This window comes from Pelobates fuscus, chromosome 2, assembly GCF_036172605.1.
Source record: "Pelobates fuscus isolate aPelFus1 chromosome 2, aPelFus1.pri, whole genome shotgun sequence".
Lineage (NCBI taxonomy): Eukaryota > Metazoa > Chordata > Amphibia > Anura > Pelobatidae > Pelobates > Pelobates fuscus.
The window spans coordinates 66,792,580-66,936,758 of NC_086318.1; the positions used below are offsets into that span (position 1 = coordinate 66,792,580).

At 40.0% G+C, this 144,179-nt stretch overlaps 2 protein-coding genes across 3 annotated transcripts; one reads left to right on the top strand and one right to left on the bottom strand.

Annotated features, from left to right (window-relative positions):
- Positions 1-8,406: 8,406 nt before the first annotated feature.
- On the bottom strand, positions 8,407-11,313 carry RCC1L (RCC1 like). The gene has a single exon (XM_063442224.1). The coding sequence runs from the start codon at positions 10,664-10,666 to the stop codon at positions 9,311-9,313; it is 1,356 nt and encodes a 451-aa protein (XP_063298294.1). The 5' UTR covers positions 10,667-11,313; the 3' UTR covers positions 8,407-9,310.
- A 27-nt stretch (positions 11,314-11,340) lies between these two features.
- UGGT1 (UDP-glucose glycoprotein glucosyltransferase 1) lies at positions 11,341-83,208 on the top strand. Of its 2 annotated transcripts, XM_063442222.1 has the most exons (41): positions 11,341-11,418; positions 17,198-17,336; positions 22,889-22,962; positions 23,715-23,845; positions 23,979-24,091; positions 28,426-28,600; positions 31,120-31,216; positions 32,947-33,025; positions 34,853-34,953; positions 35,162-35,261; positions 35,923-35,983; positions 37,452-37,543; positions 38,277-38,427; positions 39,802-39,921; positions 41,034-41,119; positions 41,740-41,875; positions 42,385-42,516; positions 43,484-43,648; positions 44,949-45,069; positions 45,367-45,465; positions 48,245-48,268; positions 52,377-52,471; positions 53,516-53,722; positions 54,068-54,199; positions 55,223-55,353; positions 56,168-56,263; positions 56,572-56,674; positions 60,593-60,672; positions 61,541-61,730; positions 62,327-62,485; positions 66,725-66,810; positions 67,427-67,511; positions 70,075-70,163; positions 72,198-72,302; positions 72,987-73,071; positions 74,182-74,364; positions 75,569-75,729; positions 76,304-76,418; positions 78,429-78,545; positions 79,463-79,631; positions 81,076-83,208. In XM_063442222.1, the coding sequence occupies exons 1-41, from the start codon at positions 11,391-11,393 to the stop codon at positions 81,099-81,101; spliced, it is 4,638 nt and encodes a 1,545-aa protein (XP_063298292.1). In that variant the 5' UTR covers positions 11,341-11,390; the 3' UTR covers positions 81,102-83,208. The 2 variants fall into 2 exon arrangements, with proteins under 2 accessions (XP_063298292.1, XP_063298293.1); XM_063442223.1 differs by lacking the exon at positions 48,245-48,268.
- The last annotated feature ends 60,971 nt before the right edge of the window (positions 83,209-144,179 follow it).

Consider the following 144,179-nt stretch of genomic DNA (forward strand, 5'->3'; position numbering starts at 1 on the left):
ATATTTAAAAGAAGAAAAACTACCACAACAAGAGGACATAGTCTTAAATTAGAGGGACAAAGGTTTAAAAATAATTTCAGGAAGTATTCCTTTACTGAGAGGGTAGTGGATGCATGGAATAGCCTTCCAGCTGAAGTGGTAGAGGTTAACACAGTAAAGAAGTTTAAGCATGCGTGGGATAGGCATAAGGCTATCCTAACTATAAGATAAGGCCAGGGACTAATGAAAGTATTTAGAAAACTGGGCAGACTAGATGGGCCGAATGGTTCTTATCTGCCGTCACATTCTATGTTTCTATGTTCTATGTTTCAGCTGTAAGCATTTGCAACACTTGCAACAATCAAGTAACACACATTCATATAAAATGTAAGTTACTTAGCCAGTCAATGAATGACAGGAATGAATAAGTAGATAACTCCCTAATTCCCACGGTATTAGGGAGCTATCTACTAAAAGGCTGAAAGACCTAAATTGGTCTTTCAGCCAAATTTACTAATACTAAGTAAAGATTACTTCGTATTAGTAAATTATGCCCCTACTCACTATACCGCATGTGGCTGCTCACTGTAAAAAACAAAAAAAAAGCAAAAAAAAAAAAACCTGTGTCCCCCATCCCGAGCCCCCACCCGTGCCACGCGAGTGGCGGCTTCTAACCTGAAGGGGGGACCTATTGCACCTCCCCCCCCCCACCCCCACCCTAGAATGGCGGGTGGGGGCCCTAAATTAGAATAAGGGGGGACCTAAAAAAAAACCAGAGCGCAAAAAAAAAATCCATCTTCACCCATTGAGGGCTCCGTGCAGACTGAGCTCTGCGGGGCGGGGGAATGCTTATAAAGCCTTGCCCCGCTATGCAATTAGGCTCACAGCACTCTAGTTGGTTGGTTTAAGCCATGCAATCAGAATTCTCTGACAGGTAAATGAAGAGACTGACAGGTAAGTCTATACATTTACCTGTCTCAGCACTCTGATTGGTTAGCTTGAAATCCAGCCAATCAGAGTGCTCTGTGTCATTTTACACAGCGTGGGAAAGTTATTTGGAATTTTCCCACGCTGTGTAATTTGACTCATAACTCTCTGGTTGGTTACTTTCAATCCACCAGAGTGTTGTTATGAGTCAAATTACACAGTGTGGGAAAATTCCAAAGAACTTTCCCACGCTGTGTAAAATGACACGGAGCCCTCGGATTGGCTGGATTTAAAGCTAGTAAATATAGTGTGTTTGTAGTGAGTGCAGAGTATGTATAGTGAATAGTGTGTGTTTGTAGTGAGTGCAGAGTGTGCATAGTGAATAGTGTGTGTTTGTAGTGAGTGCAGTTTAATAGCCCCCACTTGCACGGCTTTGGTGGGGGCTCGGGAAGGGCGTAACTGTTTAGTAGACATGCCCCTACTCGTGGCATAGCGAGTAGGGGCATTCGGGAGATTTTAATCTCCCTTATGCTATTATGGGGGTCATATTGCCCCCCATAGAGTGAAAGAGGACATGGGGGGCTTAGGAAGAGGTGGGGAGAACGTCTCCCTGCCGCTTCTATTTTTACATATTACAAGGAGGTAGCTGCACACCGGTAGCTCCCTCCTTGTAATAAACTGAACGAACGAACGAAGAGGTCTTTGTTCATTCGTTTGAAATTTCTATTCATTTATTTGTCTTTCTGATGAATGAATAGATGAAATTCCTATAGAAAATGCCCAAGTGTTTAACTGGGCATGCACGGGAACTTCACAGCGCTATCTAGTATTGGCAGATGATGTTTCCCACAGGGACTTTATCTGCCCACACAAAGATGGCGGCGCCCAGGACCTAGGTCCAGGCACAAAATAAAGATTAAAAAATAGGTAATATGGGGGGCTTAGGCGCATTTGGGGGTGACAAGGGGACAATTAGATGTAGTGGAGTCAGGAGGGGGGTTAAAAAAACGGGATTCGGCCATGACAAATCAATCAAGATCATAATGTAAGGTTTTAATGCAGTACTCATCTCCCACCAGCAGATGGAATAGATTGAACTGCAAATGCTATTTTTAGGTGTACTGTAATCATTAGCATATGACTAGTCGAATTTTGGAACTGTATGCGGACTATACAAAGCATCTGAGACACTATAGTCACCAGAAACACTACAGCTTAAGTAGTTGTTCTGGTGAGTATAGTCAGTATAGTCTTTTAGGAGCAATCTGAAGGGGAATATAACGTAAGGAATACATGTTTGTATCCCCAACACTATAGTGTTTTTTTAAAGAAAATTGAAAGAAAAATAAACCATGCACAGCATCCAGTTAAGTGATATTTCATGCACCATAATCACTACAGTGTATTGCGATGGTCATGGTGCAAACAGCCCAATGGTTGTAGACTCTCTGGTATTGGCAAACCTTTTTCAAGGGGAAATAAATCACACTACATCTTGCATAATTCTTGCCATCTATTGCTAAGGATTATGGGCAATGTAGGCCATCAAAATCTGGAGGGGTCAGAATTAAAGATCCTTGCCCTAGAGTCTGGCTCTGCCAAAGGGTTCACAGTGATTTGTAAAAATTGAATCTCTTTAGTTTGGAAATGATAACATTATCAGAGGGGATATGATAACATTATACAAATATATTCGGAGCCAGTACGAACCATTATCTGGAAATCTATTCATAAACAGGGCTATACATAGGACACGAGGTCACGCGTTTAGGCTGGAAGAAAGGAGATTTAATGTAAGGCAAAGAAAAGGGTTTTTTACACTAAGAACTATACAGATATGGAATTCTCTGCCTGAAGAGGTGGTTTTATCAGAGTCTATACAGATGTTTTAACAGCAATTGGATAATTACTTCCAAAAGCATAACATGCAGGGATATCATTTCTAATTAGTGGGCTGCTTGATCCAAGGAGACATCTGACTGCTATTTTGGGGTAACGAAGGAATTTTTTCCTAGCTTGTTGCAAATTTGGAAGCGCTTCAGAGTGGGTTTTTTGCCTTCTTTTGGATCAACAGCAACAACATATGTGAGGAAGGCTGAACTTGATGGACGCAAGTCTCTTTTCAGCTATGTTACTATGTAATAATATGTAATGTCAGTTTTGCACATTTGGATGACATTGCGCAGGGAGGTAATCTTGATGATATATATAATTTTGTGTAAAAACCATCCCTATTTGATATGGTATAACTCTATGACATAATCATCTATTAACATAAATCTGTGTTTTTGCATGATTTCAATATGGCTCTCCACGTGAACAAGTTTGCAATTGTTATCTCCACAGCTCTCTTCAATGAGTCTTTTAAAGCCTTGTGTATATAAGGTTAGCTTTTTTTTCTGGAAGAGCTAATAAACACCATTTAATGAACATGTTGAAAATGCCATGTCGGATTGATCTCCACGGTGTTTAGTTGACTAATCTAAATCTTAAAGTTGCTTTGTCATGGTAATATAATTTTTTGTATTTCATGACATTAAAATCTTTATGAAACACTCATAGTGACTGTGTTGGAATTTCATTGAAACCCTCTTAGTTAAGATAAGGACTAATTTGTCTGGCGTGGACAAAACTTGACCAAAGGCAGATCTTGCACCATCAGATTTGTCAATTCACAAAACCATTAGTAGTGATGGCTGTTGGAAACAGGTATTTTTCTTCTCCGTGCATACGCTAGAGCACAGTAAGCTCTTGGCGGACGAAGTGGCAGGAGCTAAAGAAGTAAGATGGCAGTGTCTATGGGGCAGAGCTTTCAGTTAGTAAAGTTGCCTTCAGCTTCATGGCCCAGCTGCCGCATGACAGGGTTGATTTCGTCTTAAGGACTCTTGATATGTAAAGACCCTCCAAAGATGACAAAGCCTCTTTAAAATAAACTTTCTGAGGAAATTTGATTAAATGTATTCATGTTTCAAGAGACTCTCAATGCAGAAGAACGTTTCTTCCATGATCATTAACATAACTAAAATTGCTTGCTTTGATGGAATTCAATTCTCAGTTTCATCACAACGAACGGTGATGGTTTATTTGAAAAAATTTACTTATTTGTATGCAATACCTATATAATAAAACCGAGCCTGGAATGTCACTTTAAAAAATTGACTCACATATGAATGAGCAATAAAAAAAAGAACAAAAACTGTGGCATTACTTACCTCCGCCGAGCCGCGCAGACCCCATCCTGCCACGCGGTCCGACTGCTCCACGCGACACACTGAGGGAAACTTACCTCTTTTGATCCTAGTCGACCTCATGCCATGTGGTCCAATTGCTCCAGCCGCGATGCAGGACGTCTATATATAGATGTGACGTCATGCCCACTCTTAAAGACACGTCATCATTGCGATCCAAATCTGTTTTGGATCGCAGTGATGACATGGACCTATCAGAACATAGGTAAGCCTATTTAAGGCTTGCTTTAGCCCCCATTCATTGCCTTATCGTGGTTTCTGTTAGAACCTCGTTTAGTGCTTTTAGTGATTCTCTTGTGATTTTCTGTGTTTGACCTCGGCTTCGTATGTGACTCGTGATTTCTGTTATTCTGACCCCGGCTTCGTATTTGACTCGTGATTTCTGGTATCCTGACCTCGGCTTCTTATTTGACTCAGGATTTCTGGTATTCTGACCTCGACTTTGTCTCTGAATATTCCTGTTATTCCTAAATTTACAGATGTTCAGCTGTTTGAGCTAATCAAACAAAAGCAACTGAAATAGCTTAACACAATGAATGCTTCAAGTGGTTTCCCAAAATTTTACTTAAAATGCAACTTATGACTTCTCCAGTCATAAAATTATCAAACGTCCTGAATAGAATCCCTCACAAAAGCACAAATATGCAAAACAGGTGTTATCTCAAGCACACCTGATGCAACTAATCAATGGCTTGATTACTTGCACCAGACGTGCTTGATCTGGAAAACTTGAAATACCTGAACTGGCTAGAGGTTTGTCGAGTGTCACGTTTGACTGCATGTTAGAAATATGGCTAAGTCAAAAGAATGGTCCACAAAGATAAGAGAAGAGATTATGACGCTTCACAAACCATGGACAGGATACAAAAAGATACCAAAGACACCATTGGAAGCATAGTTTGCAAGATCAAAGTTGAAGGAACAGTGGATTACACTACCTGGGCAGAGTAGAAAAAGGAAACTATCAATAACTGCAACCAAATTTTTGAGAAGGCAGGTTGTTAAAAACCCTCGAGTGACTGCAAAAGGCTTGCAGCCAGACTTGGTGGCAACAGGCACTGATGTTTCAGTGAGTACAGTAAAGTGTATACTAAATGCAGAGCTTTCCACTCTAAGCTAAGATGTACACTACTACTCACCAAAAAGCACAAGAAAAGTTGGCTCCAATATGCACAAAATCATATAATAAGCAACAGAAGTTTTGGGATTCTGGAAACTTTTTGGCCCAATGGATCAGCAGTATGTCTGAAAAAAGAAGAATGATGCATACGCTGAAAAGAACACTCTAATACCTACAGTAATGCATGGTGATGGCTCAGTGATGCTCTGGGGCTGCTTTGCATCCTCTGGCACTGAAAACCAGGTTTCATTAAGGTATCAGGAAATCCTAGAAGTAATCATGTGAGAAAGCTGAAGCTTTGGTGTCATTGGACCCTGCAACAAAACCATGATCCAAGGTATACCTCAAATTCCACCAAGGCTTGGTTACAGAAGATGTCCTGGAAAAATCATATAGTGGCCATTACAATTCTGCCTTGAACCCCATAGAAAATCTCTGATTTGAAGAAGGTGCTTGCAGCACGCAAACCCAAGAATATGACTGAACTGGAGGCCATTACTTATTAACAACGGTCTAAGATTCCTCAGGAATACTGCCAGAAGCTGGTGTCTGGGCATCTCATTTGCAGGAGATAATAACAGTAAAATGGTGCTCTACTAAGTACTAAAGATGCTTGCCATGAAGGTTTTGAATAATTTTGAGACTGGGAAAGGCATTATAAGTTGCATTTTCAGATGAATTTGGGGAACCACTTGAAGCATTTGTTGTGTTGAGCTATTTCAATTGCTTTTGTTTGATTTTTTTATTTGTTGCAAGTTGTGACAATAAAATTGATTTTCTATTGAGTCATTTTGATTACAACTGTACAATCTTGTGTTTTCCTGCAAGAAGAATACAATTTTAGAAAACGAATGAGAGCTGTACGGAGTGAACTTACCCTTTATCAATTGCAGTTCTGCTTTCAGCCAATCAAAATTCAACTAGACTCAAATTCTGCTCTAATGGCAGCCCCCTATCTACAATAATATGTAGCTTTTATAAGGAAGTGAAATGGCAAACAAATACATATCACATTTACCGGTGTTCCATCTTTTCTAAATATACTCTATTTCTTCCACCATGAACTAGTATGTGAACTGGCGACAATAAAGGATCCCTCAAAATAATTAAAATGAAGATAAATAAAAGTAGAAAAAAAAAAACATGAAAGCAACTTTGATGCAAAAAGAGACAATAAACCAACATATATAATATTAGAAGCAGTGATTGAAGCCATAGATAAATTAGCGACAGAATCATTTTTTTGTTCTTGTAACCTTCGGTAGCGCCTGCCAGCAGTATGGGCTATGTGTTTGGAGCCAGGTAGCTGTGCGTGCTGATGCCATACACAAAGAAATGTACAGATCTAAGCCTGCAAGGTAGTAGGTAAAAATTGCAGCACTCTGACAAGTCAGGATGGAAATACACAGAAAAAAAAGCATTTATCTAAAAATATAAAGATCTTCAACATGAAAGGCTGCAAGATAGGTCCTTGCACCATAACCACTTTAAAAAGCATAAGTGGTTAGAGCGACCCTTTATGGCTGGCAAAGTATTCGAGAGGTGTTGTTATTCAGATGGGGTTCAACCATTGGTCACTGCGGCACTAAATGAAAATCATACAAATGAATCCTGAACGGCATAACAGCAAGACTTTCAATGTGACTGCAAAATGGGAAAACAACTGGGATATATGATACAACCTATGCACATGTAAAATACAAAGACAAAAGAGACGGAACACGAGTTGTTATCCATCATCATTTTTTGGTTTTCATTTAATAAAATATACATGCATTTCATTACTGTAACACCCTGTCTACTGATTTACCAGCGTCAATGGACCTTGAGCACCACCTACTGATCAGAAATGTGTAATGCAATAGATCCTCAATTTGGTCATTCCCATGCAGTGGAAAATGGACACTAAACACATTCTCCTATTCCAAACTACATAACAGTAAACCTTCTTTGAGTTATTATTTGCAGTTAATAATCACTTTGCATACATTATAAGTAATATGAAGCTGTATGACCTTGGAAATTAGAGATATGCTGTAACTACTGTATTTTTCCCATTTATAAGACTATTTTGTTTTTAGTCTAATACACAGAATGTCACTGTAGGGGTTAAAAAAACAAAATACTTGTGCGCAGGGCCTAAGCCAAGATGGCACCTTCTGCGTTTCAGTGTGCCACGGCTCACACACATACCTGTTCTCCCTCCTGCCGATCCACTTCTGAATGCCGTGGCAAGAAGGAAGAGGTCTCTATATGCGTGCACCAGACATCAGCACTTACCACCAACGGAGCTCCAGAGATATGCCACACCATAAAAGGAGTAGCTATATTAAGGTTTACTCCACCTCAGATAGGTCTTGCTTTCTGATTTATAATTTATGGGGGAGAAAATAGGGAATACCGATGTGATGTCCCAGCATGTCCTCACACCACCTGCTGTATTGTGGGAGCTGTAGTCTCCCAGCATGCACTATAGAGCCATTATCTTCACAGAGTACCATAGCACAGGGGAGGCATGAGAATCAGAAGTGTGTTGTTCTCCTCAGAAGTCACCTCTAAAATATCAAAGTTATTCTATGTGATGTTTAAAATATTTATTTCTTCATTTTGGGCTCACAAAATAGAGGTCATCTTATACACCGAAAAATACAGTAAGTATCTTAATATTAGTATTATTGTGATAAAGTATTCCATTTAATTATTTGACAATCACAGAAGCACAGTACTGATTGGGAAAATTAAGCATCCAATGGTCAGTGTTACATCCATTCTGGTACGTTACAGGGGCAGCGAGATTCTACTATACAGAGATTGGATGGTCTGTGTTGTCTCTACCATATCCCCCCACTCAATGATAATGATGGATTCCTATTAAACATACACTCAGGTCTTGGGAACAAAATACATTTATTATTATGTCATTATTGACTTACAAGATAAAGCAATAAAACAAAATAAATGCACTTATTTTAAATTTTTCTGAGGGATCCTTTGACACCATTCTAAAAGTAGAAGTGGTCATGAAGGTTGGAGTAACCCTTAAGAAAAAATTTAAAAAAAATTTAAAAAAAAAAAAGAGGAAAAACAGACAGAATTTAAAAAAAAATGTATTTTAAATATTTTTGTGTACTATTTTTTTTTTTGGATGAGTTCCTCTTGGCTGTAAGAAATGGGTTAATGACCATCAGAATGAAGGGCTGAAGTACACTTTTCTCTAAAACATGCTGAAGTTACATATCTGTATCTAAATTATAATCTGCATTTCATTTCAGTTTGCAATAATCTCTGTACCAACTGCAAGCTAAAATGCAGGTTAGTATTAAAAATCACATTTGCCTATGTAGGTCTACAGTACTTTCATAGCCATCAGTACCATTTAGTAGAGATTCCCCTACACAGACAGGTCAGTACATCCACAAGCCCCCCTTAGTGCCTGGAACTCACCATACCTGGCTGGGCAGCCATGCCTCCATGCAGCCCTTCAATTTACTTCAAGCTGATATTAAGAGAAGGGAGGCAAACATAATTTAGGATTATAGCCGGCATTCCAGTAGTCCATTGTAACTGAAATTCTGATAATAATTATAAATCCCTCAGTGCACATGTCTACTAAATGATGCTTTCATAGCCTGGTGCACACAACACTGGGATATGAAAGCAATAACAGACACAGGAAAGAAAAGATAGGGACAGACAAGAAGAGATACACTCACTGCACGTCTACCTGTGTGCCCTCATCATGTAATGCTGCCACCTTGTCTACCTGCAGCTCAGCTCACTGACCAGCACTGTCGGACTGCGTAAGGACATTGCTAAGGAATAATGTATGTTAGAATGGGGGGTGGGGGTGGCTACGGAGGCAGGCAATGCAATTTTACAACGCAAAGTGCTACAATACATTTATTTTAGCAAACTCTTCCCATATTTAAGCATGCACAAAAAAACGCATATTTATAAGGCCAAAACCAAATGCTATAGCATGATTTTTCAGACAGGCAAGAAAAAAAGTTTAGCAAACTTAACGTTTATCATTATCTCAAATGAAAGACTTCACAAGGGCCATCATGTGATCAACACCACAAGCAACTCCCACAACCTCGCCGGGAACAGTCACCCTCCAGGGAAAATACTGGTCTTCAAGTCTTCCAGTACCTAAGCCACCTCTTATATTTTTCCCCCACACAAATAGCTCTCCTCGACTGTTTACAGCAGCGAAGTGACTTAGTCCTGAGTAGATCTGGGTCACACGGACATTTGGGTTAAATTCGGACATGCCAAAGAGTGTTGGGGGGATTATCTCTGGTATCTTTGATTCCATTACATTTGGCCCTTTCCCAAGGATGCCGTAACCCCAGACAAAGACGTTTCCATCTGTATTTAAAACAGCACAACTGGTCCCTCCACACGCAACCTGCTTCACTTTCCCAACATGATGGAACGACAAGTGCCGGGGAACATTGACCTGAGTAGTGTCAGTGATTGATGCAAACTGGAGGTACTCAGAGTTCCCCCAACCAAAGAGCTCTCCTTCTTTTGAAACGGCCAGGCAGCAATCTCCATAAGTAGCCACCTGAACAATGTTCATGCCAGACAAATCCCCACACAGCTTCGTGGGAACACTGCAGATGTTGTAATGTCCCAGGCCCGTTTGTCCATCTGCTCCCCAGCCGCAGGAATATACCTCTCCTTTTTCCGTCCTGAAGAGACTGTGATCTTGTCCACAAGCAATTTGAGAAACTTTACTGTCCAACGGCATGACCCGGTGTATCAGCTGGCTTTCACTGTATATTTCTCCTTCCACAATTTTCCTTGCACATTGTCCATACGAATTGTTTCCCATGCTCAGAACACCTTCGTTGTCCGTTAGAATTAATGAGTGCGCTCTCCCGCATGACACTTGAAGCACCTGTGTATTCTGAGGTTTGTCCAGTGGCAAAGGGACCGGTGAAGGCTCCAGGACATACTCGTAACCCTTGGTTCTATCTCGTCTGCTCCTGTGAAACCCGATCTGTGAATCCTTGTTCAATCCCATTCCCCAAACTTTTGTAACATCCCTTGTGGTGGATGACACCAGTGTAAAGCCATAACCACAGGCAGCCGAGGAGATCTTTTCTTCCATATCCAACCTATAAGGAGTCAGCTGGAATTTCTTGGGCTTTTTTCGTCCAGAATCAGGGACCACAAAACTTGGGATTCCCAGAGCGCCGGTGCTGGAAAAGCCCCATACAAACACACGATCCTTTCTTTTGGCCCTGTTGCCCACATACTGAAAAATGGGGAGTTCATCTTCTTCTTTGTTCTTTCCCACTTTAGCGGTCAGATTACGCAAAACCATAAACTGTGGTCTTAGCACAGTCAGCCTACGGCTTACACGATACAGAGGGCTTAACATGCTTCCAGATAACCATTCATTCACCAATCCACTCTGGGTGCTCAGTAAAAGCAGTCAGCTCTGTAATCCACACACTGCTTCACTGATGGACAGTCACTGGTTCATTGATGGACACTATGATGGACAGTCACTGGTTCACTGATGGACACTATGATTGACAGTCACTGGTTCATTGATGGACATCATGGTGGGCATCACTGGTTCATTGATGGACACTATGATTGACAGTCACGGGTTCATTGATGGACATCATGGTGGACAGTCACTGGTTCATTGATGGACACCATGCTCTCCTTCTGTAAAGTTCAGCAGTCAGAAGTGACAGGCATGCTGCATGTCGCCGGTATGGGCGCCGCCATATCCACGACCTCAAGCACTGCAGCTAAGCCAAACTACCCAGAAGTCTCTGTTCTAACTTCCCGACTCCTCCCACCCCAGGCATTCACGCTAAGCCGAGTCACCACAACGATGCTGACGGCGCCATCTTTGATTGGGGCAGCCGGCACAACTCTAATCTCACAACGCCGCTTCCATCTAAATACACCTACTGTCCATCCTTACAGCTCTCTGTACACGGCAAGGATGGAAAAGCACATAATGCAAACACGTTATGGGAGCGCTGTGGGCACAGGCAGACCCACCGCCCGCGAGCAAGATGGCGGTCGAGGCACAGGGAACTTCCGGCGCTTAGACGGAAGCGGAAGTATTGAGTGGGAGGAGCGGCATGTATGGGGGGAAAGAGCCGGTTAAGGGTGAGTGTGGATAAAGGAATAATAACAGAGCCGTTGTTGCTGCTTGGCTGGGGGTTATAGCTGGGGAAGGGGTGTCTGTGTCCATATCAGGGTATTATAGCACAGCCCTCCCAGGGTGCACCTTGCTCAGCATGGCAGAGACAGACTGGCTGCTCTGTATTGACATACTCAGTATACAGGATACTGCTACCAGGATCAATGTCTGCTGGGGGGAGGGGAATGCTTTCTGAAGGGGATCAATGACTTGACTATGGTGTAAGGCTATACATGCTGTACTGCAGGAGTGGCAATCAGAGAAGGGATGTCTTTATGATTTAAAGGAACACAATAGGCAGGAAGTGACATCCCATTATTCAATAAGTCATATAGGTAGCCCATTAAAAAACAAGTGAATAAAGTAAAACCATAAAAGATTAAAGGAAAACTATAGCAATAAGAATGACAACGTGTTCATAACATATTTAGATTCAGGACCGCCCCCTTTCTCCTTTTTACCTGTAAAACAATGAAGGATCAAAGGACGTCATCCCGGAGGCATTGCTTCCAAAATAATGGTGCAATTCAATGCTACTCTCAGGAACATTGGGGACTAGATGTGTGTGTGCGTCCAAATAAATGCCTCTCATTGGGAAGCATTAGATCCAGTGCTTCCGTATGAGTTGCGTTTGATGACGTTCAACTTACTCATGGACATAGGATGACACTGAACCAGTGAAATATGGTCGTTGCAGTGCAAGTTCCTCTGGTGGCTGTCAGAAAGACAGCCAATAAAAGCGTGTTTAACTCTTCAATCAAAACGTCGTCATATCTATTAAATTGCAATGTTTTAGATTAAAGGGCTAAACCTTAAAAGCCATGTCATTGCAATAAAGTAATCTAGGCACAAAATAGCCTAAAACAATATCATATGCACGTGCAAAAGCTAATGGGCTCCTCCAGTACCAGGAAAAGGCTGTATCAATTATTTCATTATCTTGTAAACCTATACCTAGCGGGCCTTTCTGGGATGTGTAGTTTACCCCCAGCTACTGTTCCTGTTTTCACATGGGATGAGTGGAAATGTCCAATAAACTCATGTAAGCTATTGGCTATCTTCTATCATGGGTTTATGAATTGAGCTGTGTGTAGTAATATGCAAAGCAACAGTTCTGGCTTTCTCCAAGGTGTGAGAGAGGTGTGCAGGACCATTTAAAATGGCAAAAGACCTAGTAAAAAATCCTTCTTTGTATAATCTGTGAACCAGGGGACCAGGTTAACAGGTTTAGAATATATGCGTTTCTTAATAAAGTGTACATGTTGTGATGCACACAAGATGTTATGACAGATTCACTTGCCTTACCTCTGTGTTGACATCCTTGCTGAATCAAGCCAGTCCCACAGACACACAATAATACACTTCTCTATGTGGACTATGAGGTATGCACAGGATGTCACCATTAGGGCAATTTTCCCAAGTTCAATCTGTTTATGATGTGAATGGATGTGCATTGTGATGTCCGCAGATGATATCAGTGTTAAAATAACATTTCTAAAGTGCAATTTGCCTTTTAATACATTGATTATTTTACTAAGGGGAACCCATTAAAAAGTTATCTCAGCTCAGTATCTTTTCCATAAAGTTGTGTGTTGAAGAAATAAGATTTGCACCAATAAGCATGTCTGCATGTTTGCCAGAGTCCTGTGATTCTATAAACCACTAGACCAGTGATGGCGAACCTTTTTGAGCCCGAGTGCCCAAACCGCAATATATGCCAACTTTTGTTTCCTCAAAGTGCCAACACTGCAATTAAACCTGAATACTGAGGATTAAGTTTAGAAAAAACAACTTGTACAGTTGTCCGAACTAATTAACATCTTTTGTTTTAAAAGAAGAACACAACAGAGAGTTCAATGATACATATTTTAAATAATGATATAAATAGATAAAACAGCTTATATTTATTAGTATCTCCAACAAATGCAATACATACACACAGACTGCAGAACACATTCTTACACCGTCCGCTAAACACATACACACATCGTCCGCTAAACACATACACACATCGTCCGCTAAATACATACACACACACCGTCCGCTAAATACATACACACACACCGTCTGCTAAATACACACACACACACTCCGCTGAGTACACATACAGACAGACTGCTGAATACACACACATACTGCATTGAGGGGTGCAGTGTGTGTGTGTGTGTGTGGGTGTGCTGTGTGTGTGTGGGCGGGTAGGGGTGCTGTGCTGTGGGTGGTACTGTGGTGGTAGGGGTCCTGTGGGTGGTAGGGGTGCTGTGGGTGGTAAGGGGTGTTGTGGGGGTAAGGGTGCTGTGTTGGGGATAGGGGTGCTGTGCTGGGGGTAGGGGTGCTGTGGGGGTAAGGGGTGCTGTGGGTGGTAAGGGGTGCTGTGGGTGGTAAGGGGTGCTGAGGGTGGTAAGGGGTGCTGTGGGTGCTGAGGGGTGGTAAGGGGTGCTGAGGGTGGTAAGGGGTAAAAAAACATAAAAAAAAAACCCAAAAGAAAAGCTATATTAAAGCTATATTAAAGAAAAGCTATATAAAAGAAGAAAAGCTATATTAAAGCTTAAATTCTAAGTATTACAGAGGATCCACACTGGTGAAGACAATGTACAACTATGTGGTATTACCAGAAACCTACAGACTTTTAGGCCAATCTTACTATGCTTGACCAATCAGGAATAATAAGATGCAAGCTGGCTTCTCTTCCAGGCATACTATTGGAACACACTCACTAAAGGAACCAAGGTTGCTGACACAGATAACCCTAAAGGCTGTTTCCTGCTACTCTCCTTCCAGTCTGTTGCTATTTGCACAGTTATGTAAACTACTTATACAAACTCCTGTCTCTGTTGACGCCTGTGCAGTCATTCTGTTGCACCTGCTTGCCTTTAGTATTACATTGCCTTCTACCCCAAGGTTTGATTTCTGGTCTCAATCTTTTCATCTTCTTCCATGAAACTAAGTGTTCTTTGTTTTTCTTTGTAATTAACGACGCAATGATCTACCTTTCCTCTGCCATTCTATCACGCGTTTTAATAACTTTTAAGGTTAATACCTAGAATCCAAAGGGCCCCGTGTCTTCCGGACAGCCACCAGAGGCGCATCTGCGGTGCTGGAGGCGAATTTCGCCTCCATTGCGCAGAGCGTCCATTGAAAAGCATTGAGAAATGCTTTCCTATGGACCCTTTGAATGCTTTTGAAATGCTTTCCTATGGACCCATTTGGCTCCAGTGACGTCGGACGGGGAGGAGAGGTCACCAGCGCCGAGGGAGCCCGGCGCTGAATTAAGGTAAGTGGCTGAAGGGGTTTTAACCCCTTCAGCACCACGGGAGGGGGACCCTGAGGGTGGGGGCACACTCAGGGCACTATAGTGTCAGGAAAACCACTTTGTTTTCCTGACACTATAGTGATCCTTTAATGTTTTTTAACGATGTCCGGATTTTGCAATTAAGTGTAAAAGATCCAGGTGTAAGAAAAAAAAAAAAAGAGAGAACTATTTTCTCATTGGCAGCACTAGCAGACGACAGGCAAAAAGTTAAAGGGACACTCCAGGCACCCATACCAGTTCTGCCCATTGGAGTGGTCAGGGTGCCAACTCCCACCACCCTTAACCCTGCAAGTGTAATTAGTGCAGTTTTTATAAACTGCAATAATTACCTTGCAGGGTTAAGTCCTCCTCTAGTGGCTGTCTATCAGTCTATCAGACAGTCACTAGAGGCACTTCCATGTTCTTAGAACTCGAAAAGTGTTTTAAACCACGCTGGATGACCGCACACTATGCATGAGGACCTCAAGCATCGCCAGAATCCCCATAGGAGAGCTTTGAATAATGCTTTCCTATGGGGAGGTCTAATGCGTGCATGCTGCCATTGCCGCGCATGCGCATTAGGTCTCCCCTGCCGGCTGCCCCTTCAGCAACATGGGATGGGGGGGGTGGGAGGGTGAGGGCTACTACAGGGTCATGCAGTGCCAAGAAAACGGGTATGTTTTCCTGGCACTGGAGAGTCCCTTTAAGAACCCTTAGTACTGCAAACGTTCATTATGTGGTGGCTGTCTAGCACTTGTAATATAGCTGTCACATAAAAAAAAGTATGAATAAACCCCCCCCCCCCCCCAAACAAAAAAAAAACGATTATACACTAGACCAAGGGTGGCCAACCTTCAGCATGTTTTGGACTACATTAGCATCATGCTCTTACAGCCATAATGCTAGCAAAGCATCACGGGAGGTGTAGTCCACAACATCTGGCGTACCAAAGGTTGCCTACCCCTGCGATAGACTGTATGCTGTAAATATCTATACGGGGGTGCTTGAACATGCCACTGTCCACTCCATCCCCAATTACTGGCATGGTCCACCCCCCTATGGAAGGTAGTCCAGACCACCCCCATTAAACGAATCCTACTTACCCCATCTTAATGTTAGTGATAATAATAAACTAATACCTTTAAAAAATTAAAAATAAAATTATACTTTCTATCAGAAATCTTCTTTCTTGTAAATTTTCTTATCTTCAGCCACAAAAAAGGGCAAATTAAAATCCATAATATGTGATGCAAAATAATAGCAAAAAGAAAACCCAATTTGCAAAAAAAAAAAAAAAATTAAATAATTTTTTCCGTGCTACGGCTCCACGCAGAATGATGCTTAAAGGTGGAAGAAGCCATTATAAATCATTTCCATGCTTTTAATTCTCAGACACTCTGATTGGTTGCTTGTAAACTAGTCAATCAGAGCACTCTGACAGGCAAGTCCTATTTCTCTCTTGACTTTCCATGAGAATAGTGAGGTAGGTGGGGACATAGGAGGGTTTACAACCTCCCTTATGGTATTATCAGGGTCTTATTTGCCAGCGTGCAAATAGTACTTCAGATTGTCATTCACATAATTTGGTTTCCGCATTGTGTTAAAACCAGTGCTTTGTGATTTTTCTGAATCCTATGCTTTGAAATTCCAACACAGTCTATATAAGCACTTCATCTTTATGAAATGCTCTAATGCTGTTTTGTGACAGAGCCCATTTAAAATATCCTGTAGTCTGTGTGCTTTCCCCCCTCTTGTTAGGTAGCAGTCTCTGTACTGACATCATGTCTGTGCAATGTTTATTGAGCAGATCTGAGCGTCGGGCACAGTAATGAAGAACTTAATGGAAACATTTATATAAGTCTATATAACTAAAACCTGAGAATGGAAGACATGGACAGTGCAACATTCTATCAAAAGACACGTGCTGCGTGGCAGTGTGGTGATAAGGGACTAGTTCGCACATATACACTACACACAGATACTCACAAGCATTCACAGACAATACATATACACAATGACACTCCACACATACTTACTGTTGGATTAAAGAAGCCCTAACCCTAATTTAATACAAATAAAATGCTCAATATGAAAGATGCATGACACTGTGTATATTGGTGGTAAGTAATGCCATCTTGGGATTCAGGAGACATAAAGCACTTTATCTTCAGTTTTATTGTTTATTATCCATAAACCCTGGATAACATTTTAACAGTTGTATTATCAGCCATACAGTTTTTCTAGAGTCTGTTTTTTTTTTTTTAAAGGAAATGTACTAGATGCACATATTACATATATTTTATTCTATAAATAAAATATATAATCTTTACAATTTAAATAAAAGTATGTGTTTTGTTAATCTGTCAGGGTTTGTTTTTTTATTTAACATACAAGCACAGTGAGCCAAACAATACATAATGATGGCACATGGTAATATCATTCTTTATTTCCTACAGAAATGGCACATACGACGTTGACCGTTACAGTTCTCTATTGCTTGTTCCTGTATTGCTCCGCCGCAACTGCAGATTCAAAGGCAGTGACAACATCGCTTACCACGAAATGGCCTTCTACGTCATTGTTACTAGAAGCCAGGTAGGTTGGTCTTACCTGCATGGCATTATATTTTAATTACAGTATAACAGAAGTACCCAGGCTATAGAATTTAGTGTTTGTTAATTTGTTTTATTAGAGGGGCAGTGTGGGTACCATAGCCACGTTTGCCTACTATAGTGGTTTTGGTACTAGGTGTCACATGGCATTCCATTTTAACAATAGTTAAAATGTTTCCTTACAGTTTAAAATTATTGTGGAACCCCTGGGTGCCTCTGTTTCAACCTCCTCTTTAGATATCACTAAAGCAGACAAATCCTTACCTCTGCATTGGTGATGTCAATTATGTTTGGATGGAATTCGTTGGCAGAGCTTGTGCTCTCAGTCAATGACTTTTATCCAAACATGTTTGAAATTGATATATCTATTGTGCAAGGGGAACTTCTCCTTTAGAAATATTACAAATGGAGCGTAACTCTTTGCAGTCGGTGGACCCAGGTGAGTGTTAAGCCGTATAATAATGGTCTGACTACATACTGAGAGAAAGCGCTGGGAGAGGTATAGTGGTTATGTTGCCTATACAGCCGTTTTAATATTCTCTTCTATTGTACATATTAAAATTTAAGAGGAAAATATTGTAAATATTTGCAGATTTTAATCATAAGAGTTTTTTTTTATTTATTTTGAATACCTAGTCATGTCTTGCATTTGGCCTGTGCTGTTTTCCCCCCAAACTTTTCCCACTTAAAAAAAGCTTGCAAGATACTTCTTGAACCGCAAGTTCCATTACTTTGCTCCATGATCTCTGTCCTGATGGTCCCCAAATCACCAGCGCCTTTTTACTTATTTACAACAGACTGCGCTTACTTGTCAGCCTCTTCTTCAAGCCATTTATAAGGACACTCCAGGCACTAGCAAAACTTAAGTGCATTTTATTTGGCCTGGTATTCATATTCATCAAATGCACTGAAGTTGTGTTGGTATAGTATTCTTTAACGTCTTGCTTGTAGACTGCACGCAGCTCTGTGTCCGTTAACCCAACAACCAATGCCAGATGGTAAACATCACGGATGTTTTTAAGTACACTTCATTTCAGGAAAACACAGCTTACACATTTCCATATGTGCTGCTAGAGCTATTACTTGAACTCTGGTGTAATTAGTTTTGCCATTTATTAAATGCTGACTTTTTCCTTAAGGGCTCCATTGTGAGTTCTACAAGTTCAATCTAATGATTGCCAACCAGTTTCAGCTCTCAGAATGAATTTCAGAGCTACAGGCAGAAAAGGGGCTTATAAAAGCATTAAAAGAAGGGGCCTACAGAGTGAACAAGCTTACATAGGAGAGGGACATACAGGGGTACGGAAACTTCTAAATACAAATCTATTTAGACATTTACTTTGAAATAGTATCATAAAACAAACCAAACATGCATTCTTTTAAAGGTTTATAGCAGAACTGTACGTCCACCTGTTGTAGGGCTTCTGCTGCCAGAATGCATTTGGGATTACAGAATTGGAGAAAAGCTAATCAGTGAACAAACCCCATATTATTCTAGTAGTGTGATGTGATAAACCAATAAGACGTGATCCAGTTGCAACTTTACTGAACATGCTTCAAAAATACAAAACGCCTATTTATAGTGTTTTTCAAATAGCATCAACAATGAATGATAAACGAGTCCTGCCTACTTGACTCGTACATATAATTATATAATTGTGATATCATTATATGTGAGCAGAGGATAACATTTCAGCTCTCTAGTTATCTATCCCCTTTCTAAAAGTGTCTTAAAAAAAAAAAAAAAAAAATGAAGGAATTACATATTGTGTTCCTTTTCGTTTGGTGGATGGAAAGTGAAGAGCAAAGAGGAACAAAGGACAGTTTGCTTTCTGCCTATTTTTAGAATGCTTCCATGTAATATTGGCTAAAAGGGCAGAATTCTATATGGTGGCGATTTAGAAAGGTGCGAACACAGCAAATCAGACACATTACAAGAGAAGCCTGAGAACAGACAGCTAAATTAGCTTGTCAATCAGTGTGTCCCAGCTCACTTGTGCCGTTACAGAGAGAATCGAAACTAACTGCATATCAGTTTGATGTTACCCAAAAAGGCAGTCCATATCGGAAACACTAGCCTCCTCCCACCGAGACCAATGAAGGGCAGACTGTTTGAGGTTTCTATTCTCTGTGTTCTTTTGCACATAGTTTAAGTTACATTTGGAAATACTTAAGGTCTCCCAAATGTAAAAGATTATTCCAAACATGAATCCTTGGTGTCCCTGGAAGCGTTTTGGGTACACCTCACTTGGAACTCCTAATGAAGGCCGACACCATCAATCCAGAGGGAGCAAGCCAGCATTTTGAATATTGAATCCACCTGTGTTTGGCATAGGTTTTCTCGGATATGCCAGAAGTGTGTTGAAATAAAATCCAGATTCCTGAGCAGGGATCACCAGCGTACAAGCTATTTGAGTTGTACTTTCGATGAGTACTTATTCCCAATCATAAAACTGTAAAAAGAAAAAAATACAACATCGATATTGTGTTATTGGCAATGCATATTGTCAGGGCTGTAGATATAAAAAAAATCCACTGTCCAAGGGACTAAAGTGCTAGCCCAATCGTAAAATTAGAATATTTGGAACCCTGCTTAGACCTGGAGATTGGCGTGATTATTTACTAAAACTGAGGCCAAAATAGCTGTTTAGTGTCTTGTCTGCTGTCTTCCCCCATAGTGTGTGCTGTGTATCAGCTGGGTGTAATGTGTGTGGTGTGTGCTGACTACTGTATGTAATCTTTGTATGCTTGCTGTATGTGGTGTGTGTAGTGTGATGTGTGCTGGACCGCGACCTTGGTAATTCTGCTCCTCGCTATGTGAGAGTACATTCTGTGAGTCTGCAATATGCTCTGACTCCGTAGAACACACCTGAACAGTAGATTCAGCATCTAGTGACGTTTGCAATCGCTGAAAGTATAGCGCTCACACACTGAATCCCCACAAACTGTTCTGTATCTAGTAGCCCTGCCACTTACTAAACTGCCTGCCTTGCTCCCGGAGGGATAGCATGGGCTAACTAAAAGGGTATATTTTGATATTCTTCTTAAAAAAACCTATTTTAGGATTTGTATGAAAAATAAAGCCCTGAATATTTTGTTGTACTGAAGACAACAAAAAAAGTACTAAAATATACACTGAAATGAGAAAAAGCTTGGAAGAAGCTCAAATAAGAGGGTTAATGGGCTACTCCAACATTATAACTACTAGAGCCTGCTGTAGCATTTATGATATCTTGATGCCATTCCCTGATAAAAGGGGCAAACCATTTTGCAATGAGTGGAATTTGAAATTGGTTTCTCTCCTGGCAATTGGTTTCTCTCCTGGCTCTTCAGGGGCCGGATTCCAATCCTGTCATTCATTTGTTGGCTGTTAGTGTCAGTATCTGTGCCCAGAACAATGCACAGAACTAACATGAGCCTGACTGGAACTCTCATACTGGGCTGGCTAGTGATGCTGCTGGTGGCGGAGTCACACCTCTGGCAGGTACTCTAAATATCTCTATGTCTTTGACATACAAGGTTCTTGCACCATGACCACTTCATAACACTTCTTGGACTGATACACATATTTTTCAAGTACCGTATATACTCGAGTATAAGCCGACCCGAATATAAGCCGAGGCCCCTAATTTTACCCCAAAAAACTGGGAAAACGTATTGACTCGAGTATAAGACTAGGGTGGGAAATGCAACAGCTACTGGTAAATTTCTAAATAAAATTAGATCCTAAAAAAATTATATTAATTGAATATTTATTTCCAGTGTGTGTATATAATGAATGCAGTGTGTGTATGAATACAGTGTGTGTGTATGAATGCAGTGTGTGTGTATGAGTGCAGTGTGTGTGTATGAGTGCAGTGTGTGTGTATGAGTGCAGTGTGTGTGTATGAGTGCAGTGTGTGTGTATGAGTGCAGTGTGTGTGTGTGAGTGCAGTGTGTGTGTGTGTGTGTATGAGTGCAGTGTGTGTGTGTATGAGTGCAGTGTGTGTGTGTATGAGTGCAGCGTGTGTGTATATGAGTGCAGCGTGTGTGTGTATGAGTGCAGTGTGTATGAGTGCAGTGTGTATGAGTGCAGTGTGTATGAGTGCAGTGTGTATGAATGCAGTGTGTGTGTATGAGTGCAGCGTGTGTGTATGAATGCAGTGTGTGTGTGTGTGTATGAGTGCAGTGTGTGTATGAATGCAGTGTGTGTATGAATGCAGTGTGTGTGTGTGTGTATGAATGCAGTGTGTGTGTATGAATGCAGTGTGTGTGTATGAGTGCAGTGTGTATGAATGCAGTGTGTGTGTATGAGTGCAGTGTGTGTGTATGAGTGCAGTGTGTGTGTATGAATGCAGTGTGTGTGTATGAATGCAATGTGTGTGTGTGTATGAGTGCAGTGTGTATGAGTGCAGTGTGTGTGTGTTGCAGAGCCTTGGGGGGTGGGCAATTGTATTACTTTTTTTTTTTCATTATTTTCATATTTTTTTATTATTATTTTATTATTCATTTATTTTTGTTTCGTCCCCCCTCCCTGCTTGCTAGCTGGCCAGGGAGGGGGGCTCCTTCCCTGGTGGTCCAGTGGGGTTGGTAGTTCAGTGGGGGGGCTGTGGGGGCTGCAGAGATGTTACTTACCTCTCCTGCAGCTCCTGTCAGCTCTCTCCTCCTCCGCGCCGTCCGGTCAGCTCCCTCTGTCAGCTCACACTGGGAGCTAACCGGACGGCGCGGAGGAGGAGAGAGCTGACAGGAGCTGCAGGAGAGGTAAGTAACATCTCTGCAGCCCCCACAGCCCCCCCACTGAACTACCAACCCCTCTGTCGCGAGATTTACACTGGGAGCTGACCGAGGTGCTGAACGGACAGCGCGGAGGAGGAGAGAGCTGACAGGAGCTGCAGGAGAGGTAAGTAACATCTCTGCAGCCCCCAGTCTGTATTATGGCAATGAAAATTGCCATAATACAGACTATTGACTCGAGTATAAGCCGAGTTGGGGTTTTTCAGCAGAAAAAATGTGCTGAAAAACTCGGCTTATACTCGAGTATATACGGTATTTTGCCATTTAAATGTTACATTTACCAAGTTAGCTGTTGCAGCCTGAAGTTATAATATGACCTCGAGGAGAAGCTGCAGGTAAAAGATGTACATTATGCATATGCAAGGTAGCTAGTGAACTGCAGTTGTTAAAGGTATTCTAGCAAAATGTAAGGAGATACAATTCATAACGACATCATGTAGCACGTGTATAATACAGACATAAAACGAGTTGCAATTAGTTAAGATATAATATGGATATATATTATGATAATGGCTGTAGTTAGTGTGTATTCATGTATGGACACAGGGCATGGGTAGACCGTGAGAAGATTGAGAATAGGTTGCATGAGAGAAATAGACATTTTTTTTTGATGGATCACTGCTATTGAATGGCTTTCTAGGCATCATAATGTGCCCCCCACCCCCACCATGTGTATGTGTGTGTATATCTGTCTATTCAGTAATCCTTACAGAAAATGTATCATGTGTACATGAATCGTAAAGGCTTTGTTGTCTTCCCTAGTGAATATTTAGCAGACGAAGGAGAGGATAAGTTCTGGAGCTTTGTTGAAGAAAACCTGCAGGTAGATGACCAAGGTAAACCTGTTTCACACAGCTGTACTTTATAAGGTGTCTGTAATGTGTGCCAGTCTGTACCTTTGTTTGGTGAGAACCACATGAGCATAAACAGATGAAAAAAATAATCAGTGTTTTTCCCCTCCAGGGAAATAGTAGGATTTTCTTTCATTTCTTTTGGTTATATATGACATTATTATTAAGCTTAGTTGTACTAATTTTATCAGTATCACAGTGAAGAAACTTTAAGTGGTCTCTACCAGGAATAAAACCTGTGACTCTGGTATATATTTAGTATATTGATAGTCATTCTAATCCGTCTCAAGTGGGTAAATTATAATATAAAATCATAGTCTTTATCAGAAACCTATTTCCCCCCATATTCACAGCTAACTTGACATCTGTTTGGAATTTATAGTTACGTTCTTAAGTGAACCAGTTTTGTCAAATTAAGATCCAAAGAATTAATATTTTCCTGAAATGTAATATTTATCATGATTGGTTTCAAGATTTTGTGTACTACATTGATTTAGGCTTTATATCATTTTTTTTCTACTTGATATGAATGTTGTTTATTTAAATGTCAATAAATTTCCCTTTAAGTTATTCAAATTTTATTTAACAATAACTCTTGAAAACGCGCTTAGGCATCAATATATATTCTGTTTGTTGTTTTTTTTTACGTTTACAAAACCATTACAATTATGATTACATTGAAAGTTACGTTGGAGATGAGCTGACTGTTATTTGTTTTTGCTCTTTTTACACCGCAGGAAATGATTATTCAAAATATGAACTGACGCTGAACAGAGCTAGCAAACATCTCTCGCCGTTACAGCAGAGCCTGCTGAAGTTTGCCTTGTCTCTGCGATCCTACTCAGCTACTGTACAGACCTTCCAACAGGTTTGTTTGATGCATAATATCTGTACTTAAAGCCGGTGGGATGTACATGGCACGTGTGAAAGCTCACAACAGGAAAGGGCCCTAATTATGACTGTGATAAAACCCATGTGTAAAAATAATTGTTATTTTGCAGATTGCTGCTGACGAGCCTCCGCCATTGGGCTGTAGTGCTTTTATCTCCATTCATGGAGTGAAGTCGTGTGATCTGGATAGCTTGCCTTCACTTCTCAAGACTGCTACAGAGAGGTGTGTATACTTACATACGTCTCCCAGAAATGTGTCCGCAATCTGAGCAATACTTTGTAGTTCTGTTCTGTTATTATATGGTATTTATAGTCACAAGTCATGCTACCCACTGCTTTATACGTTACTCCTCATATTTTTAGTTAAGTTTAGGTACACTTGACGTTGGATTTTTTATTTTTTTTTGTTTTATAATCCCCAATTTTCCTTTTATAATATTGCTGCATTTTATCTGCGGTTTTATCTCCAGATGACTGGAACACAGATTGACCATATATGGTGGGATAATCTAATCATCAGCAAAGTTAAAGGGGCAGTTTTAAGTATTATAATCACTACATGACATAAAAGCAGTTATGGTGTAGTAGGCTGCAGGTGCTGTGCCATGGCTCTGAACTATGTGGTTTTTAAGTGATTTGACCAAAACAGGGATTCCCAATGCACTTGTGGTTTGGCTCCTGCTCACTGGATTACACGTCTGTGTTGACAATATCGATTTTGTCCATATTAGGATGGCATTGATAGGCAGTGCACGTCGGTATTATACTAATCTGTACGTTGATTAACAGAAACACCCGCGAATGCTTTAGTTTAAAGGGACTCTATAGTCAACATATAAAAGCAAGAAAGACAGGTCCCCCAGCCTTCCTTTTTGCTTTTATATGAACTTTCATTTATTAAAAATAATTTTCGGAGCGTTTTTATAATAAAAACTTGCCTCCGTTCCAGCGCCAAGCTCCCAGCCATGCCGCGCCCCCTTTTTCGTCAAAATGACGAAATCGCGGGGCCCAATAGGACGCTTCTTTGAGAGAAGTCATCGCAATGTGGTGCGCATGCGCGGCTTCGCGCTGCACCAATCGCGTTCTTCATAGAGCGGCATTGGCAGCCGCCCTATGAAGAAACTCAGCGCTTTACCGCACATGTGCACGGAATGCGCATTCGCGAGCTGAGCTGTCTGACTGACAGCTCAGCTCGCTTTCTATACCCGCCCCCCTCCTACTCCAAACTTTGCATGCAAACACTATATACAGAGACTTCTCTATATATAATGTTTGCATACAAACACACATATTGTTAAACACACACACACACACACACACACACTTTAAATAAATATTGTTAAACACATACACACTCTATTTCTACTTCTTTCTATGTATCTATATCTATTTCTTTCTATCTATCTATTCCTTTCTATCTACCTAATTATTTCTATCTATTTCTATCTATCTAATTCTTTCTATCTATCTATTTCTTTCTATCTATCCATATCTATCTATTTCTATCTATTCCTTTCATCCATATACATCCCCAAATCCATCCACTCCCATCATCCATATCATCCATTCACTCCCATCATCCACATCCATCCCCAAATCCATCCACTCCCATCATCCATATCATTCAATAAGGGGAGGAACTACTGTCCACCCCCGGCCCCCACCCCTGAGCGGTGGGTGGGGGGCCTAAAACTAACAATAAAGGGGGGACCTACTGTCCCCCTCGGCCCCCACCCCTGAGCGGTGGGTGGGGGCCCTAAAACTAACAATAAGGGGGGGACACCTACTGTCCCCCCCGGCCCCTACCCCTGAGCGGTGGGTGGGGGCCCTAAAACTAACAATAAGGGGGGGGACCTACTGTCCCCCCCCGGCCCCACCCCTGAGCGGTGGGTGGGGGCCCTAAAACTAACAATAAGGGGGGGACCTACTGTCCCCCCCCGGCCCCTACCCCTGAGCGGTGGGTGGGGGCCCTAAAACTAACAATAAGGGGGGGGACCTACTGTCCCCCCCCGGCCCCACCCCTGAGCGGTGGGTGGGGGCCCTAAAACTAACAATAAGGGGGGGACCTACTGTCCCCCCCGGCCCCCACCCCTGAGCGGTGGGTTGGGGCCATAAAACTAACAATAAGGGGGGGACCTACTGTCCCCCTCCCCCGGCCCCTACCCCTGAGCGGTGGGTGGGGGCCATAAAATTAACAATAAGGGGGGGACCTACTGTCCCACCCCGGCCCCCACCCCTGAGCGGTGGGTGGGGGCCCTAAAACTAACAATAAGGGGGGACCTACTGTTCCCCCCCGGCCCCCACCCCTGAGCGGTGGGTGGGGGCCCTAAAATTAACAATAAGGGGGGGACCTACTGTCCCCCCCGGCCCCCACCCCTGAGCTGTGGGTGGGGGCCATAAAATTAACAATAAGGGGGGGACCTACTGTCCCACCCCGGCCCCCACCCCTGAGCGGTGGGTGGGGGCCCTAAAACTAACAATAAGGGGGGACCTACTGTTCCCCCCCCGGCCCCCACCCCTGAGCGGTGGGTGGGGGCCCTAAAATTAACAATAAGGGGGGGACCTACTGTCCCCCCCGGCCCCCACCCCTGAGTGGTGGGTGGGGGCCCTAAAATTAACAATAAGGGGGGGGACTTACTGTCCCCCCCGGCCCCCACCCCTGAGCGGTGGGTGGGGGCCCTAAAATTAACAATAAGGGGGGGGACCTACTGTCCCCCCCCGGCCCCCACCCCTGAGCGGTGGGTGGGGGCCCTAAATAACAAGGGGGGGGGACCCTAGTCATCCCTCCCCCCCCCCAAAAAAAATTATCTCCCTACCTACCCCCCTCACCCTAAAAATAATGAGGGGGGGACCTTTAACTAAAAACCTGTAAAAAAAAAAAAAAATTGAGATAAAAACAACTTACCATTCGATGTTTTCTTTCTTCTAAAATCTTCTTTCTTCAGCCCCAAAAAAGGCCAAATAAAAAAGCATAATAACCGACGCAATTAAAAAAAATTAGGCTAAGAGCACTCTGATTGGCTGGTTTAAGCCAATCAGAGTGCTCTTTGTCATTTTACACAGCGTGGGAAAGTTCTTTGGAATCTTAAACCAGCCAATCAGAGTGTTCTTAGCCTAATTGCAGGGCGTGGCAAGGCTTTATAAGCCTTCCCCCGCCCTGCAGAGCTCAGTCTGCGCGGAGCCCTCCATGGGTGAACATGGAATTTTTATTTTTTTTTGCGCTCGTTTTTTTTTTTTTAATTGCGTCGGTTATTATGTTTTTTTATTTGGCCTTTTTGGGGGCTGAAAAAAGAAGATTTTAGAAGAAAGAAAACATCGAATGGTAAGTTGTTTTTATCTCATTTTTTTTTTTTTTTTTTTTTTTTTTACAGTGTTTTAGTTAAAGGTCCCCCCCTTATTATTTTTAAGGGTGAGGGGGGTAGGTAGGGAGATATTTTTTTTTTTTTGGGGGGGGGGGGAGGGGTGACTAGGGTCCCCCCCCTTTGTATTTAGGGCCCCACCCACTGCTCAGGGGTGGGGGCTGGGGGGGACAATAGGTTATTGTTATTTTTAGGGCCCCCACCCACCGCTCAGGGGAGGGGCCGGGGGGGGGGCAGTAGGTCCCCCCCCTATTGTTATTTTTAGGGCCCCCACCCGCCGCACAGGGGTGGGGGCCGGAGAGGGGGAGGACAGTAGGTCCCCCCCTCATTATCTTCATGGCCCCCACCCACCACCCAGGGGTGGGGGCTGGGGGCGGGGGGAAGGAGAGTAGGTCTCCTCCCCCCCCTTCAACCACTATTGTGGCCAGAAAGAAAGAGTCCCTGTGGGTCCTCCTCTTCTGTCTTCAGCTGTCAGCTGAAGCCACTCCCACAGCAGTGCTGACAGCCTCAGCACACAAAGCGCGTTCACAGTGCTTTGTGTGCTGATAGCCCGTCTGAAGTATTCACCCATGCGTGAATACGTCAGACGTGAATGAGGCCTTTTTAGGGCCTCTGAACTCGGAAGTCCCTCTGGTGGCTGTCTTATTGACTGCAACAAGAGGTGTTCCAAGCTTCCAATGTAAACACTGCATTTTCTCAGAAAATACAGTGCTTACAAGAAAAAGGCTCCGGGTAGCTGTAGCACTCACCTGAACAACCTCATTAAGCTGAAGTTGTTCAGGTGACTATAGTGTCCCTTTAAAATAAATAAATCCACTTATCCAAAGAATGCTACAGTTGATGCAGTTGTATGTGTTCTGCATCCTCCAGAAGCTAAGCATCATGGGTTGCCACATTTAGGTGCTTTAAATCTGACCTTTATGTTAACAAGAATAGAGGTAATTTATAAAAGCTAATATCAGAATATAATTTTTTTTTACATTCCGTAATTCTCATGTGAGTTAAATTAATGAAACCTATCTGTAAAATGTATTGTAAATGTTATGTATGACTCCAATACTTTGTTGTTAATAGGAGTCTTCTTCAATCTAACTCCATGTTTTAACATTAATCTCAGAGAATTCTGAATCAAGCCAGGTTGACTTGCCCTGAATGTAGTTTTATTTTCAGACGATTGTCTTGCATTTTTATTCCCTAGGCCCAAACCATTCTTGTTCAAAGGAGATCACAGGTACCATAGTAAAGCCTCTGACAGCCCTGTGGTTATACTTTATGCTGAAATTGGCGCAAAGGACTTCTCCAGGTTCCACCTCCTGCTTTCGGAAAAGGCCCAAGCTGGAGAGATCAACTATGTCCTCCGCCACTATGTCGCGGTATGTACCACTGTTAGCTTGTGCTCTGTTTACTTTGTTTGAATGAATGTCTGCAAAAATGCTACACTGGAGTCAGTAACATGTCTAATCATAAGTTTGTCTAGTTAATAATAATAATAATAACTAGTATTTATATAGCGCCTTTATCCCAGTGGGACTCAAGGCGCTTTTCAGCGCACATTCTCGGAATTAACCAAATCGGTACTCATTTTATTGCTCTCGGAAGGATGAAGGGCTGATTTAATTTGAACCACTGACATTGCATTTTTGAACAGGCTTTGTAGTAAGGTAATTTACCAACTGAGCTACCTTACTGGCTTTGTAAGATATCTTTGTAAGATAGGATTTATAGCTGGTGCAATCGGAGTTTACCTCTGATATTTCAAAATCCCTGAATTTAAACCAAATTGTAGCGTGCTGCTATATTCAGAGCTTAGTCCAGAACCCATTGTACAGTGCTGCAGAATTTGTTGGTGCTGTATAAATAATAATAATAATAATGGGCAAATGCATTGTTGACCAATTGGTGTCACAAAATAAATTAATAATAATAATAATAAAACCCCATCCAACTTCCATCCAAGTTGTAATAGTTTGGATATTAAAGGAACACTCCAGATACATAAAGTGTGTATAGAGTCTGTCGTACTAGTGATAGTTTATAAAAGTGCTGAATTCAATAGAAATCGTCACTTTTAAAAATGGCAGAAGAAGCAGAGGGCCAGGGAGGTTTCCTACACTTTCATTAACTCCACAGAGTTAACAGAAGCGGCAGTCATGCTGGGCTCATCTGCACCTGTCCTTTTCTCCATGAACTGCCCTACAGCTGAAAGTCATAGCATAGCCGCAATCATGTGCTCCAGTGACAAGCCTCTGCTTGGTGAATTCCCTGGCGCAGACTGAAATTCTGAAAGTTTTCTTTGGGAGGGTATATCTACTAAATTGTTTAACACATATTCTCACACATTTCAGTGGAATGTTCCTTTAACTATTTGGTTGCTCTCAGACTGTCCACAAAGTTGGACATTGATAATCACATTTGGAGGTACTTTTTTTCAGGGGAAATGACATGCAAATAATACTTGTGTACTTATACCTGGTTATAATTTTACAATTAATTAATAAAATAGGTTTATAGTGGGTTACAAAAAATGCAGAATCACTGCAACTGTGCTAAAAAGTGCATAGGAGGTGCACTTCCTTTCATATGCAGCTTAGAAGGACCCTTTAACCCACTAGGATGACACTCTTAATAGGTGTCCCTATTTTAATGATTCCCCACTTTAAGATGCATAGCATTCGAATCTGGCCCTAGAATTAAACACTATATAGTCACCAGAACAACTACAGCTTATTGTATTTGTTCTGATGAGTATAATCAGTCCGTTCAGGCTTTTTGCAGTAAACAATGTTATTTCAGAGAAATTGCAGTGTTTACATTACAGCCTAGTGATAACTTCACTGGCCACTCCTCATATGGCTGCTAGAGGGGCTTTCTGGGGCAGTGCTGCACAGTGTGCAGCATTGACATTCAGTGTCTCCACCCTCTGCATGGAGACATTGAACTCTCCTCATAGAGATGTATTGATTCTCTATCTCTATTAGGAGATGCTGTTTGGCTTGTGCTGGCTCTGTCATTGATCTGCCTCCTTGACAAGATCAGCCAATAAACTGCTTTCCTATGGTAAAGCATTGTGAATGGCTTTGATCAAGACTTCTGATGATGTCAGCCAAGCAGGCAGATCAGGGGCAGAGTTAGCAGCAGCAGACTGGAGTAAAGATATGGTTTTAATAGATTTAGGGAGGACAAGGGGTGGCCAGGGGGTCTAGATGGTGGTTTTAACACTATAGGGTCAGGAATACATTTGTGTTCCTGACCCTATAGTGTTCATTTAATAGAAAAATATGTACAATAAATGGTTTACTATTGTGACACTGAAATGGTAACCTATTTGGAATATTTAAATTAAGCTTTTTTGGAGAATTTATTTTAGTATTTATTTATTACATCACAATTGTAGAATGGGCCGCCAAGCTAATGTCATGTGCAACATTTGGATCCTTTTATAAATGGCTCTAGAGTCTCTGCTGCAAACCAAAACAATTTTCCTTGCAGCTTCATATCTCACCTAGATTTTTACTTATTTTTCAAACGTATTACCTAATCTGAATGAAATGTTCTCTGCTCTTTTTAATATCTTACTGAGATATATGCAGTATGGTGTGTTAAAGGTCATTTTTAAATATTATAGTTTGCAAGGTAATAATACAAAAAGCTCAAAAGTACATCTGGGTAAATTTAAATTGTGGTACGTGTGGACTGTTATTAGTCTGAAAAGCGTGGGTGATTTAATTCCGGGACCCTGCTGTACTTAGATTTATTAGATTGATTTAAATAGAATTCTTAAATGTGTGACTGTAAAGTGGACAATAATTATACCAGAGGGTGGGGGTGGTTGTTGGTCTGTAAAGTTTCTTTTTATAAGCAACACAAATCCTTCCTTTTTTTTTTTTTTAAGAATCCCGGGGCTGAGAAAGTTTTCCTTTCTGGTTATGGTGTGGAATTGGCAATTAAGAGCACCGAATACAAAGCAAAGGATGATACTCAGGTGAAAGGTAAGCTTGCAGCTTTAGCAATAAGCAGGTGTGCAGGTGCATGTTCAAACGTACTGCTGAAATTTATAGTGTTGAGTTGACCGCTAGATTTCAGACTAGTGATGGTTTGTAAAGGATATTATAAAGTATTAAAAAGTACTAAATAAATATAAAAAAATTTAAAGTTATAGTGTCTGCATTTCCTGCAGATGCCCAGTATCTGAAGCTGCTTTAGTGTTGTTTGCCTTGACTAGTAGCTGAAAAGCTTCCTGTCAATCCTGGCACTCCCTTTGCTTTAAATGGGTGGTTTATGGGATATATTGTTAATTGCTGGCAGCAATTTAATTAATGAAGAAACATGATTGAAAGTGCTGCACAAGCTGATTGAATTCATGGCTGCTTTCTGTTACTTTAAATATAGAGCCATTTATTTTATTTAATCAACAGTAGGTATGCACTTCTCTGGAACACATGCTCCCTTATAGAACTATATAAAGAGACTCTGGCTAAGATAAAAGATCTGAGTGACTTTGACAAGAGCCAGATAGTAATGGCTTGATGACTGGGTCAAAGCATATCTATAAGGCAAGTCTTGTGGGGTGTTCCTGGTATGCAGTGGTTAGTACCTAATAAAAGTGGTGCAAGGAAGGACAACCAGTGACTAGCGTCAGAGGAGCCCAAGGCTCATTGATGCAAGAGGGGAACAAAGGCTAGGCTCCCTGGACCCATCACAGAGAAGAGTTATTGTTGCTCAAATTGCTGAAAAGCACAATACTGGCTTGATAGAAAGGTGTCAGAACACACAGGACATCATAGTTTGCTGTATATGGGCTGAGTAGGCAAAGACTGGTCAGAGTGCCCATGATGACCCCTGTCCACTGCTGAAATTGCCATCAATGGGGACATGAGCATCAGAACTGGACCATGGAACAATAGTTTCCTGTTCTGATGAATCACGTTTTCTTTTAGTTCAGATAGAAGGTCGGGTGCATGTGCGTCATGATGGCAGCAGGGTGCACTATGGGAAGAAAGCAGGCTGGCGGAGGAACTGTTCTGCTGTTGCATTTATGTGTCTGTTACTTTGACACAGACCATCTACCTAGAGATTGTTGCAGACCAAGCACACCCCTTCATGGCAATGTTGTTCCCTATTGGCAGTGGCCACTTTCTGCAGGATAATGCACCAGTGCAAAAGTTTTTTCAAAATGATTTAAGGTTTATGACAAAGTGTGGCCCTGGCCTCCAAATACCCCAGATCTCAATCGGATTGAGCATATGTGGGATGTGCTGGAACAATAAATCCAATCCATGGAGGCCCCACCTCGCAATTTGCAGGACTTTAAGGATCTTCAGCTAATGTGCCAGATACCGGAGGACACATTCAGACGTCTTGTGGAGTCCATGCCTCAACATATCAGAGCTGTTTTGGCAGCATGAGAGGGACCTACACGATATTAGGCAGGTGGTTTTAATATTGTGGCTGATCAGAGCACCCATACATCTTGAACGAAGTGCTGGACTTATAGTGGCAGCTACTGGTATCTAATTGCACCATAACATAGCAAACGTTGTTATGGTGCTTGGAGTATTTTTTTATATAAGCATGAAACCCACATAGCTTTAAAGTTATCATTTACATTTAGCCTTATTGATTATGTTGACTAGCCTTGTGATATATGTATTGTAAAATTTGTGTTTTGAATTCTGTTTTAAGAGAGTTAATTGTAACTTTGATTTATTTACTTCTTAAGGAAATGATGTAAACGCCACTGTGGTTGGCGAGAATGATCCGCTTGATGAAGTACAAGGATTTCTCTTTGGGAAGCTCAGGTAGAATTTATTTTAATAGTCTGTGTGTGAAATAACGGGATGGATGTGCAAAGGCAATAGAGAAGGCAGATTGACCATTTCAATGAAATCCTACATACATATCAATGGAATTAAAACTGTATCTAAAATACAATTCTAATACAATTCCAAACATACCTATTTATGGTTATATTCTACATATCAAATTATTTGAAATAACTATTCTAAGTTGCATTTACATCTGTTCATATGCAAAGCATATAGAAGGTTTATTATTTTTTTTTTAAATAGTTTATATTTATTGAATTATAATTATTATTTAATTTGTTTTGCTGGGAGCAGTACTGCTGTCACTGTTTTGCTTTGTGCCTTTGCACAAATTTTTGTAGTATGATGGTAGCAGGGCTGTGTCCGGCTCACTCCGGCTGATATTTGCTCCTGTACAAATTGTTTATACCGATCGGAGCCACTTCATGCCGCTTCATGTTAGATTCCTCACTACAGCCTTGCCGTGAATGTGTAGATACAGCTGTGTTATTTTCTTTATTTCTTGCATTCCATTGTAAAACCACATATTGAAAGTATTGAGTTCCAGTTTTGGGAATGCACACAACCAAGAGGAATTGCTGTATTTTCTGTTGATGCATGACTTATAATCCCACATTTTATATATATATATATATATATATATATATATATATATATAAAAAAAAAAATCTTGTTTGTGCTTTATAGCATAATGTCATATAAACGAGTGGATCAACGTTTCAGTACAAAGACTTGATTCAAGATACAGCGTGCACATTAATGACCCTCATTAAATACAACCGCCCTCCCCCCTCTGCCCCAAAGAAACCAAAACAAGATTCCTAGACAAGAAAAGTTAAAAAATGTACTGGATCATACATAACCTAATACACCATTCTAATTACTCACCTGGTAAAGTGCAGTAAACTCCAATAAATAATTCCCATCAACCACAGAAACCAAATATATATAGTAATACTATATACATTCCCTACAAAAAGGCTACAGTCTATCAATGCTGGAAACAGAGACTCATTTCTATTCACTAGACAAGTGGCAATGCACTCAGCCATAGCAAAGCTGTATTTTCTTTCAAAGAATGAATTTTATATACTTGTACATGAATTTGTGTTCATTACGAATGGAAAACTGTCTCTCCCAGCATATTCACAAAGTTTGAATTGGGTAATTTCTTGTATTTTTCAGAACTTGACTATCTGATATTCTATTTAGTAATATTATTTCTATAGTGCCAGCATACCCCGGAACACTTTACAATTATAAGAGGTGAAGAAAGCTTGCAATCTATGAGTATAGAACTGCCGTTTCCAGGCACTAATATACATTACACAATCAAGAAACCCAAGTCCCATCACTTAACAGTACCCTAAAGCTCACATATCACCGCAGTGATAGTCCTTTCAGTATTTTGCAATGTCAGCTCCTTTAAAAGACTTTGTGCTGCTTTTAAAATCTTGGAAAGGGGAAATGAAAACTTTTTCACCTCTGGCTTATGACTTGATTTTTATGTGTTGAGATATGGGTTTCAAGAATAATTATGCATTTTATTCTCCCTCCCCCAGAACTTTATTCATCAGTTTTACACTGTCTTAACATAAACCCTGTATGTAAGTCCAGCAAAATGCACTGATGCATCCTTCTAACTCCAAGTCGTATCTCTCTAGTTGAGCCTACCTGCATTAATACGTTAAGCTTTGCAACCTTTGTATTTCAAGTAATACCTTTATAATGTGCATCCCTCTGCCTGCTGCATTAAATCCACAGTAATACCTGACGCTAACTTAAATTCTTGGTTTTCAGACAGATATATCCAGAGCTAAAAGAACAGCTGAAAGAATTGAGAAAGCATTTAGTAGAAAGTACCAATGAAATGTCACCCTTGAAAGTTTGGGAACTGCAAGGTACTACACTTCTGTCTTTATTATGTGATATTCATAGTGTCAGGCCTGTGTTTCAGTAGCACAGTGCTGACATACTGGTATTGTCTCGTCATTCTCTAAATTTAGGTTGCATTTCTCATGTTTAAAGGAACACTACAAACATTTATTCCTAACAGTAGAGTGTTCTATCAACTATTTTAGATTATTACATTTTTTTGTTTTTACTCAGATCTCAGTTTCCAAACTGCTGCCCGTATCCTGGCGGCTCCTTCTTCAGAAGCTCTATTGGTTTTGAAAGATTTGAGTCAGAATTTTCCAACGAAGGCCAGGTAATGTGCATCTGTTTTCGCTAAACACAATAAACACATGATTGAGCCCACTTCAAATACCAATCAATTTAAAGAGATTAGTTGTGACCTTTAAAGTGACTTTATTATATTATGTTATATTATTATATTGCTTGGCACATCTGCAGAGACAAGTATACTGAGCTAGTGACTCTTCAACCAGTCCCTTGGTTTTATATATATATTCCATTGGAATAGTATGTTTAATCCCTAAATCCTGTACCATGGGTGGTCTTTCGGGACTGTTCTAAGTCCTCTCGTTATAAGACGTCATGTCTTTCATGACAATGAATATGTAATATGTGAATTCCAGTTCATAGATACATATGCCATAGATATGTTTCTATGACCCCGAAAGAAATCACACGAGAACACAGATATTAAATGATATATCTGTGTGCAATAAATTGATTTATTCCAAAGTCGTGGCATTGTGATTTCGATTCTTCAATAAATCTGCCTTGGACCACATTCCTGATATTTCACTGCTATAGAATTAGATTATGCCAATCGATAGCCTCAACTAGTAAGTAAAAGATCAAGTGACGCAGTGGAGACAAAGCTGGTCCGGAAGGGAAATGTGTATAGATAGTGCTAGCCATCTCAGTACTGTAATATGCAGTTTGATTATTTTTTTTGACAGATCATTAACAAGAACAGCAGTGGATGCAGCGCTTCGCCGAGAAGTGGAGGAAAACCAGAAGGTGAGAGTTTTAGATTTTCGTTCTACAGTACAATTATATAAATTAATATTGGTTCTTTTTTATTTTTCATTGTCTACTGTTTGCAATATTGTGTACTGTTTGCAATATTTGTCCAGTAGTCCTAGATGGCAGTGATTCCAGAACAACAATATTGGTAATCTGGACAATTTCATCCATAGAGATAATGTCTAGGGCAGGGATAGGCAATCTTCTGCACTCCAGAAGTTGTGGACTACCTCTCGCCTGACGCTTTGGCAACATTATGGTTGCAAGAGCATTATCGGAGATGTAGTCCACGACATCTGGAGTGCCCAATGTTGCCTTCTCCTGACTTAGGACATCAGGCAGTTTAGAGGCTGAAAAATTCTAGAATGAGAAAGAAGAAACCTATAGAACACAGAACACGTGAAAACATTGGGAAATGGAATGAAATGTGGGGCATAACAAGGTCAATATGGCTAGGGAGATGCCTATGTTTCTTACTAGTTTAGGACTCTAAAGAATTCCGTGCATTAATGTGAGTACTCTTGATATATGTGATATGGAAACCAAAAAAAAAGCCAAACAGAATATATCCATAGTTATAAAGACTGAAATATTATAGGGATGATATAAATAGTATTTATAATAAAATGTACAGTCAACTGAGACATCGTATTGCTATTTTGGACTGGGGAAAGGTAATTTATTTTTACTTTTTGAAAACATTTTTCTGTGGATTACTCCTTTATATTGGATCAACCACAGCAACAGGAATGTGCCAAAGATTGAATCTGATATATATATGATTTATTTAGGGCACCATAAAACAAGAGATTCAGTGTGTCAAGTATTATATACAACTCAGAGCTGCTTGGGGGGGGGGGGGGGAGGGGAGGGGGGGGGGCGGGGGGGGGGGGGGGGAACAGCCTCCAAATCAATTCTGGCAAATCTTCCTCAAATTTTATCTCCTGATCTCACTGCTTTTTGAGTCGGCGAGGATGAAACTCAAGAGAGCTGTCAGGTGGTTGGCCGTTAAAATGCTTACCCACAGCCAAACGCTGCACTGGTGCTAAATGCAGGTTTTGTTTCCAAGTTCGTGAATTACCTTATACTTCTTTCCCAATTTCCATCCTTTAGACGTGAATCAGGATGTTCTATGCTCTTTGTTCTATTTTGTTTCCATGTGTTCCAGTTGTTCAGATAGAGCACTCCATGATCACATACTGGATGAGATGCTAATCTGTTCTTATGTTAGATGTGGCTTTTGCTAGTGCTTTAAACATGGTATATACTATTAATGAAAATGGAATTGTACTACTAATGTAAATTTAAATGATTTGCACGGTCTTGTTTTCTAGTCCAAAATGTATCTAGTAGATACAGGATTAGTTATCTTTTAGGAGCTTAGGGTTATATTGCATAAATCTCTTCATGGTTGGTACTGAAGATGTATCTTCCATTATTAATAATCTTTTTATTTGTACAGTATTTCAAAGGTTCCTTGGGTATACAGCCAGGAGACTCTGCCTTATTCATCAATGGATTACACATTGATCTAGAAAGTCAGGATATATTCAGGTAACTATCGTGTGGGAGCAGTCCTAATGACTCAATCCTGATAAATGACACATGACTGGCAAGCAGGGCAAAGTTGACAAACTGGGAAGATTCACAGTGGACACGTCAGCAAAATGATTGACTAAAAAAAATAAAGTCTTCAATTACCGCAGCATAGTCTTAATATTCCATATACTATTATCCTTTCATAGTCATTGGAACCAGCATTAAAACTAAAAAATCTTATTTAGTTGATGTTAGAATGTTTTACCAACGATTCTACAAGTCACTTCTGGTTTTAGTTTTGTCCTGAAGTATGAAATTCACTTTAAATTCCCAGCATTTCTCATTTTAGTCAATAACCCTATCAGAGCCCAGCGGGCCATTTCATACCACCATTTCCATTTCTAGTCTCCTTAGTCCCCTGGACTGACTTTAATTGAATACATTATACAGTATGAGCAATGAGGTACCCCCTCAAATACATTGACTTCAATGGCTTGATCTTTTATGGGTGACCAATGTTCATCCAGCTGCTGATGTCTCTTGAAGCATCAATCAGTAGTTTCATAGTTGTTAAGCGGTATGCTTTGCTATGTGCTTCTAATAGAACCTTTTCTGGAGTCTATATTTATTGAGCCTGATCCAATGGAAATGACGGGACCATAAGAGATTAGAGATCGAAGTGTTCAATCAGTGAAAAGCTAACAAATGGTTTGGTTCTTTAATACCGTTTATATGTACATCCCTACAGTTTGTTTGATATATTGCGCAATGAAGCTCGGGTGATGGAAGGTCTTCATCGATTAGGGATAGAAGGTCCTGCCCTGCACAACGTTCTCAAGCTCAATGTTCAACCCTCAAATTCAGACTATGCTGTGGATATCCGTAATCCTGCCATAATAGTGAGTAGTAGCAGCACCAGATCCAGTGACTGAGAGAATAATGCATGCCATGCATAGATGGCCCAAAAGGAAATTGTTTCCTGACACACCAGGCTAGAGGTCCTCTCCATTTTTAAATGCAATAATAATAACAGAGGACAATTAAAATGAACAGCAGTAAAAATACTACATTTTTCCATTGTATGCAGCACATTTGCTGCTTTTGAGGCTACCAGAAATTTGCTGATGAGCACGTCCTGGTGCATAATAATATTGTAGTGGACTGAGATCATGGAATTTGCAGTCAGGAGAGTTGATAATTTTAATATAATGGACAGGGGCAATGTGAGTTGTAGAATAGTGTGAGTAACAGTGGACAATGGTTGGATAGTGATAGTTTGGGTTAAGGAATTTGGGTTAAGGAAAGGGACACTTTAGGCATTTCTTCTCAGTTAAAGGAGTCCAATAATACTGTACCTCCATCCAGTGTTAACCCATTTTTGAGCAGTTTAACACTGAATAAAGCACACCCCAGCCCATACTAGAGGTGTGGCTAAGACAGATATTACACTCTTTCTGCTAGCCATACCAATTCATACCAGCAGTGGTGACTGTGATAGACTGAATGCAGTCAGCTAACACTCTCAGCCAGTCACAACCACCCATTGCTCAGACTAACTCTTGTGTGGAGGTCATGGGTTGCTGGGGACTCTTGTTTAGCGTTAAAACATTAAAAATGAATGAATTGCGTCTGGCAACTCTATACACTATAACCACTTCAATTAGTTGAAGGGGTTACAGTGCCTACCGTGTCCCTTTAGGGAAGAGTGGGCAATAGGAGTAAAGGAAGAGCACACGGTGTCAACACAGTTGTGATTTAAGGAGAGGGAAGGGAGACTTAAGAAAAAACTCTAATCAGAAGAAATATTTATTCTCTATGAATGTTATCATGACGGAATATGTTTATCTTGGCCCCTCTATGGTTAATTACTGTGCATATACTCACGCTGTATATAGTCGGAGCCTCCTGTTTGGACAAACTGGGCTCTCAATATGTCTGAATATACCCTTGCTAATAACAAGGGAACATTTTGAGCCTTGACAATAGCAAAGGTCCCATCATTAAAATGATAGATGACGCTATACACCCTGATATTTACCATCACACACAGAAATCCTCGGTTATACACATTGAGCCCACTCTCATTACATACGAAACAGGTCACTCAACACACATTCTTTCCTTGTCTGTCGTCCTTCTTCCTATCTCTTTGATGCAAGCCGTAATGTGCAGATGTGCATCATTTACCCATCTGAAGAATTTTCCAAGGATGCAACATGTTTTTTTATACAGATCAGACGTTCTCGCTGACTTACATTTTGTATTTGTTACAGTGGGTGAATAATTTGGAGATCGACAGTAGATATAACTCATGGCCATCAAGCGTTCAGGAACTGCTCCGTCCCACATTTCCTGGAGTAATTCGACAGATCCGCAAAAACTTTCACAACTTTGTAAGTCGAAATGCTATTTAAAGGGGTAAATGGAGGATGTTTCTTTCTGCTTTGTTTATAGAAAACTCTTTGTACACGTTCCAATAATAAACAAATATGTCTATTAATATAAAAGGAATACATTGGAAATGTATGTTTGTCATTCGGTATATATGTAGTGTCTCTGGAATGTGCTTTCTATCATGCAATAACAAATCTACATGCATGCCATGATAAAGACCTTATGTCTGGTCTGGTTTCACTTTGTGTGGGCAATTTCTCTTTGATTTAGCCTAAATAAGAAATAGAACTCGGAGCTTAGCATGTTAAGGTGGTTGTATTCTGAAAGGAACATTCAGTAAATGATTTAAGAGTTAATTGTAGTAAAGTTAGGGGACCTCGGTTCAATGTTAATACCTTCAGAGCAGATTAACACTGAATATGGGTGTGTGGCCACCCACAGCCCAGCCCCCATTGGAGTTATAACAGAGGCAGAGATTATTCACTACCTTAGTCATACCCATTCATAACAGGAATGTGTAGCTATGATAGGCTGAATGCAGTCAGCTGACACGAGCCACCAAACACAGCCACCAATTGTTGCTCAGGCTAATGCTTCATTAGCCCGAGATGTGTAGAGTGGATGGGCTGCTCAGGACTCTTGATGGTATTAAAACGAAACGACTGCACCAGGGGACTTCAGGCACCATAACCACTCCATGAGATGAAGCAGTTACAGTACCTAAAGTTTCCTTTTCAGTGTTCCTACTTATCTTAGTACATCAGGAGGAGAGAGTAACTTGTGATTGCTTTCCCGTTTGAATTTGTCAGCCTGTCTGAGCTGCTCCCTAAATAATGCCCAAGTTGTATTGATCCATACAGTTAGTTAATGGACAGATCCTAAAATCTTTGTAGAGCTTTCAACGGATTATAACCAGATTATGATTTCAGCCGTGCAGGCATTGTTAATAAGCATCTGCTTTCAAACCGTGTGCAGGGGTCTATAACACTCAACTCTAGGGAGGAATTGTGGAAATGTTGAGCTCTGGTGCATTCTCTATTGATTCACAGCCATATAATAGCTGGTTATGGGTTGCTATTTTTGTTCTAATGCTTTTTTTCTTTTCATTTAGGTTATCATTGTTGATCCTGTACACGAATCCACACCGGAGTTAATAAATGTAGCCGAAATGTTTCTTAGCAATCATATTCCTATCAGGTAAACCTGCTTGTTATTTGCTTCATTATAATAAACCTTGGTAGGGTTATTTTTCTTTGTGGTTTTTGTTTTGTTTTCTTTCACCTTTTTCTTTTTATTGTGGTTACCTGGAGGACACGTAATTAATGAATGGGAAGGGTCAAGTCAAGGAGTTTTAGCTTACCAGGGAAAGGGCACTACATGTGTGGGCTCCAGTGAAGTGGAAAACAACCAAATAATTAGTTTGTAATAGCGTTAGTGATTTATAGATTACATTTTTAGAATTTAGTTAATATTGATCCATCTTTTTGCACTTAAAATGTGACTATATTAATTTGCATACATACTCTGTCTATTGCACAACCTGAGGCTACCAAATAGTCTGTTTGTTGCATCTCAAAAGCACGCACACTTGAAACAAGACAGGTCAACGTCTTCATGGATATTGTTAATTTGTTGGTAAATAAACCTTTATTATTGGAGAGTAATTAAAAAGAGGACATCACACAAAAAGGCATTTTGAAAATCAGTTCCTCTAATGCAGCATTCTGTTAGCAAATTATTACACACTTGTGGACAGGATATTATGCATAAAATGAAACCCCCATGTACATCTTGAAACTGGTTTTGTTTAAATACAGGCTTGGCTTGGTGTTTGTTGTGAACGACTCTGAAGAAGTGGATGGTTTACAAGATGCTGGAGTAGCCCTAATAAGAGCTTTCAACTATGTGGCTGATGAAACTGACAATTATCAAGCGTTCCAGACAGTCATCTCGGTAAGGACCCTAACTACAGAATTAGGAACAGGTTTATCCTTGGACATTCTAGGCCAATGATGGCTGAACTTGGAATCCCTGATGTTTGGGAGTCCTATTTGAAGGCTTTACCGCTAATGTAGAGGCAAGATTTTTAAGACAAAACAAAAAAAAGCCATGTCTTTTTTGGATCCATTTTTAATCTATCCCCAGCCTGTCTTCTTTTTTATGCCATGTCTCAACTTAAAAATAATAAACAAAACCATTTCATACTAACCATACTTTAATGACAGCTTACATGCCAAGTGCTCTAGAGATGGCCTTTGTAACTGCACCTCACTAAGTTTTAAGTCTTCTCAGTTGCTGCCTAATGTCCATCTTGGCCAATGAGCCATATTCTTTACAAGTGTCTTTTTGATTTTCTAGAAGTGTCATTTTAAGAAGTACTTATTAATCCACCAAGTTCAACAGAGCAGAGTTTGCAAAATATTGGTTAATATGATATTTATTAACCCTTTTTCTCTGGACAGATCTACAATAAGGTTCGTGCTGGGGATAAGCTGACGGTGAAACACGTTACTGGCGTTCTAGAGGAGAAGTATCCCTACATTGAGATAAGCAGTATTTTGGGTCTGGACTCTGCATATGACCAGTTTAGAAAGGTATATGTTGTTTCTTAATTATTTTGATGGAATATTTGAAAATGCAGGTACATAGGTAGTTGGGGTTCCATACTTTCACTATACTTTAGAACAAGGATACGTTACCGTATTGAATGTTTTTGAGTCCAAATTTTTGATTTAATCAATAAGTACATACTTTAAAAATAACAAGCAGCGGGAATAAAATGCTATGGAGATTGCATACCTTGCCCAGTGTATCCCTCTCTGCATATGTAATTACTCTGTGATTAAAATAGTTTGTATAGGTTTACTATGTTCCATGGTGCATTCTATTTGCTAAATAGCGTAATACTGAAAATAAAGAAATGTAATGCACATAATTAATTGTATGGTTCCTACTCAAAATATATTGCAGCATGTGGCTTATTTAAATAACAGAAAAATACTGAATCCTAGTATAGCTTTCTATAACACAAAATATGAGTACTCAGACCTCCAAGGCAATAGGGTTAAAGCAGTAATTGATGGGGTCCCCTTCTCACATTTCTATGTTTCAATGTAATTTTTATTTCTTTTATATAAGATTTGGGACTCCAGTGTTGGCTGACGATAATACAGAAACTCAGCAGTTGTTCTGTCTTTAGTCACATAAACTATTCACTATGCACTAGTTATTCAGCCCTTAATACAGCTTTAATTAAGCACACAGGTGCTACTCAACGCCTTATCCATTTGGTAGAAATTAGTTTGAAACTTGCATTATTTGTAGTGCCAAGAGACCTTTACGCAGATCGTTCAGCTAAAAAAAGAAAATAGTATAAACACTGTGCGTTTCCAACAAGAAAAGAAACATTTCAGACATTTTTAATGATAATTTTACATGTAAAGTTTTAGCCTGCCTACTGTTTAACACATTATGATATGAACACGCTTTTGATTAAATAAATCAATATATGTGTGTGCTCTTACGTTTAGCCTGATTGCAGGATTGTTCTTTTTATTTCAGGAAGGGAAGGAGTACTTTCTGCAGACAGGACTGTCCCCGCTACCAGTAGTATTGTTTAACGGAATGCCATTTCCAAAAGACCAGCTGGAACCTGATGAACTAGAGACGGCAACGATGCATAAAATTCTCGAGACCACTAGCTTTTTCCAAAAGGCTGTATATTTGGTGAGATTCACAATCATCTCCTCAATAAAGAGTTCACGTGCCATTATAGTAGCAATAGGCACATCAGATTCATCCTTACTCCCAGTAACTGCACTCAATAAACTCTTTACTATCGCTAACACCAATGTAAAGGAACCCATTGGTAGAGTCCAATTAAGGTGCTCTGAAAAAATGTATTTCAATGTTAATTGTGTTACATTTGAAGAACGGTTGAGCTATTTTCCATATACATAATGGCAAGGTCACAGAGCCACACTACGTAACAACCGAGAATCCTGACCTTACATTGTCCTATATGAATTCATGTCTGTAAATAACAATATATTGAACTATATATATATGCTATGCTGTAGTTTAGTGGGGAGGCTGGTCTTTTGAGTGTCAGTGTAACTTGTATTGATTTGTGAGACTAAGAAACATAGAATGTGACGGCAGATAAGAACCATTCGGCCCATCTAGTCTGCCCAGTTTTCTAAATACTTTCATTAGTCCCTGGCCTTATCTTATAGTTAGGATAGCCTTATGCCTATCCCACGCATGCTTAAACTCCTTTACTGTGTTAACCTCTAGAACTTAAGAGTTCTCTCTCCACTTTCCTTCTCCAAGAACATCGAAACATGGCACCAGATTAAAATACTTGCACAGAAAACCTTTAAGTGAAGTAACCTGTGACAAACAAAACTAAGCAGACTTTTTTTTCTTACTGTAATTCCAGCATAATGAACTAGCCTTTTGATAGATTGCAAATGAAATTAGAATGCCCCACTCACGTAAAGGTAGCAGTTGTGATAAACAACAAAATGATATTTGAAGGTCTCTTACCCTTTCAAAATGATGTATCAATATTAGTTCATTAGAATGTAACACTAGAACAGTTTGAAGAAGCATCTAAGCTTATTAACACATTAACAAATGTATTATTAAAACAAACCGACTGATGGAAATAAAAAAAATAAAAAACTGTATATAATCAAACTAAAGTTTAAGAGGTTAAAAAAATAAAACGTATGTAACATTTTAGATATATTTTTGTTAACATTGGTGTATCTATCTGAACCTTACTAAGTGAGTTATTTCTTAAAACCTAAAGTTGACTAATGGAATAAAATTGCTGCTTCTTTGACTGATTTTGAATGACTGTTCTAAGCTACAGTTTTCCTGAGGAGAGGTACATTCCTTTCACTTTAGTATTTAAATAGTAAAGTGTGTTACGGTGATGCCTATCCAGTGGGATTTAATCAGTACGTATTACTAATGTTACTGTAATAATCATCCTGATTGTATATCTTACCTTGGACAGGGGGAAGTAACAAATGAGCATGATGTTGTTGATCACGTCATGAGTCAGCCCAACGTTGTTTCCAGAATTAACATGCGAATTCTGGAACCAGAGAGACACTACCTGGATTTTACAGCTATTAGTAAGTTCCTTATTTCAAGTCTCCTGAATATGCTTGAAATGACTGTGATATCTCTTCCACTTTATATTTACCTTGTTGGATCCCTTCTGGTGTAAGGCTGGGGTGTTAAACTGCTAGGATTTCGTCTGACGTGTCAGACTTAGACCATACCTCATCCTATTGTAGGCATGTTTTTTTACTCTTACCGATTTCATTTACCTTGTATCTTGCTTTTATTGAGAAGCCACAATACACATATTGGCCCTTATAAGGTTAGGTTTACTTTTTGTATTGAATTTGTGTCTTGCTTCCATGCAGATAACTATTTTGTGGATGATTATGCCAGATTCAGTGTTTTGGATTCCAGTGCCAAGACTGCAGCAGTAGCCAACAGTATGAACTACCTGACAAAGAAAGGTACGGGTATCCAAAGAGCAACTACATTGAGCTACTACTGTGATCACCGTGCGAGTAAAAATGTTTTCTCCCTTATAATGTTTTTTGACACTCCCTGAGTTTGCAGGAACTGAGTTCCTGTTGTCTTCAGTTAAGTAATAGTCAACCCAGTGAATTCTTTACCATTGTATTAGAGACCCTATCACTGGGAATTGTTGGGGGCTGGGGGAGAAAGATTTTTTTTTTTGTATTTTTTTTTTTTGTATTTTTTTTTTTTTTAAAGGAGAAGTTCTTCAAAACTTTTGTAAAGAATACAGGAAGATGGCTTTTTTAGAAAATATTGATTTTGTGGCAACACATAGACCTTCTGAAATGGCTGCTCCCAAAGCAAGCGCTATAGTTAGTGTCATTTATTGTTCTGCAGAGCGCCTCTTGTTGTTTGCAGAGGGCTATGTGTATTAAGTTGCAGATATGTTACTCCATTCTGATGCTCATGCACTGGCAGTCAAGGGCAGCAAAGCCACGCAGTCAGCTTAACTTCAATAAGGTTGTCTGGGTGGTGCAGTGGTCCTGTCACTTTAACCCTTCCACGATTACAGGTACATTCTGTTTTGAGATATGCAGAGAGGGATCTCTTAAATGATTTTAGGCCTGGGAAAGATTTGAAAGTGCCCGGGAGGTTATTCCATAGTCGTAGGAAAATGAGGATCAAGCCGCTTTCTTTTTGTATTGTGGTATACTAAATAAAGTGCTGGAACTGGATCAGAGGTTTAAATTACGAATGCTGCTCATTAGTTTTATTTATAAGGTAGCTGCACTGCAAGCACAGGAGCTTACTGCCGCTGTAACCCCATGACATGTCAGAAGTGCCACTGATCATTCTGTTTTTTTTTTTTTTTTTTTTTTAAATGTGCCTTACACATCTTTATTCCCTAAGAGATTAATTAGCGTTACCAATTCAAAAAAACTTGTAGATGCTATTTAGACCACCTGAGGTCTTGTGTTGATCATATAAGTCTGTATTGTGGAGCTAAGATCTCTGGCTGAAAAGCTGTGCACAACATGTATTTTCAAGTTATGCATAATTTTTCATTATTATTATTATTATTTTTTTGTCATTTACTTATTTATTTATTGAGGTAAACGCATGATAGTCATATTAGATGTTACACATAAAATATTAAAAAGCAACTATGGACAGCATGTATAAATACAGACAAGCTATACTTCATTTTATGTTAGGGAAAACATAAAGAACATAATAATCGCATTAATTAGAAACATATCTTGGTTATGTGGTAGCAGTCCAGTGTCCCAGTTAAAGAAGAGTAACAATGCAGGATGCTTTCGGGAGAGTCCCTGTCATGGATTGACCTATAACCTCCACGGGCAGTATAAAACTATAGATTATGACAGTCAGCCAGGTGATCGTACGCCCAGGTGTATGCGCAGACCAAGACAGAAAGAACCATAGCTGCACTTTGCAAACTACAGTTGTCGAGGGTTTTTGACCTCCGCTGTCCAGTATATAGGCAGCAGCTCGGCTAGGTCTGGATTCCCGCTTGTAGGCAAGACAGGAGATCCCCAGGTTTGTGGAGAGGTATGGTCCTGCTGTTTCCCTTGGGTGTGCCCTCTCCTGGGGCGAGAGTCTCAGTGGGAGACTCGGAGGTAAGGTCATATCTTTTTCGCTATTGCAGGGGACTGCAATCGAGAACTGAGCTTGGTCCTGAATTTTTTAAATATATGATCAAGTTTGTCCAGAGTAGTAGATTTCTGGCTCTGGTTGTTGAGTAGTGAAGCAACCTTTGCCATAATATATATGACAAGGCATACTCAGATTGTTTTTCGAGCCATGCAGCCAGCCACAATAAACTGAAACTTGCTAGCATTATCCTCACCCTCGAGGGGGTGGGAGAGCTAGCAGGTATCCAGACACAGACTGCTGATTGTAGATCAGCTGCTTCCCTCTCACTTGTAGGTCGTAGATCTGCTCCTTAAAATCCCTCTATTATCACCAGAGCTGCTTGTTAGTAATAAAGTTCGGTGCACTCAGGTCTTCTAAGTAGCTTAAAGTCAGATATATGCATACACTGCAGGCAAAAAGTGAGATCAATAAAAGTGAGACCATTTCTTGCAGTGCTCTCATTAAGTGTGTCTGAACAGCATGGCAGTCAGGCCCGCCCTGTTGTTGTTATAGTTATTATTATTTATGTTTCAAGGCTTTATTAAGTCAAAAATCTGTAATACAACGGTGTAGTAAAAGCAAATGTGAGCCTCGCAGGTCTCGTAGCAGTGTGATAGTATTGCAATGAAACACGGTAAATGCAATAGACTGTAATTCAGTAATAACTAAGAAGAACGCAACCTTTGAACTGGTAGATTTTGAAGCTTAGTATCTGTACTAAATTTCGATATGAGTGACATGCACACCCCTCAAGCACAGACCCGGTGTGGAATGCAGTTACAAAGTGTTCCACCAGCATTCCTCAGTGGTCAGCCTGACCTGGTCAGGTAGGGTCCCCCAGGTTTCTCACTGCTCAGCTGAGGGTTAGCTGCCTGAGGGGTTAAGTGTGGGTAACCAATGCTAGGGTTTCTGGAGAGTGTAGCGAATTCTCGGTGTGTGGCATAGACTGTAGTCAGGGGTGATGTAAATGCTTTTGTGTGCACCTCCTTAATTATTATTATTAATGTGTTTTTTTTTATTATTGGATCTGTGTATGTTTATAACGTCTTGTCCTTTTCTTACCTTAATGCATTTTTTCTTTCTTTTTCTGCATCTCTGCCTTTCTTTCATCTCCAGGAATGTCCTCCAGGGAGATTTATGGTAATCTGAATTATGACACTTTAGCCACTAATAATAGTTTTCTGCCTGTTAATCTGCATGTGGCAGTTCCTGCTCTCATCCATAATCCAAACCTGTGAGGCCACTTCAGGGGTAACGCAGGTGGAAGGGGTAGTTCTTTAATGTCTCCCAATGTCACCCCTAATTTAAAGCTGCCTCTCATGTTGCAGCAGACCGTAAATATATAATATCCAATGCATTTTATTCCATCAGATGCTGATTCATAGCAATGCTTTTACAAAGAGAACTATCTAATTTATAGCGTAATTTGAAATGTTGCACTTATAGAGAGTACACTGCGTTTTTGTGAAAGAAAAAAAAAGTTTTTGCTTTAAACTCATTAGGTAATAAGACCATGATTAGCTCCAAGCAGAAGTCTAAAATGACTGTTCTATATACACAAATCAGCAGATTTTAGTCAAACATAATTTTGCTTCCTCTCTGGTTCAGTGGTAATAGATGTATGTATGCCCACCAATGAAGATTACGTGGGAGAACAGGCATGAATGTGTTGCAAAAAACCCCAGAGAATATGAGAACTCTGAGAGAAGCTTTGCCTTTCATTAGTCTCCACTCAGGTTGCGAAAATGTTTTTTGAGAACCTATACCATTTGCATATCAGACTGATCCCACCCATAAGGGCAATTCAAAACCAAAATGCCGGCAAATTATCTCTACACTAGCGATACGGCAATACCGTTGCTGAAAAAAAATAAAAATCTGGTTTTGTTGCAATGTGTTGGCTTAGGCCAGGGGTAGTCAATCTTTTAATACCTACCGCCCACTTTTGTATCTTTGTTGATGGTAAAATTTCCTAACTTCCCACCAGTGCCGCAGTAACAAATTATTATTTTTTTTAAATATAATTTGTATTTTATTGGAGTTTGTACACACAGTATATACTTTTCCGTTATATGAGTTTTAAAAGGAACCAAGTTACAATGCATTGGGTTTACAAACAAAGCAACAATCATTGCATCGGTAGAATGGGGTTAAACTAAAAGAGCATTGGAAGGCACCAAGTTGCATGTATTTACACGGAAAACTCGACTCAGAAACAATGAAATCCTGTGCTGAACTGTCCTAAGTATGTAAGGTCAGTTTAGGTGAGTAGGGCAGTTGGCATGTAGGATTGAATTAAACTTAAGAAGAAGCGCATAAAAAGCAAGATAAGAAAAATATAAAAACAAAAGGTTGAATGCGGGTTAGTGGTAGTAACTCAAAGGATCAACGACATCAATCATCAGGCGGCTGCAGTCAAGGTGTCCACCTAGGCAGTGCGCTTCTCAGTTAGCTTGCGGTGCGTGTTGGGTCACTTCCCCTATGGCGTCTTCCGTAGGGCTTTGTGGGTCGACTCTGGGAGTATGGTCGAGGCTAGCATGTCCAAGTTCTTGAGGAATGTCTCTGGTTCTTCTTCGGAGCACAGAGTGAGTACCTAGGTACCCTGTTGCACCACAAGTGAGCCTTCTGTGCTCCAATGGTAACGAACAGAGAGCTCTCTCTGTCTTCTAGCAACCGGTGCCAGTTGCCTCCTTGCGGTAAGGACAGAAAATGGAAGGTCACTATATATGGCTACATCGCATCCCTCAAAGTTCACAGACCCCAGTGGTCTGGAACTAGCCATAATGGCGGCTCTCGACGCTACATGTCTGGTAGTAGCTATGGTGTCTCTGGGGGCACCTGCAGGTGCTGCTGGTGACTTGCGCACCCGGAAGGTGGATTAAATAAGTGGGGTGTTTGAGTTACACTTGAGGCCCATGGAAGAAGTAAGCCTCCGAACGAAGGGCAAAAGGTCTTCTCCTCCCACTTTTAGGAATACCCCTGAGGCGTATGTTGCGGCGGCGGTGTCTGAGCTCTAGTGAGACCACCGTTCTGTGTAGGTGCTGGACCTGCTTGGTAAGTCCATCTATTTGATGTCTGGTGTCTTGGAGTTTATCTATAGATTTTGCTCTGTCCTCCACCCCCTGCACTCTCTACTGTAAGACCCCTATTTCTACCTGGGTCTCCTTCAGGTCGACCTTCAAGACCTGCCTCAGGTCTATCAGCAGCTTTTTGATATTCCCCTTTGTGGATGGGGAATCATCATCCTCTGAGTCAGACTTGTGAAGGTTATCACCTGGTTGCGGTGAGGCTCGGGATTCCCCCTCTTCTTGGGATTCGTCAGAGGTCTCCAGCTCACTCAGCGGTTCCGGCGCCATCTTGGCGTGCCACAGCGGTGTTGGCCTCTGAAATGCAAGTCTGATGTCGGGTGCTGCGGGTCGCTCCATTTGGATTTGCTTTCTATGTTTGCGTCCCATCTTGTCAGGTGGCAGGCAAGCTGTGTCCAGTTCTGGAGCAAATTTCTCTGTATAGACTCTCTTAATCTGTGGGGCCAAAGCGGAGCTCCACAGATATGCGACTGCTCAGCTTCGTAGTCAGCCATGCCCCCCCACCCCACTGCCGCAGTAGCAAATTTAATCGTGCAGATGTGATTTTTTTTTAAAAAAATTTTTATAAGAAAGGTTTGTTTGTTTTTTCGTTTTTTTTTTACTTTTAATATGTACTTAAATGTATCTATTTTTTTCTATGTGTGTGTTTTTGGGTGAGGAGTGCTGTATGTGGGTGAGGGGTTCTGTGTGCGTGTGAGAGTTGCTGTGCGTGTGTTAAGGAGGCAGTGTGAGGGGGGCAGTCTGTGTGTGTGTATGATTGGTGTTGTATGTGAAGGGTGCATATGGTCTGTACTGTGTGTAGGTGGGTGAGATGTGAAAATCTATCTTAATGTCTACCCCTCCCTTCTTCTTACCTTTCACCAGGGAGGGTGGACAAATTGCTGCAAGTTCTGGTGGTCCAGTGGTGGTATGTTCGTTTTAGCCTGCAGCTCCTCCGGCTTCAGGCTGACTCTCTTGTCCTCCTGTGAGCACAGCACTGTATCGGAGTGTTGCTCTGGTAATGCGCCAACCAGCCATCTCGTGGGAGGAACACAGAACACCCCCTTCCTTGCCTCTGCTGGAACTAAGTGCCCACCCCTCCGGTGAGGGAGATCTTTGATTTATTCACCCGCCCGAGAGAGCTTACAGCAAGGCTGGCTCTGTATGGACCGGCAGGGGAGATGAAAGGATCTCACCTGCCGGCCTTGGTCCACGGCCATCGATGCCCACTGGACGTTTTCTGCAAAACCCACCAGCGCCCACCTGAAATCCCAAACCACCCACTAGTGCGCGATAGGGACCAGGTTGAATACCCCTGGCTTAGGCTCTTTATAAGTTAAAAGGGTAATTTAGATATGGACCCCGTGCTCACAATGCTTAGAGGGGTATCCGCTACACCTTGCTGATGAGGCTCAAAGAAGGCTGAAACGGTTGTCCTGCCTTCTTTGCTATATTTCTTGTGCAGAGAGATCTTGCCAGCATTTTGATTCTGGACTGCCCTTATGGATGGGATAAGTCTGATATAAAAATGGTAAAGATTCTCTTTGTAATGGTACAAGTGAGCAAAAACTATTTTGAGACCGGAGCTGGGACTTACAGAAGGGCAAGCTATTGAGCTTATTTAAGCTTTTGTCTGTTCGCAGAGTTCTCATATGCTCTGTTTTTTTGATGAATAATATGTGATCTGATGTTTATTTAACCACAGTACCAGTTATGTTATATTTTTCCTCTCTGCCAGTAATATATCTGTATTTGCCTATTATGCCAGTTCTGTTCTATCCTACCTCTCTAACCTGTACCATTGTGAGAATTCTGTAACTGCTATCTCTGTATGTGCCATTTGTTCGATCCCGCACCTCTATGTGCCTATCTCAGCGTGCCAGTTCGGTTCCACACAATCATTTTAACAATTGTATTTTCACGCATCTTTCCCTGTATGCTAGTTCAATTTCTCTACCCATGTGCTAAGTATAGTGTAGCTCCCCTTTGTAATTCAATTGTAACAAATCTCTTCAGTAGAATACCATAACTAACAATCTAACAGGAATAACATTTATTATGTATGATCATGCCACACAGCAATGCCAGCTGTAACACGTTATGAGAATGTCAAACAAGATTAGACATATTCCTTGTTTTCCCTCCAACAATTTTAATAATAATGGATTTTTTTTTGGTGACAGACGATTCTTTTGTGAGACCAGTCACATTCTGGATTGTGGGTGATTTTGATAAGCCATCAGGACGTCAGCTTTTATATGATGCAATTAAACATCAGGTAATTTCTCATTCCCTGCTAATGCCATTTGAATGGATCATTTCAATATTGAATGAATATAGCTTTATAATAAAATCAGATTGCTTTCTAAGATCACATTGATATATGAGGCCATTAAATGAATGCCTGAATGCATTTTAATTTGGTCTCTCGTTCTTGTGTTTTTGTTTCATCCTTTGAAACAGAGTATATTTAATTAGGCAATACATTTTCTGTGCGATGTTACTTGATTACATTTGCTTCCTTTTATTAGTAATTATTACTTGCATGTAAATGAGTCCAGCCATGAAACCATGTGAATTTCAGTGTTTCTTTGTGTTGCTACCTTTAGACTATTTCCGGTTTTAAACTCGGACCTCGATTAACCGGCAAGGAGAGCATAAAGCTTTAATTTACTCAATTAACAAATGCAACTATTCACATTGAAGCCATTATTCTCAGTGTAAAAGATCTACATTTCTCAAAGTTCTTACATTATTATAGCATACCGGTTCCTACTATATTTTCACCTTGTAATTACACATTATTGAAGTGTTGGGTTCCTAGATTTGTAGCAAAGAATATCTGTATCATTATTAAAATGTAACACGATTAAAATGCTGAATATCTGCATCATTGTGGTACAACATATCACAGGATCAGCCCAGTATTATAGGCTATTATTTTAAAATATTAGAAAGAAATGTATTCTCTTAGATTAACAAGCTTTTGCTTGTAGCCACTAACAAAGCGACCTGAAAATCCACTCCTTAGGTCTTTGTCAAAGAGACATCTCTCTGTGTGTAATTGTTTACATGATATTTTAGAGCTGGACAGGGTATCCCGGCGTTCCTATATTCTAGAATATGTGTTTAGTGGATTCTTCTACAAATAAGAGAGTTGCCTAGTGCAATATCAGCAGGTCTAGTTAATACACCATGCATTGTGTACTCTGCATGGTAAATATTTTTATGCATTGGATATAGTTGTTGTATTTTTTAGTGATTTTATCCAATAATTGTTTTCTTTCCTGGGTCAATTTGGCCAATGCATTTAACTATTTAGAAATCCAGCAACAATGTACGGATTGGGATGATCAATAACCCCAGCCAGGATCCATCATTTGAGACCACTCATATCGGAAGGGCCATCTGGGCTGCTCTCCAGACTCAAAGCTCCAATAATGCCAAGAACTTCATTACCAAGATTATTAAAGAAGAAAATGCCAAAGCTCTCGAAGCTGGACTGGACATAGCGGAATTAGCTGTAGGGGTATGTGTGTGAAATTCTATATTTTACGTACTATGATGTTTGTTGTACCACTTGTTACTAAAATAAAAAGAACAGTTTCCTTATGATTTTCTATATCTAATTTTAGTACAAAATGTACTACATACATATAATGTATGTTTTAATTCCAGCAAAATAATTTTAGATTTATACAAGAGTTAGAGTATGTTATAATCCGTAATAAAACACTTCCAGAAAAAACCCCACAATATTACCATCTCAAGAAGAAATGAAATGTTCTAAATACGTATACAATCTGTCCGATATATTGTTAGATGAATATTTGCTGACCCTTGTAATGACTGTTTTTATTTTCCCATGTTTTAGGGTATGGATGTCAGCCTGTTCCGAGAAGCATATGAATCTCCCAAAGTTGATTTCATATTATCTCATGCTGCATATTGTCGTGATATTTTAAAACTGAACAAAGGAGAAAGGGCCATTATTGGCAATGGTAGGGTGAGTACTGATTTTAATTAGGGTCTTACCTTGAAATATATTATTTATATAGATCTATTCAATCCATCCATACCAAGGTAAGGTAAGGGAGCTTAGTAAACTAACATGCAACAATTGACAGAGTGCCTCTAATACCAGCACATTGGCACGTGGTCACTACAAGTGCTAATCTGTTTACTTGTCCACCTGTGGCTGGAACATGCAGCATTTTATACTTGATCATTTAAGTACTGAATTTTGAGCAGCATTTCTGTTACAGCTATTTCTCCACCAGTGGGCCCACCACTAGACTCCAGACATGTCCACAATTGGGTCACAACTGAACAGATTATGCTAGTCCACACTTTTTACAAGATAAAAAAAAACGTAAAAGCACCATAACAACTACAGCTTAGTCTAATGACTAGAGTGCAAAAAAGCCATAAGGACTGTCATTGTTTTTTGTTTCCACTTCTTTTCCAGATATATTTATAACGTGAAAGAGACATGCAGGCATGCATGTCTCTTACTAACCCACAGCCAGTTATCGGCTGGACGTAAATGTTAAGGTACTGCAGAAGTTAATTCTTCATGGTACATAGAGAGGGGGAGGGATAAGAATACAAGGACGTGTCGCAAAGTTTGTCAAACTGATCCAAAACAAACTGTGTAACAAAAATATAATAGCACCCTAAGTCTATTTTGCACCATAATCATTGCACTAATCCTTAATGATTATGGTGTTCAGAGTTTTATATTTTCCCTGATTTTACGTTTTGACAACGGGCAGGGGGATTCCTCAATCTTTCCTCTTTGTTGTATCTGTTATTGTTATCTAATAAATATATAGGCCTGATAAACAGAAAACATTTATAGTTGCTGGTCCACATCAGACACTAATTATTTTATTAAGCCTTTAGTTAATAAGCAATTATTAATTTAATAATTTTAAATGGTTCAATTTTCCATTTAGTATATATAACAATGTATAAAATAACCTTTATTTTGATTTTTTTTTTTTTTTTTTTACTTTAATACATATAGATTATTGGACCATTAGTTGACAGTGAAGTATTTAATCAGGAAGACTTCCACCTTCTGGAGAATCTGATTCTCAAAACCTCGGCACAGAAGATCAAATCGCACATCCAGCTTCTCGGAGTGGAAGAAGATCTGTGAGTGTAACTGTAGAAATTTTAGAAATGATTGTAACCAAATGTTTCCAAAAATAGGTGTAGCAGAATTTATTTCAGAAAATACAGGCCTGAAAGATGGTCCTCATATTAAAATCTATTAATATTTATGTCTTATTACATCTAATGAACTTGCATGTAGTCTGCTTGTTCGTATACCTAATTAAGCTCAAAATATTTTGAGTATGATTTCTAATTATAAGTTTTCAGATTTTATGCTCTGACTGTACTTATAATTCAACCAATAATGTGTATATTTTTACCTTTTTAACTTGTATGGTTTATATAAACGATGCATTAATATGAGGGTGTCATGTCAGGTTCCTAGATGTTGCATCCTAAAGGCAAAGCATTGTGTCAGTATCTCTACAGCTAAAGGTTGGCAAAGCATCAAGGCTGTCATAGCTCTTTTTGCACATGCTAGTTTTAGTCTATTGATGGCTTACATCTGACACTACTTTTCCCATATAATTGTGCATGAGCCTAATGGGGACCACCTGCAAATTCTGTGCCAAAGATTAGCATCATTGCTCTGTTTTCTGTAATACAGCTTTCTCTAGTCATGTTTTGAGCTGTTTGAATTCTCAGTCTCTTACGGTACCAGTCAACTTCGACAATGTTTTGATAATGTAGTATTGAGCTATCTGATATAAGTGTTAACTGAAAATAAAAGACTATTCTGTGAATGATCACAGTATCATACACATTGCATTTTTAGTTCCCAATGTGCTGTTCTCAAAAAAATGTCTTATATTTTAGCCTTCATTTCAAAATCTCTCCCGTTCTCATGTTGTAGTGCTAGTGATTTGGTCATGAGAGTGGACTCTCTGCTTTCCTCCCAACCAAAAGGAGAAGGAAGAACAGAATACCAGTTACCTGAAGACCTGCACAGGTAACCTTGATATAAAGGGATCGTAATGATCAGAGTATTCATTGTGTTAGTTTGTTCCGATTACTCTAATATGCTGCTGTATTCTGTTGTTCATGATTTGGTGCTTTAAATGAAGCTGTAAAAACAGAAGCTGGATATGTGAAGAGATAAATTATTTATTGAGGTTTTTTTTCCTCTAATGCTCTTATTTGTTTTAATGTCTATTTGTTCATACATATATATATATATATATATATATTTTTGCTGTATTTTTGTTGCAGTTTTAGCTCATTATGTCCTTCGTTGTCTCTGTCTCTCTGTCTGTCTAGTGCTATTAAGATAAGACCCAAAGAAGGAATGACCTATTTTGAAATTGTTGCTGTAGTGGACCCCGTTACGAAAGGAGCACAGAGACTGGCCCCACTCCTCTTGGTATGTCCAGTATTATAGAAGTATATTTCGCTCAGCCTGTTCTTGTATGCGTCACCCGGCATGCATTATTCTGCACTAAAGGCCAAATGGCATTATCAATGAATCAAATACACAAAAAAGTCGAGAACTATACAAGTATATATTGTGGCTGGATGGCCAGGCTCTTGACAATAAACTTCAAATGCAAGTGTCAGGATAAAATAGTATTGCGGTTTTATTTGCACTTTCCACAAGGTATACAATGCTGTGCAATCCTAATCCATCTCGGAGACTAACTAAACAATTGTTTTCCTATCTATTCAACTGGCCGGCTAATCCAGTTCCCAGATTTTAATTAAACAGTATAACACAGCACCTCTTTTCCTTTAGAGTCTCAGGCTTAACTTCCTCCTTTCTCCCAGCTGTTAGTTCATGTAAAGTGTTGATAGTGGGACAGGAAACTCAAATCAATATTTAGTCCTCTATTATTGCTTTTAAACAATTTGATAATTCTGGCTTCAAAAGTTTTTCTTTCTTTGGTATTTTTTTTTTTTTTTTAATTCTTTATTTTTCTCAGCTCACGAATAGGTATAACATTACCAGGTAAAGCACATGCAGTTTGAAAGATATCACTGAAACAGTGCGTTTAGACATTTGATGGTACAGCACAAGTTGCATGGTTCTACGTGTGAGTGTGTCGGTGAGATGAGGTGTTTTGTTTTTTGTAGTGTGAACTTGTTGGAGTGCCATGTGAGTATGGTAGCCACTGGGTGCGCTTCGTGGAAGTGGTGCATTTGGTATGTGTGGCCGTGGCAGGGTTGTTTGTCCCTTCCTTCTGGGGTAGAGCTTGCGACCTATGCGGCATGTAGAGTCTGGAAGGGGGCGTGGGGGGAGTTAATGTCGGGTGAGTTACCCGGAAATAAGTATGTGTCTGGACGGTATTGGTGAGGTGTATCCGGTGCGCTCATATTAGTAGATCAGGTCCGTTAAAAAGGTCCTGGTTCTCAGTGGTCCTGTATTATGTCTGTACCGCACATTGTCCCCTCAAAACCAGGGGTGCATATGTGAGATATATGAGATGGGTAGTGTGCGGCTACAACAGTAAAATCAGAACGTGAAAAATAACGTAACAGAAACAGCAAATAAAACACAAAAAATCATTAGAATGGAGCACAGCAAAATAACTATAAAGCAAAAGTCTGGCTTAAAGTCCCAGGGTCGGCCAGGCCAGTGGGACCATGCCATCGGTTAAGTCCCTGAGGTCGCAGGATAATCTTGGATGAGGGCTTAGTGTTCATCAAGACCCCGCAATCTCACTCTCAGGTTCCAGTCCCAGAGGGAGGGGTGGGTCTCGACGCCCGTGGTACAAACTCCCTGATTGTGGCCATGTCCATCTGTGACAGGTTTCTGCCCTCCGCGTTGCTGTGTGGCATGTTCTTTAGCTTCTGCAGGTGGTTCTCCAGCTCTTGGTAGGTGTCTGCTCGGAGTGTGGCATTTTGGGTCGGTATGAGGACCGTGCGGGAGGGGCCCCATCGGTAAGTCACCCCTTGGTCGCGTAGCTGTTGGAGTAGTGGTCGCAAGGATTGGCGCCACAGGAGTGTGTTCCGAGAGAGATCCGGGAAAAGGAGCAGCGAGGCGCCCTCAAAGGCTAGAGGTGTCTTCCCCCTGACCGCCGCTTGCAAGAGGGCTTTGTCTTGCAGGGTTTTGAATCTGAGGATGAGGTCTGGGGCGGTGGTTGCTGGCGCGCTAGGCGGCTTGGGAAGGCGGAACATGCCGTCTAGGCTCAGATGCTTGGCCTGTTTCGGAGGTAGGTGGGCCGCGAATAACCGCCTGATGAAGTGAGGTAAGTCCTGCAGACCCACCGTTTCTGGGACCCCCCTCAGTTTCAAATTGTACCTGCGCCTCTGGTCTTCCAGGTTATCCAGCCTGCGGTCGGTCTGCAGCCTTTGCTGGTTTAGGGTCGTCAGGCCTCTCTCCAGCTCTGTAAGCCGGCTTTCTTGTGTGTTTTGGGTGGTCTCAAGTTGGGCCAGTTTTGTGGTCGTATGTTCGACGGCTTTTCTGAGGGGGGCTAGATCTTCCGCCAGGTTCGCGCGGAGTTCTGCCAGCAGTTCTTTTAGCTGTGTCGCCGTGACCGGGTCCCGGCCTGTGGCTGCCTCCAGAGGGGCACTGATCTGCCTTGCCGCCTGAGTGGTTCTTTCCATCGGGGCCAGAGCCATGTCGTCCGAGGAGTATGAGGTATTGTCGTCCTCCAGCGCCATTTTGTTCCATGCGGCCCTCTGGGAGTTCCGAAACAGGTCCCCAATGTCGCGGCCTGGCGGGCTCTTGTCTGGCTTGGGTTTTTTGTTTTTGCGGCCCATGGTTGTTTCTGGGGTCTAGGGGTAGGTTTTTGTTGGGTTTGTGGGTCACTATAACCGTTATTTCTGCCGTTTTGGAGTAAATTTGTGCGGAGCTCACTGAGCTTGCGACCGTCCAGGTTCACCGCTAGGCTCCGCCCCCTCTTTGGTATTTTTTAAACTCCCTGTCAGTACTTTGATTTTTAGGTCCTTCATTGAGTGGCCAGGCTGGGTGAAATGGTGTCCCACAGGAGTGCAGTACGATTCTTCTTTCTGGTGTTTATTGGAGTGTTGTGCATATTTATTCTGCCATTTAATTGCTAGGAGGTTTCCCCAATGTAGCATCCTAGGTGGCATTTGGTGCATTGAATACCACATTGCTGGATGTGCAGGAGTATGAACCTTTAATGCTGTAGGTTTTATTGTTGTGTGTGGCTGTGTTGTCTGTGCATATGTGCTGACACAGTTTGCAGCGAGATTTTTTGCATTGACTGGTCCCATTTTCTTCATTCTTACCATCATTGGGCAGCTTCCTGTTGATTAATTTTTGTTAAAAGTTAGGTGGTTGTCTGAAGGCCAAAATGGGTGTTTCAGGGAAAATGTTTTTTAGGGTCTCTAACATTGGTTGTAGGTCTTCGATGATTTTCCATATTTCCTCAAGAGCTGGGTTGTAGGTGACCACAAGTGGCTCTCGTGTAGATATTTTTTTCTCTCTGTACTGTAGCAGGCTTGTGCATGGAGTTTTTACAGCAGAGTTGAATTGTTTGGTAATAGTCTTTGGTTTGTAGCCTTTCTGTCTCATAGATTGGGAGAGTACATTTAGATGGGAATTACGGTCATTAGGATCAGAGCATATGATGATGCCCTGTTTAGTATTGGAGAGGTGGCAGCTGGAGTTGTGAAGGTAACTGCACCTGTCTGTGGGTTTTCTGTAAAAACAAGGTGTGGATTGTGCCATTGTTACATGTCACAGTGGTGTCCAGAATATTCACAGATCTAGTGGAATATTCCATTTTTAGTTTGATTGATAGATGGAATGTGTTAAGACTCATGGAACTGTATCGGTTTTTCCTGACTTTCAGTTTAAATTATGAAGATATCATCGATATAGCGATAATATTTGTATGGTTTGGAGTGCTGTATTTCTAGGAATCTCTGTTCAAGATCTGCCATAAACAGATTAGCATATTGGGGTGCCATCTTAGTGCCCATAGCAGTGCCCTTGGTTTGTAGGTTAAACGCAATGTTAAAACTGAAATATTTATGTGTGAGGATGAATAGTGCCAGTTCTGTGATAATTCGGGGGCTGAATTTTTGGTTGTCAGCATAAGAGAGGAAATGGAAGCAAGCATTGATGCCATCTGTATATATATATATATATACTTGTATAGTGTTCCACCTTTTGTGTATTTGACTTGTTGATATTGGTATGTGGTTTAGGGGATTCCACCTAGGTGTTTAGCGTACTTGGACTGATACACTTTAACACGGTGTGTTCTTTATTTTTAGATCGTCATTATCAATGAGCTGAAAACTGTGTGTGTGAGAGTATAGAATATTTTGTTTTATGTTGTCTTTAGGTTGACCTTAGTTTTTGCTCTTTCAGGTTTTGAGTCAAATTTTGAATATGAATTTGCGTGTGTTCATGAACTGTCAGTCCAAGCTGTCAGATATGCCTTTGAAGAGGTAAGAGCAACATCAAAATTACATAAAAAAAATTAAAACACGTGTTTTTTTTTTTAAACATGCTTAGCAAGAACAGACATTTCATTTAACAAATACTGAAATCATCTGCAAGTTTAAGACTTGATCTTGAACATTTCTTAAAGGAATACTCTAATATCTCATGGCTTTGCGGAGTCATAAGTTTTTTGCTTTATTTTTATTTATTTATTTTTTAAAATTCTTTATTTTTCCGTGCAATAGCGTTAACAGACAAGCCTGCGATGCCACGATAGCAACTCAGGCGGTACATAGCTCATATTGTCATGAAAGAGTTACATTGCACATTTTTGTTGTTTTTAAACAGGTTATAAACATTTGGGCAACAGAAACAAGTCAAAACTTGCGGTAGTTACGTTTAGATCATATTAATATTATATATTTTAGCAAGCTTGACTAAATAGTGGAATCGCTAGTGTAAATTAAGCTCGTCGTCGCTTAACAGTGCTAATTTAGTTTTATTTTTTTAATAGTAAATTAATTTGATTTATTTTATAATTGAAACTGCCTGTCTGGTTTTCCTGGCATTATCATTTCATATAATGTAAATTAATATAATTTCCATGGTTCTTTACATTTGGGCAGTTTGAGAAGAATGCCCAAGCGTAAATCCATCTTTCTCAGCAGTTACCCAAGCTTACATGAATGTGCCTTGGAGTATTCTAGGACATCAAACCGATTATATCTGCCATTTTCGATACTTTGGGACAAAATGTATATAAATAGATAATACCGTAATTTTTTTTTTCTATCAATATATCTTTGTAACTAAATAAATTTTCACTTATAGGTCTCTTAACATGTTTTTTTTTTTTTTTTTGTGATAAATTAGCTTTTACAGATATGTTTTGGAGCCAGAGATTTTGTTTACTCCAGAAAAGAAATTGGCACCTGGTCCAATTGCTGTATTCTTAGACATGCCCCAGTCACCTCTATTCACTCTGAACCTCAACACACCAGACAGTTGGATGGTGGAATCGGTGCGCTCACCATACGACTTGGATAATATCTACTTGGCCGAGGTAATACTACATCCCATAGTTAAAATATAAAAAATACAAAGTCTACTAGAGAGGAGGTATGATGGAATTTAGGGGAGGTTTCGTATAAAACGGATTTATGGAAATTAATGAGAGGTGACAACTGGAACTGTAATGGGAGTGTTATACTGCTACACGACACGTTGTAATGTATAAATATGGAGTGTCGTGGTAGAACTAATTATGTTCTAATAAATAAAGGTTAGCTGTTATGTTTTCTAGTGTTTTGTACTAAGGAAGGGCATTCTCGTAGGTTTCTTGTTATGTGTTTTAACATGGATTCAACCTGATTGTAATTCCTTGTATCTGACATGACATTTAAGTCTGCATGCTATTTCTAAATTCATCATCAAAGTTTGTAAGAAACTTGGGTCCATATGTTAATATTACCCATCGTACTGGTATGCTTTGTATCAACCTTGGAATTATGAAAGTTGACTTTGCCAGGAATCAAACCTGTTACTCTAAGATACTGAAGGCCTCCTACCAAGCCATCTCACCGGCATGCATAACATCCTCTGTGTACAGAGCCAACTGTAATTTTCCAATTTAGTAATTTGTGATCTCCTTGGTGCTAGGTGGACAGTGTTGTAACAGGTGAATTTGAGTTGGAGTACCTGCTCTTAGAAGGCCATTGTTTTGATGTCTCAACCGGTCAACCTCCCCGAGGGCTTCAGTTCACTTTGGGGACGCCCACCAATCCTGTGGTTGTGGATACAATTGTCATGGCGAACTTGGTAAGTGAATTGTTGAATGATCCAAATTGTTATTAAAGGAAACTTAAAAGGATACTTGTATTCTTTGTTTGAAGGAACACTATAGAGCTTGGAATACATACATGCATTCCTAATGCTATAATGTGCTACTAATTATTTATATGACCGGAACCACACAGCACTAGTCTCTACGCAGCCAACCCTCCATTCCTGGCTGAGTTTATCTTAGCCAATCCAATACTTTCCCAAAGGGAAGCTAGTACGCACACACCTGCGGTAAAGCACCACACTACGCCAGTCAGTATCTCCTCGTAGACACGTATTCATTCTATGCATTTCTATGGGGATCATTCAAATCTCATACAGATGCTGGAGAGGCTGAATGGTGGTCAAACCGTCTTTGCAAGAACGAGCCCAGGAAGTTCATCTAGTGGCTGTCCGAGTGTCCTAGGCAGAAGTGGCAACACTGCCTTTCTCAGTAAAGGCAGCATTTACCCTGCTGATCCTGCAGGGACAGGCTAAATGCTCCAGAACCACTTCATTAAAGGAACCCTATAGTCACCAAAACAAGTTTGGCTTAATGAAGAAGTTTTGGTGTATAGATCATATCCCTGCAGTCCATGCACCCTGTTTATGAAACCCTAGTCACACCTCCCTGCATGTGACTTGCACAGCTTTCCTAAACACTTCCTGTAAAGAGTCATCTAATGTTTATAATTCTTTTATTTCAAATTCTGTTTAATTTAATTTTTATTGTCCACTGCGCTGTTAATAGCTTGCTAGACCTTGCAGGAGCCTTCTATATTTAAATTAAGTTCAAATGAGTGCAGGAGATACAAACTTTTAAAGTAAGTTACAAATGGTTGAAAGTTAAACCATTTTTTTTTCATGCAAGCTTTGTCAGTCACAGCCATGGGAGGTGTGGCTAGGGCTGCATAAACAGAAACCAAAAATGATTTAAAGGAACACTATAGTCACCTAAATTACTTTAGCTAAATAAAGCAGTTTTAGTGTATAGATCATTCCCCTGCAATTTCACTGCTCAGTTCACTGTCATTTAGGAGTTAAATCACTTTGTTTCTGTTTATGCAGCCCTAGCCACACCTCCCCTGGCTATGATTGACAGAGCCTGCATGAAAAAAAAACTGGTTTCACTTTCAAACAGATGTAATTTACCTTAAATAATTGTATCTCAATCTCTAACTTGAACTTTAATCACATACAGGAGGCTCTTGCAGGGTCCAGCAAGCTATTAACATAGCAGGGGGTCAGAAAGTCTTAATTAAACAGAACTTGCAGTAAAGAAAGCCTAAATAGGGCTCTCTTTACAGGAAGTGTTTATGGAAGGCTGTGCAAGTCACATGCAGGGAGGTGTGACTAGGGTTCATAAACAAAGGGATTTAACTCCTAAATGGCAGAGGATTGAGCAGTGAGGCTGCAGGGGCATGTTCTATACACCAAAACTGCTTCATTAAGCTAAAGTTGTTCAGGTGACTATAGTGTCCCTTTTTTTTTTTTTTAATTCTTTATTTTTGTTGTGCACGGAATAACAAAAAATGTGTGCAATGCCACGATAGCAGTTACAGGCGATTAAAAAAAACATGTATATGTTAACAATTGCATGGCATTTGGAAAAAGGCACAATTTTTATGATGTGTAAATAAGCTTAATACACGCTAACTTTGTATGTCTGTTGTAGAGGTTCACGTTATGATCATCAGGCTTAAGACTGCAAACATACAGAGAGTATATACTAATAATTAAGAATTGTTAAAAATTGCTTAGCTCGCTAGAGTGCCCTGTTTTAATGGCTTAACCAAAGTTTAATCAAGAGTGTCAGACAGGGTTACAGGGGAATAGTTAAGGGCTCATCAAGCTTAAGTAACTCTTGCTGCCTTAGGTCAGGGAAGTCTGCAGTGCTATAAATCATAAGTTGAAAAACAAACAACATTGAGAGACCTATAGGGGTACATTGAGCCTGGGTTATCTTCAACAATGCTGGGTACACCTGATATGGTAAAACAAGTCACTGCAGTATTGACCCCACCTGAACTAGCATGAACATTTGAAGTGCAGTAAAATAATATAGCTTAAGGCAACAGGCCAAAATCAAAATTAAAACTATCAGAACACAGTTACAACTAGTTATCATCGGTTCCCAGCCGCTTTCCTTGCAGCTTGATGTGTCGATTGGGTAATAAAGCCGTTGTGGGGTTGTGTAAGTCCCGGGTGAGAGAGCATGCTAATGTGGGAGGCTGTGTATCCCAGTCTTCATGTCCCCGCTAGTCCCCTTTAACCTATGCCTTCAGGGGTTTCTGTCCCGCACGAGGGCTCACCCTTCTCAGCTGTGCAGTCCGAGTGTGTCATAGAGGTGTTCAACCACCAGCGTGGACGTTGGCCGCTTTCAGGGTTCCTCGGGATGCTTGCCGGTGCTGTATGGCCCCTGCTCGGGCAGGTAAGTCGGTTCTTGCCGGTCCTTATAGGTTGTTGCTCTTTGGTTGCTGTTTTTGGTGGGGCTGGCGTTGTCTTGTGCGGTGCAGTGACCGTTGGAGGTCGGCTACGCTTGTGTGTCCCTGTCGGTAGGATGGGACGTCGTTTTCGGCGCCATGTTTTGGCGCGCTTAATCTGGGTGGGCAAGCCAGTCGGGCAGGAGCGGTACGATGGTGTCATGGGTGATTTTGCGACCGGGACTTGTGTAGTGTACAGACGGTCATTTAGCTTCTCCCAAAACGCTGCAAATGTGGCCTCAAGCCTCACCAGGATGTCGGCCTCTTGAATTATTTCAATTGGCTTACTCGTGTGTTCCGCCATCTTGGGTATCGCCGCTTGTAGTCTGCTCGAGGGTGTCGCCGCTACCTCTGTTTCGTCCAGGGCTGCGGTCGTCCAGCTCGGCAGGGACCGGGATATCCCCCACCGGTCCAGGGGGGGGGGGTAGGACAATGCAAGAGTGCTCCCTCTTCGGCCAGAGAACCGGGAGAGCGGCCGCCTCTCCACGGCTCCCACCCGTGTAGGCCGCAGTCTGCGATGTGGTCGGTTCAGCCACGGAGGGTCTCACAACGGGTATCCCCCGATGCAGCATCACCCCCTGAATGGGGTTATCGCTATCCACAGCTGGTACGCTTGGGTGGTCGGGCGTTATCACCCAAATCTTGGCCTCAGGCTCAGGAGCTCTTAGCAGGCACGTCTGCTTTGCTTGGCAGGCTAGCTCCGCCCCCCTATAGTGTCCCTTTAACTCCTAAATGGCAGTGAATTGACAAGTGAAGCTTTAGAGGCATGATTTATACACTAAACTGCTTAATTAAGCTAATTTTGTTTTGATTACTATAATGTCTCTTTACGTTATAGTGGTTCTGGTGACTATATTGTCCCTTTAAACTGCTGATTAACTCTTGAAACAGTTATCTTTAGCACATCTCTGCTTCTTCTACAAATCCTGACAGTGCTTTAACACAAAAGCACACATTTTGCTTAATCCATAAACCAGTGATCAGTAAAATACATGTGATACTAAAAAAAATTGTTTAAGCACTTACTGAAAGAGATTGAGCTTGGATCACCTGGTTGGACCAAGCATGTACATTTTTACAAAAATTATGAAAGAAACCACTTAAAATCGTTCAGCATTCATTTGTTGGTAGTTATGCAATATTTCGTCCAAGAGTTGGTCTTTTTCAAGCCTATAATTTCTGTTAAAGGAACACTTTAGGATCAGGAATACAAACATGTATTCCTGACCCTATAGTGTTAAAACCATCATTTACGTGGCTTGCCCCCTATAGCCCCCTTGGAAAGGGTTAAAACTTACCTTTTTCTCTGGGTGGGGCCAAACAGCATCTTCTTATTGAGATGCATTGAATCAATGTATCTTTGTGAGGAAAGTTCAGCGTCTCCATGCAGAGCATAGCAACACTATGCAGCACTGCCCCAGAAGGCATCTCCACTGGCCGTCTGAGAACTGGCCACTGGGGGTGTCCCTAGGCTTTCATGTAAACACTCTGAAAATAGTGTTTGCATGAAAATGCCTGCAGGGACTGTCTATACTTACCAGAACAACTACAATGAGCTGTAGTTCGGGTGACTATAGTGTCACTTTAATAAAAGTAGTAACAATCATACTAGGAGCATTATATCGACTTTTACGTCAGTACCTGACAGTAGTAATTAAATAGAAGAGGAATTTCACCTCGTTATAGTGTTGGTACTGTAAATTAGGACAATAATTATGTTTATAATGGGTGTTTTCGGTATTATTGTTTTAAGGGTTACTTCCAATTGAAAGCCTATCCTGGTGCATGGGTCCTTCGCCTCCGGAAAGGCCGGTCAGAAGAGATTTACAATATATACAGGTAAGTGATTATGACCTACCATTATCCATTATAAATATTATACCGCCCAGGCAGTGTTTATATTGACATGGTTTGCTAAATCATAAACACAAAGAAGCTGTATCGAACTTTCCCGCTTCTCTCTCCTACTAAACTGAAAATTATTATTAAATGTACATGTCTAACTCTGCAGTTCTAGAAAACATTTCCACATGAATTTACTGAAGACAGAAGATGGTAACAATTATATTAATCTCCCATGCAATATGTAATCCTATAATTCTGACAATAAAGAAGTTAGAATAATCATTATTCCCATTAAATCCTTATAATTCATTTTTCCATTAACCCCCCCTCCCCGTCTGTCAATTAGACAACTGGACCCGATACTTCCTAGCTGTTTAGCTTAGTGTACCTAAACTCAAGAGGCCGCAATTGCTCTGAGCACCTACCGTGTTTGCAGGGACATCTTTTTTGAGGTGTATGAACAGTATAAAGGGACTTAATGCACTTTGTCACTGTGCCTAGACATAGCTTGATGCTTGTGGTCATCATGCAGAGATATTCCTTTGTTATCATGTGCTCAGGTTCCACAAATATTTTCCATCTACTCCATAATAGTGTGCTTTGATTGCAGCCACGAAGGAACAGATTCTACTCCGGACGCCTCCGAGGTGGTAGTTGTTCTACATGATTTTCGTAGCAAAATTATTAAAGTCAAAGTAAGTCAAATTTGAGCAGAATTTCTACAACACAGCAGCTCTTGTCATCACTGCTCCTGCTTCCTGTCACAGCAATGGTTTACTGAATGACATGGCTGTCCTAGGACACATGGATTAGTTCACATACAGTGGAAGCACACAGTGCTTTCTTTTCATGGCTCATTTAATTACAAATCACTGTGTGAGCTCATTTATTGCACCCTTCACTGATGCATGTTAGCTAGAATATAAAAATAATCTGTTAATATTTGCTGTTCGAGGTATTTGACGATTGCCTGATATTGACAGTATGTGCCCGAAATATCCGATCACTAATAGGGCACTCTGCTCAGGGACCGATAAAATAAGGACATTAACTGTTATCCTGTTCTTGAGCAATAAGTCTCTTGTTGATTTGGCAGGTACCTCTATGTGTAACAAGCATGATACATTTGATCATTTTGCTAAAATGTTTGCCTTTGCACTTGGTATGTGTATATATGTCTAAATGGGTTTACTATAAGTTTGAAAGGGGCCAAATGTGTGACTTTGTACACTGCACAGATAGTGCGAGATACCGAAGGGCGAGGATTGTAGTTCTATAAAGTGATCTAATAAAATGCCCACTTTTTGGGCTACTTGGTACAGCTGGTTCCTATGGCAACATTTAATACCCATAACTTTAAAAGAAGGTGAGTTTGCCAAATGTATTGCCAGATAAAACTTTAATCCTCCTTTAATGCTCCCTGGTGGTCCGGTGATACAGAGCCGTAGAAACCGTAAGCCGTGGCCATCAATATTCAATACAACTTGCGAGACATAAGTTCAGTCCCTCTACTTTTTATATTAGAAACACTGAATCTGCCGTCACATTCTATGTTTCTAATATAAAAAGTAGAGGGACTGAACTTACGTCTCGCAAGTTGTACCCATGATGGTGGAGGGGGAATGCTCTAAGAATCTAAGAATCACTTATATAGAATGGAAGATCCAGACACTCAACACTTTCTTCTTTCAAAAGTTCAGACTTTTAATGTAAACTACACAGCAGGTAGTTACAGTGTTTTGGCCTGTGATAACCTTTGTCAAGTCATAAACATAAGTGAATCAACACACATTTATATATATTATACATTAAAGGAACACTTTAGTCACCTAAATTACTTTAGCTAAATAAAGCAGTTTTAGTGTATAGATCATTCCCCTGCAATTTCACTGCTCAATTCACTGTCATTTAGGAGTTAAATCACTTTGTTTCTGTTTATGCAGCCCTAGCCACACCTCCACTGGCTATGATTGACAGAGCCTGCATGAAAAAAAAAAAACCAGATGTAATTTACCTTAAATAATTGTATCTCAATCTCTAAATTGAACTTTAATCACTTACAGGGTCTAGCAAGCTATTAACATAGCAGGGGAGAAGAAAATCTTAATTAAACAGAACTTGCAATAAAGAAAGCCTAAATAGGGCTCTCTTTACAGTAAGTGTTTAGGAAGGCTGTGCAAGTCACATGCAGGGAGGTGTGACTAGAGTTCATAAACAAAGGGATTTAACTCCTAAATGGCAGAGGATTGAGAAGTGAGGCTGCGGGGGCATGTTCTATACACCAAAACTGCTTAATTAAGCTAAATTCGTTCAGGTGACTATAGTGTCCCTTTAATCCATAATAACATTAATATACAATGATTATATCAACTTATCCATTGGCTTTGCCAATGACTGACATTCTATGTACTAAACGTTGCACAGTATTGACATTTGCTAGCGTTCCAGCCTGCTTATGACACCCGAATGACTTTCTGAAGCCTTCGGCAGCATTGGAGGAAAACTATATGTGCAATGTTTCACTATGTTTCATAGTGATAGGCTGCAGTTACAGACTCCAGGCTCTATGACCACTTCACATCACTGAAGTGGTCATTGTGCTTGGAGCAACCCTTTCATAAAGATCTAATTGAAATGTAAATGCAATAGAATAAAATATGGGACATTAGACTCCAAGTCAGTATTTTCGGGTGGAAATAAACGCAAATGATTGCGAATTATGGGAAATGTAGTCCACCTGGCAGCATAGTTTACCTGCTAAACTAGTAACTAATTGCAATTGTTGCAGGCATGTTGTTTTTTTAATAGACAAAAGTGCTACATTTAACACATACAAGGTTATTTACTAAAGTGAGAATTACCAGTAGTCTAAAGGGAATTTCAAAATGATGGCCATAACAGTTGCAGGGTTAGAACTGGTTTTCAGCTGCAGGATTAGGGCTTACGGCAGCCAGACCATCTTATTGCGGTGTAGTGGTCTGGGTGCCTATAGTGTTCCTTTAATTTGAAAGTTTCTCCAAGTGAGTTCTACTTCAGGTTGGCTATTTTGACCTGTTATATGAAATTCTGTTTGAATTTCTGGCAATTCTCACTTTAGTGAATAACTCTATTTATGTATTCAATTAGTGCTTCTTGAGTACCTGTTAATTGTATCATCATTACAACCATATGCTGCTTTATGAAGCACAATGTGTTTCGATGCCTCAGGGCACTTTGAGAGTTCTGCTTTCTTAAATGGCTTATTATGTGTCTCTGCAGGTCCAGAAAAAGCCTGATAAATTGGAGGAAGATCTTCTGAGTGACGGGACCAGCGAGAATGAATCTGGCTTCTGGGAATCAATCTCATGGTAAATGTTTTATTACCTTTCAGATATGACTTAAAGTATGTATGGCTTCTTTTTTTTTTTTCTTTTGTTTATTCAATTTTCAATAGACATACAAATATAATAGGAAACAAAAGACAAATATGACTTCCATGCAACAACAAGCCATTGCTCGCATCCGCCCATATCTAACACGGGATGTAACCAAGGTGCTGGTCCATGCCACATTAATCTCTCGCCTTGACTATTGCAATCCACTTCTCAGTGGTCTTGCCCATTCCCAGCTTCATAATGAATGCAGCGGTGAGGCTCATCTTCCAGTCTGCCTGCACCTCCCATGCCTCTCCCCTCCTCTGTCAGTCCTTACACTCGCTTCCTGTTAGATATAGGGCTTGATTTAAAATTCTGGTTGTTGCTTACAAATCTCTGCACTACGCTGCTCCAACCCACCTATCCTCACTGATACAAAAGTATGTCCCGTCCAGGCCTCTACGCGTTTATTCTCTGTTCCTACTCCCACGTCTGACGCCCGCCTCCAAAACGTTTCTAGTGCTGCACAATCCCTGTGGAACTCCCTTCCCTGCTCCGTTAGTCTCTCACCTAGTCTCAGTTCCTTCAAAAGATAATTAAAAACCCACTTCTTTAGGAAAGCATATCAATTAAACTGTTATTAGCTTTCCTTTCCCGCACATTGGTAACCCACCCTGCTTCCTCTCCTCTAGCTTTGTTATCCAATAAACTAACCATTCACTGTAAACTTTTTTTTACATACCTGGAATACATCCTACCCTTACCTCTTGTGCCACTTTACCCCACTCCCTCTTGAATGTAAGCTCATTTGAGCAGGGCCACAAATACCCTCTGTTCCTGTGCGTCCAGCTCGTCTTGTTGCAGTTGCATGTCTGCTAGTCCACCTATTGTACAGCACTACGGTATTTGTTGGTGCTTTATAAATAATAATAATGTAAAAATGTATCAGATTATATCGTCCCCCCCCCCCCCCCCAAAAAAAAAATTCAAATTTCTTACTGAACATTTTAAAAATACAAATACACATACATAAACATAGACCTAAATCAGCCATCGAGAGTTCCCCAAACATTGAATCAGTATACCCAATATTATCAAATTTGATCCTTTACTCAGTTTGCATTGTAATATTTTGTATCTTTTATCATACTTAACTATCTATCCCACATACATAAACCCTTGATAAGGCCGTTCATTTTGTTAATGCCTCTTTTCATTATAAGTTGAAATTTTATTTGAGAGCTAAGGTCAGATACTGTAAAATCTTTTCCTATTTTCCAATTTATCACTATCAGTATCTTGGCAGCGATGAATTACTATAAGCTTAATATAATGTTTTGTACCCAGAGCCATAAAGAGGGCCACACTTTTACAAAACCACCAAATGTATAAATAACTTCCTCTCTTGGTACCACCTCTCCAACAATGCTCAGCATTACTAGGGGAGAATGTTGATAGTTTAGATGGAACCATATACCGTTTTTAATCAATTTTTAATGAGTTTCAACCAGAGAGAAACCGTGGACCTATTTATTGTCTTTACCGAAAGACGTCCTCCTTAATCGTTACTTTTAAATTGTTTTACCTTTTCTTAATTACCGAGGGGACAGTTTTTGGCATTCTCAATACAATTACTCCTACACACCTACAAAAAAAATAGATTTAACTTATTGCCATAAAAATATCCCTTATAATAGGTATGGATTTCTTATTCCTTTTGGTAAATCTTTTTTTAATATTAATGCTTTAGAACGTTCTTCTTGCAATTAGTTTATATGGCCACTGGGTGTCACTCCATAAGTCAAACATCTGAAGTGCTCGTTTTAAAGGGGTATAAATACAGCATCTGGGATTAGTTTAGACTGTTTAGTATGCAGATGATATTGTAAGAGGTGTTTGTCCCTCAAAACATGTGCTTGATTCTTCACTTGATATAAAATTGCTGTGCCGGTGATAATTAATCCTGATTTCTATGGTACTTGGAGGGTGAAACAAACTTGATATTCTACCTTGCTTTTCTCCTTACAGGGGGCTTACTGGAGGACAGAAAGCGGAAGAGGTAAAACAAGATAAAGAGGATGTGCTTAATATCTTTTCCTTGGCTTCGGGACACCTTTATGAGCGATTTCTTAGGTGAGACACACTAGTGAAACATGTGCCTAATATCTGGAGATACCTGTCAGACCACCATAGTGACTTTTCTATACTTGGCATAATACATCCTCTGATTCTTAGGATCCAGATTCTGTAGGGTCCCAGGCCATGTTTGATCAATGTGACTTGAAAATACATGACCTCTGCTCTTGTTAAATACCAACATTTGCCCTCGGATATAATTACCTAGGAAGTTACATACAGGCGATTTGAACATGTTTTCTTCAATCACAGTCTAGTAACATTTTATTGCTGGGACAGCCTGTCCACTGGTTCTTTTACAGTATTAGATTTATTAGATTTTCACGAAGCACCAGCGAGTTAATTACTATATCAGTCATTTTCAGTGATCTGTCTCTGCTCAAAATGAATTAGCCAGGCTGTCACTTATACAGTGTATCTGTGCTCATTGTTTCGCAATGGGCATGTCAATGCACAAATTAATCCATGTAAATATTGATACTCTGTTATGATGACTTACTAGCATTGCATCCAATACCAGCACGTGAATTGACGTCTGTTTTCCTCTATGACATTCACTGTTTTTCATCCCGTACGATCGCTATCTATATTTGTGTGATTCTAAACTCAGCATTTGTAATTCTGTTCCCCATGTTATACTGAGCAGATGTTTTAAACTTTCCCCTGATCTTATTTTAACAGAATAATGATGTTAACTGTTTTGAAAAACACACAGACACCAGTGAAGTTCTGGTTTTTGAAGAATTATTTGTCTCCTACTTTTAAGGTTTGTGTCACGATTGTATGAATATTTCACATTTCTGCAAAGCTGCCATGCATGTACTTGACTTGCCCTGTGTAACATTTTAACTATTTAACTGTATGGTAGAGATATATGTGGACTATTGGGAAGTGTTTACATTTGTTGTTCCTAATTTTTTACTTACATCAAGGTGGCAGACTTTATTTATTGTCAGTTAGGCAGCTTGGAGGGTTCTTTTCCTTATGTCGTTAAGCAGACCTCTACCACTTTAACTGGAAGGCTATTTCATGCGTCCACTACCCTCTCAGTAAAGGAATATTTCCTGATGTTATTTGTGAACCTTTGCCCCTCTAATTTAAGATTACCGTATATACTCGAGTATAAGCCGAGTTTTTCAGCACATTTTTTGTGCTGAAAACCCCAACTCGGCTTATACTCGAGTCAATTGTCTGTATTATGGCAATTTACATTGCCATAATACAGACAATGGGGCTGTGTAGGAGGGGGGCTGGCAGGGAGCTCTTACTTACCTCTCCTGCTGCTCCTGTCAGCTTCCTCCGCCTCCGCGCCGGTTCGTTCAGCACCTCTGTCAGCTCCCACACACACACTGCACTCATACACACACACACTGCACTCATACAAACACGCTGCACTCATACACACACGCTGCACTCATACACACACGCTGCACTCATACACACACGCTGCACTCATACACACACTGCACTCATACACACACGCTGCACTCATACACACACGCTGCACTCATACACACACGCTGCACTCATACACACACTGCATTCATTATATACACACACTGTAAATAAATATTCAATTAATATCATTTTTTTAGGATCTAATTTTATTTAGAAATTTACCAGTAGCTTCTGCATTTCCCACCCTAGTCTTATACTCGAGTCAATACGTTTTCACAGTTTTTTGGGGTAAAATTAGGGGCCTCGGCTTATATTTGGGTCGGCTTATACTCGAGTATATACGGTATGTCCTCTTGTTTTGGTAGTTTTTCTTATTTTAAATATACAACCGCAGAAAGATAATGAACTGCTTCATTAGAAAATATTAATACTGCATCATTCTGCTTTTCTAATCAGTGTTCTTTTCTTTATTCCCCAGAACTTTATCCCTTACATGGCCAAGAAGTATAACTTCCAGTATGAGCTGGTTCAATATAAATGGCCTCGCTGGCTACACCAACAAACAGAGAAACAGAGGATAATTTGGGGATACAAAATCCTCTTCTTGGATGTACTTTTCCCTCTAGCTGTGGATAAAATAATTTTTGTTGATGCAGACCAGGTAAGTGAACTAATTGGTCTGGTATACTTACTGTCAGGAGATTTGTTTGGGTGTCTTTTTTTATGTTAACAGTAATATTGTGATTGTCAACATGTAACTGGTTATTTTATAACCTAAACACTGTGTCAGACTTGCTAGAAATGCTCTATTTTGCTATTGATAGCCAATCATTGTCCTCCCTGATCTATCTGTAGCAGGATGTGTTACTGCGTTTAGCAAGTTTTGATCACTATATTTTCAGATCAATGAATAAAATGCTGCATTTTAGAACATTGATTGAAGAACACTGTTTGTTGCATCTGTCACCTGCAAGAAAGTCAAGGTGACCTGGTGCATGGTGCTTTCTCATATAGGGTGTTGCTTTTTTGGTGCATGTAGTGTCATCCTAGCAAAATACCAAGATAGAGTAGGTCTTACAGGTGTGTGCTTAACTCCTTAATTGTCCACATTCTGAACCAAAACAAAACCTTGAATTTGAGCGATAGGGTAATATGTATGTTAACTTAACACAACATTACATGTGAATAGAATGGGAAAAATTGATCTTTTCATATTTTTGATTATTTGCTAAAGTTAGAATTTTAAAAGTTAATATCGAATGGAAGGTCAAAATAGCCGAACTGGAAGAATTCTCCAAGTCAGAGGGGTTCCCAGATCGGCTATTTTGGCCTTAAATTTGAAATTAATTTTGAATTCACTTAAGCCCACCCCTCAATCACACATATCATGGAGGAAGGAGCATATTTTATCCGCCTGTCTGTGAAACTACTTGCCAGGTATGTGACCACTAGTCCGCTATGCTTTTAATTTGGCTACGCTGGCCTTAAATGTGAAATTCACTGTGAGTTCTCTGTTCGTGTTATTTTAGCCACACACGTTGCCAGAAAACCCCAAAGAATAGTTAGAATCAGATTTATATCCTGTCTACAGGCTGTGTGGATCGAATGCAGTTTACAGGGGTGATTATTAATCTTAATTTGCTGAAATGAGATAAATTAAGTAAACAAAATGAACTGTTGACTTTCGCACTAAACAATGATATATTGCCTTAAGTTCACGCCATAATTATTTTCCATTGCAGCATAGGAGTCCCTAGGAGTTCATACTGCTTACTAAGTTGTTTAGGGTTCAACAGAGATTTTAGGAAATAGATATTGTTGAGTTCCACATTAACAGTCATTAACCCATCATTCTCATTTGACAGATTGTGCGAACAGATCTCAAGGAGTTGCGGGATTTTAATTTGGATGGTGCGCCTTACGGTTATACCCCATTTTGTGACAGTAGAAGGGAGATGGATGGTTACCGCTTCTGGAGATCTGGATACTGGGCCAGTCACTTGGCAGGAAGGAAATACCATATCAGGTAGACAGCCAGCTTTCACTTCAATGAATAGACATTTAAATCGTAAAATATCACTTGCAGTGATTTCGAGTAATTTGTACACATAGCTGGATCTCTGATTCTGTTTTTATTACTGTGGCAAAGAGCTAATTGTATTCCCTGAGGTTCTTTAAATATCCTTACAACTCCTCCTTCAGTACCACCCATCTTGTTTCAAGGAAAAAAATATGCACAAACGGAAACCATGTTTTAAATGCATTTAATAGAGGACGCATAAAAAATTTAAATAAATTAATTCTCCATCATACTGTGTGCCTAATCTGCTGGGGAATGAGAGAGAGAAAGAGAGAGAGAGAGAGAGAGTGTCTGTCTCTGTCTCATTTGGATAAAATCAGAAAACCCCTCCTATGCGGAGTCAGAGCTGAGCAACAGGCTTATAGCTGCAGCAATTTTTCCGAATGTGATACAGGATAATCTCTCTACCATAATCTCTGCAATCAAAGTTGCTATAATAAAGATTAGTGTCACTCTAGTGTATATGTAAAAATACCATTAATACTTACGGGTTGTTGTTTTTTTCCCCTTTTTCTTTTAGTGCCTTGTATGTTGTTGATTTAAAGAAGTTCAGGAAAATCGCTGCTGGGGACAGACTTCGAGGACAGTACCAGGGGCTGAGCCAGGATCCTAACAGCCTTTCCAATCTCGACCAGGTTTGTGTTCTGATTAACATCCTGCACTATCAGTAGCTTTGTCGTGGACATTGTAACCTGCAAAATAAATCTAATATGATTCAATCACCGCTGTAATCATTACGCAGGACATTATGGTAAAGCTGCCTATTAGAACATCTGATGTGAAAATTATGCTGTATGCTTCTGTATTTTTGCCAAAATATGTAAGAAAAATACATCTTACTGTAGGAGGGAAGACTACTTGTTTATTTAAAGAGATGTGAGCTGGGTTTGATCCTACCTAAGGCATGTTTTACATTTAAAGGGACACTCATGTGTGAAAAAGCCTATTATTGTGTGGATTTCTTCTGTCATGGATTTACAGAAATGTCTGTACGTCTCTAAGAATCTTGTACACTTGTATGTACCGTATATACTCGAGTATAAGCCGACCCGAATATAAGCCGAGGCCCCTAATTTTATCCCAAAAAACTGGGAAAACTTATTGACTCGAGTATAAGACTAGGGTGGGAAATGCAGCAGCTACTGGTAAATTTCTAAATAAAATTAGATCCTAAAAAAAATATATTAATTGAATATTTATTTACAGTGTGTGTATAATGAATGCAGTGTGTGCGTATGTGTGTGTGTATGAGTGCAGCGTGTGTGTATGAGTGCAGCGTGTGTATGAGTGCAGTGTGTGTGTGCATGAATGCAGTGTGTGTGTGTATGAATGCAGTGTGTGAATGCAGTGTGTGCAGGGCCGGTGCAAGGATATTTGCCGCCGTAGGCAAAACATTTTTTGCCGCCCCCTCCCCCCCCCATATGTCCTGACTTCCCCTCCTCCTCCCTCAGTGGTCCTTACCTCCCCACCCCCGTGTTCCTTCACCCCCCCCCCAGTGGTCCTGACTCACCCCTCCCCTAGTGGTCCTTACCCTCCCCTCCCCTAGTGGTCCTTATCCCACCCCCTCCCTCTCATAGTGGTCCTTATCCCCCTTCTCCCTCCCATAGTGTTCCTTATCCCCCCCCATCCCTCCCATAGTGGTCCATATACCCCCCCTCCCTCCAATAGTGGTCCTTATCCCCCCCTCCCTCCCATAGTGGTCATTATCCCCCCCCCCCCTCCCATAGTGGTCCTTATACCCCCCTCCCTCCCATAGTGGTCCTTATACCCCCCCTCCCTCCCATAGTGGTCCTTATCCCCCCCTCCCTCCCATAGCGGTCCTTATCCCCCCCCCTCCCTCCCATAGCGGTCCTTATACCCCCCTCCCTCCCATAGTGGTCCTTAACCCACCCCCTCCCTCCCATAGTGGTCCTTATACCCCTTTTTTTTGTTATTATTAATTTTTTTTTTATTATTATTATTTTTTTATTATTATTTCTTATTTTATTTATATATTTTTTTTTCGTCCCCCCTCCCTGCTTGATATATGGCAGGGAGGGGGGCTCTCCTTCCCTGGTGGTCCAGTGGCAGTTCAGTGGGGGGGAGAGGGGGGCTGGCAGAGCTGTAACTTACCTTTCCTGCAGCTCCTGTCAGCTCTCTCCTCCTCTGCGCCGTCCGTTCTGCTCTTCTGTCAGCTTACACTGTAAGTCTCGCGAGAGCCGCGGCTCTCGCGAGATTTACACTGGGAGCTGACCGAGGTGCTGACCGGACGGCGCAGAGGAGGAGAGAGCTGACAGGAGCTGCAGAACAGGTAAGTTACAGCTCTGCCAGCCCCCCTCTCCCCCCAGTCTGTATTATGGCAATGCAAATTGCCATAATACAGACCTTGACTCGAGTATAAGAGCCGAGTTGGGGTTTTTCAGCCCAAAAAATGGGCTGAAAAACTCGGCTTATACTCGAGTATATACGGTATAGGTATATATATATATATATATATATATATATATATATATATATATATATATATAGTTTTACATAATACCCAGTGGAAACTTAAATCTTGCATAAGCTCCCATTGACCCAATCGACCTTCTAAAGATCCTTTCATGTTACCTGTCGCTGTGTGGTTTAGTTTGTTTAACAGGTATTTTTGTCTGTTTGAATAGGACCTACCAAACAACATGATCCACCAGGTGCCCATTAAATCACTCCCACAGGAATGGCTCTGGTGTGAGACGTGGTGTGATGAAGCAACGAAGAAGAGAGCCAAAACCATTGACTTGGTAATTCTGTGATTCTCTGTACTAATGCTGTGTAAATATAGCAATATGGCATTTTAAACCTCTGCTTTTTTTAAAAGAGCATAAATTAAAAATTTTCTAGCAAACATATAGATCGGGAGAAGAATCTATTAAAAGAAACCTTTCTCCCACCTGTCAATCAATTCTTCGACATCTGACTCTGTTCAACAGAATTGACTGGCAGAGCAGAGGAGACAGGTGCATCATTTCTTATTCTTATGAGTTATAATGTTCTGTTTGAAAAAAAAATTCTTGGCATGTGTGCTCACATTTATTGTTTTCCACGTGCTAGGAAATTTAGTGAGCACATTTTCTCCCAGTAGACTGTTTGGTGAAAAAAAGCAATAGTTTACTGTTTTTCTGACAAAGAAACATTAGGCTATATTCTAAAACAATTCTATCCAAAAACATAGAATCTCTAGAGAACATTTTTATTTGTGGACAAAAAAAAGAAAAAGTACCTTTTTGAACACATTGTTTACAGTGTTTGACCAATTCCCATGTATGCAATATTGGGTATTAATTGACCAATCAGGAAACAGCAATTATGCATTTATCCACAATCCTCATATTTTGGTTGAATCTTTTTAGCTAGATTGACATATTTGGGCCTGGAATAGTTGTTTTTTTAGATTGCGTATAGGGATCCTGATTTTATAACTCTCAGCATACGCTTAGAACGGCTGAATGCATTACTTCTAATTCTTCTAAAATGTTAAGTTTCTTTTATCATATTGCTCTTCATTTTAGTTTAAAGGTCACTTTAACCTTACCAGCATGCACTTAGTGTTTTAGGAATACATTTTAATGAAAGACTTGTCATGTAAGAGTTCTACTTACAAATAAAGCACTGTTCCATGTCTTACCACTCATCACTGATTGTACTCTTTATCTTGAAGTGTAACAACCCAATGACCAAAGAACCTAAACTAGAGGCAGCAGTACGCATTGTCCCTGAATGGAAGGATTATGATCAAGAAATCAAAAAATTGTACAGCCAATTCCATGGGTCGACTACAGATATTCCAGTTGATGGATCTGATGGCTGGGCACAGCAAGACACACAAGGTAATGTATTCTGTCAAGATCATATTCTCTTATCCTATGTGTAATATTGTAACACCGTTACATACGTACCTAATGCCATGTACATGTACAGCTATGGAAACAATTAGGAACCATTCCCTTTTTATTCTTAAATCAGCATCTCTACATGTATGGCAGACATTTAATTCCATTGTCTGTTGAATTTCTACACAGGCACACCTCATTCTAAACAAACAATGTTCATTTTACTCACACATACCAGAAAAACTTTAAGAGACTCTCCTTGGTTTCTAGCCAGTTATACTCTATGTATCTCTTTTCTTTTAAGAAAAGAACAGCATATAGGGCACTTTCAAACAGGGCCGGTGCAAGGATTTTTACCGCCCTAGGCAAAAGCAAAAGTAAAGCTGAGCGCTTCCCTCCTGTTAGTCCCTCTCCTCATGCTGCGCCTGGGTGGTGCGCCCTCATGGACGCATCAGCCCGGGCAAAGCTGCAGCCGCCTGAGGCTCTCTGCAGAGCGCTCGGGCGGCTGCAGCATTAGGGGGGCCGGCGCTCCTAGGCGGCTGCCTAGTCCGCCTAACAGGTAGCGCCGGCCCTGCTTACAAAGAAACAAGTCCTGCGCTCAAACTCCCATTACTCCTGGGCAGCAGCAATGACCATAGTACACATCAGCCAAAATACATATAGTAAAACCCAAAGAAAAGTATTTTGGCTGAAGTGTACTATGGTCATTGCTGCTGCCCAGGAGTAATGGGAGTTTGAGCGCAGGACTTGTTTTTTTGTATTTGTATTCACTTTTGTATCACACAGCTATGTTACAATGCTGCCACCCATCCCATGTGTTCCCTATTAAGGGTTAATAAGCATGTAGGGATGTATATAAAAAATACCCCTCTCTGTCTCATTAGAGATATTTTTGCCAGAAGCTCAAGGAAGTAGGGTGAATGGTTAGAGTTAGGACCCACCAAGAGATCTGCCATTGGAGGAAACTAAAAACCTCCATTTGTTTAAAAATACATAGGGATGTGGAAACAATAAAGGGCACTTCACTGGCATTTAATGCAATAATGATGGCTCAAGTAAACTATCCTGCTGTGTGTCTCCTGTCACTCCATTCAGAGACAGATACGCTGGCAATGAAGCCAGTGTCAGCACTGTAGAAGAGACAGAATGTATGTGTCAAAAAGTAGTGTATTAATTAGGTGTGTATATATATTTTATTCAGCAAATGTATATGATCCTTTTGATCTGATTATTTGAGCCATTTATAGACTGTTACATCATGGTGCCTTTCCTACCTCTTACCTTCTTATATTATGTTTTTTTGTATAGTTTGTGTTGACAATCACATTCTTTGAACAAACAGTGTGTACTAATAATAAAGCTTTGCAAAGAGAAGGGTTATTTTTGTTTTCTTGCTTTGTTTGTCATATATATAATTTATTTTTATTTTATTTTTTTTCAGATCCCAAATCACATTTGGAATTATGATCTTCGAAGTCTTTGGGAAACTGGACTTGTTTTTTTTTTTTTTTTTATAAGAAATCATTGTTTTGGAAATTACCTGTTTTTCCCAATTTTCCGGGATGTCTGAAAAACTGCTGAATGGTGTGGGTAAAAGGGGTATTTATACTTTTGGGGTGTGATTGAGGTTTTTTAGCAATTATCATCCTTCAGGTGCTGTGAAACAAAGGCCATATGTGTTGTATAATGCACAGTGTCCAGTTTTTCTGTGGACATACAGTGGGCAAACAACTGTATTCTGAGATGGGTCTGTGTTCTCGACACATTGAAATATGAAACCAAAACAGCATTTTCTCGAGAATATCCTCTTCTTGCTTGTTTTTGCAGATAGTGCTGGTGTTTATCAGAACTGACATATGTTTATCAGATTCTGAATCCATAACAGGCCTGTAATGTGTAGCATTGGTCTGCAGAAAGTTGTGGCTGAACCCTTCTACATTTGGTTTTAACCCCTGGGTTTTGGCCCAAATTTAGATCACCATACTATTTTAGTGAGTCCCAATGATTGGAACAAACATATTGTAGAATTCCAGGCCCTGGACATTTGCACATACATAGTTTACTGTAGTAGTATGACTACCCCAGGACATTTTTAGTTTAAAACGATACTAGAGACACCAAAACAACTTTAGCTTAGTAAATCAGTTTTGATGTATAGATCATGGCCCTGTAGTCTGCTCATTTTTCTGCCATTTAGTAGTTATATCACTTTGTTTATACAGCCCTAGTCACACCTCCCTGCATGTGACATGCTCAGCCTTCCTAAACACTTCCTTTATTGAACAGTTTGTTAAATCTAGAATGTATTTTCCCCTGCTTTAATAGCCTTCTAGATCCTGTCGCAGCCTCCTGTGTGTGAGAAAATTTAAATTTACAGAGCAGGGGATAAAAACGTCTAAAGCAAGTTAACATCTTGAACCATTTTTTTCATGCAGACTGTGTGAGTCATGGCCAGTGGAGGTGTGGGTAGAGCTACATAAACAGAAGCAAACGTGATTTCACTCCTAAATTGAGACTTCAGGTGCATGATTTATACACCCAAACTGCTTCATTAAGCAAAATTTGTCTTGATTGTATCTGCCACATTAAATCCATGCACATAATTTGAGATGTCGAAAAAAAAAAAAAAGTTAAGAACCTCTGTCTAATACGCAAGAGAAAAGTAATGAATATGCCTAATTGTATTCACACCACATGTTTACTTAAATCTGCATGCTCCAGAAATACCTTCAAGAATAATTCTATACTATGAGAATCCTTATGTGCTTTTTCATATACTTGAACTGTTTGTCATCTGTTTGTGTTTTTTATTTTTTTAAATAATGGTTCTGCAGCCGGTCCCAGCCATTTAAAGACATTTGAACCACCAACACTGTTTAAAATAGACCAATCATTCACAAATATGTGGCTTTTTCAGACATTTAAATGCAGTCTAAACCCTATGCTAGGGCCATGCTAAGGTATAGATTTAATGTTATACTTAATAAAGGTTTGCTTCCGTGAAATGCACAGGCAATACACAGTTCTGACATATTAATCCCAGAATGCTCTGTTCACATCTTACTGGCATAGCAGTAACTCACACCTTTACACAGACATGTGTAGCACTCAAGTCTGTTATGCATGACTGGTTCACCAACCATGGTATTCCTATGGCCCAGGATTCCCACTTGGAAATTGGAAACTGTTGGTGTTGAGGATGGGATTGGAAACTAGTGACTTAGAACAGAGGTTCTTAACTTTTTTTGCCAAGGCCCAAATGACATGCATAGCATTAACTTGGGGACATTTATTTTAAGTTTACAATCTTTTCAGTGATCCATTTATATGTTTTATAAAGTACAAATACATATAACGGGACAAAATAATACATTTCTAGAAAACACCTGAATTAGACTCTTCCCAGTGTCTAAGTGGATCCCGCTGTATTGGAAGAGGCAATCCTTTTAGTACGGGCTGCAAAACAAAAGTCCAAGGACCCAATTCTATGGATATTGATTCACGGAAACTTTACAGATCATGTCAGTAAAATACAATTTTGAAAAATTGGCAGATTAAAATACATTGTAATTTTCCCTTTTCTCCTTTTCATGTTTTAACGTCTGTGAATAACTAGCCTGATAATGATATCAGTGTTTTGCATGAAAAAAAAAAAATAGCTGTGCTATAAGGTTTTATGTTTGTTTCCCATAAATAGCCCAATATTTGCATATTAATACACTTGGACCAGCTAAGTTTGCCAATTACAAGTGTGTAATAAAAAACACACTAATTGTTTCACAGTTTAGTGTATCGAGGAGCCATCATGGAATCTAATTAAAGCAATATTCCGTTTTTTTTATATCATGTTTACTCGACTTGCGGTCATGCAATGTAATATTTCTCTTTTTGCTGGATTTGATGAATTACTATAGATATTATGTCATTTTAATGAACAGCAGCAATGTTAAGTACCTTTGCTCTATAACTAGACAAATACTCTCGTTATTGAGCATTAGTTTTATTTATTTTTCTTTCTTTTTCTAGACACGCTGGGACTGGCTATAGATGTTGTATTTTTGCTAAGCCTATGGTCATTTAAATCACAGCACTCGAAACAGTATCAATCAGATAACCTGATGTTTACTAGGATAACAAGCTGAACATCTACATCCGGCTTCCCCAAACTCCGGCCCTCCAGATGTTGCTGAACTACAACTGCCATGATTCTATGAATGAAATCGATAGGCTGAGAATCATGGGAGTTTTGTAGTTCAGCAACATCTGGATGGCCGGCGTTTGGGGAAGCCTGATCTACATCCTTCTCTTTCTCCATTTAAACTGCCATGTGATGGTGTGGGGAGTAGACTTGTTTTTTTTTTTTAAATAATTTATCCTTCAGTAACTTTAAACAGTGTATACATTGTTACAGTAGACCTTTTTTTTTGTTGTTGCATTTTTGCTAGTTTACTTTGCATATGTACGGAGCTGAAAATGTCCACTCGTCACTAGCCAATGGCAAGTTAAAATGTAGCCCTGTCGAAGAAAATATGCAGTGGACCCTCAAGGTTTGGCAAGTAACTTTTCAAGCCTGGATAGTAGCATAGGACTTGAAATTTTACGCTGTGTGTGTGTGTAAACACACGCACACGCATGCTGGTAGAGGTTTAAACTACAGCTATAGCAACGTGATTCTCTACTGCTGGCTCTGCTCCTCTTCCAGCATACCAATAAAGGGAGTTGGCTGAATTAATGATGGAAGCTGCAAATTGTTGCTGTGACCCAGGAATGTAACTCCGGTCTGTCTTGAGCAGGTTTTGCACAGGTATATCCTAAAAACTAGGGGTCCTGCTTTGCACAATGTCAGTCATTCCCTGAACCGGTGATTAATGCACAAGGTAATATCACACCTGTTTTGTTTATTTTTAATGTGACATAAGGAAGCTTTGTATGTTAGTTTTATGTTTATACCACTTTGTGGGTTATTCACTAGGCTGGAATTTGTATGGGATTGCCTAATTTGAGGCTAAAAAAGTTAGTTGACAAATTCTAGAATCTTTTATTTCTTGTCTAGTGCACCTATTTTGGTTTACAATGTTTTATTCTCTGCAGTTGCCTGTTTGTATATAATCCCAGAGCGTGTTCTGTGAACTGTTATGACAATGGAATACCCCACATTGATTATTACTAAATGTCTGGAGTATAATCTAATGCCATGGAAGGCAGTTACACGTCATTAGTACTTGTAATTCACTCAGGCTCATAATAACTTTGAGACGGAATGTCACTGATTTCCTGTGGACACTTTTCATCCCTTTCCTTTTATTAAATAGGCTAATCTTACGGAGTTTAATGAAATCATTAGAACATCTGACGACACTTTCAGAGATATTTAAAACTGCTACTACTCAGCTTCCCAACTGTTATCCAGGTATAATTCCCTTGATCCTTTGCCAGACCTAATGCTGACAAGCATCATGGGAGTTGTATTTTTAAGCAGCAGGGAATCTGCCTTTCTTATGGACAACGTCTAAGCATTGCGACTTGCAGTTATGATACACGTATACACTATAAATACATTTTTGTGTTTTTTTTGTTTTTTTTTAAGAAGAATGTTATTTCTGCAATATCTCCAGTACGGAGTAAAGATCAACTGTATCCATGCCAATATATGACAATATATGACATTTTGAAAAGTGTATTTACTATGCTATTTACTATGCTAAGATGCCCTTATTCTGCGTTATCAGTAGAATGGACCTGGTTAAAGTCATTGCTATCAATTCTATGTAAAAGCAATGAGAGCATTTTTCTAGATTAATATATGATATTACTTTTGATCAGCTTGCATGGTTCAGATTGATACATGCAGGTTCCGTGGCTGCCATTCCTTTTTTTAAACTTTCGTAAAGAGGAGGAAAAAAAAAGACTAGTTTAATGAAACTGCTTGTTGTGCTCCTCCTGTGGCTTTTTTCTAAATGTACTGTACCGGTAATCAAATGCTGTTCATATAATCCCTCATTACTGGAGAGATGGCAGTAGAGCAAACAGGAATCCGTGATCTGAAATGCATACTCTATGTAAATAACAATAATAACATCCCTTTTTAAAAATATATGTTCTTGCCAAAACAATCTCAGATTTTTGTAATTGACATGGGCCGTGGCTAGCTGCTGAGCCTTTACTGCATTATTAGTGTTCAGGGGGCATTGTCAAGAGGGTAATATTGTGCGATGCACCGCTCAACCTGGGGTGTATGGAGAACAGGAATTTTACAGATAGCTCAATGTGTAGTTTTCACAGCTATCCCCAGATGTTTCATAGATCTTAGATAAAAAGGGTGCGTGGATGAAGTAGTTTTGGTTTGTATTTTTTTATGGGGGTGGGAGGATTTGCTTACAATGTGTAATTATGACAATTATTTTCAGTTTTGAAGGAACTGTCCCAAAGATGTTTTAAGGGTTTTCTGTGTCTGTGTAAAAAGTTGGAAATAATTTGCCAAGTAAAATGTTTTTTTTTTTTTTACAAGGCAAGTCATAAGGCAGCAGGTAATCACTGCAGACTATATAAGGGAATCTTCGCATCGTCCGTAGAATCAGAGTGTACTGAGCTCTCAGTAATGGTATAATCGCACACACACACCTGCAGTGCAATGCAAGCCTTACAGTGCTAATGAATGCTGCTGGCAGGAATACCAAGGATCTTTGGCAGTATCCAGCAGGTCCTCGATTATCCAAGGTTTTGCTGACACAGCTGATGGGGTGTAATATAACCCAAAGTGCTTTATTAGTATAGCTGCTCTCACTCACAAAGGCACTGGGTATAGGAGCTGTACAATATGATTTTCAAACGTGCTTTTCTACAGTGTGCCATCCATCTCAGTATGCAGTACACCATACTGGGTGTGAATTGTCAAAAATACTAAGTGGTTTTCTGATTGCAGGCCAAAATAGGTGAATCGGCAAAGTCCGCACTGTATCCATTCAGCTCTCTTGGTCTTGTGTGAAAAATTCACTGTTTCCAACAATTCACACATTGGTTATTCAACCAAGCAATAACAGAAATTAGCTAAATATGCCATTTAATGAGAAAACGTAGACCCAAATATTTGTTTCCTTTGCATATTTACACTCTTAGGCTGTTTGAGGGGAATAGGTGGCCATTGCATTTGATGTAATAGATTCAGCTGTCAGCCAGTGATCTCAGCTGATATATAATTATCTATGTCAAAAACTGCCCTAACATAAGCCTAGTTTCTTTTCTGACACACTGATTTTAAGCCAAACAGCGATTCTACAATCAGGCTGTTGGCACCAATGTAATACATGTGGGATCTGATTGTGTGGCTCCTATACCAATTTTTTATTTTTATAATATAGGCTGTATGGGAGTACAATGTGCATTCACCCGTTTGGTCTCATAGAATAATAATAATTATTATTTTTTTTTAAATACAAATTATATCTTTCTATTCATGTCCCTCATATCTGTATTTTAAAACTTTGCCGTGCTTGTAGTGTGACTGCATTAGCGGCTCCCTTTGGTGAATCTCAACCTTTATCTGCTTTATTGATGTGCTAATAATTTGTAGCTATGCATAAGGTTCTGCATGTTTAGCATTATGCCATATTAATGGTTATTTATGTAAATTTGCACTAATTAGTTTGGTCTTGGGATGAGGTTAAAAATAGATCCGACAAATTCCTCTTTTATTTTTTTGCTTGAATGGATTTGTATCCCAGGTCAGTGTTAATATGTTCAGTTAGTCAGAATATCCTGTATGGAGCGGTCTATTTTACTCTCTATATCCAGAACTTTGATGCACCTAAGAGCTATTTTGTTTGGTGTTAAGACCACTAGAGATTCATAATTGGACTATATTTGTCAAAATATCTACATTTAATCCCGTAATAACTGTAAATTTAGCATTTTGGTTCTTTTTCTACCAACTCTTACAGTCAATTTTGGACTAAGTCTTAAATTGACTGTGGTCAGTAGCCTATAAATAAAGATTACCTGTGTGTCAATGCTTTTTTTGTTTTGTTTGTGTGATTTTTTTTTTTTTTTTATTATTTCGATTGCGCAGTATATTAAATTAAGTAAACCTGGACTGTGTTAAAAAAACCAAGAAATGTAATTTACCGATACTGTATCAGTATAACTTTTTACAGAGTTGTAATAAAGTGAAACTGCCACAAGTAGGGTTCTACCCTATTGTCACTATAGCTCATATTAAGACTAATATGGATTTGGCCACTCAACTGCTAACCAGTATGTCATTTTTTTTATATCATTGCAGCAAATCTTCCCCATTGTAAATATCTAATCTCAACAATTATTGTGCAAGATTTCTGATGCAAAGTCCAGATTCAGATTATTGATTAGGGATTATGTTAATATAATCTGTTCCACCTCTGCTAATGTAAAGATAGCCCAACCAACTGCTCATTTTAGTGTTTGAGAGATTAAGAATTTTTTGTATTTTTTTTATTTGGGCAGTTGAATGTCCCTTTAAGAACTATAGGATTTGTAAATCAACATTAAATTGCTTGTGAATCATGTGGCTTTTTATACAAATCAACTTCTTGCCTGTAACATAACTATCTTAACTAGCTCAAAAGTTGGTACGATAATTTGAATAAAAGGCCTTGCTGTGCTTCAAGAAACGACAGGCTACAAATAATGATATTTTCATGATTATTTTTAATTGCAACCTACAGTTTTAAGTTCATTTTTAGTCTGCCAAATTTGTCTAAAAAATAGATCTAAGCCTTGGGCAGAGATTTGCTGAAGACCATTATCAGTAATTGTTCTATTTCCTGTGTAATATCAAGACTTAACATTCTGTTTCCCAGTGATCATTAATGCTATAAAAAGTCCCCTTACCTTACCTTACCTTGCACAACTGGGTGTATGTATTCCTATTTGCTTAAAGAGATTTCGGGCTTTTCGCTGCATTGCCCACAGCAGCTGATATTTTATTTTCATGCAGACCTTCCTTTAGAATGTGTGGAACGCTATGGCTGCAAATGGAAGGGACAGATACTGGGTCATACATGGCATTGCTATTTGCATTATGTATAATAGCTTTATAATGATTTGTGTGAATTTTGTACTGCTTGAAATCAATAGTTCTTAATTTGATTAAAAAGATGAAATATGTTTTTACTTTTTGTGTAGTGTTTTTTTTATTGCTTTTGCATATGGAACTCTTCTACATTGTTGAATGCATGTGACTGCTCTGTATGGATAACCCTTTAAATTTTCTTAAACCAGCAAGCAAACACTTTTAAACAAATATACAAACCAACATAAAGCAAGAAAAAGTTTGAATAATATGTAATAAACTTTTATAAACTTACATGCGCTACAATGCAATCTGACCAAGTATCTAAAATTGGGAAGTTTATTCAGTCCACTTCCCCTTTTGCCCACCGATCTCCGTTTCAGGCCAGTTCACTAATGACAGGAACAGGGCATCATTGTGTAGCAGCAGGAGAGAGAAACCCAACACCAGATCCTGCTGTGCATGTTCACAGCTGATCAGACTCCTCTTCTCCAAAGAAAAAAAAGTTACCTGCGCTCTTCCCGAATCCCTATACATATTTAAACAAATGGAGGTATTTAAGTTTCTCCAGTGGCCATGAGAGGGAATGCCCACCTGCCACATCAAGGCAAACCTCTTAGGTGGGTCCTACACTGACTATTCACCTTGCTTCCTAGAGCTTCTGGCAAATATCTCTCTAATGAGACAGAGATGGGTATTTTTTTTTTTTTATATATATATATATATATATATATATATATATAAACCCCCTACATGCTTATTAACCCTAATAGGGAACTCATGGGGTGGCAATGTCTCTTCCTCCCCCTGTCAGGATATGGCAAGGTGAAGAGATCTTCCAGATGCACATGTGTAAATCTTTTAGGCATGCCCAGTGTACATTTCCAGCATTCCTAGGGATAGGACACTGATTGTTAGACCAATGTCCCTCCTTAAGTGGGTGTGGAAAGAATAGGAGAGAAGAGCACGTAAATAAAAAAAATCTCCTATTTACCTGCTTTTTTTCAGCTTGCAAATTTAGGCAACTGTTTCATTTAAAGCTAAAGTTTTTGAATGAGACAGTTGTCTCAGAGTGATGCATGTCCATTTTATGACTTTTATATTCCTTCTATAAAGCTCATTTGTCACTACATGAGTAGGACAAAATGTTGTATTTGTGGGCTTTATATAAACATTCCCATTTGTGTTCATATTCTTATACAAAAAACGACTCAACCCTTTACACTCTCGTCCCACACTTTTTCGTAGCGGGCCAAAATAATCCAATTTCTATCCACTTTTTATTTTTCTTTCACATTGTTTTCCCCTTATGATTTTAACCATTGGTTCCATTCACAAAATAAAACAAGCGAAAAAGGCACATTCTCAATTTGTAGGATTTATATATATTAAAAATAAAAGACTGTAAAAGTTACTTATCTGTCACAGAAACCTCACAAATCTTGACAGTGCCAGAAATACAGAGAAAATCCACATTGTTTGACGTTTTTTCTTTTCTTTTTTTTTTTTATACATGGTGAAAAATTTGTGGGAAAAAAAGAGCCAAAATGGTTGTCGTAAGTAATTTTGGTATAAATATGGGATTAAATAAGCACCAATAGGAAAAGAGTAAAAAATAAATAAAATAAATCCCCCCACAAAAAGTCACACCAATTTTCATATATAGCCCACTTTGTTTGTCCACATGTACAATATCTTACAATGTTTGCAATCTCTCAATAATAGTCTAAATTAATAAAGATTCCATACTTAACTACACACTGTTTGAAAATGATGTTGCACCAATGATGTCGGATGACTTATCTAGGGATACTCCAGAAATAATTGGAGGATTTTAGTGTGGTCAAATATAATTCAACTCCAAAAAGAAAATAACAAAAATAAATACTGGCACCTGGTCCTTCTCAAACACAATTTGAGATAATTCTAATATCATGGAGTCCCCACATCCTACTTTACCAATAAATTGGTCATTTATGCAGACGAGATGCTGTCAATCTCCCTCCCTAACATTGTAAACAAATCTAAGCTATATGGTAGTGACCTGAAAAATATCTTCTTCAAATGTGAAATTCTCATTATGAATGTCCCACACTCTCTCTTTGACCAAAATCACTAGTCCCCCGCTTTCCAATAGTGATCACCTGGAAGATCTCAACTAATGACCATTCTCCAATATCTATTACACCAGATGTATCATTGACCTAAAAATAAATGGGCTCCCCCAAGTCCATACCTTTTTTTCAAATTCTTCCTATCTTGATCCAAACACAATTCTAATCACTTTGGTGAAAAAAGAATGTTGCTTGGGCCTGGTACTAGACCATAGTATCTTCATCAGGTATGATTTCCTAATTCATATTCCAAAACCACCTATGCCCAGATTTGTTTCTTTATGGAAGCAAGCCCTCTTCTTCACTTTGAACAAGCTGGAATAGTGAGACTTTTTTTTGCTGAGACACTGCTGTTCTATCTCCTAAAAAAGACAAGAATATGTATGCTAGCATCTGTTCCAGTAGTATGTCAGGTCCTTATTAGACCACATTCTATTCTGCTAGAGATTAGGAGATCAGCCCTGTCTGCCTGTGCTGAGCTGTGACTGAAGGCTCCAAAATCAAACTTTACTGGAGAGAAGAATATGACATCATACCATGACTGATGACTTCCTTACATGAACCCTAATACTTCCTATAAAACACTATAAATGCTTATTATGCATTATCAGTTTATTTAAATGGACACTAAGCACCAATATGACTTTACCTTAATTAATTTGTTTTGGTGTATAGATGATGTCCCTGCAGTCTCACTGCTCATTTCTCTGCCAGGAGTTAAATCACCTTGTGATTACCTTAGTGACACCTACCTGGCTGTGACTCTCACAGCCCCATGAAAAAAAAGTTAAATATTTACAATGTAGAGTGTTTACATTAGAATTTTTTATCTCCTGCTCTGTTAATTGAACTTTAATAACACATAAGGAGGCTGCTACTGGCTCTAGCAAGCAATCAACAGAACAGGAGATAAGATTCTAAATTAAACAAACTGTGCATTAAGGGAAGCTAAAAAAAAATCAGCTAATTTTCAGGAAATGTGTAATGAGGTTGTGTAGGTCACATGCAGGGAGGTGTGGCTTGGGCTGCATAAACTAAGTAATTTTAACTCCTTGCAGAGAATTGAGCAGTGAGACTGCAGGGGCATAATCTAAACGCTATAACTACTTAATTAAGCTAAAGTTGTTTTGGTACTTAGAGATTCCATTTAATGCAGCCATACCCTTGGACCTGCACTCTGGGAACAAGTTCCATCCTAAGAGATTGGTTGCCTGATGTTGGAGAGAGAAGAGCAATGGAGGCAATGATCTACAATCAAACAACACCCATTTGAGATAAAACAAAAACATTTTTTATTTTTTTTATTCTTTATTTTTGCATTGCAGATAAAGACATACAAGCTTTGAGTGACATTTTGTGAAACAATAGACAATAATGCAAGTCATAACGATGAGACACAAAATATCAAGAGGTACTGCGCTTTCTTTGGTAGAGCGGAACAAACTAAATCTATGCATAGGTGCATGTGTAATAAACTACGTAGAACAAAATCCAACTCAGCATACAAGGCTTAAAAAACAAATTACAAGTCGTGGAGATAGAACAAATCACAGAGGAGGCAGCGGAAGGAGTGGAGGAGTCATAACCCTGGATCATTCTACACCCCTTTGGGGCAGATCACAGTTCAATTTCGGTGGGGCAGCTACCGGGTTTATTTGACCAAATGAAGGTCGAGGGAGTGCCAGACTGGAGTGTGTTAGTGTGCCGAGCAATAGCTCTGATGATTCTACCGTTGACTCATTCTCTCGGGAAGGCGCAGAACATTGCCCACGCTTATATAGACCTGAGGCCTGTATGTCTCTGCCGTCATCGTGTGTTCCTTGGGTAACATCGGAACGGGCACTCCTCAATTCTTCTCCAGAATTCTGCAAAAAGCAAGTCAAGCCTTTATAAGATGTCAGCTCCAAGTAGGTCCATGGAGTCTGCCAGTTTAGGTGACACTCCAGGCTGTTGTGTATGCTGTGAGTCCACAGGTAATTATGGCTGTGATTTCTAGTAGGATTACCCCCACTGGCAATGGGGGGGTCTCAAATTTTCCTATGTCCCAAGGAACGCAGAGCGGAAAAATCAGCTGCCTTTCTTACATCCCTGCTCTCGGATAGGCCGCAATGCACACTTTCGCCTGTGGCACCAAATTTGCTCCAGGAAAGTTGCAAAAATCATGTTGGTAAGGCCAGGCAAGTTTCTGAAGGTCACATAGAGACAGTTCGCCAAGATTTAGGGAGTATTTAGCTTGAAGAAGGCGATTGTTGAGAGCTGAGGTATGGAGCCCATGCAAGGTGCATCCGTCCAAGATGGCAATCTAGCCCCTCCCAACAAAATCAGTTTTTTATTGGATATTTGCATCGCTTTCTCCTGGAGGACAAGTGAAGAATAGTGAGCACCTCCAACTGGAGTCTTAAATGATCTGTTTATCTATTGAAAAATCCACTTACAGCGGTGGGTACAGAAAGTAAACCAGTGCACATAGTTAGTAGAGATTGCAGGTTTCCCTCTATAACCTATGGTTTAAAGTCAATGACATTTATTCACTAAACAGTAAATTATGGTAAATAAAACATAATCAACAATGCAGCAAACTTTAAGCCAAAAAAGGCACGTGGAAAAATTACCAAATTGGAAACTCGTTCACTTACCGCTATTTTTGACCTACAGTTTGCCTTCAGTTTGTATTTCACTGCAGTGTATCACATTGAAAGCTGTGATCTGTAGCTACATGTTAGATTATGCCTTAACATTCCATATATAAGTTTATACTGATAGTGCATCAGTGAAACACTTTAATCTTTCTAAGGATGCAATTGTAGAGGAGAAAAATCACTTAGAACCACACATATTTCAATTGTAGCAATCTGGGCTCTTCGTTTAAAATTCATCAGAAAAAAGCAATTCTTGGTAAAGGACTAAAATTGACAAAGTTAATAGCATTACATGGCATCCATTGTATTAAAATAATGCTTTTCCCTCTAATTAAAAAAATATCTCATTTATGTTTGGCCGAGATTAGTTCTGGTTTTCTGAAAAGTGCATTAAATGAAAGTCCCATCAATACGCAATATAATAATGTACACGGCGAATATTAATTTATTTTTCTGGCGATCTATCAGAAAATCAATGCTTCCATTTCCTGTAAGACTTTTCATACAGCTGAGGGTAGAGAACCATTTAACTTCATTATTGTTTCAAGGTAATTGTAACAAGATACAATATTTGTTTTCATTCTAATGTAATTGCTGGCTAGATGTTTGGATAATGAAATGGTTGACTGTTTCTTGTTTGCGTGCGTTTTTGTTTATAACATAGACCGTAAAGTGTGAAGGACTAACTTTGATAAATGAATTCAGCTTCTAAATTGGGTAAATGTTCTGTTACAAAGCTGTTTTTTATATGGTGTTTGGAGGGGTGACTTTGAGTTTCAGATTTAACACAAAAAGGAACATTTCAGTGAAGTGACGGCATTAAAATCTGAACGCAAAAAGAATCAAACTTTTTCAGTTTAATGTGAAAACAATTCATATTTTCGAAATTCCAATAAAAGTATATTCGTGTCGCATTCAATAATTCCAAATGATATATTTCAAGGTTATAAACTTGGTCCCATCTGGAACAGAACAGGGACATTTAAATGATAAAATAAATAGAAAAACAAATATTCCTGTTTTGGACTAAATTAAACAATGTCTTGGTTGATTCCCAAAAAGGCCTTGTTTATGTATACAAGCTTATTCACTATCAGGGTTTCCACTAAACTCTAAAAGAAAACAAACAAACAAAAAAAAAAACACACTAAACCAGGGGTACCCAAAAGATCCCATGATGCTTTGCAAGGCTGTAGCATGCCTGTAGCACGACAAGTCATCATGGAAGCTAAAGTTTTAAAACATCTGGTGATCTACACTTTGAGCATCCCTCCTAAACTGTCTCCAGGTGAACCCTGAATTGCAACCCAACAGAATATATCTCAACACGTTCTAAAATATGTCAAACTAAAGAATTTATCATTTTTGAAAGACTCACAAGTAATTGTTTCAAAATTCATAAATGTCTGACCCAGAATATCTAAAATAAATGCCTGCAATGCAGTTGTGGAAATATTATTGAATGCTGTAAATCTGGGCTTGATTCAGAATTTTGTTGAATATATTTTATTCATGTAAACAATCTATTAAAAATGTATAAAAGTAAAGTATGTCTTCTACACACTCGTATACTTTAAAAAGTCAGTGCAAGAACAGCTAGATGTATCTTGTCCAGTGAAAATTAATAGAACGCTATTTTCATGTTAGACATACAGTTGTGCTCAAAAGTTTGCATATCCTGACAGAAATTGTGTCATTTTGGCATTGATTTTGAAAATAGGACTGATCATGCAAAATAATATATTTTATTGAAGGATAGTGATCATATGAAGCCATTTATTATTACATAGTTGTTTGGCTCCTTTGTAAATCATAATGATCATAGAAATCACCCAAATGGTCCTGATCAAAAGTTTACATACCCTTAAATGTTTGGCCTTGTTACACACACACATGTTGACACACACAGGTTACAATGGCAATTAAAGGTTAATTTCCCACACCTGTGGCTTTTTAAATTGCAATTAGTGTCTGTGTATAAATAGTCAATATGTTTGTTAGCTCTCAAGTGGATGCACTGACCAGGCTAGATACTGAGCCATGGGGAGCAGAAAAGAACTGTTAAAAGACCTGCGTAACAAGGTAATGGAACTTTATAAAGATGGAAAAGGATATAAAAAGATATCCAAAGCCTTAAAAATGCCAGTCAGTAATGTTCAATCGCTTATTAAGAAGCGGAAAACTCAGGGATCTCTTGATACCAAGCCGAGGTCAGGTAGACCAATAGCGATTTAAAGAATTGTTTGGGATACAAAGAAAAACCCGCAGGAACCTGAAATACAGGCTGCTCTGGAAAAATAAGTTCTGAAGTACAGCATGTTATCAGAAAATACTGGCAGACAATTTACATTCTTCAGCACGAAGGCTGTGCATGGGACGCTCTTGGACTTTCCAGCATGACAATCACCCTAAGCACAAGGCCAAGTTGACCCTCCAGTGGTTACAACAGAAAAAGTGAAGGTTCTGGAGTGGCCATCACAGTCTCCTGATCTTAATATCATCAAGCCGACCAAAGACTTTGCATGACCTGGAGGCATTTTGACAAGATGAATGGGCAGCTGTACCACCTGTAAGAATTAGGGGCCTCATATACAACTATTACAAAAGGCTGCACGCTGTCATTGATGCTAAAGGGGGCAATACACAGTATTAAGAACTAAGGGTATGCAGACTTTTCAACAGGAGTCATTTAATTTTTTTCTTTGTTGCCATGTTTTGTTTTATGATTGTGCCATTCTGTTATAACCCACAGCTGAATCTGAATCCCATATGAAATAAAAGAAATGTGTTTTGCCTGCTCACTCATGTTTGTAAAATTGGTACATATATTACCAATTCTCTAAGGGAGGGTATGCAAATGTTTGAGCACAACTGTATATTTATTCTGGCTTTGTTTGTCGGTTCCTTTAAGTCTTCAATAAATCACACTTGCCATTTGACATACAGTAAATTCCTTGCTTTATGGTGCTTCAATAATACCGAACTTTTACATTTTTAGACAGATAATGAATCACCACTATTTTAAGGTTGGCAGTATGTACGGTGGCAGCAATTTTTGTTTACTATTTTGTTGGTCTGGTGCTATTCTACACTTTTCTCCACTTAATATACATATAATGTATTATACTGTAAGCAGGGCCGGTGCAAGGATTTTTGCCGCCCTAGGCAAAATAAAAATTTGCCACCCCCCCATGTGACATCACAATGCCCCACCCATATGATCTGCCATATGAACTAACGCCAGTGCTGCACACAGTGTGTGTTTACATTAAAAAGCCTGCAGGGACCGGCTATACACACCAGAACCACTTCAATAAGCTGCAGTGGTTCTGGGGACTATAGTGTCCCTTTAATGCGAGGTGAATTATAGATTAGTGTCACTAATAATATACTAGATTGCCTACTTACAACCAGATGAGGATGATGGTGGGCTCTGGCTGCAGTCTGGATTCACTGGTCTGGTGTAAAACAGGATCTCTGGAGACTGTTTGTAACTGTGGTCACAAAAATCAATGTTCTGGAGGAATGGGAAGCAGCTCCATTTTTTGGGGGGCCCCTTACACAGCTCAAGGTCGGGGCCCCAGGGCCTGACAGTAAGAATGCCCATAAGGCCCACCCATAAGTCCACCTACATGTTCCACCTATGAGTTTGCTCAAAGGGAGGCGAGTGTGTAGGGGATGCGTTATTTTAGAGGATCTATTGTGTGCTAATGGAATGTAGTGTATAGGGATACCAGTTTGTGTAGGTGATGCAGTGTGTTTATGTGTAAGGGATGTATTGTGTTTTTCTGGTTGTGTGTAAGGGATGCATTGTGTGAATCTGTGTTTGTATGTGTAAGGGATGCAAGGTGTGTTTCTGTGTATGTAAGGGATACAGTGTGTGTGTCTGTAAGGAGTGCATTGAGTGTGTAAGAGATGCATTGTGTTTCTGTCTGTGTGTAAGAGAAGCAGTGTGTGTGTGTGTGTGTGTGTGTGTGTGTGTGTAAGGGATGCATTGTGTGTTCCTGTTTAACCCCTTAAGGACACATGACATGTGTGACATGCCATGATTCCCTTTTATTCCAGAAGTTTGGTCCTTAAGGGGTTAAATGTGCAAGGGATGCATTGTCTTTGTGTGTAAGGGTTGCATTGTGTGTGTGTGTGTAATGGATGCATTGTGTGCTTCTCTGTGTGTAAGGGAAGCATGATGTGTTTCTATGTGTGTAGGGATTAGTGATGTCGCGAACATAAACTGAGTGTGCACTTCCTTTTAGTCCGGCCGGGTACAGGAAACAAAAGCTCCCTGTACCCGTGGACCATACAGGGCTCGGCCACGCTACAACAGAGGTAGGGTAGGGGGGAGGAAGAGAGTAGGGAGGGAGGGGGGAGGGGGGGGAAGAGAGTGACAAGGGAGGGGGGGGAGAAAAAAAGAGTGACAAGGGAGGGAGGGGGAGAAAAAAGAGAGTGACAAGGGAGGGAGGAAGTGGGAGAAAAAAGAGAGTGACAAGGGAGGGAGGAAGGGGGAGAAAGAGTGACAAGGGAGGGAGGAAGGGGGAGAAAGAGTGACAAGGGAGGGAGGAAGGGGGAGAAAGAGTGACAAGGGAGGGAGGGAGGGGGAGAAAAAGTGACAAGGGAGGGAGGGAGGGAGGGGGAGAAAAAGTGACAAGGGAGGGAGGGAGGGAGGGGGAGAAAAAGTGACAAGGGAGGGAGGGAGGGGGAGAAAAAGTGACAAGGGAGGGAGGGAGGGGGAGAAAAAAGAGAGTGACAAGGGAGGGAGGGAGGGGAAGAAAAAAGAGAGTGACAAGGGAGGGAGGGAGGGGAAGAAAAAAGAGAGTGACAAGGGAGGGAGGGAGGGGAAGAAAAAAGAGAGTGACAAGGGAGGGAGGGAGGGGGAGAAAGAGAGTGACAAGGGAGGGAGGGAGGGGGAGAAAGAGAGTGACAAGGGAGGGAGGGAGGGGGAGGGAGGGGGAGAAAGAGAGTGACAAGGGAGGGAGGGAGGGGGAGAAAGAGAGTGACAAGGGAGGGAGGGAGGGGGAGAAAGAGAGTGACAAGGGAGGGAGGGAGGGGGAGAAAGAGAGTGACAAGGGAGGGAGGGAGGGGGAGAAAGAGAGTGACAAGGGAGGGAGGGAGGGGGAGAAAGAGAGTGACAAGGGAGGGAGGGAGGGGGAGAAAGAGAGTGACAAGGGAGGGAGGGAGGGGGAGAAAGAGAGTGACAAGGGAGGGAGGGGAGAAAGAGAGTGACAAGGGGGGGACGGAGGTGGAGAAAGAAAGTGACAAGGGAGGGGGAGAAAGAGTGACAAGGGAGGGGGAGAAATAGTGACAAGGGAGGGGGAGAAAGAGTGACAAGAGAGGGGGAGAAAGAGTGACAAGGGAGGGGGAGAAAGAGTGACAAGGGAGGGGGAGAAAGAGTGACGAGAGAGGGAGGGCGAGAAAGAGAGTGACGAGAGAGGGAGGGGGAGAAAGAGAGTGACGAGGGAGGGAGGGAGGGAGGGGGAGAAAGAGTGACGAGGGTGGGAGGGAGGGGGATAAAGAGAGTGACGAGGGTGGGAGGGAGGGGGATAAAGAGAGTGACGAGGGTGGGAGGGAGGGGGATAAAGAGAGTGACGAGGGTGGGAGGGAGGGGGAGAAAGAGAGTGACGAGGGAGGGGGAGAAAGAGAGTGACAAGGGAGGGAGGGAGGGGGAGAAAGAGAGTGACAAGGGAGGGAGGGAGGCGGAGAAAGAGAGTGACAAGGGAGGGAGGCGGAGAAAGAGTGTCAAGGGAGGGAGGGAGGGGGAGAAAGAGAGTGACAAGGGAGGGAGGAAGGGGGAGAAAGAGTGACAAGGGAGGGAGGGGGAGAAAAAAGTGACAAGGGAGGGAGGGAGGGGGAGAAAAAAAGTGACAAGGGAGGGAGGGAGGGGGAGAAAAAAGTGACAAGGGAGAGAGGGAGGGGGAGAAAAAAGTGACAAGGGAGGGAGGGAGGGGGAGAAAGAGAGTGGGGAGGGAGGGAGGGGGAGGGAGGAGGAGAAAGAGAGTGACAAGGGAGGGAGGGGGAGAAAGAAAGTGACAAGGGAGGGAGGGGGAGAAAGAGTGACAAGGGAGGGAGGGAGGGGGAGAAAGAGAGTAACAAGGGAGGGAGGGAGGGGGAGAAAGAGAGTGGGGAGGGAGGGAGGGAGGGGGAGAAAGAGAGTGACAAGGGAGGGAAAAAGAGAGTGACAAGGGAGGGAGGGGGAGAAAGAGAGAAAGAAAGTGACAAGGGAGGGAGGGGGAGAAAGAAAGTGACAAGGGAGGGAGGGGGAGAAAGAAAGTGACAAGGGAGGGAGGGAGGGGGAGAAAGAAAGTGACAAGGGAGGGAGGGATGGGGAGAAAGAAAGTGACAAGGGAGGGAGGGAGGGGGAGAAAGAGAGTGACAAGGGAGGGAGGGAGGGAGGGAGGGGGAGAAAGAGAGTGACAAGGGAGGGAGAGAGATTGACATCCATCACACACACACACACAATCACACAATCATGCAACCCTTACACACACAGAAACACAATGCATTCCTTACACACACTCAATGCACCCAGTGCACACACACACACAATCACACAATCATGCAACCCTTACACACACAGAAACACACAATGCATTCCTTACACACACTCAATGCACCCTGTACACACACTCAATGCACCCCTGACAGACGCACACACTGCATCCCGTACATACACAGAAACACACCTTGCAGCCCTTACACATACAAACACAGATTCACACAATGCATTCCTTACACACATATCAGGACATCCCCTACACACTCCACCCCCTGTGAACAAACTCATTGGTGGAACATGAAGGTGGACCGTGGGACCCAGACCTTGAGCTGTGTAAAGGGCCCCCAAAAAATGGAGCTGCTTCCCGTTCTCCCAGAACATTGATTTTTGTGACCACAGTTACAAACAGCCTCCAGAGAGCCTGTTCTACACCAGACCAGTGGAGCCAGACTGCAGCTAGAACCCATCATCATCCTCATCTGGTTGTAAGTAGGCAATCTAGCATATTATTCGTGGCACTAATCTCTAATTTACCTCACATTACAGAAACACTATAGTCCCCAGAACCACTGCAGCTTAATGTAGTGGTTCTGGTGTCTATAGCCTGTCCCTGCAGGCCTTTTAATGTAAACACGGCGGCACTCCAGCACTGGCGTTAGTTAACATGGCAGAAAAATTATTGGAAAGGGTTAGGGGTTACTAATAAGGATAGGGGAAGAGGGGTAGGTAGAAAAATAATTGGAAAGGTTTAGGGGGGCTACTAATATGGATGGGAGGAGGGGGGAGGTAAAACAATTATTGGAAGGGGTTAGGGGAGTACTAATATAAATGGAAGGGGTAGGGTGGGTTCTAATATGCATTGAAGGGGTTAGGGGGTACTAATAGGCATGGAAGAGGTTAGGGGGGTACTAATATGCATGGAAGGGGTAGGGGGTTAATATGTGTGGAAGGGGTAGGTGGGGTTCTTTTGTGCATGGAAGGGGTAGGGGTGGTTCTAATATTCATGGGAAGGGTAGGGGTGGTTCTAATCAGGAGGATCCCGGCCCTGTATCCGGGTAAGTAAAACCCCTTCCCTGTAGTGACCCTTTAATGTTATTATTTAATCATTTATATAGCGACTGCAAATTCCGTAGCGCTGTACAATGGGATAAACAACTCCTAGTTTACGGAATAAGAATACACTGTGTGCAGAATTATTAGGCAAATGAGTATTTTGACCGCATCATCCTCTTTATGCATGTTGTCTTACTCCAAGCTGTATAGGCTCGAAAGCCTACTACCAATTAAGCATATTAGGTGATGTGCATCTCTGTAATGAGAAGGGGTGTGGTCTAATGACATCAACACCCTGTATCAGGTGTGCATAATTATTAGGCAACTTCCTTTCCTTTGGCAAAATGGGTCAAAAGAAGGACTTGACAGGCTCAGAAAAGTCAAAAATAGTGAGATATCTTGCAGAGGGATGCAGCACTCTTAAAATTGCAAAGCTTCTGAAGCGTGATCATCGAACAATCAAGCGTTTTATTCAAAATAGTCAACAGGGTCGCAAGAAGCGTGTGGAGAAACCAAGGCGCAAAATAACTGCCCATGAACTGAGAAAAGTCAAGCGTGCAGCTGCCAAGATGCCACTTGCCACCAGTTTGGCCATATTTCAGAGCTGCAACATCACTGGAGTGCCCGAAAGCACAAGGTGTGCAATACTCAGAGACATGGCCAAGGTAAGAAAGGCTGAAAGACGACCACCACTGAACAAGACACACAAGCTGAAACGTCAAGACTGGGCCAAGAAATATCTCAAGACTGATTTTTCTAAGGTTTTATGGACTGATGAAATGAGAGTGAGCCTTGATGGGCCAGATGGATGGATTGGTAAAGGGCAGAGAGCTCCAGTCCGACTCAGACGCCAGCAAGGTGGAGGTGGAGTACTGGTTTGGGCTGGTATCATCAAAGATGAGCTTGTGGGGCCTTTTCGGGTTGAGGATGGAGTCAAGCTCAACTCCCAGTTTCTGGAAGACACCTTCTTCAAGCAGTGGTACAGGAAGAAGTCTGCATCCTTCAAGAAAAACATGATTTTCATGCAGGACAATGCTCCATCACACGCGTCCAAGTACTCCACAGCGTGGCTGGCAAGAAAGGGTATAAAAGAAGAAAATCTAATGACATGGCCTCCTTGTTCACCTGATCTGAACCCCATTGAGAACCTGTGGTCCATCATCAAATGTGAGATTTACAAGGAGGGAAAACAGTACACCTCTCTGAACAGTGTTTGGGAGGCTGTGGTTGCTGCTGCACGCAATGTTGATGGTGAACAGATCAAAACACTGACAGAATCCATGGATGGCAGGCTTTTGAGTGTCCTTGCAAAGAAAGGTGGCTATATTGGTCACTGATTTGTTTTTGTTTTGTTTTTGAATGTCAGAAATGTATATTTGTGAATGTTGAGATGTTATATTGGTTTCACTGGTAAAAATAAATAATTGAAATGGGTATATATTTGTTTTTTGTTAAGTTGCCTAATAATTATGCACAGTAATAGTCACCTGCACACACAGATATCCCCCTAAAATAGCTATAACTAAAAACAAACTAAAAACTACTTCCAAAAATATCAGCTTTGATATTAATGAGTTTTTTGGGTTCATTGAGAACATGGTTGTTGTTCAATAATAAAATTAATCCTCAAAAATACAACTTGCCTAATAATTCTGCACTCCCTGTATACCCGGCGAGTAAAAATGCTATCCCCCCAGATTTTTTGGGGTTCCTACGCCCATGCATGAGCCTACAGGCATTGCGCATGAGCGTCCAGTAACGTGGCAAAAAAATTCCCAGCTCCGCAGAGGCTGTCCTAGCACCCCGGTCATACAAATACTCGTTAACGGCTTTTTCTTGTTGGAGCAGGCGGTCGAACAGTGTTGAATTGCAACGTGTCGGGCTGTCGCAAATCAAGCGCCTCACTGGCATGTTGTTAAGCTGCTGGATATCGGAAAAGTGCGCCATGGCCGCGTAGTAATGCCTGAAATGGCCACACACCTTCCTGGCCTGCTTCAGGACGTCCTGTAAGCCTGTGTACTTATGCACAAAGCGTTGTACAATCAGATTACACACATGTGCCATGCACGGCACATGTGTCAACTTGCCCAAATGCAATGCCGCCAACAAATTTCTTCCGTTGTCACAAACCACTTTGCCGATCTCCAGTTGGTGCGGAGTCAGCCACTGATCCACCTGTGCGTTCAGGGCGGACAGGAGTGCTGGTCCGGTGTGACTCTCTGCTTTCAGGCAAGTCAACCCCAAGACGGCGTGACACTGCCCTATCCGGGATGTGGAATAGTACCTGGGGAGCTAGGGGGGTGCCGTTGATGTGGAGCAAGACGCAGCAGCAGAAGAGGACTCAGCCGAGGAAATTATGGAAGAGGATGGAGTAGGAGGAGTAGAGGAGGTGGCAGCAGGCCTGCCTGCAAGTCGTGGCGGTGTCACCTCCTCTGCAGAGCCACTCTGGTCATGCTTTGCAGACCAGGTATCAGTGGTCAGATGGACCCTTGCCCCAACACTGTGTGCCAGACATGCCATGACTTCCTTTTGCACAATGGAGTACAGGTTGGGGATTGCCTTTTGTGCAAAGAAATTTCAGCCGGGTACCTTCCACTGCACTGTCCCAATAGCTACACATTTTTTGAACGCCTCAGACTCCACCAGCTTGTATGGTAAAAGCTGGCGGGCTAAGAGTTCAGTCAAGCCAGCTGTCAGATGCCGGGCAAGAGGGTGACTTTGTGACATTGGCTTCTTAAGCTCAAACATGTCCTTGACAGACACCTGACTGTGGGCAGATGAGCAGGAACTGCTCAAGGCGAGAGACGGAGGGGCGGATGGTTGAGAGGGGGCAAGGAGGACAGCAGTGATTAACGTGGCTGAAGATGCTGGACCAGGAGGAGGATGGCGGCTTTGAGTTTGTGTGCTGCTTGTACTCATGTGTTGATCCCATAGGCGTTTGTGATGTGCGATCATGTGCCTTCGCAAAGCAGTTGTACCTAGGTGGGTGTTGGACTTCCCACGACTCAGTTTCTTTTGGCACAGGTTGCAAATGGCATCGCTGTTGTCAGAGGCAGACACACAAAAAAAATGCCACACTGCTGAGCTCTGCAATGACGGCATTCTGGTGGTGGCAACAGCATGCGTGATTGGCGTGCTGGCTGGCTGACCCCGGGTGCCGATGCATGCTGTCTGACTGTGCCACTAGCTCCTTGCGACGACCTCCCCCTGCTTCCAACTCGTCTCCTCCTCCTCCTCCCTGTCTCCCCATCCGAACTTTCCCCCTGTTCTTCTTCTCTTCTAGCGGGCAACCACGTGACATCCACGGACGCATCGTCATCATCAACCGCTTCACTTGTATCTGACAACTCAGCAAAGGAAGCAGCAGCGGGTACAACGTCATCATCATCACACCGTACGTGTGTAATGCTGCCTGCCTGAGACATATCCCTGTTATCTACATCCTCTGGCAATAATGGTTGCGCATCACTCATTTCTTCCAACTGATGTGTAAATAACTCCTCTGACAGATCAAGTGAAGCGGCTGTGGTGCTAGTGTTGGTGGTGGCGGCAGGCAGGCGAGTGGTAACTTGAGAGGTGCCCGAAGCTAAGCTGGAGGAGGATGGTGCGTCAAGGTTCTGAGCGGAGACTGTAGAAGATTGGGTGTCCTGTGTTAGCCAGTCAACTATGTCCTCAGAACTTTTCAAGTTCAGGGTACGTGGCTTCTGAACACTGGGCATTATTCTAGGGCCAAAGGGAATCACAGCACCACGACCACGACGGCCCCTGCGGGGTGGCCTGCCTCTGCCTGTCATTTTTTTTTCGATTAGTGGTACTATGCGTGCAAGCTACTGTGACAACAGATATGAGTGGCACTGGTGTGACACTGTGCCCTGGCAGGCCCTGAAACGCACACTCGTGAAGGAAACTGACTGCTATTATATTACAGTCCAAAAAGTTTAGTTTTTTCTAAATGCAAGCTATTGGGACACCAGATATGAGTGAGTGGTGGCACTGGGCAGGTCCTGAAACGCACACTTGTGAAGGAAACTGACTGCTATTATATTACAGTCCAAAAAGTTTAGTTTTTTTAAATGCAAGCTATTGTTACACCAGATATAAGTGTTGGCACTGGGCAAGTGGGCACAGTATACACTGTGAGCCTGACACACACGCTGGCAGACAACTAACTGCTATTCAATCTATTACAGTCAAAATTGTATTTATTTTTTAAAAAAATGTACACTACTGTTACACCAGATATGAGTTGCACTGGTGTGACACTGTGCCCTGGCAGGCCCTGAAACGCACACTTGTGAAGGAAACTGACTGCTATTATATTACAGTCCAAAAAGTTTTTTTTTTTTTTTTAAATGCAAGCTATTGGGACACCAGATATGAGTGAGTGGTGGCACTGGGCAGGCCCTGAAACGCACACTAGTGAAGGAAACTGACGGCTATTATATTACAGTCCAAAAAGTTTAGTTTTTTTAAATGCAAGCTATTGGGACACCAGTGAGTGAGTGGTGGCACTGGGCAAGTGGGCACAGTATACGCTGTGAGCCTGACACACACGCTGGCAGACAACTAACTGCTATTCAATCTATTACAGTCAAAAGTTTATTTTTTTTTTTTTAAATGTACACTACTGTTACACCAGATATGAGTTGCACTGGTGTGACACTGTGCCCTGGCAGGCCCTGAAACGCACACTAGTGAAGGAAACTGACTGCTATTATATTACAGTCAAAAAAGTTTAGTTTTTTTAAATGCAAGCTATTGGGACACCAGTGAGTGAGTGGTGGCACTGGGCAAGTGGGCACAGTATACGCTGTGAGCCTGACACACACGCTGGCAGACAACTAACTGCTATTCAATCTATTACAGTCAAAATTGTATTTTTTAAAAAAATGTACACTACTTTTACACCAGATATGAGTTGCACTGGTGTGAGACTGTGCCCTGGCAGGCCCTGAAATGCACACTCGTGAAGGAAACTGACTGCTATTATATTACAGTCCAAAAAGTATTTTTTTTGTTAAATGCAAGCTATTGTGACACCAGTGAGTGAGTGGTGGCACTGAGCAAGTGGGCACAGTATATGCTGTGAGCCTGACACACAGGCTGGCAGGCAGGCAACTGCAAAAAAAAAAAAAAAAAGCAGACTGATGTTCTAGCCCGAAAAAGGGCTTTTTGGGGTGCTGTCCTTACAGCAGAGATCAGATGAGTCCTTCAGGACTGTAGTGGACACTGAATACACTTGCCTAGCTATCAATTTCCCTATCAAATCAGCAGCAGCTACACTGTCCCTACTCTCACTAAGAATGCAGCTTCACGATGAATGTAAAATGGATGCTGTCCAGGAGGTGGGAGGGTCTGGGAGGGAGGGTCTGCTGCTGATTGGCTGGAATGTGTCTGCTGACTGTGAGGTGCAGGCAGGGTCAAAGTTTACTCAATGATGATGAATTGGGGGCGGACCTAACAGCGCATGTGTTTGCTGTCCGTGGCGAACGCGAACAAGCGATGTTCACCAGGAATTATTCGCCAGCGAACAGTTCGGGACATCACTAGTAGGGATGCATTGTGTGTTTCTCTCCCCTCTTGTCCCTTACTGCTCTCTAGTTCATACTCTCTCGAAATCCCAATAGATCGTGGTTAAAATCAAGTGCTTCTTCGTTCGCATACCCAAACATCAGCCGAGACTTGATGAAGGGTACAACAGGAATGGTTTTATTATGGCCAGATGGCCCACTTTTATACACAGACTCCCAGCATGGGGTCTCCAGCAAAAACATAGTAAAACACGCCCAGGTGTCTCTGTGTCTGAGAGATAATTGAGTGTACTTTGCTTAAAATAATTTTCTCCCAGGCACTAGAGGTACAACATATAAAACACCCTAAAACATACATAATATTAATAGGAACCCCCGTAAACCCTATATCCCTGGATAGTCTGGACCTAAACGCCCAATGTGTTCATATAGCGCTCAGATCCCACGAACACAGCCGAATCGCCACCAAGGTAACATTTTGACCGACCGCACACTTGGAGTCTGTCCAAAATAGAGAACGAGAAAAGTAGTAGCGGTCGGTCACTTTCAGGAGCCCCAAACCGAACAAAATACTGAACGGTTCCCCTGGCTCATAAGTAGCGATTGTTTCTCATGTTCGTGCATACTTTTTCACCGAATAGCACTCTCCTGGCTTGTCAAGAATAGAAGCAGGTGTTCGTATAAAATCACTGGTGTTCACAAGGTCGAGTGTCCAACTTATAGTTCCAGACACTCGACGACCAAGTCTCACTGCCTGCTTTCAGGAGACAAGATGGCCGCCATTTTCCAGCGCACGTGTTGTTTGATTATATGAATGGCCGACGCCCAGGGAGAGCACTTTATCTTGTAGTTACTTTGAAATTTATTGAGTCAGTAGGTGGTCGGTGTTCGGTAGTTCCAACTACCGAATGCAGGAAAAAATTAACAGGGCCAGGGAAGTTTATTGAGTTTTTCACAATATATATCTACAGAACAAATATAAAAGAATTAGTTTTTTTTAATCTCATTCCTATCCATTATATGTTTAAATAAAACTGAACTAAATTCAGCTGAAATTAACAAAATCAATATCTATACCAACCAAGAACAATAATTATTACTATTACCAATTATAACAGCTCAGGGCCGCCACCAGAAATTTTGGGGCCCCTAACTCAGCTCAGAGTCTGGGCCCCCAGGGGCCCGCCTCCAAGCCTGCCCACAGGGACTGCCTCCAAATCCCGCCCACAGGAATACACACACAGACACAAACACACACACTGATACAAAAGGACACAGATACCTACACACAGATACATACTAACAGACACACACACATACTGAAACAGACATACACGCATATAGGCATACATACTGACACACAGACATACATAGTGACAGACAGACACATACTAACATACATACAGACATACATGCATAAGGACATACAGACACATGCATACATACTGACATACATACAGACACTGACATACATACACACATACATACATTGATAATGACATATAGACATACATGCACTCATACTGGTATACACACACACACATATATATATATATATATATATATATATATATATACACATACAGACATACTGACAGACTTACATCCATACACACATTCATAATGACATAAAGACATACATACATACATACATACATTTATACATATACACAGACATACATTCATGCATGCATACTGACATACAGACATACATATTGTGGCAAGGTCAGAGAGGCTTTCTATGTTAGTAATAGATTGGAGCGATCTCTATTCCCAGCATGATGGGGTTAATTGGGGGGAGTCACCCCTTGAATGTTATCAACCAGGTGAATGTAATTAACCAGCCCTAGGGTTTTAAAAGGTTAGCCTCTGAAGACATCAGAGAGTCTAACAGCTGGGAGAGAGGAGGCAGTTAAGGCTGAGACTCTGAGAAAAAGGTACCTTGTGAAACCTGCTAAAAGTGCTGTATTTCATTTTGTTTAAAACTGGGAACTAGATTAGCTGGCCAGTTGGATAGTTAGTAATACTGTTGTTTAGTAAGTCTCCAAGTTGGAGTAGGATTTATTTTCTTTTTGTTTTATTTTGTGGGAGAGCACAACCTTGTATAAATTGTGGAAAGTGACAATAAACTGCAGTACTATTTTATCCTGACTGTTGCACTTGAAGTTTATTGTGAAGAGCCTGGCCATCCTGCCACCATACATACATACAGACATTGATACTGGCATATATATGTGTGTGTGTGTGTATACTGACATCCATACACACACACAGACATACATTCATAATGAGATTCAGACATCTATACACACTGACATACTAACATACACACACACATAGCTAATTTTCCAGCCACCCTCCTGTTTCTTACCTTTTCTTTGCAGGAGGGTGGCTGGGGCTGATGGGAGTCCTCTCCCTCTTCGCTGGCTGGCTCTCCTCCCGTGCAGGGTGAGCTGGGAGGAAGTAATCACTTCCTCCCAGCAGCACTTGCACTGTCAGAATTTTTATTTTATTTTTTTTTTTTAAAGGGGCCTGGTCACGCTATTACATAGCCACAGCGATGACCAGGCCCCTGAAGTAATAGGGCCCATCGTGTGTGGGCCACCCGATAGGCCCCAACAGCGTGCGGGCCCCGGTGCAACGGCACCAGCGGCAGTTCCGCCGCTACACGTGGGGCCGGGGCGGCCAGGCCCGTGACAACTGTCATGGTTGTCACCCCCCTGATGGCGGCCCTGTGTCAGCTGACTGATAATATCCAAATAAATTAGAAAGTTTATAGTAAGAACAGTGGTTCCGGCTATGTTATTGGGAAGATGACATCTAATATCCAGTAGCCGTGACCGGTAGTAGCTCATCATGCTGGATAGAGCAATAAAGGGCCAGACTTAGTTATAGTCAGAGTAGGCAGCTGCTTACAGGTTCCTGTCTGCTAGATGTGCCCTCTGTGACTACAGATGCGCTTGTTTTTCCTTTTCGAGATATTTAATGTATTTTATTTCTATTGCATTTTACTGCGTGGTAATTGTTTTTTTTATTGTGGAGGAGTAACATATACTCTCTGACTCCTCCAAAAATTTAACAATTAATGGATTTTAATATATATATATATATATATATATATATATATATATATATATATATATATATATATACACATTTTTTTTTTTTTTTAAATCATTTCCATAGGAAGTAGAATCCCAGGTACCTGGGATGTTATAGTGGAAGTATGACATCATTTCATCCTTTAATCATGTACCACTCTATATAAGTGTTTGTGTTATGATACTACATTCTAAAATGAAAAGGCCCTGGCTGCTTTTGAACAGTTACTGAACTTACTTGGGGATTTAGTACGTATGCTAGGGGTTCTGTCCCCATTTTGTTTTGCTTTACATGAAATTAAACCTGAAGAATAGTTTGAGAGCTAATCTTATTTACCAGTGACTGAATCCTATCCCTTGATTTTTGGGATGGAAACAGATGGAGCAATGTTAATTTTGTTCCGTCTTTTCCATTTACATAGCAACGAATGAAGAAAATCTGTGATCAACATTTTTTTTTTTTTTAGAAGAGTGGGTCTCTGGCATGTCACCTAATCCAGAGGTTCACAACCTATTCTGGAAGAATGAAAAATTGCCAATACACATTTTTTTTTTTCGTTTTTAACTTCATCAGCATGTGATAAATGTCGCTCGAAGCCTGACTCGAGTGATATACTTACTTCCAGCTGAATTGTTTTATTGGTTGTTAGAAAGGAATCACAATTTTAATGCTGATAAAAAAAACCCACATTTATTTAATGATTGGATTAAACCTGCTACAGCCCTGAAATAAAAATGTTCTTGACACACTTTGAGGTAGTTTTTGGGGCACACTAATGTTCCATAGCACACTTGTTAGAATCAATCCACTGATTTAATCAGAAAAGTACACAGGAGCTATTCCATTGACCTGCATTACAAGCTTTGTTAAACCTTTGTCATACTTGTTATATAATGCTAGATTTCATTAAGTGTCAGTCAGTCTGTAGATCCGCCTAGGTGACATCATTGGTAATAGTAATGATTATTGTTCTTGGTTGGTATAGATATGGATTTAATTAATTTCAGCTGAATTTAGGGGGGGAGGGGGAGGGGGGGAATTAAAGTAAAATTAAATATTAATAAAAAGATATTAGTGCAAAATATCCACCTGTAAGGCTGTAGTGGATACAACAAATGCACCTCTTGATTATGAAATATGACTGACTATACAATGTAGTAGGCTACACAGCCGCCAGATGTCACTGGCCAGGTGTCAAGATGGATGTAACATTTAAACTACACTGATAATCTATAACAGGTAATGTGACATCTCAGACTCCACTTATTGTTGTGGTTTTAATGTTATGTTAACCCCACTGTTATCTAATTATTATATCAAGCATAGTTTCAGAGAGAGAGAGACTTATGTTCTTTGGTAGGTGTGTTGGATGCGTGCATGAACAGGACATGTCCAGGGTTCTAACTGTTGTTTTCTCTTTTTTTTTTTTTATACGTTTCACTGTTTTTCTGTCTGTGTTGTTCTGTTCTGTCTCTAGAGCTGTGTCTCTCTGGTTGTCAGCTTACTGATAATATCCAAATAAATTAGAAAGTAAGAACAGAGACTCAGGCTCTGTTATTGGGAATATGACATCTGATATCCAGTAGCCGTGACCGCTAGTAGCTTATCATGCTGGATAGAGCAATAAAGTGCCAGACTTGCTTATAGTCAGAGTAGGCAGCTGCTTACAGGCTCCTGTCTGCTATATGCGCCTGCTCTGACTACAGATTTGAATGTTTTTCCCTCTCTAGATATTTAATTTTACTGCGTAGTAATTGTAGTGTTTTTATTTGTGAAGGAGTAACATATACTCTCTAACTCCCCAAACGTATGTAACAAATAATGTATTTTTTTTATTGTGCCTATAGGCACCAGAGATGAAAATCCAGGCCCCAGTGGAATATGAACAGCAGGAACAGCAGCCCAATATGTCCAGTCCTATACAAACCTCTAAGAGCTCCAGCAGTGCGCAATGTTATATTATCTGCTTCTCAATTGGAGCAGGGCAACATACCGCATCACCCCAGGCTTGTACTTTCTGTTTCCTGTGATGTGTGCCACCAAGTAAAGGCCAATTTGCAACTGTAGGACATCAAATAATTGTATCGTCAAGGACACACGTCCATTGTACTATAATAATTATTATTCAGGCTAGTGTTTTGTTGTTTTTTTTTCAGGAAAAAGCTTCCTTTCTACATAAAGTCTTTGTCTATTATAGCAACCAAGCCACGAAACCAGTAATGACACGTTATGTAAATCATAATTACATATACATCTGACCCTAACCTACGACAAACAGCCAGCTCTAATCATTGTGTGAGGATACAAACACTATTACTAAGCCATTGGCAACTGCCCGGATTTCTATTCAATTTCCATTTATCTGTCTTTGATATGGCCATATTGAGATTTAAATGCCGTGATGAGAGAATTAATATTTCTAAATTCACCGACTCCTTAGTGGAAGTAAACAGAATATTAAAGCCTTTAATTCCAGCATCTCTCACTCTTGCCTAATGTCTTCTCTTCCTTTGTAACGTTTAATTAGTGACACTTGTTATAATGTCTGCTTCTCATCATTAAGATAATTAGCCTAATTTTCTGCCATTTTCGGACCTCTTCATCTCATTCTTTTGATTACTATTAAATGATGTGGTTTACAATTATTCACTTCTGATCTATCTCTTATGTTTTCCATTGATCGTGAAGATTCTACAGGACTGGCAGATACACAGCTAGTCCACTAGGGACATCTTTTCACCTGTCAATTAACGGACTGCTAATATTACATTTACCGTATTTTATAAAATTAATTTATATGGTGGAAGTATTCACAGAGCATGCTCAGGAAAAGTTTTCACTTCAATGTACTTTCTGTGTGTAAATGAAAATATTTATCATAGTACATTTAGAAAGGGTAGCTGATATGATGCCATATCTCCTTTGTAGAGGTTCTGACCCCAATTATCGGCATTCTTTTCTTCTTATCTTTGACCTATCAATGTACTGGTTTCTTCTTTCCTTGAAACTCTTGTATTCTTGGTCACAGCTTCCACATGCTATGTCCTTTGTTCTTATTTTCTCAACCCTGTGCCCTTTCTTTTTTCTTTTAATGCAGTTTCTTTGCAATAAAGCTTTGATGGTTTAAAAAAAAATATCACTGCTTCGTTTCCTCCATGTTGGAAGCTTTGAACATAATTTTTGTTAACAAAGCTAAATTATTTTATAGTACGAACACTGGCATTTGGAGCACTTCAGTTGATTGGATCCAGTAGACTTATTTGTTGGTCTACTCTTTCTGACCTTGTGACTCCTGATGATTGCTTTGACTGCAGGTAGGCTATCCATTCCAACTGGGTTCCTTCTCCTGATGTAGTTAACTAAAGTATTGTCTACATTTCTATCATAAAGGGAATCAACAAAGTAAAGGAGGAGACTATATTTAAAAGAAGAAAAACTACCACAAGAGGACAAAATCTTACGTTAGAGGGGCAAAGGTTTAAAAATAATTTCAGGAAAAACTACTTTACAGAGAGCGTAGTGGATGCATAGAATAGCCTTCCAGCTGAAGTGGTAACAGTGAATACGTTTACTTATGCATGTGTGAGATAGGCATAAGGCTATCATAGACTTCAGATAAGGCCAGGGACTAATTAAAAGTATTTTGAAATATTGGGCAGACTAGATGGGCTGAATGGTTCTCCTCTGCCGTCACATTCTATGTTTTTATGTTTCTATGTATTTTGACAGTGTTCAACAAAGGGTACAATGTATTTCTGTAGTTTCAAGTCCTCTGCTTTTGAGGACCACTTCTCTAGTCTCTGTACTTGGAATAAGTGTTAGTTGGTCAGAAGCAAAAAACAAACAAGACTAGGGTGACAGTGTCATGCTAATCGAAGAATTGTAGCAGTCTTTAGAAAATTCACAGCCAAGGTCAAAGGCTTAATCCAAATATCAGGAACACTGAGCCTGATAATGGTGAAGTCATTACCTTTACTAAAACAAAACAAAAAGACATTGAACATAAACACAGGAGACTGAAAGGATAAGGCCATTTGTATCGAGATAGATTGCACATGTATAGAAATGGAGAGCAACCATTATATATATATATATATAAACATCATGTGTAAAATTATAAAAAATTTACGCTGAAAGGCTTATCTAAGCCTATAAACATACATTAAATTATTACATCTCTTAGAAGCAAGTATCTGTTATATGTATATGTTATTAAATGTAATTTAAAAGTGCTTTCTCTCTCGGGGTTTAGATTTTCAATAATATACAGCACACACAAAAAAAATAAGCATCTTTGGTGAATTAAACATACATGATTAAGGTCATTGGGCCGAAACGCCATGTTTTGTTGTGTTAACTGTTTAAATAAATTGCACTTTGCATCCTACATGTTTTAATCCATGGATTTTGCTTTCTATTCTACCAACTGAAAGGTTGCGGACCTCTATTACAGAGTACCGGGAGGTGTGTTGATTCCAATACCTTTTTCCCCTGAGTGCCACACCATATAAACCTCTGGAGAATTAAACAATATAGACAAAATTACATTGTTCATCAATCCAGACACAACAAGAATAATCAAAAACACTAATAAACGCACTCATGGAATTATATGTCTTAGGAGGTATAAAAATGAATAATTTACAAGAGATATTATAAGATGATGGTAGTTTTAAAGGGAAAAAATGTATGTATATATATTCAATACACTGAAATATATAAATACGTGAATATGTTTGAAAGGTGAGTCATAAATTATTATAAGCAGGAAGTATTACCAGTAAGTCACCAGGTAATTCTTCCATACCATGAATGAATTGTAGTTTCCTTAATGTCATGTTGAAGTCAGGAATATAATTTTGTTAAATTGTCAGCTATACGCAACCATATAGCCAAGCAAATTTTATAACGCAGGTTTAATTCCATTCTGATAGCCGATCGTCATTCAGCAAAGTATCAAGATCAGTTGGAATATTTGTGAAAGGTGATAATATGCCTATTTTCACAAAGTGGGCAGTTTATTACATTCTCAACACATATGGAATGATGTACCTTTAAGACTACATCCTCATATAGGGTATAAACCTTGGTACGTAGGGGTTAGTCGAACAGGAAGTACCCATCTTGTTATACATGTATGCGTATTTTCTTTGATAGTGATACACATAAGCTATAACAATTTTCGAAAATAAATTCTCTAGGTCTCTGCTGTCAATATCTGGTCAAGGTCTTTTCCCCCCAAAGCTTCTGGAAGTTTAACTTCTCATCTCCACAATGATCCTGCAATAAACTGTGAAATCCTGAGATGGGTCCTTTTATTGTCGATTTGAAACATATATATTCTTTCAAAAGTTGTTAGAGTCGAATGGATGTATTGTGTTTGGAAGCATCATTTCAAGATCTTTTTTTAGGTTAATCTAAAACAGAATTAAAGGTGTAGCAAAAATGAATACAAGCTTCCCCTGGAGGTTTCCGAGCAAATTACATAAAAGGAAATAAAGGAATACCAAGGAGTAAAGAAAAAAAAGAGATAAATATCTGACTCGGATAGGTGTGCACAAATAAAGTGTGCAAATCACAGTGCACTGGAAGAAAGACACTAGTGTGTTCCTACACGCACATTTTGCACAGCTAGGGTGGGTGTCCAGGAAAGTGGGCTCTTGCACTGCAAACTTACAATATGCTCACAGATATGTAGACGCTAAGGTACAGAGCAGAACACTGCAAAATCCAGGTAGGATAAACAGGCTCCATATAGAGGTATTTCCAGTCAAAAATTCAGTAAAACAGCTGATGCTTCTAAAGAAGGTTACAAGTTGCAATGTGTGGAGGTGGCCCGTGAAAGAGTGTTGAAAATGAACTGTTATCAGGTTATCAGGATTTTTATTAGTATATTTACTTTTCCCCTGTATTTAACAAATATGTGTTTGTAAGGTTTGGAAAATAAAATTAAATGTTGAAATCTGTACTGCTCTATTCAGTGTGATCCCGACGCCTCCATCTTGGTTCTCTGACATCATTGAAAAGAGTATGTGGAGAGGTGAAAAAACAGAAACAATATATCTATTTCACCTGAAATGCATGGTGTGCCTTGGATGTGCCAGGAGTGAAGTGGAATTTTTAGACATGTTTGATATATTTTAAAGAAAATTGAGCATCACATGAAAAATAGATTAACACAAGGTAAAACATGTCCAATGATTTATTGAGTGCTATATCTTATAGAACAGTTACAGATCTACAATCTGAAAGGGAAATTCCCAAGGAAAGGCTGCAGATATGCGATTTGAGCCAGAAGAAAATCACTCTAAACATGGCAGAGAAGTGGAAGGACAGGTATGTTTATAAGAGGGTATGTTTAGAGGAAGGCTGGCAATGACCCACCACCTCCTTCACCGAGCTGCAAGTATTTAATATAGAATTGAGAAAGGGAGTGGTGTTTCCTGGGTTGGTCTCAGATTAGGCTATTTATATGCAGTCGCTTCAAGGCCTAATGAAGCCATTTCTCAGTTCATGTGTAACAAAGTGATTGTTGTATTTGTTGATTTCTGAATATGCAAGCCTGATTGCATAGTGTTATGGGGAGTAATGAGATAAAGTGGGGTTGGTGGTAGTACCAAAGCCTCTCAGGTATTTTAGGGAAGTAGAGAGTATGGGTCATGACAGTGGTATGAGGGTTTAAAAGTGCTTTTATAACAGAAGAAGCAAGAAGATGCGAGGGATTGAGATCGAGTGGATTAGACCTCAGAACGGAGGATGAACGGGGAGTAGAAACAGCATGAGCAGCTTTCTAGTTCAGTGTCTGAGTGCTGGTCAGAATCCTGGCTGTGGAATTGGTAGTGGGCATAGGCGTTGCTGGGTTACAGAAACACATGGAGCTTGAGTCCACAGGAACCTCTAAATCGCTAAACTAATAGGTGAACACCTTGCTGCTCAAGCTCTCTGGAATCTTAGTGTAGGGACAGATGAAAACGATACCTAATAGAGAGATGTGCAGCAAAGTTCCTTTCCCAGCAACTTTTCCTGACCCTCACACCCTGACACCACCACCTTCACCTATGCAGCCTTCATAAAGAAGATGTAAATAAAAAAAATAAAAAAAGCAACCCCCTTGCTAATATCTTTCTAGCCCCCCCCCCACCCCCCTCCACCCACTACCTGTAGAGATCTGGGGCTAAAGAGTCCCATATTTAGGGCCTTATCCCCAAAAACTCCCCAGCAACACTTATGGTAGAGGGGAATTTAAAAGTGGATTGTGAGATAGGGAAGCAGAATGTGCTTTAACCCCTTAAGGACCAAACTTCTGGAATAAAAGGGAATCATGACATGTCACACATGTCATGTGTCCTTAAGGGGTTAATAAAGATAAGTGGAGGTATAAATGGTTTCATAATATAAACACCTTATGTCGCTCAAAATAAAGATTTCCATTAAAGCAAAGTCTTTTTTTAAACCTTAAAGTACCACTATAGGCACCCAGACCCTGCAGCTGTTTCAGAGACAAATCACAGTGAGAAGACGCTGACGTCCATAGGAAAGCAATGAGAAATGCTTTCCGATGGACTGATTGAATGCGCGTGTGGCTCTTGCCGCGCATGCGCATTCAGCACTAACGTCGGAAGAGGGAGGAGAGGCCCCAGCGCCGAGGGAGCCCAGCGCTGGAGACAGGTAAGTGATTAACCTCTTCCTCCCCCTTCAGCCCAGCGGGAGTGGGACCCTGAGGGTGGGGGAGACCTAAAGACCCTATTGTGCCAGGAAAACGAGTTTGTTTTCCTGGCACTATAGCGGTGCTTTAAGGACAGGGGCAATTTTACAACAGTTCCCACTCATGTACAGATTTTACGAGTTTTTGGTTAGTTAAATTTGCCAGATTGGTTTGCGGGGCCTATGTTGCCTTTGAGATTGTATGGCATCCCAGGAATGAAAATTACCCCTATAGTGATATACCATTTACAAAAGTACCCAACCCAGGCTACTCAAAATTGGGTATCTCCAGTCTTTTTTAGTAGCCCCTAATTCACAGACCCCCGCCAAAGTTAGTGTTCATATTTGTTGTTCTTTTTTTTGCATTTTTCACACCAAAACTGCCAATTTCACCAATGACCACATGGTCATTATATGTTTTATTGCTCTAAAACACTCAGATTTGTGTTCAGTGATGTCTCACGAGTAAAAACATTCTAAGTTTGTATTTATTTTTCTTTTTACATAGTTATGTGAGTGGACATATATACATTAGTTTCCCAAATAATTAGATATTCCTCTTACATATACAAAGTAGCAGTACTAAAAATGTGTAATATTGTCACAACACACATATAATGGACTCCACGAAGTGCAACATATCAAAATCATACTGTGCACAATAATTTGAAAGTCATAGGTGGGAGAAAACCACGAAAATCCTACTTACAGAATTAAAATCAAAGTCTAGTTTGTATCCAGTATGTATATAAATATGTTAAGTGAACCTGTATAGTTCTTCTGGTTATAGGTGGAATGGTTTTGGCATTACTAAGCGTAAATTGAGGCTGTGTGATTTCCCTTATTCTAACATTAGGGGGCAGTAGAATTACACAGATAAATGGGTCTGAAACATATATTACAATATTGTATCAGCCTGTCCTATCCACAGAGATAAGTGCAGTCTCGAGTTTAAATTAAACTATGGCTTTTAGACAACAAATATTAATGTTAATGTAATATTCTCCATATAAAAAGCATAGCAATGAATGTGCAGTACACATACATTAGAAGGGACCACTGTTTAGAGAGGATTGCTGATATTATGCAAGTACTGGCTAGTCTGCCCTAGTCCGTGTCTGGCAAACGGATAAAGTGCTCCTTAGCTCTATTCGTAGTAGATATGGAAATCTTTCTAAATTTCCATTAGGGTTAACCAATTCTGTACTTGCTGTGTGCACACACTATACAGCATTGCACAAGATTTATTTTCTTTATTTCTTTCTTTATTTGCCAGAAGCGATACATTGAGACTTTTCTCATTTTCAAGTATATCCTGGAGAGCACATACAGATATAATAATAATAATGAATAAATATGTATACAGTACCGTGATAAATTCATTATTCACATATCATAGGCAAATACAATATTATAAATTAACAATGTACCCGGTAGGTATTTGCCTTTTGATTTTTCAGAGCAGATTTGCTATTATCCAGGAGGTTACTTCATGTATCGGCTTTTATAGGAGAAAGTTGATCCCTTATATATATATAAAACCCTACATACATATATAAGGGAGCTGCTTTCTCCTATAAAACCCTACATACATATATAAGAGAGCAGCTCTCTCCTATAAAACCCTACATACATATATAAGGGATCAGCTCTCTCCTATAAAACCCTACATACATATATAAGAGAGCAGCTTTCTCCTATAAAACCCTACATACATATATAAGAGCGCAGCTTTCTCCTATAAAACCCTACATACATATATAAGGGAGCATCTCTCTCCTATAAAACCCTACATACATATATAAGGAATCAGCTGTCTCCTATAAAACCCTACGTACATATATAAGGGAGCAGCTTTCTCCTATAAAAGCCTACATACATATATAAGGGAGCTGCTTTCTCCTATAAAACCCTACATACATATATAAGGGAGCAGCTCTCTCCTATAAAACCCTACATACATATATAAGGGAGCAGCTGTCTCCTATAAAACCCTACGTACATATATAAGGGAGCAGCTGTCTCCTATAAAACCCTACATACATATATAAGGGAGCAGCTGTCTCCTATAAAACCCTACATACATATATAAGGGAGCAGCTGTCTCCTATAAAACCCTACATACATATATAAGGGAGCAGCTGTCTCCTATAAAACCCTACATACATATATAAGGGAGCTGCTTTCTCCTATAAAACCCTACATACATATATAAGGGAGCAGCTTTCTCCTATAAAACCCTACATACATATATAAGAGAGCAGCTTTCTCCTATAAAACCCTACATACATATATAAGGGAGCAGCTGTCTCCTATAAAACCCTACATACATATATAAGGGAGCAGCTGTCTCCTATAAAACCCTACATACATATATAAGGGAGTAGCTTTCTCCTATAAAACCCTACGTACATATATAAGGGAGCAGCTTTCTCCTATAAAACCCTACATACATATATAAGAGAGCAGCTTTCTCCTATAAAAGCCTACATACATATATAAGGGATCAGCTGTTTCCTATAAAACCCTACATACATATATAAGGAAGCAGCTATCTCCTATTAAACCCTACATACATATATCAGGGAGCAGATTTCTCCTATAAAATCCTACATACATATATAAGGGATCAGCTGTCTCCTATAAAACCCTACATACATATATAAGGGAGCAGCTTTCTCCTATAAAACCCTACATACATATATCAGGGAGCAGATTTCTCCTATAAAATCCTACATACATATATAAGGGATCAGCTGTCTCCTATAAAACCCTACATACATATATAAGGGATCAGCTCTCTCCTATAAAACCATACATACATATATAAGGGAGCAGCTCTCTCCTATAAAACCCTACATACATATATAAGGGAGCAGCTCTCTCCTATACAACCCTACGTACATATATAAGGGAGCAGCTTTCTCCTATAAAACCCTACATACATATATCAGGGAGCAGATTTCTCCTATAAAATCCTACATACATATATAAGGGATCAGCTGTCTCCTATAAAACCCTACATACATATATAAGGGAGCAACTCTCTCCTATAAAACCCTACATACATATATAAGGAAGCAGCTTTCTCCTATAAAACCCTACATACATATATAAGGGAGCAACTCTCTCCTATAAAACCCTACATACATATATAAGGAAGCAGCTTTCTCCTATAAAACCCTACATACATATATAAGGGAGCAGCTCTCTCCTATAAAACCCTACATACATATATAAGGGAGCAGCTTTCTCCTATAAAACCCTACATACATATATAAGGGAGCTGCTTTCTCCTATAAAACCTACATACATATATAAGGGAGCAGCTCTCTCCTATAAAACCCTACATACATATATAAGGGAGCAGCTCTCTCCTATAAAACCCTACATACATATATAAGGGAGCAGCTTTCTCCTATAAAACCCTACATACATATATAAGGGAGCTGCTTTCTCCTATAAAACCCTACATACATTTATAAGGGAGCAGCTCTCTCCTATAAAACCCTACATACATATATAAGGGAGCAGCTTTCTCCTATAAAACCCTACATACATATATAAGGGAGCTGCTTTCTCCTATAAAACCCTACATACATTTATAAGGGAGCAGCTCTCTCCTATAAAACCCTACATACATATATAAGGGAGCTGCTTTCTCCTATAAAACCTACATACATATATAAGGGAGCAGCTTTCTCCTATAAAAGCCTACATACATATATCAGGGACAGCTTTCTCTTATAAAACCCTACATACATATATAAAGGATCAGCTCTCTCCTATAAAACCCTACATACATATATAAGGGAGCAGCTGTCTCCTATAAAACCCTACATACATATATAAGGGAGCAGCTTTCTCCTATAAAACCCTACATACATATATAAGGGAGCAGCTTTCTCCTATAAAACCCTACATACATATATAAGGGAGCAGCTTTCTCCTATAAAACCCTACATACATATATAAGGGAGCAGCTTTCTCCTATAAAATCCTACATACATATATAAGGGATCAGCTTTCTCCTATAAAACCCTACATACATGTATAAGGGAGTAGCTTTCTCCTATAAAGAGGGGAAAGGTGTAAAAATAATATCAGGAAGTATTACTTCACTGAGAGGGTAGTGGATGCATGGAATAGCCTTCCAGCTGAAGTGGTAGAGGTTAACACAGTAAAGGACTTTAAGCATGCGTGGGATAGGCATACGGCTAACCTAACTGTAAGATAAGGCCAGAGACTAATTAAAAAGTATTTAGAAAATTGGGCAGACTAGATGGGCCGAATGGTTCTTATCTGCCGTCACATTCTATGTTTCTATGTTTCTATAAAACCCTACATACATATATAAGGGAGCAGCTTTCTCCTATAAAACCCTACATACATATATAAGGGAGCAGCTTTATCCTATTAAACCCTACATACATATATAAGGGAGCAGCTCTCTCCTATAAAACCCTACATACATATATAAAGGATCAGCTCTCTCCTATAAAAGCCTACATACATATATAAGGGAGCAGCTTTCTCCCATAAAACCCTACATACATATATAAGGGAGCAGCTTTCCCCTATAAAACCCTACATACATATATAAGGGAGCAGCTCTCTCCTATAAAACCCTACATACATATATAAAGGATCAGCTCTCTCCTATAAAAGCCTACATACATATATCAGGGAGCAGCTTTCTCTTATAAAACCCTACATACATATATAAAGGATCAGCTCTCTCCTATAAAAGCCTACATACATATATAAGGGAGCAGCTTTCTCCCATAAAACCCTACATACATATATAAAGGATCAGCTCTCTCCTATAAAAGCCTACATACATATATAAGGGAGCAGCTTTCTCCCATAAAACCCTACATACATATATAAAGGATCAGCTCTCTCCTATAAAAGCCTACATACATACATAAGGGAGCAGCTTTCTCCCATAAAACCCTACATACATATATAAGGGAGCAGCTTTCCCCTATAAAACCCTACATACATATATAAGGGAGCAGCTCTCTCCTATAAAACCCTACATACATATATAAAGGATCAGCTCTCTCCTATAAAAGCCTACATACATATATCAGGGAGCAGCTTTCTCTTATAAAACCCTACATACATATATAAAGGATCAGCTCTCTCCTATAAAAGCCTACATACATATATCAGGGAGCAGCTTTCTCCCATAAAACCCTACATACATATATAAGGGAGCAGCTTTCTCCTATAAAACCCTACATACATATATAAAGGATCAGCTCTCTCCTATAAAAGCCTACATACATATATCAGGGAGCAGCTTTCTCTTATAAAACCCTACATACATATATAAAGGATCAGCTCTCTCCTATAAAAGCCTACATACATATATAAGGGAGCAGCTTTCTCCCATAAAACCATACATACATATATAAGGGAGCAGCTCTCTCCTATAAAACCCTACATACATATATAAGACAGCAGCTTTCTCCTATAAAACCCTACATACATATATAAGAGAGCAGCTTTCTCCTATAAAAGCCTACATACATATATAAGGGAGCAGCTCTCTCCTATAAAACCCTACATACATATATAAGGGATCAGCTGTCTCCTATAAAACCCTACATACATATATAAGGGATCAGCTGTCTCCTATAAAACCCTACATACATATATAAGGGATCAGCTGTCTCCTATAAAACCCTACATACATATATAAAGGGATCAGCTGTCTCCTATAAAACCCTACATACATATATAAGGAAGCAGCTATCTCCTATTAAACCCTACATACATATATCAGGGAGTAGATTTCTCCTATAAAATCCTACATACATATATAAGGGATCAGCTGTCTCCTATAAAACCCTACATACATATATAAGGGAGCAGCTTTCTCCTATAAAACCCTACATACATATATCAGGGAGCAGATTTCTCCTATAAAATCCTACATACATATATAAGGGATCAGCTGTCTCCTATAAAACCCTACATACATATATAAGGGATAAGCTCTCTCCTATAAAACAATACATACATATATAAGGGAGCAGCTCTCTCCTATAAAACCCTACATACATATATAAGGGAGCAGCTCTCTCCTATACAACCCTACGTACATATATAAGGGAGCAGCTTTCTCCTATAAAACCCTACATACATATATAAGGGAGCAGCTTTCTCCTATAAAACCCTACATACATATATAAGGGAGCAGCTCTCTCCTATAAAACCCTACATACATATATAAGGAAGCAGCTTTCTCCTATAAAACCCTACATACATATATAAGGGAGCAGCTCTCTCCTATAAAACCCTACATACATATATAAGGGAGCAACTCTCTCCTATAAAACCCTACATACATATATAAGGAAGCAGCTTTCTCCTATAAAACCCTACATACATATATAAGGGAGCAACTCTCTCCTATAAAACCCTACATACATATATAAGGAAGCAGCTTTCTCCTATAAAACCCTACATACATATATAAGGGAGCAGCTCTCTCCTATAAAACCCTACATACATATATAAGGGAGCAGCTTTCTCCTATAAAACCCTACATACATATATAAGGGAGCTGCTTTCTCCTATAAAACCTACATACATATATAAGGGAGCAGCTCTCTCCTATAAAACCCTACATACATATATAAGGGAGCAGCTCTCTCCTATAAAACCCTACATACATATATAAGGGAGCAGCTTTCTCCTATAAAACCCTACATACATATATAAGGGAGCTGCTTTCTCCTATAAAACCCTACATACATTTATAAGGGAGCAGCTCTCTCCTATAAAACCCTACATACATATATAAGGGAGCAGCTTTCTCCTATAAAACCCTACATACATATATAAGGGAGCTGCTTTCTCCTATAAAACCCTACATACATTTATAAGGGAGCAGCTCTCTCCTATAAAACCCTACATACATATATAAGGGAGCTGCTTTCTCCTATAAAACCTACATACATATATAAGGGAGCAGCTTTCTCCTATAAAAGCCTACATACATATATCAGGGAGCAGCTTTCTCTTATAAAACCCTACATACATATATAAAGGATCAGCTCTCTCCTATAAAACCCTACATACATATATAAGGGAGCAGCTGTCTCCTATAAAACCCTACATACATATATAAGGGAGCAGCTTTCTCCTATAAAACCCTACATACATATATAAGGGAGCAGCTTTCTCCTATAAAACCCTACATACATATATAAGGGAGCAGCTTTCTCCTATAAAACCCTACATACATATATAAAGGATCAGCTCTCTCCTATAAAACCCTACATACATATATAAGGGAGCAGCTGTCTCCTATAAAACCCTACATACATATATAAGGGAGTAGCTTTCTCCTATAAAACCCTACATACATATATAAGGGAGCAGCTTTCTCCTATAAAACCCTACATACATATATAAGGGATCAGCTCTCTCCTATAAAACCCTACATACATATATAAGGGAGCAGCTTTCTACTATAAAACCTTACATACATGTATAAGGGAGTAGCTTTCTCCTATAAAGAGGGGAAAGGTGTAAAAATAATATCAGGAAGTATTACTTCACTGAGAGGGTAGTGGATGCATGGAATAGCCTTCCAGCTGAAGTGGTAGAGGTTAACACAGTAAAGGACTTTAAGCATGCGTGGGATAGGCATACGGCTAACCTAACTGTAAGATAAGGCCAGAGACTAATTAAAAAGTATTTAGAAAATTGGGCAGACTAGATGGGCCGAATGGTTCTTATCTGCCGTCACATTCTATGTTTCTATGTTTCTATAAAACCCTACATACATATATAAGGGAGCAGCTTTCTCCTATAAAACCCTACATACATATATAAGGGAGCAGCTTTATCCTATAAAACCCTACATACATATATAAGGGAGCAGCTCTCTCCTATAAAACCCTACATACATATATCAGGGAGCAGCTTTCTCTTATAAAACCCTACATACATATATAAAGGATCAGCTCTCTCCCATAAAACCCTACATACATATATAAAGGATCAGCTCTCTCCTATAAAAGCCTACATACATATATCAGGGAGCAGCTTTCTCTTATAAAACCCTACATACATATATAAAGGATCAGCTCTCTCCTATAAAAGCCTACATACATATATAAGGGAGCAGCTTTCTCCCATAAAACCCTACATACATATATAAGGGAGCAGCTCTCTCCTATAAAACCCTACATACATATATAAGACAGCAGCTTTCTCCTATAAAACCCTACATACATACATAAGGGAGCAGCTCTCTCCTATAAAATCCTACATACATATATAAGGGAGCAGCTTTCTCCTATAAAAAAAAAAAACTTACATACATATATAAGTGTCACGTCCTGCTCTGTTCTGAGGAGATGTCTGGCAATGGCTTCTGGTATCCAGTACTCTTGTTACAAGTCTTGTTTAGTTTTTTCTGGGTTTTTTGGTTTTCTATTCTATGTCTGGTTTTCTTTATGATGGGATTTTTGGGTTCATTCCTATAGTCCGTCCCTGGATTTCCCAGTCTCTTGGATTCATTTAAATGTTTGTTTTATGTTGCCACACCTGTTTGTTTTCCATCATTCCTTTTGTTTCAGGGTTCCTGCAGGCAGATCCTCAAGGCTTCTGCCCTTTCTTGTAGGTAAGTGCTATATATGTCTTTGGTTGTTTTAGCATACATTAGGCAGTGTAGAACCTGCCAGATATGGGGTACATTGGCGTTGTTGGCAGGCTTATGCAATGTATGATCATATAGTGTGACTAAATCCCCATGATTTCCATATGTAGTACTTAGTTATTTCTCCTCTTGTTTTGCCTATGTTATCTTGTTTTGTTTTAGTTTGTATACCCAGTCCATGTACAGTCCTGTCCAGTCATGCCCATGTTATGTTCATGTTTTCCTCATGTCTTGTGTATATGTTCTGGGTTTATCTTACTATCTTTCTCTGGTTCTGGGTTCTATTAGTTCTGTCTTGTTTGGTGCCTATCTCTAGTCTTGCCTTGTTTCTAGTACTGGATACAATCCTGCTGAAGAGCCTCCCTATTCAGCTCCTGGGAGGTCTACTTAATTTCCAAGCTCCTAGTTCCTGGAATCCGCTGAAGCTGATTCAGGGTCTTGGTATGTGGCTGCACAAACGCTGGTGCTCAACACCAGGGGGCGTGCGGTTACCCTGCACCAGACCCTGCTAATCCACCTCCACACTGTGACTCCTACTCTGAACATAAGGCATACTGGGTCCTGGTCCTGCTCCGACGCCCGGACACTGTCTGGGTCCCGGGCACCGGACCGCCACCCGTGACAGTATGACCATGGGCACTTGGAGTTCGTGGAGTGGACCCTGCAGCTTTCCTGATCTGCCCTGTCTGTATCCTGCCCTGCCTGGATTATGCAGCATACAAGAGTACATGTATCTGCAGGTGACATCTTGTTCTGCTTAAGTCCTGTCTGAGAATTCTGCATGCAAGGGATCCTGTGTTTGGACCAGTCTGCTAGAGATGGCTTCCTTATTTTTGTTGTGGAGGGGGTCGATCTGCTGAGCGGTACGGTGGTCGCCTCGGGTGTTCCCTTGTGATGCTTCTCTGGCGGTGATCTCCATTCGATGCTGGTGTTTCCTATGCAGGAGGCCTTTCCGGTGGGGGATCCGTGCCTCCGTGGAAGTCAAGAGGACTTCTTTGCAGGATCTGCTCACCATTCCTGGTCTCTGCCTGGGAGCTGTTTGGAGCGTCCGGAGTTCGCTACTTAAGAGGGGAGTTATGTCACATCCTGCTCTGTGGAGATGTCTGGCAATGGCTTCTGGTATGCAGTACTCTTGTTACAATTCTTGTTTAGTTTTGCCTATGGCCATACGGTCAGGGTGGCGGTCCGGTGCCCGGGACCCAGACACTGTCCGGGCGGCGGTGCAGGACCGGGACCCAGTATGCCTGATGTTCAAAGTAGGAGTCACAGTGTGGATGTGGATTAGCAGGGTCTGGTGCAGGGTAACCGCATGCCCCCTGGTGTTGAGCACCAGCGTTTGTGCAGCCACAACCAGAACCCTGAATCAGCTTCAACGGATACCAGGAACTAGGAGCTTAGAAATTAAGCAGACCTCCCAGGAGCTGTATAGGGAGGCTCTGCAGCAAGATTGTATCCAGTAGTAGAAACAAGGCAAGATTAGAGATAAGCACCAAACATGAAAACAAGACAAACTAGGAGAACCCAGAACCAGAGAAAGATAGTAAGCTAAACCCAGAACATATACACAAGACATGAGGAAAACATGAACATAACATGGGCATGACTGGACAGGACTGTACATGGACTGGGTATACAAACTAAAACAAGACAACATAGGCAAAACAAGAGGAGAAATACCTAAGTACTACATATGAAAATAATGGGGATTCAGTCACTCTATATGATCATACATTGCATAAGCCTGCCAACAACACCAATGTACCCTATATCTGGCAGGTCCTACACTGCCTAATGTATGTTAAAACATCCAAAGAAGACATATATAGCACTTACCTGCAAGAAAGAGCAGAAGTCTTGAGGAGCTGCCTGCAGGACACTAAAACAAAAAGGAATGATGGAAAACAAATGGGTGTGGCAACATAAAACAAAAATTTAAATGAAACCTGGAGACTAGGAATCCCAGGGACGGACTATAGGAATGAACCCAGAAATCCCAGCATAAAGAAAACCAGACATAGAAAAGAAAACAAAAAAAAAAAACAGAAAAAACTAAACAAGAATTGTAACAAGAGTACTGGATACCAGAAGCCACTGCCAGACATCCCCACAGAACAGAGCAGGACGTGACAACAAGGGAGCAGCTTTCTCCTATTAAACCCTACATATATATATCAGGGAGCAGCTTTCTCCTATAAAACCCTTCATCCATATGTAAGGGATCAGCTTTCTCCTATTAAACCCTACATACATATATCAGGGAGCAGCTTTCGCCTATAAAACCCTTCATACATATATAAGGGATCAGCTTTCTCCTATAAAACCCTACATACATATATAAGGGAGCAGCTTTCTCTTATAAAACCCTACATACATATATAAGGGTTTAGCTTTCTTCTATAAAACCCTACATACATATATAAGGGATCAGCTTTCTCCTATAAAACCTTACATACATATATAAGGGATCAGTTGTCTCCTATAAAACCTTACAAACATATATAAGGGAGCAGCTTTCTCCTATAAAATTCTACAAACATATATATAAGGAAGCAGCGTTCTCCTATAAAACCCTACATGCATATATAAGGGATCAGCTTTCTCCTATAAAACCCTACATACATATATAAGGGAGCTGCTTTCTCCTATAAAAACCTACATACATATATAAGGGATACGCTCTCTCCTATAAAACCCTACATACATATATAAGGGATCAGCTCTCTCCTATAAAACCCTACATACATATATAAGGGAGCTGCTTTCTAATATAAAACCCTACATACATATATAAGGGAGCTGCTTTCTCCTATAAAACCCTACATACATATATAAGGGAGCTGCTTTCTCCTATAAAACCCTACATACATATATAAGGGAGCAGCTTTCTCCTATAAAACCTTACATACATATAAAAGGGAGCAGCTCTCTCCTATAAAACCCTACATACATATATCAGGGAGCAGCTTTCTCCTATAAAACCCTACATACATATATAAGGGAGCAGCTTTCTCCTATAAAACCCTACATACATATATAAGGGAGCTGCTTTCTCCTATAAAACCCTACATACATATATAAGGGAGCAGCTTTCTCCTATAAAACCCTACAAACATATATAAGGAAGCAGCTTTCTCCTATAAAACCCTATGTACATATATAAGGGAGCAGCTCTCTCCTATAAAACCCTACATACGTATATAAGGGAGCTGCTTTCTCCTATAAAACCCTACATACATATATAAGGGAGCTGCTTTCTCCTATAAAACCCTACATACATATATAAGGAAGCAGTTTTCTCCTATAAAACCCTATGTACATATATAAGGGAGCAGCTCTCTCCTATAAAACCCTACATACATATATAAGGGAGCAGCTCTCTCCTATAAAACCCTACATACATGTATAAGGGAGCAGCTCTCTCCTATAAAACCCTACATACATACATAAGGGAGCTGCTTTCTCCTATAAAACCCTACATACATATATAAGGGAGCTGCTTTCTCCTATAAAACCCTACATACATATATAAGGAAGCAGCTTTCTCCTATAAAACCCTATGTACATATATAAGGGAGCAGCTCTCTCCTATAAAACCCTACATACATATATAAGGGAGCTGCTTTCTCCTATAAAATCATACATACATATATAAGGAAGCAGCTTTCTCCTATAAAACCCTATGTACATATATAAGGGAGCAGCTCTCTCCTATAAAACCCTACATACGTATATAAGGGAGCAGCTTTCTCCTATAAAACTCTACATACATATATATGGAAGCAGCGTTCTCCTATAAAACCCCACATACATATATAAGGGAGCTGCTTTCTCCTATAAAACCCTACATACATATATAAGGAAGCAGCTTTCTCCTATAAAACCCTATGTACATATATAAGGGAGCAGCTCTCTCCTATAAAACCCTACATACATATATAAGGGAGCAGCTTTCTCCTATAAAACCCTACAAACATATATAAGGGATCAGCTTTCTCCTATAAAACCCTACATACATACATAAGGGAGCTGCTTTCTCCTATAAAACCCTACATACATATATAAGGGAGCTGCTTTCTCCTATAAAACCCTACATACATATATAAGGAAGCAGCTTTCTCCTATAAAACCCTATGTACATATATAAGGGAGCAGCTCTCTCCTATAAAACCCTATATACATTTACAAGGAAGCAGCTTTCTCCTATAAAACTCTACATACATATATATGGAAGCAGCGTTCTCCTATAAAACCCTACATACATATATAAGGAAACTGCTTTCTCCTATAAAACCCTACATACATATATAAGGGATCAGCTCTCTCCTATACAACCCTATGTACATATATAAGGAAGCAGCTTTCTCCTATAAAACCCTATGTACATATATAAGGGAGCTGCTTTCTCCTATAAAACCCTACATACATATATAAGGGAGCTGCTTTCTCCTATAAAACCCTACATACATATATAAGGGAGCAGCTTTCTCCTATAAAACCCTACAAACATATATAAGGGATCAGCTTTCTCCTATAAAACCGTACATACATACATAAGGGAGCTGCTTTCTCCTATAAAACCCTACATACATATATAAGGGAGCTGCTTTCTCCTATAAAACCCTACATACATATATAAGGAAGCAGCTTTCTCCTATAAAACCCTATGTACATATATAAGGGAGCAGCTCTCTCCTATAAAACCCTACATACATATATAAGGGAGCAGCTTTCTCCTATAAAACTCTACATACATATATAAGGGAGCTGCTTTCTCCTATAAAACCCTACATACATATATAAGGGAGCTGATTTCTCCTATAAAACCCTACATACATATATAAGGGATCTGCTTTATCCTATAAAACCCTACATACATATATAAGGAAGCAGCTATCTCCTATAAAACCCTACATACATATATAAGGGAGCAGCTTTCTCCTATAAAACCCTACATACATATATAAGGGAGCAGCTCTCTCCTATACAACCCTACGTACATATATAAGGAAGCAGCTTTCTCCTATAAAACCCTATGTACATACATAAGGGAGCTGCTTTCTCCTATAAAACCCTACATACATATATAAGGGAGCTGCTTTCTCCTATAAAACCCTACATGCATATATAAGGGATCAGCTTTCTCCTATAAAACCCTACATACATATATAAGGGAGCTGCTTTCTCCTATAAAACCCTACATACATATATAAGGGATACGCTCTCTCCTATAAAACCCTACATACATATATAAGGGATCAGCTCTCTCCTATAAAACCCTACATACATATATAAGGGAGCTGCTTTCTCCTATAAAACCCTACATACATATATAAGGGAGCTGCTTTCTCCTATAAAACCCTACATACATATATAAGGGAGCTGCTTTCTCCTATAAAACCCTACATACATATATAAGGGAGCAGCTTTCTCCTATAAAACCTTACATACATATAAAAGGGAGCAGCTCTCTCCTATAAAACCCTACATACATATATCAGGGAGCAGCTTTCTCCTATAAAACCCTACATACATATATAAGGGAGCAGCTTTCTCCTATAAAACCCTACAACCATATATAAGGGAGCTGCTTTCTCCTATAAAACCCTACATACATATATAAGGGAGCTGCTTTCTCCTATAAAACCCTACATACATATATAAGGGAGCAGCTTTCTCCTATAAAACCCTACATACATATATAAGGGAGCTGCTTTCTCTTATAAAACCCTACATACATTTATAAGGGAGCAGCTCTCTCCTATAAAACCCTACATACATATATAAGGGAGCAGCTTTCTCCTATAAAACCCTACAAACATATATAAGGGATCAGCTTTCTCTTATAAAACCGTACATACATACATAAGGGAGCTGCTTTCTCCTATAAAACCCTACATACATATATAAGGGAGCTGCTTTCTCCTATAAAACCCTACATACATATATAAGGAAGCAGCTTTCTCCTATAAAACCCTATGTACATATATAAGGGAGCAGCTCTCTCCTATAAAACCCTACATACGTATATAAGGGAGCTGCTTTCTCCTATAAAACCCTACATACATATATAAGGGAGCTGCTTTCTCCTATAAAACCCTACATACATATATAAGGAAGCAGTTTTCTCCTATAAAACCCTATGTACATATATAAGGGAGCAGCTCTCTCCTATAAAACCCTACATACATATATAAGGGAGCAGCTCTCTCCTATAAAACCCTACATACATGTATAAGGGAGCAGCTCTCTCCTATAAAACCCTACATACATATATAAGGGAGCAGCTTTCTCCTATAAAACCCTACAAACATATATAAGGGATCAGCTTTCTCCTATAAAACCCTACATACATACATAAGTGAGCTGCTTTCTCCTATAAAACCCTACATACATATATAAGGGAGCTGCTTTCTCCTATAAAACCCTACATACATATATAAGGAAGCAGCTTTCTCCTATAAAACCCTATGTACATATATAAGGGAGCAGCTCTCTCCTATAAAACCCTACATACATATATAAGGGAGCTGCTTTCTCCTATAAAACCCTACATACATATATAAGGAAGCAGCTTTCTCCTATAAAACCCTATGTACATATATAAGGGAGCAGCTCTCTCCTATAAAACCCTACATACGTATATAAGGGAGCAGCTTTCTCCTATAAAACTCTACATACATATATATGGAAGCAGCGTTCTCCTATAAAACCCCACATACATATATAAGGGAGCTGCTTTCTCCTATAAAACCCTACATACATATATAAGGGAGCTGCTTTCTCCTATAAAACCCTACATACATATATAAGGAAGCAGCTTTCTCCTATAAAACCCTATGTACATATATAAGGGAGCAGCTCTCTCCTATAAAACCCTACATACATATATAAGGGAGCAGCTCTCTCCTATAAAACCCTACATACATATATAAGGGAGCAGCTCTCTCCTATAAAACCCTACATACATATATACGGGAGCAGCTTTCTCCTATAAAACCCTACATACATACATAAGGGAGCTGCTTTCTCCTATAAAACCCTACATACATATATAAGGGAGCTGCTTTCTCCTATAAAACCCTACATACATATATAAGGAAGCAGCTTTCTCCTATAAAACCCTACATACATATATAAGGGAGCAGCTCTCTCCTATAAAACCCTACATACATATATAAGGGAGCTGCTTTCTCCTATAAAACCCTACATACATATATAAGGGATCAGCTCTCTCCTATACAGCCCTATGTACATATATAAGGGAGCTGCTTTCTCCTATAAAACCCTACATACATATATAAGGGATCAGCTCTCTCCTATAAAACCCTACATACATATATAAGGGATCAGCTTTCTCCTATAAAACCCTACATACATATATAAGGGATCAGCTTTCTCCTATAAAACCCTACATACATATATAAGGGATCAGCTCTCTCCTATACAACCCTACGTACATATATAAGGAAGCAGATTTCTCCTATAAAACCCTATGTACATTTATAAGGGAGCAGCTCTCTCCTATAAAACCCTACATACATATATAAGGGAGCTGCTTTCTCCTATAAAACCCTACATACATATATAAGGAAGCAGCTATCTCCTATAAAACCCTACATACATATATAAGGGAGCAGCTTTCTCCTATTAAACCGTACATACATATATAAGGGAGCAGCTCTCTCCTATACAACCCTACGTACATATATAAGGAAGCAGCTTTCTCCTATAAAACCCTATGTACATATATAAGGGAGCTGCTTTATCCTATAAAACCCTACATACATATATAAGGGATCAGCTTTCTCCTATAAAACCCTACATACATATATAAGGGATCAGCTCTCTCCTATACAACCCTACGTACATATATAAGGGTGCTGCTTTCTCCTATAAAACCCTACATACATATATAAGGGATCAGCTCTCTCCTATACAACCCTACGTACATATATAAGGGAGCTGCTTTCTCCTATAAAACCCTACATACATATATAAGGGAGCTGCTTTATCCTATAAAACCCTACATACATATATAAGGAAGCAGCTTTATCCTATAAAACCCTACATACATATATAAGGGAGCAGCTTTCTCCTATAAAACCCTACATACATATATAAGGGAGCAGCTTTCTCCTATAAAACCCTACATACATATATAAGGGAGCAGCTTTCTCCTATAAAACCCTATGTACATATATAAGGGAGCAGCTTTCTCCTATAAAACCCTACATACATATATAAGGGAGCAGCTTTCTCCTATAAAACCCTATGTACATATATAAGGGAGCAGCTCTCTCCTATAAAACCCTACATACATATATAAGGGATCAGCTCTCTCCTATACAACCCTACGTACATATATAAGGGAGCAGCTCTCTCCTATAAAACCCTACATACATATATAAGGGAGCAGCTTTCTCCTATAAAACTCTACATACATATATATGGAAGCAGCGTTCTCCTATAAAACCCTACATACATATATAAGGGAGCTGCTTTCTCCTATAAAACCCTACATACATATATAAGGGATCAGCTCTCTCCTATACAACCCTATGTACATATATAAGGGAGCTGCTTTCTCCTATAAAACCCTACATACATATATAAGGAAGCAGCTTTCTCCTATAAAACCCTATGTACATATATAAGGGAGCTGCTTTCTCCTATGAAACCCTACATACATATATAAGGGATCAGCTCTCTCCTATACAACCCTATGTACATATATAAGGGAGCTGCTTTCTCCTATAAAACCCTACATACATATATAAGGGAGCAGCTCTCTCCTATAAAACCCTACATACATATATAAGGGATCAGCTCTCTCCTATACAGCCCTATGTACATATATAAGGGAGCTGCTTTCTCCTATAAAACCCTACGTACATATATAAGGAAGCAGCTTTCTCCTATAAAACCCTATGTACATATATAAGGGAGCAGCTCTCTCCTATAAAACCCTACATACATATATAAGGGATCAGCTTTCTCCTATAAAACCCTACATACATATATAAGGGATCAGCTTTCTCCTATAAAACCCTACATACATTTATAAGGGATCAGCTCTCTCCTATACAACCCTACGTACATATATAAGGGAGCAGCTTTCTCCTATAAAACCCTATGTACATATATAATGGAGCAGCTCTCTCCTATAAAACCCTACATACATATATAAGGGAGCTGCTTTCTCCTATAAAACCCTACATACATATATAAGGGAGCTGCTTTATCCTATAAAACCCTACATACATATATAAGGAAGCAGCTATCTCCTATAAAACCCTACATACATATATAACGGAGCAGCTTTCTCCTATAAAACCCTACATACATATATAAGGGAGCAGCTCTCTCCTATACAACCCTACGTACATATATAAGGAAGCAGCTTTCTCCTATAAAACCCTATGTACATATATAAGGGAGCTGCTTTATCCTATAAAACCCTACATACATATATAAGGGATCAGCTTTCTCCTATAAAACCCTACATACATATATAATGGATCAGCTCTCTCCTATACAACCCTACGTACATATATAAGGGAGCTGCTTTCTCCTATAAAACCCTACATACATATATAAGGGATCAGCTCTCTCCTATACAACCCTACGTACATATATAAGGGAGCTGCTTTCTCCTATAAAACCCTACATACATATATAAGGGAGCTGCTTTATCCTATAAAACCCTACATACATATATAAGGGAGCAGCTTTCTCCTATAAAACTCTACATACATATATAAGGGAGCAGCTCTCTCCTATAAAACCCTACATACATATATAAGGGAGCAGCTTTCTCCTATAAAACCCTATATACATATATAAGGGAGCAGCTTTCTCCTATAAAACCCTACATACATATATAATGGAGCAGCTTTCTCCTATAAAACCCTATGTACATATATAAGGGAGCAGCTCTCTCCTATAAAACCCTACATACATATATAAGGGATCAGCTCTCTCCTATACAACCCTACGTACATATATAAGGGAGCTGCTTTCTCCTATAAAACCCTACATACATATATAAGGGATCAGCTCTCTCCTATACAACCCTACGTACATATATAAGGGAGCTGCTTTCTCCTATAAAACCCTACATACATATATAAGGGAGCTGCTTTATCCTATAAAACCCTACATACATATATAAGGAAGCAGCTATATCCTATAAAACCCTACATACATATATAAGGGAGCAGCTTTCTCCTATAAAACCCTACATACATATATAAGGGAGCAGGTCTCTCCTATAAAACCCTACATACATATATAAGGGAGCAGCTTTCTCCTATAAAACCCTATATACATATATAAGGGAGCAGTTTTCTCCTATAAAACCCTACATACATATATAAGGGAGCAGCTTTCTCCTATAAAACCCTACATACATATATAAGGGAGCAGCTTTCTCCTATAAAACCCTATGTACATATATAAGGGAGCAGCTCTCTCCTATAAAACCCTACATACATATATAAGGGATCAGCTCTCTCCTATACAACCCTACGTACATATATAAGGGAGCAGCTCTCTCCTATAAAACCCTACATACATATATAAGGGAGCAGCTTTCTCCTATAAAACTCTACATACATATATATGGAAGCAGCGTTCTCCTATAAAACCCTACATACATATATAAGGGAGCTGCTTTCTCCTATAAAACCCTACATACATATATAAGGGATCAGCTCTCTCCTATACAACCCTATGTACATATATAAGGGAGCTGCTTTCTCCTATAAAACCCTACATACATATATAAGGAAGCAGCTTTCGACTATAAAACCCTATGTACATATATAAGGGAGCTGCTTTCTCCTATGAAACCCTACATACATATATAAGGGATCAGCTCTCTCCTATACAACCCTATGTACATATATAAGGGAGCTGCTTTCTCCTATAAAACCCTACATACATATATAAGGGAGCAGCTCTCTCCTATAAAACCCTACATACATACATAAGGGAGCTGCTTTCTCCTATAAAACCCTACATACATATATAAGGGATCAGCTCTCTCCTATGCAGCCCTATGTACATATATAAGGGAGCTGCTTTCTCCTATAAAACCCTACATACATATATAAGGAAGCAGCTTTCTCCTATAAAACCCTATGTACATATATAAGGGAGCAGCTCTCTCCTATAAAACCCTACATACATATATAAGGGATCAGCTTTCTCCTATAAAACCCTACATACATATATAAGGGATCAGCTTTCTCCTATAAAACCCTACATACATATATAAGGGATCAGCTCTCTCCTATACAACCCTACGTACATATATAAGGAAGCAGCTTTCTCCTATAAAACCCTATGTACATATATGAGGGAGCAGCTCTCTCCTATAAAACCCTACATACATATATAAGGGAGCTGCTTTCTCCTATAAAACCCTACATACATATATAAGGGAGCTGCTTTATCCTATAAAACCCTACATACATATATAAGGAAGCAGCTATCTCCTATAAAACCCTACATACATATATAAGGGAGCAGCTTTCTCCTATAAAACCCTACATACATATATAATGGAGCAGCTCTCTCCTATACAACCCTACGTACATATATAAGGAAGCAGCTTTCTCCTATAAAACCCTATGTACATATATAAGGGAGCTGCTTTATCCTATAAAACCCTACATACATATATAAGGGATCAGCTTTCTCCTATAAAACCCTACATACATATATAAGGGATCAGCTCTCTCCTATACAACCCTACGTACATATATAAGGGAGCTGCTTTCTCCTATAAAACCCTACATACATATATAAGGGATCAGCTCTCTCCTATACAACCCTACGTACATATATAAGGGAGCTGCTTTCTCCTATAAAACCCTACATACATATATAAGTGAGCTGCTTTATCCTATAAAACCCTACATACATATATAAGGGAGCAGCTCTCTCCTATAAAACCCTACATACATATATAAGGGAGCAGCTTTCTCCTATAAAACCCTATATACATATATAAGGGAGCAGCTTTCTCCTATAAAACCCTACATACATATATAAGGGAGCAGCTTTCTCCTATAAAACCCTATGTACATATATAAGGGAGCAGCTCTCCTATAAAACCCTACATACATATATAAGGGAGCTGCTTTCTCCTATAAAACCCTACATACATATATAAGGGAGCAGCTTTCTCCTATAAAACCTTACATACATATATAAGGGAGCATCTTTCTCATATAAAAGCCTACATACATATATAAGGGATCAGCTTTCTCCCATAAAACCCTATGTACATATATAAGGGAGCAGCTTTCTCCTATAAAAGCCTACATACATATATAAGGGAGCAGCTTTCTCCTATAAAACCCTACATACATATATAAGGGATCAGCTTTCTCCTATAAAACCCTACATACATATATAAGGGAGCAGCTTTCTCCTATAAAACCCTACATACATATATAAGGGAGCTGCGTTCTCTTATAAAACCCTATATATATGAAATAACCTCCTAGAGAATATATATATATATATATATAGATTTTCATTTACGATGACGTGAAGATATATTTTCTTTTAACCATCGTACTGTCTCGGAGAGGAACGTGGCAGCAGGAATCACATAATTTAGTCTCTTTGATCATCTCAATGACATCAAAATTATTTTTAAATTCTTACGCTTCTCTGTCTGACTAAATAAAAAAATAAATTAAAAAAAAGTATTTAGTAAGTGTGTCTATAGGCTCAGTGTGAAAGCTATACAAATATTGCCATCTTTAGCCAGAGAGCATTTCGGAATTCTGATGTATCAGTTTTTAACTCCAACACACCCAGATTCAGACTCCTGTGCCCTGCGACAGTTACTGATCATGCAGAAAATGAAGGCACATCCACACACTCAATGTGCGATTAAATAATCTGCTTTGTTCCATGTAGGTAATGATATGGAAGGAGGATATGAGCAGTTGGAAGGAGACAGAAGGTTAGAAGCCTATTACTTTAACCAATAATTATCATATGATAATCAGGAATCTAGCCTCTTTCTCGAAGCATTAATAGATCTGGAATAAAGCACGGGTAGGTGCTCTTACAATTAAAGATTATTCTCGCAGGCCAAGTATAAATGGTGCCAAGCATGCTGTCACTCAATTAAGGATCTATACACTAAACAGTGAGTTCTAGTGACAGGGGACCCAACTAGAAAGATCGATTATTTAAGCTGAATAGAAATCTACAAACACAACTGATTTGGGAATATTTTACTGACTTTGCTAGTTTGTCTTCATTTTTCAAATCGGTGCTATATGCGGTACAGCTTACTATTTAGTTAATATAACCCATGGTTTATCAAGTTGTTAAATAGAAGGATCCAGACTCCAATGTCAATGTTAGCATGGGACAGGCCTCCACTTAAATGTTTTAAATGTTCTCAATCTCTACCTTCTCCAGCTTGGATCAGTGGTGGATTCAGTGAGGGGACACGAGTGCAAATGCTCCCCCAAAGCAGCCAGGGGAGTTAATGTCTTTCTGACAGCAGGCACTAATTGAGGGGTCACCCCCACTCAGTCGCCAAATGTCTGCATTCAATTTATTAAAAATATCGCAAGAGCCACCACTTGCTAAGCTTGCTACACACGCGGAGGGAAGAGGGCATTTAACGTATTTGTCAGGCAGGAATCAGGGTGCCCGTGCCATGGCAGGAGCAGAATGCCTCGCTGTCAGGAATATCCACTAAGGTGGGACCTGTCAGGACTTCATATTGCAATTCAAATACAAAGCCAAAACAGCTGAACTGAATAAAATCTCCAAGTAAGGGTCCAGGGTTGCTTCTAGCTCGACTACTTCAGCCTTAAATTTTAATTTCACTTTGAATTCGCAACAATTCTCAGTTTAGTAAGTAGCCTTGTTTATTATGTATGATGCATATTTGTACATTTGCGCATGCATACTTGTGTGAATGTATGTGTCCAGCTTTTAAAATGTTGCACAAAATCTAGAAGTGTCCCCTCCAATATTGGGGTGTGTATCCACTCTTGGTCTGTATAAGATACCATTGGGCAGGTTTGTTTTTGTGATCCAGATCTGTCTATGTGCTTGTGAATTTTTAAAAACTTTTTCTCATTGTACAGGGCATCACAACTAGTCTAGTGTTTTTTACAAGAGCGGGAGGCAAACTTTTCTTGGGGTTATTGTAATAATAGTCTTTAATAACGTTGGAATTACCTCTGACTACAACTGTTGGTGATGAGGATATTTGTTCATCTGTCCGCTCAGCAATTTGTTACTGTCTTTGTTTCTCTGATTCTTTTTGTATTTTTTGTTGTTGTTTTTGATTATATGTAGTTATTGTTTGGGCGCTTACCACGTACAAAACAAACTTGTGACGTGACAGCAGGAGCTACATACTCGGGGTATGTTCCAGTTTATGCACAATATAACTATGTTTCAGTTATACAACCATAAAACTGTTGGAGTGAATTCCACCACCTGCTGCCCACTTGGTTAGGGGCAACCCAGTCTGGGTAATATCCTATATTCACCCAGAAAGTGCCAAAGTCAATTTAGTCTGCCCTTCCTAAAAATGTAATTAGGACTCCGGCACATTAGGATTCTTGACTGTTTGCACATACTTACTGTCACGGCATTAGAAATATAGTCCTGATTTGTGAAAAATACCTATTTTTTGTAGTTAAGCACATTCCCTTATCTGATCTTTCCCATGCAAATACTGAGTTCTACAACTAGAGCTCTATTGGCTATTTACTCGTTAGGTGAATCAGATGATACTGTCCAATTCTATTGTTTTCTAGACGAGTATTGATCTTGAGAATTATTTTGGAAAAGTGCAGTACACCTGACATATCTTGTTTCTCCCTGTTACTGTCATGCCCTGTTACTGTCATGCCCTGTTACTGTCATGCCGATGTATCTTTTTCTGACAATTTTCTTCACTATGCACTACAACTATCTAGAATAGAAACGATAAAAAAAAAAAATAACTGGAAATAAAATGATGACTGTGAAAGCATTAGAGTGATGCTATAATCATACTGCTTTCAAGAGAAATCTGACTTATTGCGCTCTCTACAATGAAGCACGTGATCATGACAGTGGGGTACTGTGTGGTATACCCCTAACCTTCTGGGTCACTGGAAATTCTATGAAATGTTACTCCCAACATCACAATGCAGGCTATCCTCAGCTTAATTTCCTCTAATAGTAAGTATGACATTGATAACTGATCTGTTATTGAGTTGTGACAGAATTCTTTTACATATCAGAGTAATCCCAGCATTGGTTAAATAAATCGCCAATATCTTCAAGGTGACCTTTTTAATTGATACTATATTTAAATACTAAAACATGTTCTAATTGCACAGAAGGAAAAAAAAAATCTAAACTCTTGTATTACTATAACTCACGTGGATTGGTAGGGAATTACACACAAAATAGATAAATATGTGGTAAACCAGAAGAAATAACACTAATTTATTTTCATGGGTAATTTCCCTCTCATTTGGTGGTGAACATTAAGAGGTAAAAGGTAGTAGATCTGAGCGTATCCTCTGCTTCATTCAGAACTGTCCCTTGTGTGTCTTCATTTCTATCCTATCTCTTTAATTTGGTTCTCTCTCTCCACCCCACAATCAGCCACATCCAATACAACTTGAAAAATCAATTTTACAACCCAGTTTGATTACAGCAACTATGGAGCTGTGTTAGGAACCACATGTCTTCCTGTGATCATGTTCTCTGACAATGGGTTTTAGTAACAAATCCAGCAACTGTGGGGGCTTCTGAAAGACAGCCACTAGAGCATGGGTGGCCAACCTTTTGGCTTCCCCGGGCCATAGTGAGCGAAGAGGAATTATCTTAGGCTGCAATTAAAATATATCATTATAATTCATTTGCATAAAAAAAAATTCAAAAGCCCTTTTCTTAATTTTGATATTTCATTTGATTAGTAGATAATTCCCTTATTTATTATCCTTATGTGGGATTGCCATATTTTAGGAAACCAAATTAGGGACCTATCTATTAAACACATAGACATGTATGTACATATACACATAACCACAGACTTACACATACACACACAATCTCAGATACACACACACACTCACACACACACACGTAATCACAGACCTATACACATACACACACATGCAGACATACACATAATCACACACATATATATATATATATATATATATATAAATGCAATCACCTATCACTGATATACACACATAATCACAGACCCACACATACAATCATACACCTAATTAGATATATACACAGACATACATTTAATCACAGACATACACAAACATAATCACAGAATCACACACATACAATCACAGACACACAATTACATACACACCTAATTACTGGCTCACACACACAAAAATCACATTCATACACATACATTTAGTAATTAAGAGGTCCACCCAGCCTCGATCCTTGCTCTGGGAGGGCTGGAGTGGATCCTCTCCCTTGTGGCCAGTGGTTGCTGCTGTGATGGGATCACTGTGCTCTTCCTGCACAGGTCCCTCACGCACCCAATAGTGATGCCATGTCATGTCGGGATGACACCATATCCTAGCTGCAGGCTCATTGCTGAGCACGCAAAGGAGCTGTGCAGTGAGCACAGTAAGTAATGGGCTCCCTATCTCCCTCGCTGCCCAGTAGCCTGGATAGCAACTGGGCCGTATTGCAAGCGGTTCAGGGCTGCATGCAGCCTGCAGGTCGTAGGTTTGCACGACTGCACTAGAGGATGTCGTAACCCTGCAATGTTTTCACCAGCAGGGTTAAGAGGACAGGGACAATGAAATTAAATGTTCTGGGTGCCTTTAGTGTCCTTTAATTGTCGTACTGGGTCACTCACAGATAAAGCTTTGTATACATCCTTACAAAATGGATGGAAACAAATCCAAAATGGCTGCCACTGTTCATCGTCTTTTTAACCCCTTAAGACCGGAGGGCGTACTATTACGCCCTATTTTAAGTGGCTCTAAACGCCGTCGGGCGTAATAGTACGCCCTCCGTTTTTTTTTAACTCTTCCGGTCGCCGGCGATCCCACGCCGGCGATCGTGGTTGGGAGGACTCCCAGGAAGCCCCCCGCGGCAGATCCGTCCTCCTGGGGGGCCCCCGGCCATCGGAGAGTGAGGTCCTTGCGAGGGTGTAAATTTCATTCCTGGGCTACTATACAGTCCCAAAGGCAACGTAACCAATCTGGCGAATTTAAATTTCAAATGTAACGTGCTATATTTGACCCTGTAACTTCCCAAAACACCATAAAACCTGTACATAGGGGGTACTGTTTTACACTTTGCTGAATACAAATATGTGTATTTTATTGCAGTAAAAGCAAACAGTATTATGATATTGACAGTTAAAATGTCACGTAGAACGAAAAAAATAACAATGTCTTATTTTCTCCAATTTTTTCATATTAAATTATGTTTCATAGCTAAATATTTGATATTAAATGAAAGCCCTGTTTCCCCTGAATAAAATGATGTATAATAAGGGGGGTGCATTTAATACGAAAGAGGTGAATTACGGTTGGACAGACATATAGCGCAAATGCCAGGTTTTGTTTACGTTTTGTTTTGTTCACAACTTGTACATTTGGCTCAGTCCTTAAGGGGTTAAAGGTACTGTTCCAGAAAATAAAAATCCACAGCACTAACTTATCGCTCTCACAGCATTTCCTGTGAGAGCTGTAACTACCTGTTTAAGATCAACTTGCACCATACCTCTGCTATATCATTACCTTACATGCTGGTGAGATCGCTCAGTGGGCTAATGCATCATCAGTAGAATTTGTCTTGGCTTGTAGGATCAAATCCCAGCAGGGTTGACTTGGAAATCTGCTTCCACATATCTCCCTGTGTCAGAATCTCTTTCTATATCCTGAGTGTTTGAGTTTTTATTAAAATAAATAAATGTAGGGACTAATTTACTTTATGTGTAGTAGTGGACCTGACAAAACTCGACAATGGGCGGAACTTGTTACAATTCCCACAATCCATCAGTAAAATCCCACAACAAGGCCCATCAGTCATCATGGGCAGAAGACAATAAAATGCTTGCATCCAGATATTGAGATTCGGCACAAAGAAGAAATGCTAATAAATATATATATATATAAAGTCGCTTAAAATGGGACACTGAAAATA

Bases quoted from the DNA above. Each gene is read 5' to 3' on its own strand.
- UGGT1 (XM_063442222.1), top strand. From the start codon at position 11,391: ATGTATGGGGGGAAAGAGCCGGTTAAGG. The intron at 55,354-56,167 runs GTGAGTGTAACT...CTCATGTTGTAG, and splicing joins CTCGGAGTGGAAGAAGATCT to TGCTAGTGATTTGGTCATGA. The intron at 61,731-62,326 runs GTAATACTACAT...CCTTGGTGCTAG, and splicing joins ATAATATCTACTTGGCCGAG to GTGGACAGTGTTGTAACAGG.
- RCC1L (XM_063442224.1), bottom strand. From the start codon at position 10,666: ATGTTAAGCCCTCTGTATCGTGTAAGCCGTAGGCTGACTGTGCTAAGA.